At 40.0% G+C, this 129,123-nt stretch overlaps 1 protein-coding gene across 1 annotated transcript; it reads right to left on the minus strand.

The window, feature by feature from the left end:
* Window positions 1–11,569: 11,569 nt before the first annotated feature.
* Window positions 11,570–93,204, minus strand: LOC129557386 (serine/threonine-protein kinase MRCK alpha-like). Its single transcript, XM_088837731.1, has 17 exons — window positions 93,134–93,204; window positions 87,718–87,811; window positions 87,214–87,344; window positions 85,749–85,813; window positions 80,266–80,342; window positions 63,021–63,131; window positions 54,238–54,321; window positions 52,810–52,915; window positions 51,181–51,308; window positions 50,380–50,516; window positions 29,554–29,635; window positions 27,294–27,510; window positions 26,399–26,461; window positions 19,820–20,416; window positions 17,977–18,074; window positions 13,245–13,329; window positions 11,570–11,700 (listed from the first exon to the last, which is right to left on the minus strand). Exons 1-17 carry the CDS (start codon window positions 93,202–93,204, stop codon window positions 11,570–11,572), a joined length of 2,277 nt encoding a protein of 758 aa, XP_088693857.1.
* Between the last annotated feature and the right edge of the window lie 35,919 nt (window positions 93,205–129,123).

Here is a 129,123-nt window from a genome sequence, read left to right on the forward strand (position 1 = left end):
GTCACCCAGGGGGTGGGAAGTGACCTACAGGTAGAAGGTGCCGTCAGCTTTCCTCCCCAGGCCTTACATGGGAAAGTAGGAAATTAGGAGCAATTCCCTAGAGCTATTCAGGGCTCTGTGTCACAGTCATTTCCATGGTGGAGAATCCTGCTCCAGGAGGTGCCCCTGATCCAGGAGACAGCAGGACTGGTTCTGCCCTCATGCCTGCCAGGATACCAACATGTGGGACCAGGACCAGGGTGGGGTGGGCAGCGGGGATAGACCTGCTTGTGCTGTGGTTTCTCCCTGGATCCAGGCCCTGACTCTGGGTCTGATTCTCCAGGGCGGACACAACAGTTGGGCCCCAGCTGGGGCTTGTGGAGTGGGGGTATGGACACCTAGGCCACAGAGTGATTTCCAGAGCTCAGGAGAGGGGGGCACAGAGTGGGAACCTCGAGCTTGGCTGCTGCCAGGTCCTCTCAGAGGCACTGAGAGGTGAGTGCTGGGGTGGGAGGGATCTGGACCCCTTAGACACCTGTCCATAGAAGTGACACAGAGGGACACCTACAGAACAGCAAGAAACCAGAAGGAGAAAGTCTCTGAGCCCTTTTCCTGCTTTCATGGGCAGAAAAGTCAGTAATGGGGTGTCCCCCACTAAGAGTCCCCACACAGACCCACACTGGCCCCACACGGGAACCTCCCACACACTCACTGTGAGAAATCTCACCCAGAGACCTTTCAGAGCATCCCACAGAGACCTCTCTCCGAGCCCTCCCCCACACACCTCACAGGTGTTCTTTATGATCTGAGGATCCACCCACTGACAGGTCCTTCAAGGTGAGTCTGATGTCACTTAACAAACTGGCAGCACAGGGGAAAGACCAGTTACAGCACTCTGCCCCCACACCCCCAGAACTCCACAGCACTCGGATATTGTCAGCATTGCCCCCAGACTGGCTTCTCCGCTTATAGAAATGACCACGCTTCTCTGTCGTTTTGTAACCATTGCCTCTGAACAGAATAATCACAAGGTTTCAGCTCGTGTAGACCTGCAAAATCTTTTGCTGCTTAGGCCACTCAGGGCCATGCTTGCATTCTCATCACCCCTTTTAGGACCAGAGTGGAAAGAATCTACTTCAAAGTGAAAGAGGAACACGCATTGTGGGGAGAGAGCAAATTAGCCAAGGTGGCCTGTTCATGTTTTGTAAATAAGGACGTTGTAACAAAGGTCTGACTCCTGGTGGTGTCTGCCTACAAGGCGGGAGACCTGGGTCCGATCCCTGGATTGGGAAGATCCCCTGAAGAAGGAAATGGCAACCCACTCAAGTACTCTTGTCTGGAAAATCCCATGGACGGAGAAGCCTGGTAAGCTACAGTTCATGGGGTCGCAAAGAGTCGGACATGACTGAGTGACTTCACATACACAACAAAGGTCCAACTAGTCAAAGCTATGGTTTTTCCAGTAGTTATGTATGGATGTAAGAGTCGGACTATAAAGAAAGCTGAGCACTGAAGAACTGATGCTTTTGAACTGTGGTGTTGGAGAAGACTCTTGGGAGTCCCTTGGACTGCAAGGAGATCCAACCAGTCCATCCTAAAGGAGATCAGTCCTGCATGTTCATTGGAAGGACTGATGTTGAAGCTGAAACTCCAATACTTTGGCCACCTGATGGGAAGAGCTGACTCATTTGAAAAGACCTTGATGCTGGGAAAGATTGAAGGTGGGAGGAGAAGGGGATGACAGAGGATGAGATGTTGGATGGCATCACCAACTCAGTGGACATGAGTTTGAGTGAACTCCAGGAGTTGGTGAAGGACAGGGAAACCTGGCCGTGCTGCAGTCCATGGGGTTGCAAAGAGTCGGACAGGAATGAGTAGGAACTGAACTGAACCGGACCTTGTAACAGCTGCGATCATTGTAGCACTGCGCATGCCCGTCAGGAGGTGCTCAATCGATCTCGGGTTACAGTGTGCAGTACACCTGTATGGACTCCACCCATATAGCCGTGGGCATTACTGCTGCTGCTACCAGGCTGTGTGTGCTGGGTCTGCCTCCAGAGGCGAGGGGAGAATATAGCGTGTCTACAGTTGAGGCTGCTGCGTCAGCCAGGAGAGAGGTTGTGTTGTGATAGGTTATGCCATGACGTTGCCAGAAGAGAATAAATGTGTCTACAGTTCCTCTGCCTCCTCGAACCTCCTTTCAGCCTCTTAGCTCGTGCTTTGCCTAGCCTGGCTTCAACGAACCCCGTGTGTGCGGTGTGAACAGCAAGAGGTTTGGCTCTGTGAGCAGGATGATCAGCGGTACAGGCAGTGAGGTGTGAAGCAGGGCTGAGGTCCTCAGTGTGTCAAATGCTGTGATCTGATCCTATTCCTGGCATTACCTTTTTAGAAACCTCTTTACTGTTCTCAAGAAAATGAAAGATAATAGGCTTGTCATGTGCTTCTGATTGTCTAGTGATCAGTCCCCCTAATATCAGCAAGGATAATATTTACCAAGATGAGATATTGGCACACACACAAAAAAGAATGAGCATGATTCCACAGCAAATACTGGAAACACAAAACTAAACTTTAGTAAGAATGGTGCAGTGAGAAACTATTTCATTCTCGAGTTTTCTTTCCAAATAAACTTGATTGGTCAACATATCTCTAACTTTTACTACCATTTAGATGCTTTATAAGCATAAATTCCACATTTGTTGTTTTTAGTCACTAAGTTATGTTTGACTGTTTTGCAGCCCCATGTACTGTAGCCTGCCAGGCTCCTCTGTCCATGGGATTTTCCAGGCAAGGATGCCATTTCCTTCTCCAGGGGATCTTCCCAGGGATCAAACCCGTATCTCCTGGATTGGCAGTTGGATTCTTTACCACTGAGTTACTATAGAAACCTCCAAAGTACACATACTATACATCAAAGACATAAGACATTGAATAGAAGATTAAATGTCTTATTAGTATATAAGATAACTCATAAGAATAATATTTGAATATATTGGGTTAAATAAAATATATTATCAAAATTATATACACATTATCAAAATTAATTTCACTTGTTTATTTTTTAAAAATATGCCCACTAAGAAATTTAGAATTATATATGTATTCACATTCTAGGCTTGCACTGTGATTTTTCTGTATAGCTCTAGTCTAAATGGAGACCTCAAACCCTCCCAGCTCTGCCACCCTATGGATCTACTGTGCTATTGTGATAAGACATGTATCAGTCTGCTGAGGCTCCATATCAAAGTATCACAGACAGAGGGGCTTAAATAACAAAATTTCACTGTCTCACAGTTCTGGAGGCCAGAAGTCCAAAGTCAAGGTGTAGACAGAATTTCTTCTAGGGACTGTAACAGAAGGATGCGTTTCAAGCTTCCCTTCTTGGCTTGTAGATGGCCATCTTCTTCCTGGGTCTTCATATTTTTTCCCCTCTAGGTGTGTGTGTGTGTGTCAAGTGTCCAAATTTCCCCTTTTTATAAAGACAGCAATCATATCGGAGTGAGGCCCACTATAATGACTTGAGTTTAACTTGGTAATCTCTGTAAAGAACTTTCTTCCCTGTGAGGTCACATTCTGAGTTTCTGAGGGATATGACTTCAACATAGTAATATTAGCAGGAACATAATCCATGTCCATAACAGGATATGACAGGAGAATTCCCCTCTGGATGATTAGTACAATTTGTCAAATTGATAGAAATAACAGGATTCTAGCACATTCCTTACAGGACAGCATTTTCTGCCAAATCCCATACATTTATACATCCAGCTGGTTTACACAGTTCTCCAATGCCAATGACAGGGAATTCTATTCTGATGTCATTAAGGTTCAACTTGTTTCAGATCTTCCCCCAAAGACTCAAAACTTAGCTTTTTCTGAACTATTTTGATTTTCTGGTAAAGGAAACAGCTATATCAATGCATGACAGATTATTGGTGTCACTGTTGAAGTGTTTAAGCTAAAAATGACACTAAGATTGGAAAAAGATTTTTAAATAATATTTATTTATTCAGCTCTCCCAGGTCTTAATTGTGGGCATGCAAGATGTATCTTCCTTGAGTGTGTGGGATCTTTTCAGGATGTGAACTCTTAGTTGTGGCAGGTGGAATTTACTATAGTTCCCTGACCAGGGATTGAACTTGGGCAGCCTACATTAGAAGTGTGGAGTCCTAGCCACTGGACCACCAGGGAAGCAAAGCAAAATTAATTTTATTACACCTGCTACAATTTATTTTCATTCCTATCTCAGTTAAAAAAAATGTTTCTGAATTTTAAAACCCAATTTGAACATTTGCATATTTGTCTGTTTGAAAAAATTGGCATCGCTGTAAACATGTAAAAGTAGACCAGTTCAGATTTGGGGGCTTATACAAATGCATATTGCAGAAGGGCACAAATATCTTTTTAAAAATATAAAGAAAGAAAAAAAGGGTTAAAAAAGTACTTTAGCAAGTCCTGGCTTTTGAAGGTTTGCTGTCGAGGCAGGATTGAAGGGATTTGTAGTATAGAGATGCTTTTGCAAATAATTACAAGAATTTGCTTTCTGAGTTGATTTGAAGTCACATCTGACCCAAGTCAACCTGATTTAGAGCTGACCTAGGTGTGGGTGACTACAGGAACACTTGGAATCTCAGGAATTCGTAAGGGACTGAAACCAGCTCAAAACTATGGAGCCACAGCTAAGCGGCTGAATGTCTGGGTGCCCACACTGAAGCTCCCTGAGAGCAGAACTTGCTCACCTTGGCCTCGTGCATCATTTTGGGGACAGTCTCAGCATCATGACCACTGGATGTGTGTTTACAGGTGACCGGGTCCAAAGATGGCAAAAAGCAGCTCCGCAGCAGTGGCTTTGGGATTGGCTTGATTCTTCCTCATCTGAGACACTGGGAAAATAAGGGGGAATGCATGGGACTCACTCCACATGGAAGGCGCACTCAGGGGACATGGCAGGCAGATCCGAGCACAGGTGCATGGCCCTTTCAGCACTAAGATCCTGTGATCTCACCACATCTTGTCTTGAAATCCCCCAAATTTAACTTTTGGTCCTTTTAAACACACTTATAAACAATAACTAGTTTAACTTTGAAATGTTTGATTACGTCTTATTATTAAGTAAGACTTAATATTAAGAGGGTGGGAGGAGAAGGGGACAACAGAGAATGCGATGGCTGGATGGCATCACCGACTCTGTGGACATGAGTTTGAGTGAACTCTGGGAGTTGGTGATGGACAGGGAGGCCTGGCGTGCTGTGATTCATGGGGTCACGGAGAGTTGGACACGACTGAGCAACTGAACTGAACTGAACTGAATATTAAGAGGCTATTTAAGTGATTTTTCACAGAGGAAAGCAGAGGAGACGGGTAAAAGTCATCTCTGCCCAGAAGTATTTCTCAATTCTTTTTCTGTTTAATACAACGTTCTACCCATATTACTATCCTAACTAATGTTCTTTTGTTTGAGAGCAGCGAACATCTACTCACAGTGATTTAATCCAAAAAGGGAGAGATTTTTCTGATGGCATCATTGTAATGGCGTGGAAGCTTCCAGAAGCTGGAAGAGCTCAGGATCTGACCCAGCCGCTCTAAGTAAATCTCCCCTGGGGCCTCTGCCCTGTCCCCCCAGGTCCTCTCCCAATGAAGTTTTGCTTTCCTTTATAGACTCAGTCTATCCGCTTTTCTATGTATGTGGCCAATATGGCAACTGAGAGGTCCCAAATTTAAATATTCTAAAATAATCCGTAAGGACAGACCAGCATCCCCCAGTCCCAATTCCCAAGTTCTGGAGAGAGAACATGGTTGCCCCAGTTGGGGACAATTGTCCCTTTTTTACCCCGCCTCTGGCTGACACAAGATCAAGCAATAAAAACATAGCCAACCTGGAGGCGGGGGTGGAGCAGGCTTCAGAGTTAGAAACTTGGAATAGAGCAGGCTTTCCTAGTGGCTCAAACAGTAAAGAACATGCCTGCAATGAGGGAGACCTGGGTTTGATCCCTGGGTTGGGAAGATCCCCTGGAGAGGGGAATGGCTACTCACGCCAGTATTCTGGCCTGGAGAATTCCATGAACAGAGGATCCCGGTGGGCTACAGTCCATGGGGTCACAGAGTCAAACAAGACTAAACCACTTTCATTTTCTTACTTTTAGACACACCCAGAGTATTTACTACAGTTATCTCATTCCACTACAGCCCTTTTTTGGGAGGGAGGGGCTGGTTTGTAGTAAGATCAACTCACTGAAAAATGTGAAAAGCTCATATCTCTTAGACCCAGGGAAGGAAAATTAACCATCGTCTCATGTCTGTGGTCCTCACAGTCCTTCCTTTTAAATTAATTATAAAGCTCATCCTTTCATGAACTTTAGAATTAAATAAGTCAATGTGTGTAGGAACAGTGTACAAGCAGTTGGTGATCCATCTGCCAAAGCAGGGGAGGGAAGCAGTGGGCAGGGTCAGTGCCAAGCCAGTCCCTAGACCTCCCCCCATCTAGTCGGGGGTCCCAATACACTCGCTTCTCGAAGGTAAAACTTTGCTCTTTCTTTTCCCATCCTCAGTCTTTTCTTTGACTTGGGACCTCCCGTCTCTTCCTCAGTTTGATGGAGAGAGTTAAGACTTCAGGGTCCCAAAAATCAGTGAAAAAGACTCAAATTTAAAGCCTAGATAGAAACTGCATCTTTTGAAATTCAACACTAAATTCACAATCTGCATCAGCGAGATGATTTATACCTGAAAAGTGAACCATAATATTATTTCCCTTGAAGGGAAAAGCACAACCATTTCAAAAGAAATGAGAGAGTGTGTGCTGTGAAAGAGAAAACAAAGATTCCTGGTAACCACGGATCCCACTGGGACAAGGTTTGTTCTCTATGGGGCTTTCTGCTCTTATCATCCCCAACCTTGTTGAATTTTGAATCTCAGACCTAACAATGGAAACAATATGTCAGGAACTCGAGCTTGAAAACGGATACAAAATAGAGATCTGGCATTTTGTGTTCACAAAGATGAGAGCAGAAGACAGTCATTCTTGTAACACTTTCATTGTTAAGACTATGGGACCTCTGATCTTCACCACATTATCTGAGTTATTAAAAATGGAAGTGAGAAGAAAGCCAGCTGTTGTAGGCAAGCTGTTGGCAAACAAGTGCAAAAAATGCAAAACACAAATAGAAAAAAGATTTATTAATGAGTCAGGATTAAGGAATGCAAAAGTAAAATAGGGGATAATAAAATAAATGCCACAATACCTAGTAGCAGAGTTATAGTGGACTGATTTGTTTGGAGAAAATTATGAAAAGCTGCAGGTCATCATTGATGACAATAGCTTATTAAACGGATAAGAAAGTAATTGTGTTTTTCCTTCCTGAAGATTATGTTTGATTCTGCATAAACTAATTCCCTGATTCTATTCAGTTCCTTTATTTCTTGGTGTCACAGATAATTTTCAGAAAAACAATGCCATGGCAGTTCAATATTTCTTTTCCTGAAATTGATATATTATAGGCCTGGCAACTGTAGGAATGTTCCTGAATTTCTAAAGAATATATACATCAGTGAACATGGACTATGTTGAATATGGATGACAGAAGCAATTCAAACCTGCTCTAGCAGGAGGGGCATCTCACCTTGTGTAACCAATATGCTCCATATTAAGCTTCAGGTACGGCTGTATCCAGGGGAAAAAACAGTAGCTTGTATCAGGTCTTACCTGCTCTATCCCTGCCCTCCGTGAGTTGGGTTCATTTTCATCTTTTTCTGCAATGACTCTTTTCTTATTTTCTTTGTGTTGGTATTTCAAAGTTCATATTCATTTTGTAGACAAGAACATGGGGAGTGCCATGACTGGGAACTAGCATCTCCTTCCTGAGCCCAGGTGAAAATTCCTGGAAGTGAATATGGGTTTGGACAACAGGATCCTAGCTACAGGTGTTATGTGGAGTTTTCCATTAGAGTGAGGGAAGAGGGCCTCTCTTTTCAGAGTGTGTGAGGTTTCTGACTGCGGATGTCATAAGGGACCTGCAGCTACTTTCCTTTGCCAACCTGAGTCACCTTCCTGCAGCAGCACCCATCTCCCTCCCACTATTCACAGTCAAAAAGTCTTGGAGGATCCTTATTCCCCCATCTTCCACTCACCTCTCCACCCACTCACAATGCATATATACCCGCTCCACTAAGCAGCCCTCATGACGGTGACCTAGCCTTGTATGCCATTCCCAGTAGGTAGATTCCAGGCACCTTGTGCTTGACATCTCAGCAGCAGGGACACTTGTGTTGGCTCACTCATTCTTAGAGCAGGAATATTTCAACTCCCACAGACCATGGAGCCTAAATTCCCTACAGAGGTCAGTCCTGGGCTCACCCTCCATCCACACCCTTGCCTGGTCCCCTCCTCTGTAAGCAGAAGACACAAAACACACGGGCACTCCATAAATGTGAGTCAGAGGGACAGCTGGATGAATGGATAAGGAATGGATGACTAAGGTTCTAAGCACTCCAGGACTCTGGGCAGCTCTTCCAAGCCTGATGGGCACTGACCTCTGCAGGACCACTCAGGATTTCCCATCCAAGGGAGCTTCCCTGGGCTTGGCATCATCCCTCTGGGCCTGGGGAACCAGTTCCCAAAGCTTTTCTGAATCTGCACTTCACCTCAGAGTGGGTTGGTGCAGAAAAGTTTATTCCCATCTCGTGTGCTTCCCGGGTACTTGCAGAGAACCTTCCTTCCTCTGTCGACCCACTGGCAGAGAGAACAACCTTGTTTGAGAAATGAAGCCATCTCATTCCTTCCCACGTAAGTATCGGAGCTTTCCATGCTGGCCCCAGATGCCATCAGAGCAATGTAATCAGTGGTCGCCACAGCCAGAGAAGGACAGCGCCCATCATTCATTCCCTGTTCGGGGAAATGGCACCTACGAACCTGGTTTTCACTACTTTAGTCACTGCTCTGAATTCCCACAGACATATCATAGGTAGCATTGCTTTAAAATAAACACATAAAAAGTTTGATTTGGTGAATTATATTTAACATAAATATACAAGCAAATAGATACTGAGAGCAAAGGCTTTTTAAGTTTTACAAGTCAAAAGGGTTATATTCAGACAGAACTTTCAAAAGCCATTTTGACAGGCAATTTTATCTTTTTGACAGTTCAAGTTATCAATTTTGTAATTAGCAACTGTATAGACAAAGTAAATAAGTAAATAAACTTCCCTGATACTTTTTTGGTATCTGAGGAAAAGAGACAAATATATGTGGAAAAGTCAAGTGCTGTTTTATGTCAGAGGAGGTCATTTTTTCCTGCTGGAACTACAACAGTAAGATTTATCTACCTACAGGTGTATACATATATGTGTGTCCTTTGAATCTGGATAGTAATGAAATCTTTTGATATTTTTTATATATTGTACAAATACTTTACATGGAATTGAAAACGAAAAATGTTAAACATTAACAAAGAACAATGAATAACTCCTATTGGGGTGATTTATTTTTATTTTATATCTTGAGTGTTTTGGTTATATTTACTGCCTCAGAGCTTTAACATGGACATATTCAAAAGTGGCTACTTTCATAGCCTCCCAATTTGATTTCAGAGTTTTCAGACTAGTTCTGCATTGTATAACACCGCCCCCTAGTGTATAAATGCTTCATTACACAGCAACCCTAAATAGCTGTTCAGTAGCTAAGTGGTCCACTGGAGAAGGGAATGGAAAAACACTTTGGCATTGTTGGCTTGAGAACCCCATGAACAGTATGAAAAGGCAAAAAGATATGACACTGAAAGGTGAACTCCCCAGATCAGTAGGTGTCCAATATGCTATTGGAGAAGAGCGAAGAAAGAACTCCAGAAGTAACGAAGGTATGAAGAAGCTGAGCCAAATCAGAAACATGTCTGCAGAAAGTAATAAAACATTGTAAATCAAATAATTTCCTGATGCTGAGAAAGATTGAGGGCTGGAGGAGAAGGGGATAACAGAGGATGAGATGATTGGATGGCATCACCGACTCAGTGGACATGAGTTTGGGTATGAACTCCGGGAGTTGGTGATAGACAGGGAGGCCTGGTGTGCTGCGGTTCATTAGGTCGCAGAGTTGGACATGCAACTGAAGTGAACTGAAATAAAATATACACCAATAAAAATTAATTTTAAAAAGTTTAAAAGAAATTATATAAAATACATACCTGGAAACAAAGGCACATTTCAGTCCTTGGGCATGCGAACAGGCTAGGGTGGGGCTGCCCTCCCCAGAACCTCTTCTCTTTGGTGATGGAAAAGGGAAAGAACAGATGGCAGTCAAATTAGATGAATACTTCATGAATTCCCATGCTTAAATCAGAAGATTTTCAACTTCATTTTGGAAAATCTTACTTTATTAAAAATTATTAATCAGCAAAGATGCTATTGCAATCAACTTTAAAAGACAAAGACAAAATTGTATTGACTTTTTCATGGGCCGCCGATAGACATATCCAAATAAAAATTTGGTGAAGAATGAATACTCAGTTATTCTGTGCTTCCTAGATACTCCTTGAACTTAAGTATCTTAATGTTTTTGGTAGAAATTACATGGCCCTTAACAGCCCCAGACATCAAAGAAGCTCAGCCCTATGATGTATTTTCCATAAAATTCAGTTTAGTCACTCAGTTGTGTCTGACTCTTTGCGATCCCATGGACTGCAGCATGCCAGGCTTTCCTGTCCACCAGTTCCCAGAGCTTGCTCAAGGTCATGTCCATTGAGTCGGCGATGCCATATAATTATAGCTCTTTTAAAAGGAACAGCACTACTCTAGATATATTTTTGTTTGTAATTCAAAGATGATCAGCTTATTTTTCTGCTTATTCAGTATAGAAATTAACACCAAAAAATAGCCAAGTAAGGTAGTGAAGATTCTCTTCAAGTCAAAGTAAAGCATCTCCTGAATCAGAGAGTAATCAATCCACATGCAGCTCAGTATTATTTATTCCTTTGCAAAACGCCTCAGTGATCCACATTATGATGTGAATACACGTTTGTTCTATATTTGCATTATGTAGAGGCCTTCCATACCGATTTTCAGTTATTCTACCTTTGCAGAGAAATGTGTCGATGTATTACATGTCTATTCACACTCACTACATGAAGCTTTCTTTAAAGTTGCACAGAGGAAAAGGTGGTGGGAAGGTATATACTTCCAGTTATAAGTCATCGGGTTGTAATGTACAACTTTATGAAATAGTTAGCGCTGCTGTATGGTATATATGAAAGTTGCTAAGAGAGTAAATCTAAGCGTTCTCACAAGGAAAAATGTTTTCTCTTTATTGTATATATATATGAGAAGATGAAGGCTAATTAAACTATTTGTAGTAATCATTTCACAATAAATGTTTAAACCATTATGCTATACACCTTGAAGTTATACATTGTTATATGTCAATTATATTTCAATAAAACTGGGAAAACTTTTCAAAATAAAGTTGCACAGAAAAATAAGCATAACACCACTGCAAACAGATGACTCTGCCCAAGTTTCACAGATTTATTTCCTTTTCTTCCAAACCACATCAAATATCACATGGTCCTTGAGTAGTCTCTCTGGATCACGTGTGAAGAGATGGTCATCACAGCCCCTTTGGTAGCACTGTTTTTACTCTGGGAACCCTGAAAGAATAACGCTGCTTGTTGCTAAGGTGCTGAACCATTTGCTTCTCTTGATTATCTGGTGTTTCAGAAGATACCAGCTCCTCTCCATCTACACATATTTTAAAACAAAACAACGTCATTTTTTAAAATGTTAAGAGATCCCATCCATTAATCTCACATTTTCTCTTGTTAATTTCACAACTGTTAATGAACTGTACAAATATCATATTGATCTGATTTCTTAAAGTTCATAGTGGATGAACAAGGCAAATTTCTCAAGATAGTGACAGCATTAATGAAGAGAATTTAATGTTCAATGTAAGCAATACTTAAAAAAGAGATCTTTTGTGACTTTTATCTACAAAATGACATCATTTCACTAAGGAGAGGGCAGTCATATTGGTGTCTTTTCACTTTGCTGCTTTGCTCCTACCAGATTTCTGTGGCTAAAGGATATCAAAATAGTTTTTCATGTTGAAAACAATTATAATGGTTGTAACTGAGCAAAGCATTTCTGAGGCTCCCTGGAGGAGGAAAAGGTACTGAAGTAGAGTAAGGAGACCCCACTTCCCTTCTCCTGGAGGTAAGAGTCAATCTCTACTTGCTGCTTCTTCTGATCTTTGGGGGAGGATGCACCCTAAGAATCTAGGACTTACTCTGTTTCAGCTCTTCATATCTAGAAGTCAATAAACTGTCACCCAGAAATCCTCAAAACTGTCTTAGACTCCAAAAAGAAAATAAGAGTGCTTCTGTGGGTTAAATGGTGTCCCCCTAAAAGATGTCATCCTAACTACCCCCCCACACCCCTGGCAGGTGAATGTGATATACCTTATTTCCAATTAGGATCTTTGCAGATGATTAAGTTAAGATGAAATCATTGGGGTGGGCCCTAATCTGATTGTGTCCGTATAAAAAGAGGATATTTGGACACAGACAAGCACAGGGGGTACACCACATGAAGGTGAAGGCCCATATCAAGGGTGAGTATCTGAAAGCCAAGGAACACAGATTGCCAGCAAGTCACCAGAAGTTAGCAGAGAGGCAGGGATAAGGTTTTTTTCTCCCAGCCCTGAAAAGGAACCATTCTGGTTGCCAGGACTGAGACAATACATTTCTGTGGTTTAAGCCACCCAGTCTACGGCAGTCACAACAAAATAATTCTCTGCTGCGCTAGATAGTCCATCCTATAAATTAAGAAAAAAAAAAGAGAAACGAATCCCTATGACTTGTCTCACACTGACACTGTTTATAACGTGGGCGGGAGAAGCTGGGGCAGCGTGGCGCGGTGGACTGCCTCTGCTTCCCAGCTGTGCACTAAAGCTCGACGCACGTCTGGTCGCAGAGCCTGCCGGGAAATGAATGGCCTTTCACAGTGAGCGTTCAAATGGTAGATTAGTATTTCCAGGTGTTTCTGTCCAACCAGCTGTCCTGCTTTAAAAATAGCTGGAGTGTGGCACAAGTAAATGTTTTTATCTCCATTGCTATGTGAGGATGAAAGAGAAATTCTTTGCCAGGAGCACATCCCAAGACTGTGTGTAAAGGGCACAGACTTCATGTCAGACCCTCTGCACTCACTGGCTCTGCGACTTGGGGCATTCAGCTAGAGACATGGTTTCTTGGAAGAAGTTTTACTAAGAAGAAGTTGTTGCTTACTTGTCTTCTTATTTTTGAAATATATTAATCTAATTGTCTCCAAAAGAAAAATATTTAAGGATCCTTCACTATTCAAGGGTCGAACCTAAAATAATAATAAAAAAAGATTACCATTTCAATGAATGCTTTTAAAAATTAAGTTATATGGCTATTTGCTTACATATAAAGAATTAAGAATAAATATATTCTATTTAAATTGCCCCTTCAGAGTAACGTAGTCTCAAAAAAACCAATTAAAGGAAATAAATGGTGTTACAAACTCATACTGATAAAATTTCAGAAACATGAATATTACAGATTTTAAAAATCTGAAAATTATGAACTTAGATATATATATTTCATTCTTCTATTAAATTTTTGACAGTTATTAGTAACTAAAAGTGGAGAAGGCAATGGCAAGCCACTCCAGTACTCTTGCCTAGAAAATCCCATGGACAGAGGAGCCTGGTAGGCTGCAATCCATGGGGTCGCTACAAGTCAGACATGACTGAGCGACTTCACTTTCACTTTTCACTTTCACACATTGGAGAAGGAAATGACAACCCACTCCAGTGTTCTTGCCTGGAGAATCCCAGGGACAGGGGAGCCTGGTGGGCTGCCGTCTATGGGGTCACACAGAGTCGGACATGACTGAAGTGACTTAGCAGCAGCAGTAACTAAAAGATTTTCCTGAGAAGATACATCTGTCTTGTGAATTCATTTTATCAAACAAAGTGTGACTTATTCACATTCAGAATGCTGGAAAAGTATACTTTAATATTTTATGTAGTGGGACAGCACTTACTAAAGTTTTGTTGTTGTTGATATTGTTTAAAGTGGGGCAAAAATCTCACATATAATTGTGAATACTTCCTTCATCCTTTCCTATATAAACTTCCTTTTTGATGGCTCAAGCTATGTATACTCCACATATGTCAGAATTAATTATTCTTAAATCTTCAAGCATGGGCTTCTCTTAACAAAATAGCAGTATTTTTACTTTAAAATTTTAATGTATATTTTAAATTATTTACAGTATAGATACAAAATTTTTATTTCATTATGAATCTGAAATTCTAATTGAAAACCAGAGCTGAAGCACAGCTTTGGTTATATACTGTTCTTTTTTTTGCCAGTAAAATTTTCCTTCACAGGATGCAAAATTATACTAAGTGAAAATTAGTGATAAATACAAGTGACTAAAGTGAAAGTGGGAAGTAATATCTGTATTGTATGATGTAAATATGCATGTGTGTGCTCAGTTGCTTCCTGCCACCTCTTCTTAATATCTTCTGCTTCTGTTAGGTCCATACCATTTCTGTCCTTTATCGAGCCCATCTTTGCATGAAAAGTTCCCTTGGAATCTCTAATTTTCTTGAAGAGGTCTCTTGTTTTTCCTATTCTGTTGTTTTCCTCTATTTCTTTGCATTGATCACTGAGGAAGGCTTTCTTATCTCTCCTTGCTATTCTTTGGAACTCTGCATTCAGATGCTTATATCTTTCCTTTTCTCCTTTGCTTTTCGCCTCTCTTCTTTTTACAGCTATTTGTAAGGCCTCCTCAGACAGCCATTTCGCTCTTTTGCATTTCTTTTCCATGGGGATGGTCTTGGTCCCTGTCTCCTGTACAATGTCACGAACCTCCGTCCAGAGTTCATCAGGCACTCTATCAATCAGATCTAGTCCCTTAAATCTATTTCTCACTTCCACTGCATAATCATAAGGGATTTGATTGAGGTCATATCTGAATGGTCTAGTGGTTTTCCCTACTTTCTTCAATTTAAGTCTGAACTTCGCAATAAGGAGTCCATGATCTGAGCCACAGTCAGCTCCTGGTCTTGTTTTTGCTAACTGTATACAGCTTCTCCATCTTTGGTTGCAAAGAATATAATCAATCTGATTTCGGTGTTGACCATCTGGTGATGTCCATGTGTAGAGTCTTCTCTTGTGTTGTTGGAAGAGGGTGTTTGCTATGACCAGTGCATTCTCTTGACAAAACTCTATTAGCCTTTGCCCTGCTTCATTCCGTGCTCCAAGGCCAAATTTGCCAGTTACTCCAGGTGTTTCTTGACTTCCTACTTTTGCATTCCAGTCCCCTAGAATGAAAAGGACATCTTTTTTGGGTGTTAGTTCTAAAAGGTCTTGTAGGTCTTCATAGAACCGATTAACTTCGGCTTCTTCAGCAGTACTGGTTGGGGCATAGGCCTGGATTACTGTAATATTGAATGGTTTGCCTTGGAAACGAACAGAAATCATCCTGTCGTTTTTAAGATTGCATCCAAGTACTGCATTTCGGACTCTTTTGTTGACCATGATGGCTACTCCATTTCTTCTAAGGGATTCCTGCCCACAGTAGTAGATATAATGGTCATCCGAGTTAAATTCACCCATTCCAGTCCATTTTAATTCACTGATTCCTAGAATGTCGACGTTCACTCTTGCCATCTCCTGTTTGACCACATCCAATTTGCCTTGATTCATGGACCTAACATTCCAGGTTCCTATGCAATATTGCTCTTTACAGCACCGGACCTTGTTTCCATCATTGGTCACATCCACAACTGGGTATTGGTTTTGCTTTTGCTCCATCCCTTTATTCCTTCTAGAGTTATTTCTCCACTGAGCTCCAGTAGCATACTGGGCACCTACCGACCTGGGGTGGCAGGAATACACAGAAGAACTGTACAAAAAAGATCTTCCCGACCAAGATAGTCACGATAATGTGATCACTGACCTAGAGCCAGACATCTTGGAATGTGAAGTCAAGTGGGCCTTAGAAAGCATCACTACGAACAAAGCTAGTGGAGGTGATGGAATTCCAGTTGAGCTATTTCAAGTCTTGAAAGATGATGCTGTGAAAGTGCTGCACTCAATATGCCAGCAGATTTGGAAAACTCAGCAGTGGCCACAGGACTGGAAGAGGTCAGTCTTCATTCCAATCCCAAAGAAAGGCAATGCCAAAGAATGCTCAAACTACCGCACAATTGCACTCATCTCACACGCTAGTAAAGTCATGCTCAAAATTCTCCAAGCCAGGCTTCAGCAGTATGTAAACCGTGAACTCCCAGATGTTCAAGCAGGTTTTAGAAAAGGCAGAGGCACCAGAGATCAAATTGCCAACATCCGCTGGATCATGGAGAAAGCAAGAGAGTTCCAGAAAAACATCTATTTCTGCTTCATTGACTATGCCAAAGCCTTTGACTGTGTGGATCACAATAAACTGTGGAACATTCTGAAAGAGATGGGAATCCCAGACCACCTGACCTGCCTCTTGAGAAACCTGTATGCAGGTCAGGAAGCAACAGTTAGAACCGGTCATGGAACAACAGACTGGTTCCAAATAGGAAAAGGTGTACGTCAAGGTTGTATATTGTCACCTTGCTTATTTAACTTATATGCAGAGTACATCATGAGGAACGCTGGGCTGGAAGAAGCACAAGCTGGAATCAAGATTGCTGGGAGAAATATCAATAACCTTAGATATGCAGATGACACTACCCTTATGGCAGAAAGTGAAGAGGAACTCAAAAGCCTCTTGATGAAAGTGAAAGAGGAGAGTGAAAAGGTTGGCTTGAAGCTCAACATTCAGAAAACAAAGATCATGGCATCTGGTCCCATCACTTCATGGGAAATAGATGGAAAAACAATGGAAACAGTGTCAGACTTTGTTTTTTTGGGCTCCAAAATCACTGCAGATGCTGATTGCAGCCATGAAATTAAAAGACGCTTGCTCCTTGGCAGGAAAGTTATGACCAACCTTGATAGTATATTAAAAAGCAGAGACATTACTTTGCCGACCAAGGTCCGTCTAGTCAAGGCAATGGTTTTTCCCGTGGTCATGTATGGATGTGAGAGTTGGACTGTGAAGAAAGCTGATCGCCGAAGAATCGATGCTTTTGAACTGTGGTGTTGGAGAAGACTCTTGAGAGTCCCTTATACTGCAAGGAGATCCAACCAGTCCATTCTAAAGGAGATCAATCCTGGATGTTCATTGGAGGGACTGATGCTGAAGCTGAAACTCCAATACTTTGGCCACCTCATGAGACGAGTTGACTCACTGGAAAAGACTCTGATGCTGGGAAAGGTTGGGGGCGGGAGGAGAAGGGGACGACGGAGAATGAGATGGCTGGATGGCATCACCGACTCTGTGGACATGAGTTTGAGTGTACTCCGGGAGTTGGTGATGGACAGGGAGGCCTGGCGTGCTGTGATTCATGGGGTCGCGGAGAGTCGGACACGACTGAGCGACTGAACTGAACTGAACTGAACTGCTCAGTTGCTTCAGTCGTGTTTTACTCTTTGCAACCCTGTGAACAGTTGCCCATCAGGCTCCTCTGTCCATGGGATTCTCCAGGCAAAAATACTGGAGTGGGCTGCTATGCCCTCCTCCAGAGGATCTTTCTGACCTGGGAATCGATCTTGCATCTGCCTGCATCTCCTGCACGGCAAGTGGATTCTTTACCCACTGAGTCACCTGGGAAGCCCCAAATATGCATATTTTATTTATATAAATAAACAGCACACATTTATATTATGAAAATCCTACTTTATATAATGCAACTAAATATCACAGGAGAGTTCTTGTACTAGTAACCAAATTAAACCAAATTAACCAATTTGGTTTCTGTTGGTTATTTTTAGTCTTAGCTAAGCCTCTAAATTACCAAGTACACATTAGAAAGTCCAGCAAATGCACAACTGAGTTTCCATATTCAGTCAGTAATTGATCAGTCACATGATCTTAGTGTCAAGTCACCTTCTTGAGGGGGATGGTCTGGATCCAGTCCATGGTGTTCACATCAAAGATGTCCACTGCGTTTTCACTGTACACTGAGAGATATGGGGCATTGTAACCTGGGAGAAGGGGAGGAGGTGACAACAAGCGTGGGCTTCAGGATTCATTTTTCAATGAGAATTTTTTATTAGGATAACTATAAATTCACATGCAATTGTAATGAGTAACACAGAAAGATCTCTTGCACATTCTGCCAGGTTTCCCCAATGCAACATTTTGCAGAACTGGATGGGGGAGCCTGGTGGGCTGCCATCTATGGGGTCGCACAGAGTCAGACACGACTGAAGCGACTTAACAGCAGCAGTAGCATGTTGACATTGACAGAGCTGACCAATCCATCTTAAGCAGATTTCCCGTTTTACTAGCACTCGTGCACGTGTGTGTGTGTGTGTGTGTGAAGGTCTGTACAATTTTGCCACTTGTATAGGTTTATGTGTCCACCACAAGATACAGAATAGTTCCAAGGATCTCCCATGATGCTCTTTTATAATCCCACCCACTTCCTTTCCATCTTCCTCTCCTTCCTCATCTCTTACTCCATTTCTAAAATTTTGTCATTTCAAAAATATTATGTAAATAGAATCATACTGTATTCATGATTAATTATATCTGCTAAGCCCAAATACATTTTAAGAAAAACTTCAGATTGGAAACCAAAGAGAATCCTTCAATAATATTTTAATTATTATATAGTAGCTGCCTCAAAACATTTTTTAATAAACAAGATTAACATAAATTAAAATGACAAATAAATGATGCACATGTGTCAAATTGTAGATTAAAACACATACATAAAATCTGACCATGATCTTTCTAATGCCTTCATCTAATAGCAGCATTATTAAGTAATTTCAAAACTTTTCAAAGTCTGTGAATCCTAAACTATGTCAGCTCACTGAAAGAGTATGGCATAAGATTAGAAAAGTATATGTGGGGAGTGAAATAAACGAATAATAAAAACAGTTGATTTCTCATCAGAAATGATGGATGTTAGAAAACAGTAGAATGACATTTTTGAAGTGTTGAAAGAAAAAAATGACTCAGTTTTTTAGCTGACCTTCCCAGACTCACTAGTTTAGATTAAGCTTTCCTCCTTCATGCTCCTATAGAATACTGTCCTCCCTATCACAGCACTTGTTTAATTATTGATCTCACACCATGATTATAATCTCCATAAGGATTCACTCTGTCTGTTTTACCAGGTTTAATATTGTGCCTTAACCTTTGGCATAGAAAGTTGTTCATATTAAGTGCTCAATTACTATGCTCTAAGCGAACAAAAAAGAGCTGTATTAAAATTATAAAATGATAGCCTGCCTCAATAAAATACCAAATAAGCTAAAATTATTTTATTTTAATTTAAATAATTTAAAATTATTTAATATAAAATTATTTGAACAGTCTATGTAGACTTTACATAAGCTAAACCCAAAAGGCAAGAAGTAATTTACTTAGTAACTATTTCTTACAGTTAGTTAATGCTTATGTGATTTTCAGTGACCATGAAGACATCTACTTAGGATCTTACAAAAAGCAACAACTTGGGTTAAGAATATATTCAAGGTAAGTTATCCAATGAATATAGTAAACATTAAAGGCTAAGTTATTTCACATGTTTGACTTAGATATAACTTCTTCAGAGCTCTTCTACTTGAAGAGACATAGACAACTTAGGAAAAATCTTCAGTGATGCTTTCAAAAATTAAAACTGTCATGAACAATATTTAGTCATAGGATATAAAACTGTAACAACAAGGAAGAAAGGTACAGAGAGACAAGAAAATAAATTGTAAGATAGCCTTACAGCAGTAAGTTGGAGGTGCTGGCCACATCAGTTCAACTGGCCTAGATCTGAGGCCCCTGCTGTCAGTGTAAATTCCAATGTTCTTGAAACATAGCAGATACTCAATACTAGAGATCTCAACTGCACAGAGAGCATCCACTGGTTGATGAGCGATAAACGACAGTGTAGGGTCATGGAAGTGCAGCATCCTGTATGGAACTCCTTCTCTCCTCAAGGGGTATCTGAGGAATCCTGACTGAAATCCTACACAGAGCTGTTCACTGAAGATGCCCATCCACTGGACAGTGGTTGGGATTTGGAGTTCTTTAAATTTTCTGTGAGAAATTTTATTGCTCTGAAACAGCTCGTAACAGAAGACTTGGCTTTTCCTAGCCACACAGAGGCATGTATGGGCCCCTTGGCACACTGTTCCCGAAGTCATGGTGTGGCACCCTTTGGTTTCTGCCAGCTTGTGACTATCAGTCTTTCCTCCATCCAGAACTGACATGGGAAAGAGTTGCACATGGTGACTTCGCCCCGAGATCACTGCGACCATCTGGCCATGGGGGATAAGCTCAATTTGGTGAATCTTCTTTATGTCACTGATGCGAATAATTTCTACACATTTAAACATATTTGTAAGTCATTTTCAAATTCAAAATAATTTATATTTACTTATTTCAAAAGTTCTCCAAATTTTACCCGAAGCAATTAAGAAAGGTCCTAATAAAAATGATCTAATAAATCTTAATGTCATTAACTTCACTATTTTCTCTACAAATAAAATGGCAAGTCTCCTTCAAATTAGAAATGTTTTCTTATTATTTAAAAATCTCTTTATTGAGGTATAATGGACATATAACAATATATTAGTTTCAGGTGTACAACATAATGATTCAATATTTGTATGTATTGAGAAATGGTCACCAAAATAAATCTAGTCAATAGCCAACACCATACATAATTATAATTTTTTCTTGTAATAAAAACTTTTGCAGTCTACAAAAAATAAATGCTGAACAGGGTGTGGAGAAAAGGGAACCTTCTTATACTGTTGGTGGAAATGCAAACTAGTACAACCACTATGGAGAACAGTGTGGAGATTCCTTAAAAAACTAGAAAAACCATATGACCCAGCAATCCCATTGCTGGGCATACACATTGAGGAAACCAGAATTGAAAGAGACACGTGTACCCCAATGTACACTGTAGCACTGTTTACAATAGCTAGGACATGGAAGCAACCTACATGTCTATCAGCAGACAAATGGACAAGAAAGCTGTGGTACGTATACACAATGGAATATTACTCAGCTATTAAAAAGAACGCAGTTGAATCAGTTCTAATGAGGTGGATGAAACTGGAGCCTATTATACAGAGTGAAGTAAGTCAGAAAGAAAAACACCAATACAGTATCAATTCAGTTCAGTTCAGTTCAGTCGCTCAGTCATGTCCGACTCTCTGCGACCCCATGAATCACAGCACGCCAGGCCTCCCTGTCCATCACCAACTCCCGGAGGTCACTCAAACTCATGTCCACAGAGTCGGTGATGCCATCCAGCCATCTCATTCTCCGTCGTCCCCTTCTCCTCCAGCCCTCAACCTTTCCCAGCATCAGAGTCTTTTCCAGTGAGTCAACTCGTCACATGAGGTGGCCAAAGTATTGCAGTTTCAGCTTTAACGCATATATATGGAATTTAGAAAGAATGATAATGATGACCCTATATGTGAGACAGCAAAAGAGACACAAAGAACAGAAGGCGAGGGTGGGATGATTTGAGAGAATAGCACTGAAACATGTATATTACCATATGTGAAACAGATCACCAGTCCAAGTTTGATGTATGAAGCAGGGCACTCAAAGTTGGTGCACTGGGACAACCCAGAGGGATGGGATGGGGAAGGAGGTGGGAGGGGAGTTCAGAATGGGGGGATACATGCACACCTGTGACTGATTCATGTCAATGCATGGCAAAACCCACCACAATATTGTAAAGTAATTAGCCTCCAATTAAAATAAACTAATTAAAAAAACTTTTTACAATAAACTTTCTTAGCAATTTTCAAATATGCATATTATTAACCATAGCCACTTGCCTGTATATGACATACCCAAGACTTATTGATGACTGGCAGTTTACACCTTTAAAACCCTTCACCCATTTTGCCCATTATCCCCACCTCCAACAACCTCAGTTGTTCTCTGTATCTGTGAATGTGTTTATGTTTAGATTCCACATAAGTGAGATCATATGCTATTTATCTTTCTTTGACATTTTTCCACTTTGAGTAACACCCTCGAGGTTCATTCATACTGTTGAAAATGGGAAGAGTTCTTTCTTTCTTATGGCTGAATTAAAAATATATAATTGTTATTGTTCTGTTGCTCAGTCATGTCCAACTCTTTGTGACCCCATGGATTGCAGCATGCCAGGCTTCCCTGGTCTTCAATAAATCCCAGAGCTTGCTCAAACTCATGTCCATTGAATTGGTGGTGCCATCCAACCATCTTGTCCTATGTCATCCCCTTCTCCTCCTGCCTTCTATCTTTCCCAGCATCAGAGTCTTTTCTAATGAGTCAGCTCTTCGCATCAGGTGCCCAAAGTACTGGAGCTTCAGCTTCAGCATCAGTCCTTCCAATGAATGTTCAGGACTGATTTCCTTTAGGATTCACTGATTTAATCTCCTTGCAGTCCAAAGGATTCTCAAGAGTCTTCTTCAACACCACAGTTCAAAAGCATCAATTCTTCGACACTCAGCCTACTTTATGGTCCAACTCTCACATCCATACACGACTACTGGAAAAACCATAGCTTTGACTATTCAGACTTTTGTTGGCAAAATAATGTCTCTGCTTTTTAATATGCTGTCTAGGTTGGTCATAGCTTTTTTTCCAAGGAGCAAATGTCTTTTAATTTCAAGGCTATAGTCACACTCTGCAGTGATTTTGGGGCCCAAGAAAATAAAGTCTGTCCCTGTTTCCATTGTTTTCCCATCTATTTGCCATGAAGTGATGGGACTAGATGCCATGATCTTTGTTTTTTGAATGTTGAGTTTTAAGGCAGCTTTTTCCCTCCCCTCTTTCGCCTTCATCAACAGGCTCTTTAGTTTCTCTTCACTTTCTGCCATAAGGGTGGTGTCATCTGCATATGTGAAGTTATTGATATTTCTCTCAGCAATCTTGCTTCCAGCTTGTGCTTCATCTAGTCCAGCATTTTTCATGATGTACTCTGCATATAAGTTAAATAAGCAGGCTGACACTATACTCCTTTTCTAATTTGGAACCAGTCCATTTATTCACATCTAGTTATAACTGTTGCTTCTTGACCTGGACTTGACCTTGACTTCTCAGGAGGCAGGTAAGGTGGCCTGGCATTCCCATCTCTTAGGAATTTTCCACATTGTGTTGTGATCCACACAGTCAAAAGCTTTAGTGTAGCCAATGAAGCAGATATTTTTTTCTGGAATTCTGTTGCTTTTTCTATGATCCAACAGATGTTGACAATTTGATCTCTAGTTCCTCTGCCTTTTCTAAAACCAGCTTGAATATCTGGAAGTTCACGGTTCATGTACTGTTGAAGACTGACTTGGAGAATTTTGAGCATTACTTTACTAGCGTGTGAAATGAGTGCAATTGTGGGGTAGTTTGAGCATTCTTTGGGATTGCCTTTCTTTGGGATTGGAATGAAAGCTGACCTTTTCCAATCCTATGACCACTGCTGAATTTTCCAAATTTGCTGGCATATTGAGTGCAGCACTTTCACAGCATCATCTTTTAGGATTTGAAATAGCTCAACTGGAATTCCGTCACCTCCACTAGCTTTGTTCATAGTGATGCTTCCTAAGGCCCACTTGAGTTCGCACTCCAGGATGTCTGGCTCTAAGTGAGTGATCACACCATCATGGTTATCTGGGTCATGAAGATCTTTTTTGTATAGTTATTCTGTGTATTCTTGCCACCTCTTCTTAATATCTTCTGCTTCTGTTAGGTCCATACCATTTCTGTCCTTTATCGAGCCCATCTTTGCATGAAATATTCCCTTGGTATCTCTAATTTTCTTGAAGAGATCTCTAGTGTTTCCCATTCTATTGTTTTCCTCTTTTTCTTTGCATTGATCACTGAGGAAGGCTTTCTTATCTCTCCTTGCTATTTTTTGGAACTCTGCATTCAGATAGGTATATCTTTCCTTTTCTCCTTTGCCTTTCGCTTCTTTTCTCAGCTATTTGTAAGGCCTCCTCAAACAACCATTTTTCTTTTTGCATTTCATTTTCTTGGGGATGGTTTAATCATTGCCTCCTATACAATGTTTCAAACTTCTGTCCATAGTTTTTCAGGCACTCTGTCTATCAGATTTAATCCCTTGAATCTATTTATATGTATATATATCTCACATCTTTATCTGTTCATCTGTTGGTAAACATTTAGGTTGTTTTTATATCTTGACTAGTACTAATAATGCTGCAATGAACACGGAGGTACAGATATGTTTTTGAGTTAGTGCTTTTGTTTTCTTTGATAAAATATCCAGAAGTGAAGCTATTGGATCATATAGTGGTTTTATTTTTAATTTTTGAGGAACTTCAATACTGTTTTCCATGTGCCTGTAGCAATATACATTCCCAACAGCAGAGTACAAAGGTTCTCTTTTCTCCACATCCTCACCAATATTTGTTATTTCTTGGCTTTTTAATAATAGCCATGTTAACAGGTGTGGGATGATATCTTATTGTGGCTCTGATTTGCATTCTCCTAGTGAAGGAAATGGCAACCCACTCCAGTGTTCTTGCCTGGAGAATCCCAGGGACGGCAGAGCCTGGTCGGCTGCCGTCTATGGGGTCGCGCAGAGTCGGACACGACTGAAGTGACTTAGCAGCAGCAGTGAAGGAAATGGCAACCCACTCCAGTGTTCTTGCTTGGAGAATCCCAGGGATGGTGGAGCCTGGTCGGCTGCCGTCTATGGGGTCGCACAGAGTCGGACACGACTGAGGCGACTTGGCAGCAGCAGTGATCTTGAGCACCTTTCTTGTACCTGTTGGCCATCTGTACGTCTTCCTTGGGAAAATGTCTATTCAGATCTTCTGCCTATTTTTTAATCAGATTGCTTAGCTTTTTTTGCTATTGAGTTGCACAAGTTCTTTATGTATTTTGGATATTAACCCCTTATAAGCTATGATTTGCAAATATTTTCTCCCATTTGGTAGACTGTTTTTACCTTCCTTTTGTTGATGGTTTCCTTTGCTGTGAAAAAGAATGTTTATGTGTTTTTAAGTTCTTTCCAATTATTACTCCATTGAATTTAAGTCATGTTCTAATAAAATCACAGACATACACTTAGAGGATAGATTTGAGGATAAAAAAGGGTAGGAAGAAAAGAGATCAAAAATTATATGTTAAAAACAGATAATTATTCCAGAGATAATATAATTACCTTAATCATAAAATTAGCATAATAAAGCACTCAACTTAATCCTGATATTTCAGATGGCAAGGCAAACTTCCCTCAGTGTCTGATGAATAGAAATATGCTGCTTTTCTTTCTTTCTTTCTTTCTTTTTTGCCTTGCTGCGACACTTGAGGGATCTAGATATCACCAGGGATAGAACTTGGGGTCTTGGCAATGAAAGCACCAAGTCCTAACCACTGGATGGCCAGGAAATTCCGAATGAACTGCTTCTTCAGGGAAAAAAAAAAAGAAAAACAAAACTGTCCTCTTTTTTCCTGGCACTAATTTGATTCCTTTATTGCACAAATATTTGTTGAGTGATTGCTATGTGCCAGGCACTTTTAAGTGCCTGGGATACAGTGCTGAACAAAAAGACACAAGGTCCTGCTCTCATGCTGGCAGCTGGTGACCTTTCATGGGTCTCCTCACCAGGACTGGGAAGCCTTTCATGGAGAATAGCTAATGTCCTTCAAATGCAGGTTCTTCTTTATCTAACTTATCATTTGAATGCAAGACATTCACGAGAACAGCTATATTAGAATATCTCCTCTTCATTTCTGTTTCCCCATTTCTCCCTCAAGCAACTATAAGAACCGAACAAAAACAAACAAAACAAACAGAGAATTCTGCTGTCTTATCTGGGAAAGATTAAATTTACATTGTTGCTCTTCATGGTGCCGATGTACTAGTGACAGAAGGGGCATTCAAGCAGAAGTGTTTTCTTCCATGCATCAACTGGAAGATGGAACATTAAGTTCTTACAGCATACTTATTAGGTAAAATCCCTTGTGAATATATATGGACACCCTACTATATATAAAATAATTAACAAGGGCCTACTGTATAGCACAGGGAGCTCTATTCAATATTCTGTAATAATTACATGGGTAAATAATCTGAAAAAGAATGAATATGTATAATTGAATCAGTTCACAGTACACCTGAAACTAACACAACATTGTAAGTCAGTTATACTCCAATAAGACATTTTTTTAAAACATGTTTGAACTCTGGAGGATTATGGACCTCTGAAAGTAGGCAAGTCATCCTGTGACTTGAAAACACATGGAACAAGATGTGGACAAAAGAGAACAAATTTGATAATATTATTATTAAACTTTAAAGTTATTCCAGAACATTAAAGACTCTCCTTACCATCTATGATAACGTGGACAACAAATAACCCTTCTTCATTTCCCAGAGCAATTCTTTTTTGATCTATATTTGACACATAAATAAAAACATCAAGGAATTTGGGGGCAAATTAGGTGAATCAATTTATCAATGTTGAAAAATTTTAGAAATCAGATTAAATATATAATTAGAAATATTCAGTGAAAAGAAACATAATAAAAACCAATAATTTGTACTATGATTCTTTCAGATTACACAAGTAAGCACAATAAAACATGGTTTTCCTCAATAGAAATTTTATTTTATAAGGTAATCTTTATGAATACTTGAAGAAAGCATAATAGTCAAATAATGATATACTTTCAGATTTGCTATAAGTGATGTTTCACAAATGAAAAAATTTTATAAAATAATTTGTCAGTGACCATGACTTGAGCTACAACAGCATGGGAGTGTGTGTCAGAACACAGTGAGAACTAAAAATTGCAGACACCACATTATTAAGTGAAGGCTTTGAATACAGAGCACAGAACTTAACATATACAAGTTCATTTAATCCTCTCCATAACTGAAAAACTGGAATTATCTGCATTTAACACATAAAAGCTTAGTAACTAGCTCCATGTCACCAAGGAGGCAATAGCTAAGTGGCTCTTATTGTCACCGTTATCTAATGCAGAAATATGCTGTTTAAGAAAGGCAAGTATTCTTGTTTACTGATAAAACTTTCAGTATCAATTTTGGGATGGAGGAAGAAGGACCTCTCCCCTCACCCCACCCCCTGCCACCCATAGAGCCTCGTTCAATCAGGTTTTGCTGACAAATGAGTTGTGGATAAAGTTAACGTTTTCAGATTTCGACACTGGGACTGTGGTGAGGGGTGTGAACCTAGCGGGATAATGTTGTAAATCCATACCTATGATTGCAGCTGTCTGGGTGGTTTTGATCAGGGGTAGATTGCTGTCATAAGCCTCTTTCAGAACATAGATTGACCGGTCTCTGGAATGACTTTTTCTCAATATCTTGTGCAATTCACTCAGCACGCCCACCCACTCAGTCTTCTTATTCTCGCTATCTGCTAAGATTGGGATTGAATATCTATTACTAGGTGCTGAGAGCTGGGAAGCTGTGACCTAGAACAATGTAAGGAATATCTAGGTTATAAGAAAGCAGACATTCTCTATGCCAGCCTGTCAAGCATTTTTCCATTACACTCACAACTGGTAAATGATGCTTCTAATATTACCCTCTTCCTAGTAGTAAAATAGGTGATGTGAGCCATTAGAGACAGGCCAGAAGGAAAATGTCAGAATCACTTCTGTTTCGAGCCTCATAAAACCACCAGTGTTATCTGACCTCCTAAAATCTTTTACTTCATCAAATGAAAATAACTACTATTTATTCCCTGGTGGCTCAGACTGTAAAGAATCTGCCTGCAATGCAGGAGACATGGGTTCGATTCCTGGGTCGGGAAGATTCCCTGGAGGAGGAAATGGCAACCTACTCTGGTATTCTTGCCTGGAGAATTCCATGGACTGGCTATAGTCCATGGGGTCGTGGCAAAGAGTCCGACATGCCTGAGTGACTAACACCTTCACTTTCATTGTAAGGAACTGCTCTAAGAAATTTACATGTGCTAATTGAATTAATCCTAACAGAAAACTCAGTGGGTAGTTAGGACTCTTCTCTCCATTTTATGGGTGCGAGGACAAGAGCACAGCTGGGTAGAATGCAGGCAATCTGATGCCAGAACCTCCACTCTGAGCCTCTATTTCTTCAGTTCTAACACACACCTTTGCACCTTTAGATTATCTCTGAAACGGCAATGTTTTCTGCAATTGCAATCATCACAGTCAATTGTGATGCTACAGAATGCTCAGTAGCTTTTTGTTGTTACATTAGAAATATTCAGAAACACTCATGGTTTCCTGACTGCTCCATGTCTATAATTTATATCATTACTCAGTCAGTCAGTTCAGTCTCTCAGTCGTGTCCGACTCTTTGCGACCCCATGAACCGCAGCATGCCAGGCCTCCCTGTCCATCACCATCTCCCAGAGTTTACTCAAACTCATGTCCATTGAGTTGGTGATGCCATCCAACCATCTCATTCTCTGTTGTCCCCTTCTCCTCCTGCCTTCAATCTTTCCCAGCATCAGGGTCTTTTCCAATGAGTCAGCTCTTCACATCAGGTGGCCAAAGTATTAAATGGCAAATCAAATTTAAATTTTAAGATGTATAATTAAGCTAACAGTCTACATTTCTATATAAAACTTTCTTTTGTGATCATCAAGTAAGCGTCAGTGATATAATAAGCTACCACTCTAAGTCAGTTCCAAATAGCCAGATCTTTGTAGGGGCTGTTGGTGGTTGAGTAACATCTAAATAAATGTCTATCTTTGGGTTAAGGAACTAAGAATACTCCTGTGTGGCCTTTGTTAAGGCCAAGATTTCTAGGCTGACTAACCACAAGGGTCTCAAGGGAATAGCAAAGCTTTGCTCTTTCTGTCACCTTATTGTACCCATTCCAGAATAACTTTAATTTTAACATGAGTTTTAAAGAGCAGAGTGTCTATTTTTTAGATTGCAACATAACATCTTCCACCAATTTTTCTATTTTGTACTCTTGGTTTGAACCTGAATTATGGCTTCAAAATGTTGCCTCAGAGAAGAGTGCTTTTACAAAGTGACTATAGTTTTAGAAGCCACACACTCATGTTACTGCAGGTCCATGAACTGACCTTCCTGTACATCTGACCTGGTAGAATATTATCACTCTTCCTCTGGCATTGTTTCAAACAGTGCTTACAAAACAGCACTGTTCTATTTTGTAAGCTTTCCGTGTTTTCAGCTGTGAATCATATCTGTCTGACTACCTAGTGTGGAGTGAATGAACACCCTACGGAATATTTGTATTTTAAGTCTTAAGTTTAACTGTAGTATGAAAGACCGTGATACTTGCAAAAACCTATTTATAGTAAGTTTGAATAAGAATAAGGGGGCTAGATTTCTTGCGGCAAGTGGGATGGAGTGGGGAACAATTCTACAGCCCTTCTAAAATCTTAACCTCCAGGTACTAATACCTTTAACAGCCCAAGGAGCCTTGAGACCTATGAACAGACAAGAAAGGGATGAAACAAAATGCATAAGGGATCCAACAGCAGCACGGACACTTACCTTAAACATACGAGGCATTTCTTTTCTCCTTGCAGGAACAAAATCAGAGGGCCAGACTGAACTGACAGAAAACGCTCCATCCCTGAAGGAAAAGCAAGACTCTGGGAGTGAGTAGAATCACCTGAAAGTGAGTAAAATGATACATAAAGATAATTCTCAAACTTAATTTCCCTAACTTCTAACATTCTTTTTTGTAGGAACTGACAGCGATCAAACTGCTGATTGTAACAGCAGTTCCCAGCCAGTTGCATATTATCAGAAAACCCAAGTTAACTCTGGGCTGTTCGTGGAGGAGTCAACTCCCTGTGACTCCCTGTTCAGTGGGAACTAAGAAAGGAACACATGTCTGACTGCAAAGCCATTGGCCCTAGAGTATGGGCCATATGCCCTCAGATCAGCTTGCTTGTGTATTTTGTCAATGTTACTGAGATATACTTGGCAAGTAATAAACTGCACATATTTAAAGTAGACAGGTAAGTTTTGATTTCTGTATACACCTGTGAGACCATCACCACAGTGGAGATAATGAATGTACCCATCACTCCCAAGTTTCTTGGAACAGCTGTGTAACCCTTACCCTTCTCCCTCCTTGGAACTCTTCCTCACTCCCCCACTGATCTGCTTCCTGTCACTCTAGATTAATTTGCATTTTCTAGCACCTTATAGAAATGGAAAGGTACACTATATATTCTTTTTGTCTGACTTTTTCTTTGCATAATAATTTTGAGATGCATTAGTGTTGCTGCATGGATGAATACTTCATTTTTATTTATTGATGAATAATATTTCATTGTATGGATATGCCACAGTGTATCCATTCACCCATTAATGAACATTTGGCTTATTTCAAGTTTGGGGTGTTTTAAAAAAGGTGTTACGAATGTTCATGTCTGTCTTTGTGGACATATGTGTTCTCTTGGGGAAATACCTAGGAGTAGAATGACTAGATTATACATTCAGTTCAGTTCAGTCACTCAATAGTGTCCAACTCTTTGCGACCCCATGGTCTGCAGCACGCCAGTCCTCCTGTCCATCACCAACTCCCAGAGTTTATTCAAACTCATGTTGATTGAGTCAGTGATGCCATCCACCATCTCATCCTCTGTCATCCCTTCTCCTATCGCCTTCAATCTTTCCCAGTATCAGGGTCTTTTCAAATGAGTCAGCTGTTCGCATCAGGTGGCCAAAGTATCAGAGTTTCAGCTTCAACATCAGTCCTTCCAATGAACATTCAGGACTGATTTCCTTTAGAATGGATTGGTTGGATCTCCTTGCAGTCCAAGGGACTCTCAAGAGTCTTTTCCAATACCACAGTTCAAAAGCATCAATTCTTTGGTGCTCAGCTTTCTCTGGAGTCCAACTCTCATATCCATACACGACTACCGGAAAAACCATAGCCTTGATTAGACAGACCTGTGTTGGCAAAGTAATGTCTCTGCTTTTAAATATGCTGTCTAGGTTGGTCATAATTTTTCTTCCAAGGAGTGTCTTTTTATTTCATGGCTGCAGTCACCATCTGCAGTGATTTTGGAGCCCCCCAAAATAAAGTCTGCCACTGTTTCCACTGTTTCTCCATCTATTTGTCATGAAGTGATGGGACCAGATGCCATGATCTTTGTTTTCTGAATGTTGCGCTTTAAGCCAACTTTTTCACTCTACTCTTTTATATATTAGGTCTGCGTTTAACTTTTTAAATATTTTTCAAAGTGATTATATGATTTACAAAGCAATTTAGGTCTTCCACATCTAGGTCCTCCAATACTTGAAATAGACTTTAATTTTAGCTTTTCTTATGGATATAAAGTGATATCTCATGGTTGTTTTATTTGAATTTCCAGATGCGAGAGATGCCGGCCCCAGCACAACCGACCACGCAAAGAGGCGCGATGGTGAGGAGCTAACCCATGCCTGAGGCCAGGGCCGGAAGCCGAGAGGAGCTACCCCACGTCCACTAGCGGTGGCTGCACCGGCGCAGGAGGGCCGAGACGAGCTACTCCACGTTCAAGGTCAGGAGGGGAGGCCTTGAGGAGATACCCCTCATCCAAGGTAAGGTGCAGCGGCTGCGCTTTGCTGGAGCAGTCTGAAGAGATATCCCACGCCCAAGGTAAGAGAAACCCAAATAAGACGGTAGGTATTGCAAGGGGGCATCAGAGGGCAGACACACTGAAATCATAATCACAGGAAACTAGTCGATCTGATCACATGGACCACAGCTGAATGTGGTCCACTGGAGAAGGGAATGGCAAACCACTTCAGTATACTTGCCTTGAGAATCCCATGAACAGTATCAAAGGGCAAAATGATAGGATACTGAATGAGGAATTCCCCAGGTCGGTAGGTGCCCAGTATGCTACTGGAGCTCAGTGGAGAAATAACTATAGAAGGAATGAAGTGAAGTGAATTGAAGTGAAGTCGCTCAGTAGTGTCCGACTCTTTGCGACCCCATGGACTGTAGGCCAGAAGGAATGAAGGGATGGAGCAAAAGCAAAACCAATACCCAGTTGTGGATGTGACCGGTGATAGAAGCAAGGTCTGGTGCTGTAAACAGCAATATTGCATAGGAACCTGGAATGTTAGGTCCATGAATCAAGGCAAATTGGAAGTGGTCAAACAGGAGATGGCAAGGGTGAACATAGACATTCTAGGAATCAGTGAATTAAAATGGACTGGAATGGGTGAATTTAACTCAGATGACCATTATATCTACTACTGTGGGCAGGAATCCCTTAGAAGAAATGGAGTAGCCATCACGGTCAACAGAAGAGTCCGAAATGCAGTACTTGGATGCAATCTTAAAAACGACAGAATGATTTCTGTTCATTTCCAAGGCAAACCATTCAATATTACAGTAATCCAGGCCTATGCCCCAACCAATAACGCTGAAGAAGCTGAAGTTGAATGGTTCTATGAAGACCTACAAGACCTTTTAGAACTAACACCCAAAAAAGATGTCATTTTCATTATAGGGGACTGGAATGCAAAAGTAGTAATATTCCATTGTATATATGTACCACAATTTCTTTATCCACTCCTCTGTTGATGGATATCTAGGTTGCTTCTATGTCTTGGTTATTGCAAATAGTGCTGCTACAAACATTGGAGTGCATGTATCTTTTCAAATTAGAATTTTCTCTGGATATATGCCCAGGAGTCCATAGCATCAAAGGTATGGTTTTATCAATAGTCATGCACAGATGCAAGAGTTGGACCATAAAGAAGTGTTGAGTGCCAAAGAATTCAGGTTTTTTTATTGTGGTGCTGGAGAAGACTCTTGAGAGTCACTTGGACTGCAAGGAGATCAAACCAGTGAATCCTAAAAGATATCAACCCTGAATGTTCATTGGAAGGATTGATGCTGAAGCTCCAATCCTTTGACCACCTGATTCAAAGAGCTGACTCACTGGAAAAGACCCGAATGCCGGGAAAGATGGAAGGCAGGAAGAGGAGGAGGTGACAGAGGATGAGATGGTTGGATGGCATCATCGACTCAATGGACATTAGTTTAAGCAAACTCCAAGAGACAGTGAAGGACAGGAAACCCTTACATGCTGTAGTCTATGGGGTCTCAGAGTTGGACACAACTTAGAGACTAACCAACAACAACAATATGCCCAGGAGTGAGATTCCTGGATTATATGGTTGCTCTATTTTTAGTTTTTAGAGGAACGTCCATACTGTTCTCTCCATTCTGTTCCCACCAGATTTTTCTGTGATGGCCATTCTGACTGGTGTGAGGTGATACCTTATTGTAGTTCTGATTTGCTTTTCTCTAATAATTAGTGATGTTGAGTAACTTTTCACATGCTTTTAAACCATCTATATGTCTTCTTTGGAGAAATGTCTCTTTAGATCTTCTGTCCACTTTTTGATTGGGTTATTTAGTGGTTTTTTATATATATATTGAGCTGCATGAGCTATTTGCATATTTTAGAGATTAATCCCTTGGTTGGTTGCTTCACTTACAAATATTTTCTCCCATTTTGAGGGTTGTCTTTTCTTTTGTTTATGGCTTCCTTTAAAGTTTAATTAGGCCTAATTTGTTTATTTTTGTTTTTATTTTCATTAGTGTACTCTAGGAGTTGGATTGAAGCTTGTCAGTTTCTACAAAAAGAATTAAGAAGCCTGCTGGGATTTTGATTAAGACTGTGTGAAACTATAGATCAGCTTTGGGGACACTCACATTTTTTAAATACTGAGTTTTTCAATGCATGAACACAGTATCTCTCTCCATTTATTTAAGTCTTCATTAATTTCTCTCATCAATATTTTATAGTTTTCAGTATACAAGTCTTACATAACATTTGCCAGATTTATTTCTAAGTATTTAATATTTTGATGTTATTGCAAATGGTATTACTTATTTATCTTTGATTTTTGATTCTTTGTTGCTAGTAAAAAGAAATGCAATTTATTTTAGTATATTGATCAAGTACCCTGCAAACTTGATAAATTCCTTTATTAGTTCTGAAAGTATTTTTTAGACCACATTGAATTTTCTGCATAGATACTTATTTTGTCTATGAATAATTTTCCTTCCTTCTTTCCAACCTGGATGTATTTTGTATTTTTTTCTTCCCTGGCCTAGATATCCAATACAGTGTTAACTAAGAGTGGTGAGATCAAATATCTTTGTCTTTTTCCTGATCTTAGGGAGAAAGTATTCACTCTTTTGCCACTAATTATGATGTCAGCTGTGAGATTTTCATAGGTTTCCTTTATCAGGATGAAGAAAGTCCCTTCTAAGTGTCCATCAAGAATATATAAACACATTTCATCAAATGTCTTTATTGTATCTATTGACAAGATTGTTTCCATTTGTTTATATGATAAAATACATTGATTTTTAAATGTAAACCAGCCTTCCTGAGATACACTACATTTGCTCAAGATGCAAAATAATTTTTAGATAAAATTGAATTCTATTTACTAACATTTTGTAGTTTTCCTCACATGCATGCTGATCAATATCTTGCTGAATCAAGCCAGATCCTCTGTAGGGCCTTGCAGAGCTAGTGCATACTCTCCCTCTTTCTTGTCTCTGATACTCTGTCCTGTCAACTCAGGACCCTGGGCCCCTCTGGACTCTCAGTTATATCACTTCAGTACAGGGAGTTCACCTGGGTTTGCCTGGAATTCCCATTTTATGTATTGGAAACTCTCACAGGCAGTAACCTAGGGCAAGTATAGAGCTCACTTCACTTGTTTCCCTTCATTGTCTGATGTTTAACACCTTAAATAATTTTTTTCTTGTTATTTCAGAGGAAAGGTTAAATATAAATATGGCCCCTGTTACTCCATCTTGGTTGAAAGTAGAAGTCTGTTTGATCTAGCTCACTTGATAATTTTCGACTTCTGCCACACTTTGAACAAACTCATTTCCTTTCCCTAATGCTATCATCCTCCATCTTGGACACCTTACATCTGTCAATGTGACCCTCAGTTTTTCAGTCTTGATGACTTAGAAACCTCAGTACCATCTGGTATTGTTACTCTTTTCTTCATCTTTCTTTTTTCTGCCACTCACCATGTCCCATGAGGTAATTTCAGTAATATTTCGCATTTTTCTTTGGTAACTCCTGCAGCCACCATTTTAATGCGGACTCTCATCTGATCTGAAGGATGGACAGTTGCAGACTGGACTTCTTGGCTCCATCACTGCTTCCATTTTCCCTGTGCCCAGCATCAAACACACACACACACACACACACACACACACACACCTAAACTAACTTTTGATTAAAAATCTACTTCCAGACTAACCTGACTAAAGTCACCTTCAAGATCATCTACTTTCCTGTATCAGTTATTCAGTGTACTACCAAATTTCTGACAAAGCTATTAGTTGAGGTAAAGAATATAGAAAAGTGCTTGTTGCTAAGGAATCAAAATAAGGATGAATACACAGACCCACAGAATCTGTGATAAGAAGAAAATTCAGGCTGAGCAAACATACAGCCATCACAGTACAGGTTACACCTGGTAAAGAAGTATAAAGGAATAATATGAACAAGTTGCTCATTACCTGGAACCATAGGAAGTGAAGGAACCACCCAGCGAGTGTGCAGAAAAGGAAGGAAAGAAGGCCAAGGGCAGATGCTCTGAGATACTAAGAGGAACGTTAGAGGAGCCAAAAAAATTCAGAAAAGTCAGGAGGAGCAGAGAACATACTGCATTTTCCTGAATAGGATACACTTGCTATAATTTCACTGATTCAATATTTTTTATTAAGCAATTAAATGGTGTCTGGAGTGAAGTCAAAAATGGCAAAGTAAGGGTCTCTGAATGTTCTCTCCTTCATAAAAAAATGAGAAAACTATCAAAATTCATAGGAAACAACCTTTGCAGAACTTATAAATTAACCAAGTTTTGTGGCAACCTGAGAAGAATTAATTTTTTAGAAAAACAACTGAACCTTGGTAAAAATTATGAGCTTTGTGGTAGTTTAACTTGCCCTAGTGCTATGCTCTATTTCCAGCTCCTCAGTAGACTTGAAAAATGGAAGTCTGTGTTCACAGTACATCCTAGAAGCAACTGGACACCTAAGGAAGCTGAAAAGGGGAGAAAGGAGTTGGTGTATGACTTGATTCAGAGCTCTTTATGGGAAGTCTATTCCCCCAAGGGGCACTTAAAGAAAACAATCTCATACAAGTATTTTAATTGTATAGCTGCCTACACAGTCAGACAAGAATTATATATTAACCAAAAATCTCAAAAGGAAAAGGCAGAAACTGAGATATCCATAAGGGTTCTGAAAAGTTCTGACATTTCATATTGCTAAGAATCTTGATCATCATGTACATGCATAAAACTGTGAACATACTTAGCGTTATGTATATGCTCTGGAAAGACCAGAGAAGGACACAAGTTCTCACCTCTGACATTGGATGTGTATATAAATGGTTTTCATCAGACTTTGGAGGCTTTTGGCCATTATTTCTTACAATGTTCTTGAGCATTTGCACGAGTAGAAAGTGTTGTAAACTGCCTGACGGAGTGTTGAAGAAGTGATCCCATTTGCATACAGAGCCCTTCAGCAAAGTCTAGGAGATTTATCGGTTCCAAATATTTAAAGAAATCTCTGCAAAATCATTAGCTGACTACTAAGTTAACAAAGGGGAAACTTCAGTAACCATATATGATGAAGAATAAAGACTTTACAGATTAGTAGAAGCACAAAAAAGGAAAAAGAGCATCTCTGAGGAATGCTAGATGTTGGATTTACCAAAGATTTAAATCAGCTATTTTAAATACATTTGAAGACCTAAATGAATCCACACCTAAAGACATAAATAAAAGTATGATGATGACTCAACAAACAGGAAATATAAAAAAGAACCAGACAGAAATTCTGAGATTGAAGAGTACAATAACTGAAATGAAAAATTTACCAGAAGGGCTCAACAACAGATCTGAGCAGGCAGAAAGGAGAACCACTGAACTTGAAGATAGGACAAATAATACTATCCAATCTGAGGAAAAGAAAGAAAAAAAATGAAGAAAAATGAACAGAGCATCAGAGTCCTTTGGGAAACCTAAAGAATGCTAAAATATGTTTAATAGAAGTTCCAGAAGGAAAGGAGAGAAGACGGGGTAGAAAAAAAAATTCAGTGAAAATCTCAAATCAATTTATAATCTAACTTCCCATCTTAAGAAACTAGGAAAAGAAGAGCAAACTAAACTCAGATCAAACATAATGGAGGAGATATAAATTTCAGAGTGGAAATTAATAAAACAGATAGTAGAAAAATAAGAGAAAATGAAGAAAACTAAACAAAATTGACAAACTTTTAGCTAAACAACCAAGAAAAAATCAGAGAAATCTCAAATTACTAAACTCAAAAATAAAGTAAGGAAGAAAGATAAAGTAGGTACGTTACTTCTGATCTTCCAGAAGTTAAAAAGAAGCACAAGGAAATACTATGAATAAGTTTATGCCCACCCCCCAAATTAAACAGTTCTAACTGAAGTGGAAACGCAAGCACCCCCAACCAGGAAACTTTCACAAGGCACTGACTGGTCCAACCCCACCAAAGGAGAGCAGACTCTAAAATTAAGAAGAATGAAAAGAAATGAGGACAATATGAAGTGCACCAACGTTTGAATTATAGGAATCTCAGAAAAAGAGGAGAAAAAAAAAAAGTCGGAGAAAACATTTGCAGAGATTATAGTAAAAAATTTCCCTAACAACGGAATGGAAATAGCAAGTGCAGAAAGCCAAGAGAGTCCCATATAGGATAAACCCAAAGAAAAACATGACAAGAAACATATGAATCAAACTAATAAAAATTAAAAGCAAAGGAAAAAAGATTAAAACCATCAAGGGAAAAGCAACAAACAACATATCAGGGGATCCCTATAAGGCTAACAGCTGATCTTTCAACAGAAACTCTGCAGGCCAAAAGCGGGTAGCAGGATAACTTAAAGCGATGAAAGGGGGAAAAAAAAACTTAATACCAAGATTATTTTATGCAACAAGAATCTCATTCAGATTCAAAGGAGAAATCAAAGGCTTTACAGATTAGCAAAAGTTAAGAGAATTCAGCACCACCAAACCAGCTTTACAACAAATGCAAAAGAAACTTCTCTAGACGATAACACAAGAGAAAGAAAAGGCCTACAAAACAAACCCAAAACAATAACATAAATGATAATATGATCATACATATCAAAAATTACCTTAAATGTAAATGTATTAAATGTTCCAGACAAAAAAACATTGACTGGCTGAATGGATACAAAAACAAGACCCCTCTATATGCTGTCTACAAGGGACACTTTTCAGATTTAGGGACACATGCTGACTGAAAATGAGAGCTGGCAAAATATATTCCATGCAAATGGAAATCAAAAGAAAGCAGGAGTGATGCTTTCTTATTTCAGTTAGAACTGTTTAATTTGAAGGATGGGCATAAACTCGAAACTTATTCAAAACTCATATCAGATAAAATAGATTTTTAAATAAGGACTAGACAAGGAAAGACACTACATAATGATCAAGGGATCAATCCAAGAAGAAGATATAACAATTATAAATGTATATGCACCCAACCTAGAAGCACATCAAATCAATGGGTAAGGCAAATGCTAAAAATGGACTGGAATGGGTGAATTTAACTCAGGCAAATGCTAACAACTATTAAAGGAAATTGACAGTTAACACAATAATCGTGGGAGACTTTAACACCCCATCCACACCAATGGACAGACAGACAGAAAATGAATGATATATTGGGACATTTGTACCTAGTTGATATTTTCAGAGCATTCTATCCAAAATTAGCAAATTTCACTTTTTTCTACAGTGCATGTGGAACATTCTCAATGATAGATCACAAATCAAGCATTGGTAAATTTTTTAAAAATTGAAATTATTTTTAGTATACTTTCTGATCACATGCTATAAAATTAGATATCATCTCAGGGAAAAAAACTATAAAAAACACAAACACATGGAGGCTAAATCATACACTTCTGAAAAACCAAGATGTCACTAAAGAAACCAAAGAGGAAATTAAAAAAAAAAATACCTGGAAGCAAATGAGAATGAAAACGTGACAACTCAAAACCTATGGGATCCAGTAAAAGCTGGCTAAGAGAGAAGGTTATAGTAATACAAGCCTATCTCAAGAAACAAAAGAACCATCAAGTAAACAACCTAACTATACTCATAAAGCAACTAGAAAAAGAATAATAAAAATACTCCAAAGTTAGCAGAAGGAAAGAAACCATAAAGATCATAGCAGAAATAAATGAAAAAGAAATAATTGGAGACAATAGCAAAGATCCATAAAACTAAAAGCTGGTTCTTTGAGAAGATAAAATTGACAAACCATTAGCCAGACTAGTCAAGAAAAGAAAGAAGACTCAAATCAATAAAACTAGAAATGAAAAAGAAGTTACAACAGACAATGCAGAAATACATAGGATCATTAGAGACTACTACGAGTAACTATACACCAAAAAAACAAACAACTTGGAAGAAAAGGACAAATTGTTAGAAAAGTATAACCTTCCAAGACTGAACCAGGAATAAGTAGAAAATATGAACAGGACAATCACAGGCACAGAAATTGAAACTGTAATACAAATCTTGCAAGAAATAAAAGCCTGGGACCAGATGGCTTCACATACTTCATAGGCAAATTCTACCAAACGTTTAGAGAATAGCTACCACCTATCTGGCTCAAACTCTTCCAGAGAATTGTAGAGGAAGGAAAACTCCCAAACTCATTCTATGAAGCCGCCATCACTCTGATAACAAAACTAGACAATTATACATTCAAGTAAAGAAAATTACCATCCAATATCACTGATGAATATAGATGCAAAAATCCTCAACAAGATTCTAGCAAACAGAATCCAACAGCACATTAAAAGGATCATACACCATGATCAAGTGGGCTTTATCCGAGGGATGCAAGGATTCTTCGATATATGCAAATCAATCAATACAACACACCATATTAACAAAGTGAAAGACAAAAAACATGATCATCTCAATATTTGCAGGGAAAGCTTTTGACAAAATTCAACACCCATTTATGATTTTAAAAACTCTCCAGAAAATAAGCATAGAAGGAACCTGCTGCTGCTGCTGCTAAGTCACTTCAGTCGTGTTCGACTTTGTGCGACCCCATAGATGGCAGCCCACCAGGCTCCCCCGTCCCTGGGATTCTCCAGGCAAGAACACTGGAGTGGGTTGCCATTTCCTTCTCCTATCTCAACATAATAAAGGCCATATATGACAAACCCAGAGCAAATATTATTCTCAATGGTGAAAAATAAAAAGTATTTCCTCCAAGATCAGGAGCAAGACAAGGATGCCCACACCTACCATGATTATTCAACATAGTTTTGGAAGTCCTAGCCATGGCAGTCAGAGAAGAAAATGAAATAAAAGGAATCCAGATTGGAAAACAAGAAGTAAAACTCTCACTGCTTGCAGATGACATGATACTATACATAGAAAACTAAAGATTTCACCAGAAAGTTACTTGAGCTAATCTATGAACAAAGTAAAGTTACAGGATATAAAATTAATACACAGAAATCCCTTGTATTCCTATACCCTAACAATGAGAAATCTGAAAGAGAAATTAAGGAAACAATCCCATTCATCATTGCAACAAAAAGAACAAAATATCTAGGAATAAGCCTATATAAAGAGACAAAAGTTGTGTGCAGAAAACTATAAGACATTGAAGAAGGAAATAAAAAAATGACACAAACAGATGGAGAGATATATACATGTTCTTGGATTGGAGTAATTAATATTGTGAAAATTAATTATTCCAATTAACCGGTGGTATTTTTCACAAAACTGGAGCAGAAAATTTCACAAATTGTATCAAAACACAAAAGACCCTGAATAGGCAAACCAATCTTGAGAAAGAAAAACATCTGGAGGAATCAACATTCCTGACTTCAGAGTATACCACAAAGCTACAGTCATCAAGACAGTATGGTACTGGTACAAAAACAGAAATATAGACCAATGGAATAACATAAAATGCGCAAGAAAAAAACCCTTATACCTATGGGCACCTTATCTTTGACAAAGAAGACAAGGATATACAATGGAGAAAAGAGAGCCTCTTCAATAAGTGGTGTGGGGAAAACTGGGCAGCCACATGTAAAAGAATGTAACTAGAATACTTCCTAAGACCATATACAAAAATTAAAAAACAGATTAAAGACCTAAATGTAAAGGGCAGAAACTATAAAGCTCTTAGAGGAAAACATAAGCAGTAAACTCTGACATAAATCACAGCAAGATCCTCTATGACTCATCTCCTAGAGTAATGGAAATAAAAACAAAATAAATGGGACTTAATTAAACTTAGTCTAGTCAAGGCTATAAAGAAAGCTGAGCACCGAAGAATATTAATTGTTTTGAACTGTGGTGTTGGAGAAGACTCTTGAGAGTCACTTGGACTGCAAGGAGATCCAACCAGTCCATCCTAAAGGAAATCAGTCCTGAATGCTCATTGGAAGGACTGATATTGAAGCTGAAACGCCAATACTTTGGCCACCTGATGCAAAGGACTGACTCATTTGGAAAAGACCCTGACACTGGGAAAGATTGAAAGAGGGAGGAAAAGTGGAAGACAGAGGATGAGATGGTTGGATGGCATCACTGACTCAATGGACATGAGTTTGAGTAAACTCTGGGAGTTGGTAATGGACAGGAAGGCCTGGCATGCTGCAGTCCATGGGGTCGCAAAGAGTTGGACATGACTGAGCAACTGGACTGAACTGAATTAAACTTAAAAGCTTTTACACAATGAAGGCAATTACAAGCAAAGTGAAAAAACAGTCCTTAGAATGGGAGAAAATAAATGCAAATGAAATAACTGACAACAGATTAATCTCCAAAATATATAAGCAGCATATGCAGCTCAACATTAGGAAAACAAACAGCCAAATCACTAAATAGGCAGAGGACCTAAATAGACATTTCTTCAAAGAAGACATTCAGATGGCCAATAGACACTTGAAAGAGTGCTCAATGTCACTCCTTATTCAGTTCAGTTCAGTTCAGTTCAGTTGCTCAGAGGGAAATGCAAATAAAAACTACAATGAGGTATCATCTAACACCACTCAGAATGGCCATCATCAAAAAAATCTACAAACAAGAAATGCTGGAGAGGATGTGGCAAAAAGGGAACACTCCTAGGCTGTTGGGAGGAATGTAAACTGATACAACCACTATGGAGAACAGTATGTGGATTCCTTTAAAACCTAGGAATAAATTTCCCATTTGACCCAGCAATCCTACTGTTGGGCATATATCCTGAGGAAGCCACAGTTCTAAAAGACACATATACCCCAGTGTTTATTGCAACACTATTTACAATAGCTAGGACATGGAAGCAACCTAGATGTCCACTGATAGATGAATGGATAAAGAAGATGTGGTATGTATGTACACTAGAATATTACTTTGCCATAAAAATGAACGGATTTGAATCAGTTCTAGTGAGATGGATGAACCTAGAGCCTATTATACAGGTAAGTCAGAAGGAGTAAAACAAATATCATATATTAACGCCTATATCACTGGAGAAAGTGAAAGTGAAGTCGCTCAGTAATGTCTGACTCTTTGTGACCCCGTGGACTGTAGCCCACCAGGCTCCTCCGTCCATAGGATTCTCCAGGCAAGAATACTGGAGTGGGTTGCCATTTCCTTCTCCAGGGGATCTTCCCAATCCAGGTCTCCTGCATTTCAGGCAGATACTTTAACCTCTGAGCCACAAGGGAATGACAAATCACCTCAGTATTTTTGCCTCAAGAACCCCATGAACAAGGGACATGCTCAGATAGTGGAGTAGAAGGATGTGCATTCATCTCCTCCTGTGAGAGAACCAAGATTGCAACTAGCTGTTGAACAATCATCGATAAGAGGACACTGCTGCTGCTGCTGCGTCACTTCAGTTGTGTCCGACTCTGTGCGACCCCATAGACAGCAGCCCACCAGGCTCCCCCGTCCCTGGGATTCTCCAGGCAAGAACACTGGAGTGGGTTGCCATTTCCTTCTCCAATGTATGAAAGTGAAAAGTGAAAGTGAAGTCGCTCAGTTGTGTCTGACCCTTAGCGACCCCGTGGACACTGGAACCCACCAAAAAAAACCAAAACAAAACTTCACATCCAAAGACAAAGAAGAGGCCACAGCAAGGCAGTAGGTGGGGTACAATCAAGATAAAATAAAATCCCATACCCTCTGGGTAGGTGACCCACAAACTGGAGAACAATAATACAAAAGAAGTTCTGCCACTGTTGTGAAGGTTCTGAACACCAGGTCAGGCATCCCAGCCCTGGGATCCAACAAAGGGATGAGAATCCCTAGGGAATGTGGCCTTGAAGGCTAGTGGGATTTGATTATAGTATTTCCACAGGACTGGGGGAAACAGAGACTCCAGTCTTGGAGGGAAAAAACAAAATCTTGCAGACACTAAGATCCAGAGGAAAGGAGCAGCGATCCTACAAGAGACTGAACCAAAACTACCTGCTAGTGTTGGAGGGCCTCCTGTGGAGGCATGGGTTGGCAAGGGTTCATCACAGGGACAGGGGCCCTGGCAGCAGCAGGCTGGGAAGTTTCCCCTTGACACAAACCTCTTGGATTTAACCCTACCGTAGAGCCTACAGAAATCCAAGTCTATGCCCCACCAGTAATGCTGAAGAAGCCGAAGTTGAACGGTTCTGTGAAGACCTACAAGACCTTTTAGAACTAACACCCAAAAGAGATGTCCTTTTCATTATAGGGGACTGGAATGCAAAAGTAGGAAGTCAAGAAACACCTGGAGTAACAGGCAAATTTGGCCTTGGAGCACGGAATGAAGCAGGGCAAAGGCTAATAGAGTTTTGCCAAGAGAATGCACTGGTCATAGCAAACACCCTCTTCCAACAACACAAGAGAAGACTCTACACATGGACATCACCAGATGGTCAACACCGAAATCAGATTGATTATATTCTTTGCAGCCAAAGATGGAGAAGCTCTATACAGTTAGCAAAAACAAGACCAGGAGCTGACTGTGGCTCAGATCATGAACTCCTTATTGCCAAATTCAGACTGAAATTGAAGAAAGTAGAGAAAACCACTAGACCATTCAGATATGATCTAAATCAAATCCCTTATGATTATACAGTGGAAGTAAGAAATAGATTTAAGGGACTAGATCTGATAGATAGAGTGCCTGATGAACTCTGGACGGAGGTTCATGACATTGTACAGGAGACAGGGACCAAGACCATCCCCATGGAAAAGAAATGCAAAAAAGCAAAATGGCTGTCTGAGGAGGCCTTACAAATAGCGGTGAAAAGAAGAGAAGCGAAAAGCAAAGGAGAAAAGGAAAGATATAAGCATCTGAATGCAGAGTTCCAAAGAATAGCAAGGAGAGATAAGAAAGCCCTCCTCAGTGATCAATGCAAAGAAATAGAGGAAAACAACAGAATAGGAAAAAGAGATACCAAGGGAACATTTCATGCAAAGATGGGCTCGATAAAGGACAGAAATGGTATGGACCTAACAGAAGCAGAAGATATTAAGAAGAGGTGGCAAGAATACACAGAAGAACTGTACAAAAAAGATCTTCGCGACCAAGATAATCATGATGGCGTGATCACTTGGCCAGATATCTTGGAATGTGAGTAAAGTGGGCCTTAGAGAGCATCACTATGAACAAATCCAATTGAGCTATTTCAAATCCTGAAAGATGATGCTGTGAAAGTGCTGCACTCAATATGCCAGCCAATTTGGAAAACTCAGCAGTGGCCACAGGACTGGAAAAGGTCAGTCTTCATTCCAATCCCAAAGAAAGGCAATGCCAAAGAAAACTCAAACTACCGCACAATTGTACTCATCTCACACGCTAGTCAAGTCATGCTCAAAATTCTCCAAGCCAGGCTTCAGCAGTATGTGAACTGTGAACTCCCAGATGTTCAAGCAGGTTTTAGAAAAGGCAGAGACACCAGAGATCAAATTGCCAACATCCACTGGATCATGGAGAAAGCAAGAGAGTTCCAGAAAAACATCTATTTCTGAGTCATTGACTATGCCAAAGCTTTTGACTGTGTGGATCACAATAAACTGTGGAAAATTCTGAAAGAAATGGGAATCCCAGACCACCTGACCTGCCTCTTGAGAAACCTGTATGCAGGTCAGGAAGCAACAGTTAGAACTGGCCATAGAACAACAGACTGGTTCCAAATAGGAAAAGGAGTGCGTCAAAGTTGTATATTGTCACCCTGCTTATTTAACTTATATGCAGAGTATATCATGAGGAATGCTGGGCTGGAAGAAGCACAAGCTGGAATCAAGATTGCTGGGAGAAATATCAATAACCTCAGATATGCAGATGACACCACCCTTATGGCAGAAAATGAAGAGGAACTCAAAGCCTCTTGATGAAAGTGAAAGAGGAGAGTGAAAAGTTTGGCTTAAAGCTCAACATTCAGAAAACAAAGATCATGGCATCTGGTCCCATCACTTCATGGGAAATAGATGGAGAAACAGTGGAAACAGTGTCTGACTTTATTTTTTTGTGTTCCAAAATCACTGTGGATGCTGATTGCAGCCATGAAATTAAAAGACGCTTGCTCCTTGGGAGGAAAATTATGACCAACCTTGATAGTATATTAAAAAGCAGAGACATTACTTTGCCAACAAAGATCCGTCTAGTCAAGGCTATGGTTTTTCCCATGGTCATGTATGGATGTGAGAGTTGGACTGTGAAGAAAGCTGATCGCTGAAGAATTGATGCTTTTGAACTGTGGTGCTGGAGAAGACTCTTGAGAGTCCCTTGTACCGCAAGGAGATCCAACCAGTCCATTCTAAAGGAGATCAATCCTGGGTGTTCATTGGAAGGACTGAAGCTAAAACTGAAACTCCAATACTTTGGCCACCTCATGTGACAAGTTGACTCACTGGAAAAGACTCTGATGCTGGGAGGGACTGGGGGCGGAAGGAGACAGGGACGACAGAGAATGAGATGGCTGGATGGCATCACCAACTCGATGGACATGAGTTTGAGTGAACTCCAGGAGTTGGTGATGGACAGGGAGGCCTGGCTTGCTTTGATTCATGGGGTCGCAAAGAGTCAGACACTACTGAGCAACTGAACTGAACTGAACTAGAGCCTAGGGCTGGGTTAAGTAAGTAAGTAAAGTCGCTCAGTCGTGTCCGACTCTTTGCAACCCCGTGGACGGTAGCCTACCAGGCTTCTCCGTCCATGGGATTCTCCAGGCAAGAATACTGGAGTGGGTTACCATTTCCTTCTCCAGGGGATCTTCCCGACCCAGGGATCGAACCCTGGTCTCCCGCATTGGAGGCAGACGCTTTAACCTCGGTTACCTCAGGCCAAACAACTAACAGAGAGGGAGTGCAACCCCACCCATCAACAGATATTTGGATTAAAGTTTTACTGGCTCAGATGGTAAAGCATCTGCCTGCAATGTAGGAGACCCAGGTTCGATCCCTGGGTTGGGAAGATCCCCTGGAGAAGGAAATGGCAACCCACTCCAGTACTCTTGTCTGGAATTCCATGGACTGAGGAGCCTGGTGGGCTATAGTCCATGGGGTTGCAAATAGTCGGACACGACTGAGCGACTTCACTTTCTTTACTGAGCAAGGCCCTGCCCACCAGAGAAAGACTCAGTTTTTCCCACTGCCAATCCCTCCCATCAAGAAGCTTACACAAGCCTGTTAACCTCATCCATCAGAGAGCAGAGAGAAGCAAGAAGAAGCACAGTCCCACAGCAGCTAAAACAAAAATCATATTACAGAAAGTTAATTATGATGAAAAAGGAGAAATTTATGTCCTGGATGAAGGGACAAGATAAAACCCCAGAAAAACAGCGAAATGAAGTGGCTGCTACTGCTGCTACTGCTGCTGCTGCTGCTGCTAAGTCACTTCAGTCGTGCCCGACTCTGTGTGACCCCATAGACGGCAGCCCACCAGGCTCCCCCGTCCCTGGGATTCTCCAGGCAAGAACACTGGAGTGGGTTGCCATTTCCTTCTCCAATGTGTGAAAGTGAAAAGTGAAAGTGAAGTAGCTCAGTCATGTCTGACTCGTAGCGACCCCATGGACTGCAGCCTACCAGGCTCCTCCATCCATGGGATTTTCTAGGCAAGAGTACCGGAGTGGCTTGCCATTGCCTTCTCCAAATGAAGTGGAGATAGGCAAATTTCCAGAAAAAGAATTCAGAATAATGATAGTGGAGATGATCCAGGATCTCAGGAAAACAATGGAGAAGAAGCAAGAAGCGTTTATCAAAGACCTACGGGAACTAAAGAACAAACAAACAGAGATGCTACTAGAAGAAATCAATAGCAGAATTACTGAGGCAGAAGAAGGGATAAATGACCTGGAAGACAGAATGGCAGAAAACATTGGCACAGAACAGAATATAGAAAAAAGAATGAAAAGAAATGAAGACAGCCTGAACCTCTGGGACAACATTAAATACACCAACATTCACATTATAGGAGTCTCAGAAGGAGAAGAGAAATAGAAAAGACCTGAGAAAATATTTGAAAATAGCTGAAAACTTCCCTAACATGGGAAAAGAAATAGTCAACCATGTTTAGGAAGCACAGAGAGTCCCAGGCAGGATACACCCAAAGAGAAAAACACCAAGATACACAGTAATCAAACTGACAAAAATTACAAACATAAAATATAGAAAGCAACAAGGGAAAATGACAAATAACATATAAGGGAACTCCCATCAGGTAATCAGCTGATTTCTCAACAGAAACTACAAGGCAGAAGGGAATGGCAGAATATATTTAAAGAGATGAAATGAAAGAATCTAAAACCAGGAATACTCTACCCAGCAAGACTCTCTTTTTGATTTGATGGAGAAATCAAAAGCTTTCCAGACAAGCAAAAGTTAAGAGAATTCAGCACCAACAAACCAGCTTTACAACAAATGCTAAAGGAACTTATCTAGGCAAGAAACACAAGAAAAAGAAAAAACCTACAGAAAATAAATCCAAAACAATTAGGAAAACGGTAATAGGATCATACATATCGATAATTACCTGAAATGCAAATGGATTAAATGTACTACAAAAGCCATAGACTGGCTGTGTGGATGAAATCATGTGCGTGGATGCACTTCCACTTGGCACGTGACTCTGCTCAACCCCCTAAATTGTACATAATTATTTTATATTGTTAAGTCAATCATGTTCCCGTTATGACTTGAAAAAACAAAAAGAATCCCATTAACAGTATGAAAATATAAAAGATATGACACCGGAAGATTAGCCGCCACGTCGGTAGGTGTCCAATATGCTACTAGGGAAGAGCAGAGAAAAAGCTCCAGAAAGAATGAAGAAGCTGGGCCAAAAATGAAGGGAGCAACAGAGGATGAGATGGTTGGATGGCATCACCAATTCAATGGAGAGGAGTTTGAGCAAACTCCAAGAGATAATGAAGGACAGGAAAGCCTGATATGCTGTGTCCATAGGGTTGCAAAGAGTTGGACATGACTTAGTGACTGAACAACAACGAATACCACATATATACAGAATCTAGAAAAATGGTATTGATGAACCTATTTGCAGGGAGGTAGTGAAGAAGGCTGATCGCTGAAGAATTGATGCTTTTGAACTGTGGTGCTGGAGAAGACTCGAGAGTCCCTTGGACTGCAAGGAGATCCAACCAGTCCATTCTAAAGGAGACAGTCCTGGGTGTTCATTGGAGGGACTGATGCTAAAGCTGAAACTGCAATACTTTGGCCACCTCATGTGACCAGTTGATTCATTGGAAAAGACTCTGATGCTGGGAAAGGTTGGGGGCGGGAGGAGAAGGGAACGACAGAGAATGAGATGGCTGGATGGCATCACCGACTCTGTGGACATGAGTTTGAGTGAACTCCAAGAGTTGGTGATGGACAGGGAGGCCTGGCGTGCTGTGATTCATGGGGTCGCGAAGAGTCGGACACGACTGAGTGACTGAACTGAACTGAACTGAATGGAGACACAGATGTAGAAAATGAACTTGTGGACACTGTGGGGACAGAGTGGGATGAATGGAGGAAGTAATGTTAACATATATACACTATTGTGTGTAACATAGGTAACTGGTGAGAAGTTGCTGTGTAACACAGGAAACCCAGTCTGATGCTCTATGACAACCTAGAGGGGTGGGATTGGCGGTGCGGTGGGGGGTGGGAGAAGGACGCTCAAGAGGAAAGTTATATATGTATAATTATGCTTGATTTATGTTGTCATGCAGCAACACAACATTGTTAAACAATTTTCTTCCAATTAAAAAATAAATTTAAAAAATAATGTAACAAATCATGGGAGTCAAGGGGAAAACAACAATGATCTCAAGAGACCCAAAAAACCATCTGTCAATATCCAACAACACCTTTCCAGATGATAAAACTCAACAAACCAGGAAGAGAAGGCCAGTTTCTTAACCTGGCAAAGGGCATCAGCCATGAAGAAGTAGTGATACATGCTCCATGGATGAGTCTTGAAAAATTATGCTTAGTGAAAGAAGCCAGTCACAAAATTCCACATATTTTATGATTTCATCTATATAGAAATTTAAAATAGGCAAATCCATAGAGACGGAAACGGGTTAATGGTTGTCAGGGGTTGGGGGCAGTGGTGAATGTAGAGTGACTGCTAAGTAATAAGGGCTTTTTATTTTTGATGTGATGAGAATCAAAAATTAGGTTGTGGTGATGGTTTTTACAGCTTGTGATATACTAAAACCAGTGGATTGCACATTTTTAAATGTGAATTTTATAATACATAAATAATATCTCTATGTAAAGAACTTTTGGTTTTGAGGTTGTATTTCCTTTCCTGCTATACACATGTGCTGTTCTGTGCTAAGTCACTTCAGTCATGTCTGACTCTTTGTGACCCCATGGAGTGTAGCCCACCAGGCTCCTCTGTCCATGGGATTCTCCAGATAAGAATACTGGAGTGGGTTGCCATGCCCTCCTCCAGGGGATCTTCCTGACCCAGGGGTCGAACCTGCAGCTCCTGCATTGCAGGCAGATTCTTTACTGCTGAGCTAACAGGGAAGCCCCGCTATAAACACACGCAAACATAATAAGAAAATAAACTTCTGACTTAAAAAAAAAACAAAACTCTTACAAATATTACACAGTTATAATCCACACCTAAGAGGTAATGATGCAAACTTTAGGCAAAAATCTTTTTTAAAGTCCTCATGGCAATGGTGAAAATTGAGGACTTAATGTAAAGTTGTGACAACACTACTTAAAAGAATATCAGAAACCATTTTTATTTCAGATCTTGTTTTGATAAAAACATTCTCCCTTTCAAAGCTTACCTCATGTCAATTACTTGACTCACTACAACATTGGGTTTTGAGTCTTCTTCATTCATATCATATAGGAAGAGTTTGAAGTCACAAACTATGGCCAATGCCCTCTGCCATCCTTTTTTCATGCCTGCTTTCTTTGGAATCTTTAGTTTTTATTTTTCAAGAAACAAATAAAAGCAATCCAAGCTGAAACATCAAACACTACACAATTATTACATATAAAATTAAAACAATACAAATGTGTTACAGATCTATCACTTTTCTTGTTAAAAGATTGGAACCCAAATACATAATATGATTGAAATTTAAAAGCAAGGCAATTCTTTTGATTACTGAATAATTCATGTGTGTGAAAAAATATATTAATACTATTTCAATTAACATAAGCAATTCATTCAAGTAACAGTCACAGCTTTACCTCTAAGGTAACATTAAATTCAAATTTGGTAACTCCAAAATCACCTCAGATTTTAAATATTTCTCAGGAAGATTTTTTTCACTTTTAATCTCATAGTTATTATTGCTGACTGGAAGTCAAAGTTACATCATTAGGACAGATTTTAGCATTTGTTCATTGCAAGGTAATGTCCAAACAGAAAACTTTGGGAAATTTGAAAATATCCTATTGGGGGCAACTACACTTAGTTCTGAAATCATATTCTTTAGGATGCAAAAACTATTTTCAATTTAATATAATTAATATTGTATAACATATCAATACTTCTGACAAAATTGTACATGCATTTTGAAAAGTGATTAATAAACTCTTTTTAAGAGTTCATGGGAACCCAGAACATTGACACTTACCCAGACATGGCCTTCATAGGATGTTCCCAAGCCTTTCTGTGGGAAGGCACCTTTCTTCTGATGAACAGGCACCGGACAAGCTCTTGGAGCTTTCTCTACACAGGCTGTGTGACATGAGAACCCACATGCTTTTTGATGGAAATAGAGAGATATGATTGTAGGGGGTAAAATGGGTTGACTCCCTCAACCCCCACTGCAATTCTGTATACTCTATCCTAGAGATCAAAATGCTAAAAACTACCTGTCCCAGACTCCCTTGGAACTAAGTTTTGGACCTGACATAAGTTCTGCTTGTAAGATAACCTTCTGTGAGACTCTGAATTGAGTCAAGCTAGGAGAACTGCAAAACGCAGCACATCAATTTTACTGGTTGGATATTGACAGGGAGTGACAGCTGCAGGAATGGCTTCTGAATTTGATGGAAGCTCTCTTAACTCTGCAGCAGCAGGGTGTTTCTTGACACTGGCAGAAGTTGCAGGTTTTGAGGGCTGCAGCAGTAGTGGCAGCTTCCAGATTCACCACCTTCTCGTGACACTGGTGGGAGCTGTTCCAGGCTCAGCAGAGACTGATTGATGCTGGCAGTAGGAAATGCTCTGGGAGCTCAGCTCAGAAGCTGCCTCTACTGCCCTAGGAGGATTGCATGGGCACATAATTCCCCATGTAAAATCCCACTTTGTTTAATATGCTGGGATGCATTTATGGTTAAGGCATCTCTGATTGTCATAGTGCTGAGGACAGGAAAACTGTCCTACTCTGCACTGTGTGTTCCTGAGTGGGCACTCGAGAGACTGGCCATTTATATAGTCTGTTCCCTAGGATGAGGTGTGCGGTGTCTGTGCAGCACTGTGATATACTGTTTGATACTTCCAAAACTATATTTCTTTCTTTCAATGATGTCATGATAAATTCAATGAGTAAAATAAAAGGATTACAACTCAAGGCTAGCATTCTATTTTCCTGTCATATAAGCTGGTGAATGTGGTCCTCACACTCTACTATTGCTATAAAGAACAAAATTTATCTAAACACATTTTCCTAATAACTGTGGCCCTGCCTGAAGACTACACAGCACACCTCCCTGGGGTGCTTTCACGTGGGCTGTGAGGGTATGAGACTCTTTGGAGCTGCACAGTGCATAGGTCTCTTCAGAAGCCCCCATATGAAATAGATTCAGAGGGATTTTTAGTAAAGCGATCAGTTCACTGTCATGCTTCCACAATTCAAAGAGAGCGAAATTTCTGACTGAATACTTGTGTTCCTTCATAAATGATATATCAAAATCGTAATCCCCATGTGATGGTATTTGGAGATGGGGTCCTTGAGAGGACATGGGAGTGGAGCCCTCGTGAATGGGATTGGCACCATGGTAAAAAAGACCTCACAGAGCTCCTTGGCTCCTCCACCAGGTGAAGACACAGCAAGCAGGCAGCAGTCTGCAGCCTGGAAGAAGGCCTCACCAGACCCGGGCCATACTGACACTCTGATCTGAGACTTCCAGCCAGTGAGGAACACATGACTGTGTTTGGAAGCCACCCAGTCTCTGCACTTTGTTATGGCACTGAGTTGACTAAAACACTTAGATACAAGTATTATGAGTCGGACTCCGTGTGTCCCTTCCTCAGATCTCACCGTCACAGGTGCAGCCTTGTCTTATCAAACCCACCATCAGAGACGTGCACTGGTGACACATGGTGGGAGCAGTAAAGGATGTGAGGAAAAACCGGTGGGCCTTATGCTGTAAAACAAAGAGACCAAATGCACACTGATGGTTAAATAACTTTGAATAGGTGATTCTGGTGATTCCTTCAACCCATCCTGCCCCAAACAAAGAAAAGCAGCTTTCCCTTTTCTCACCAGCATTTAAGATTCTTGCCCCTAAGTACTTCATAATTGGAAAATTCTGATTTAAAAAATCCAAAAATACCAAGAAGAGAAAGGGAGTGTGGAGGAGAAGAAGAAAGAGAACTGTTTAAGTGGTGATCAAATGTACATTACTACAACTTTAAAGTAGTAGCAATAAATAAAGCCTGACTTTTATTTGAGCTGATATGTTCTGAACATTTAAAAATTCTAGATTGACAAATTCTTCAGATGATTCCTTTATAATAAATGGAGTCAAAATTGCCTATGTATACATATTTTTATTGGGGAAGGGTAGCAAAAAATGGTTTTTAAAACCTTCTTTAGAAGAAAGAATAATTTCAAAATTTTATCTCAATAGCAAATTATGTGTTTCATTTTCTACTATCAATAAAAAAGAATGTGCTCCAGGAAATGGAACACTCCTATTAAGTTAAGCAAGACCTATTATACCTTCAAGACAGAAGGCACACTGAAATTTCTCACTGAAACCCCAATAGCTAAAACTGTAGATGTTTTCACAGCATTATCAAGTTGACAACCCACTATAGATTTTCCATTTCTGTATCATGTCTTTCTGACCTGAAATTATTGTCATAAAATAGCAATATGTATAACAAAATTATAGCAAATTCTTATTTTACTAAACACTAGTTGGCCAGTTTTCTCAGCTTCCTTGTGTGTGTTTCCTAATCTGTGAGGGGGACAGACTTGCACTCCCTGCCATGTGCCATGGGTAGTGTGTGTACAGGGGCTACTTGCTTTTTCTCAGATGATCAATTTACTCCTCTCATCAGCACTGCAAGTCACCCCTGCCTCCTGAAGAATCTGGTGTCTCTAGTTCCTGAATCCTTCTAGGTGTGCAAAATCTTAATTATCTTGTGACTTAGCAAGACCTTTCTAAGCCCTTGACATTCAGATTTTTCAGCCTTCCTAACCTCTCACTCAGGTTCTTCCATCTTCCAAAATTACATTGACTTATTTGTCTACTTTTTTTCTCTGTTTGGTTGGGTTAGTAAATTTCATTAGAAAGCAAAAAACAGTATGCATTTTTGAATCTGCTATGTTTAACCAGAAGTCTCCAAGGAAAATAAGAAGGAAGGAAGGGAAAAGAAGGTAAGGTAAGGGGTAAGTTAGAGACCAAAACCAACTTGTCATTTTTCAAAGACTTGCTAAATTTATAACTAAGTCAAGTACTTTAGTTGGAAAGAGGATTCTACTATGACATTCCTTTCTCTTTATTGTTGGTGTGTGAACTGGAAGGTGAGCAGAATCTGTGATCTGCAACAAAGAGACAAAAAAAAAAGATAGGTAAGTCACCCATATCACCAAAATCATAAGAACTAAATTATTTCTCAAGTAAAGCAAAATAATTATATTTGCTATACAAAAAGACAGTAAAAATAAAATTCTCACAGTGCAAAACATATATTTTAAGTAATTTAAATCTATCCTATTAGTTTCTACGAACAAAATATATACTTATATCATATACTTTATTTCAATTTGTCTACTTTAAAATGTGTGTCCTAACATGTAGACTATATTAAAGACGAATTTTATTTTTTGGCTGAAACCTGCAGCATGTGGAATTTCCTCTAGCAGGTATTGAACATATGACAACTGCAGTGGAAGATGGAGTCTTAACCACTGGGCTACCTGGGAAGTACAAAAGAAGAATAGTAATCCTAAACATATTTGAGATGGGAATCCCAGACCACCTGACTTGCCTCTTGAGAAACCTGTATGCAGGTCAGGAAGCAACAGTTAGAACTGGACATGGAACAACAGACTGGTTCCAAACAGGAAAAGGTGTACGTCAAGGTTGTATATTGTCACCTTGCTTATTTAACTTATATGCAGAGTACATCATGAGGAACGCTGGGCTGGAAGAAGCACAAGCTGGAATCAAGATTGCTGGGAGAAATATCAATAACCTCAGATATGCAGATGACACTACCCTTATGGCAGAAAGTGAAGAGGAACTCAAAAGGCTCTTGATGAAAGTGAAAGAGGAGAGTGAAAAGGTTGGCTTGAAGCTCAACATTCAGAAAACAAAGATCATGGCATCTGGTCCCATCACTTCATGGGAAATAGATGGAAAAACAGTGGAAACAGTGTCAGACTTTATTTTTTTGGGCTCCAAAATCACTGCAGATGCTGATTGCAGCCATGAAATTAAAAGACGCTTGCTCCTTGGAAGGAAAGTTATGACCAACCTTGATAGTATATTAAAAAGCAGAGACATTACTTTGCCAACCAAGGTCCGTCTAGTCAAGGCAATGGTTTTTCCCGTGGTCATGTATGGATGTGAGAGTTGGACTGTGAAGAAAGCTGATCGCCGAAGAATCAATGCTTTTGAACTGTGGTGTTGGAGAAGACTCTTGAGAGTCCATTATACTGCAAGGAGATCCAACCAGTCCATTCTAAAGGAGATCAGTCCTGGATGTTCATTGGAGGGACTGATACTAAAGCTGAAACTCCAATACTTTGGCCACCTCATGTGACGAGTTGACTCACTGGAAAAGACTCTGATGCTGGGAAAGGTTGGGGGCGGGAGGAGAAGGGGACAACGGAGAATGAGATGGCTGGATGGCATCACCGACTCTGTGGACATGAGTTTGAGTGTACTCCGGGAGTTGGTGATGGACAGGGAGGCCTGGCGTGCTGTGATTCATGGGGTCGCGGAGAGTCGGACACGACTGAGCGACTGAACTGAACTGAACTGAACTGAAACATATTTGAAAGATAATTTTAACAAGCAGATATATGGTCAGAATCTTCAAAAGATTTTTTACTACTAGTCTTATAAATGTAGAAGCAACTTATGATTTGAAATATGCAGAAACATACTAAAACAATTATAGAGGGTTCAGCAAGATCATGTGACTACTAATAATCTAAAAATAGGCTCAGATAATTTAGATTATGTATCTTAAACATTCTTCAAAATCATAAAATACAGCTGTCGATGTGACTGGAAAAGGTCAGTTTTTATTCCAATCCCAAAGAAAAGTAATGCCAAAGAATGCTCAAACTACCACACAATTGCACTCATCTCACATGCTAGCAAAGTAATGCTCAGAATTCTCCAAGCCAGGCTTCAACAGTACATGAACCATGAACTTCCAGATGTTTGAGCTGGTTTTAGAAAAGGCAGAAGAATCAGAGATCAAATTGCCAACATCCGTTGGATCATCAAAAAAACAAGAGAGTTCCAGAAAAACATCTACTTCTGCTACATTGACTGTGCCAAAGCCTTGACTGTGTGGATCACAATAAGCTGTGGAAAACTCTTAAAGAGATGGGAATACCAGACCACCTGACCTGCCTCCTGAGAAATCTGTGTGCTGGTCAGGTAGCAGCAGTTTGAACTGGACATGGAACAGCAGACTGGTTCCAAATAGGGAAAAGAGTATGTCAAGGCTGTATATTGTCACCCTGCTTATTTTACTTATATGCAGAGTACATCATGAGAAACGCTGGGCTGGAGGAAGCACAAGCTGGAGTCAAGATTGCCAGGAGAAATATCAATAACCTCAGATATGCAGATGATACCACCCTTATGGCAGAAAGCGAAGAACTAAAAAGCCTCTTGATGAAAGTGAAAGAGGAGAGTGAAAAAGTTGGCTTAAAGCTCTACATTCAGAAAACTAAGATCATGGTATCTGGGCCTGTCACATCATGGCAAATAGATGGGGAAACATTGGAAACAGTGGCTGACTTTATTTTGGGGGGCTCCAAAATCACTGCAGATGGTGATTGCAGCCATGAAATTACAAGACGCTTGCTCCTTGGAAGAAAAGTTATGACCAACCTAGATAGCATATTAAAAAGCAGAGACATTACTTTGCCAACAAAGGTCCCTCTAGTCAAAGCAATGATTTTTCCAGTAATCATGTATGAATGTGAGAGTTGGACTATAAAGAAAGCTGAGCGCCAAAGAATTGATGCTTTTGAACTGTGGTGTTGGAGAAGACTCTGAGAGTCCCTTGGACTGCAAGGAGATCCAACCAGTCCATCCTAAAAGAAATCAGTCCTGAATATTCACTGGAAGGACTGATGCTGAAGCTGAAACACCAATACTTGGCCACCTGATGTGAAGAGCTGACTCATTTGAAAAGACCCTGATTCTGGAAAAGATTGAGGGCTGGAGGAGAAGGGGACGACAGAGGATGAGAGGATGAGGATGGCATCACCGATTCAATGAACATGAGTTTGGGTAAACTCCGGGAGTTGGCGATGGGCAGGGAGGCCTGGTGTGCTGCAGTCCACGGGGTTGCAAGGAGTCGGACACAACTGATCGACTCTACTGAACTGAACTGACGGAAGGTTGCTTCCAAGCTTGGGTAGTTATAAATAAAGTTTCTAAATATATCCATGTACAGGATTTTGTGTGGAGATAAGTTTTCATTTCATTTGGATAATATCAAGGTACATGATTCTTGGACTGTATTGTAAGAGTGTTTAATTTTGTAAGAAATGGCTAAACTGTCTTCCAAAGTAGCTGAACCATTTTGCATTCCCACCAGCAATGAATGAGAGTTCCAGTTGCTCTACATTTTGCCAGCACTTGATGTTGTCCATGTCCCAGATTTTGATGTGTAGAGGTATCTCTTCATTTTAACTTACATTTTCCAATGACATATATATGGACATCTTTTCCTATGCTTATTTGCAATCTATGTATCTTCTTTTTATTGAGGTCTCTGTTTAGTCTTTGACCCATTTTTAAACAAGTTGTTTGTTTACTTGTGGTTGAGTTTTAACAGTTTTTGTATATTTTGGGTGACAGTTTATCATATTTGTCGTTTGCAAATATTTTCTCCTGTCTGTGGCTAGTCTTCTTAGTCTCTTTTACAGAGCAAAACTTTTTAATTTTAATGAAGTGCAACTTGTCAAAAATTTATTTTGTGGCTCATGCTTTTGATTTTATATTTGAAAAGTCATCATCTAACTCAAGGTCGCTGAGACTTTCACCTATGTTGTAGTTTCGCATTTTAAAAGTAGGCTTATGATCCATTTTGAATTAAATTTTTGAAGAGTGTAAGGTCTGTGTCTAAGGTTTATATTTTTTGCATGTGTAAGTCCAGTTCTTCAAGCACCATTTGTTGAAGAGACTATCTTTGTTCCTCTGTATGGTTCTGGGCATTTTATTATATTTCATTGGTCTATTTGTCCATTTTTTTGCCTTAAAAACAATTGAAATTCTGACACACACGATAACATGGATGAAACATGAAGATACTATACCAAGTGAAATTAGTCAGACAAAAAGGAGCAAATATTATATGACTCTACTTATATAAAATATATAGAATAGGCAAATTCATAGGGATGCAAAGTAGATGAGAGTTTACCAGGGACTGAGGGGAAAGGAAATGTTCAAGTTATGGTTTAATGAGAATAAAACTTCTGTTTGTGGAGATGGAAATTTTTGAGAAATAAATACTGTAATAGTTACATTTGCAGAACACTGTGAAAGTAATTTATTCTACTGAACTCTACACTTAAAAATGAATAAATGGAATATTTCATGTTATGCCAATTTTGTTGTTGTTGTTCACTAAGTTGTGTCCAACTCATTTGTGACCCCATGGACTGTAGCCTGCCAAACTCTTCTATCCATGGAACTTCCCAGGCAAAAATACCAGAGTGGGTTGCCATTTTCTTCTCCAGGAGATCTTTTGGACCCAGAGATTGAACTCATGTCTCCTGAATTGGCAGGCAAATTCTTTACCACTGAGCCACCTGGGAAGCCCTTATGTATATTTTCAGTTCAGTTGCTCAGTCGTGTCCAACTCTGCAACCCCCATGGACTGCAGCATGCCAGGCTTCCCTGTCCATCACCAACTCCTGAAGCTTGCTCAAACTCATGTCCATTGAGTCAGTGATGCCATCCAACCATCTCCTCCTCTGTGGCCCCCTTCTCCTCCTGCCTTCAATCTTTCCCAGCATCAGGTTCTTTTCCAACAAGTCAGGTCTTTGCATCAGGTGGCCAAAGTGTTGGAGCTTCAGCATCAGTCCTTCCAATGAATATTCAGGACTGATTTACTTTAAGATTGACTGGTTTGATCTCCTTGCAGTCCAAGGGACTTGCAAGAGTCTTCTTGAACACCACAGTTCAAAAGCACGTATATTTTACAACCAAATAAGTAAGTAAATAACTAAATAAAGCTGATATGTGATAGAAGTGACATTACAAATTATTAGGAGTTGATAGACTGGTCAATGAATTAGGCCTGGGACAACTAACTATCATGGTATCATGGTGGCAAAAGTCAGATTCCTACTTCAGAGCAAACAAAGATACAATTTCCTGTTGATTTAAGGACCTAAATGCAAAAACAAAACTTCAAATCTTTTTGGCACTTTGAGGACAGAAGGATAGGATAGAAATGGAATTCTTAGAAAACAATAAACAACCTCAAGCAGTAAAAGGAGAGAGATATATTTTATTAATAGAAGGAAAAGCCTTTACATGACAAAATGAAAGCAATAATTAGATACTACTTCATACCCATCAGAGTTACAGAATTTCAGTGGTCTAGGAGTGGCAAGTGTCAACATGGGTATAAGGAAATGAGAACTTTTATGTACTGCTAAGGACTGATGCTAAAGCTGAAACTCCAATACTTTGGCCACCTCATGCGACGAGTTGACTCACTGGAAAAGACTCTGATGCCGGGAGGGGTTGGGGGCAGGAGCAGACGGGGACGACAGAGAATGAGATGGCTGGATGGCATCACCGACTCGATGGACATGAGTTTGAGTGAACTCCGGGAGTTGGTGATGGACAGGGAGGCCTGGCGTGCTGTGATTCATGGGGTCGCAAAGAGTCAGACACGACTGAGCGACTGAACTGAACTGAAGTGAGAGTAGAAATTGGTTTTTAAAATCTCTATTTCCAGCAAGGTGAGATGAGTGTGCACAAGGAAGGTAATCTAAGATCGCGACACAGAGCCCATGCAGTGTGAGAAGTGATGAGGTAGCTGCAGAGATGGCAGACTGTGCACAGAGAACGGAGGTGACAGAACAATAAGCATATTGAGAGTGTAAAGAGGCAAGTTTCTCACTGTCACAGAAAGAAGTTACCGATATAGAAAAGGAGAACACTGGAATGAAACCTATAATGTTGGTTTGGAATTAGAGGTATAAACGTGTGTATGAACTCACAGTTTTTATAGGTAAGTAGTTAGATAAGTAGGAGAAGGCAATGGCAAGCCACTCCAGTACTCTTGCCTAGAAAATCCCATGGATGGAGGAGGCTGGTGGGCTGCAGTCCATGGGGTCGCTAAGAGTCGGACACGACTGAAAGACTTCACTTTCACTTTTCACTTTCACACATTGGAGAAGGAAATGGCAACCCACTCCAGTGTTCTTGCCTGGAGAATCCCAGGGAAGGGGGAGCCCGGTGGGCTTCCGTCTATGGGGTCACACAGAGTCGGACACGACTGAAGTGACTTAGCAGCAGCAGCAGCAGCAGCATTTAGATAAGTAGGGCTTCCCCGGTGGCTCAGAGGTTAAAGCGTCTGCCCGCAATGTGGGAGACCCGGGTTCAATCCTTGGGTCAGGAAGATCCCCTGGAGAAGGAAATGGCAACCCACTCCAGTATTCTTGCCTGAAGAGTCCCATGGATTGAGGAACCTGGTAGGCTACAGTCCATGGGGTCACAAAGAGTCGGACACGACTGAGTGACTTCACTTCACTTCTTCAGTTAGATAAGTAGGTAGGTGAGTAGGAGAGCAGAGATGATAGATGAACAGATAAATGACAGATACATAGATTTCTACATAGAGACTGATTTATAAATATATATTTTCTCTATCTCTATCCAACAAGAATTCTGGAATAGTGACATCCCACAGCAACGAGCATACCATGAATAAATACTGTGAAAACAGTACATTATTTTCACAATAGGGATATTATTTGTGTATTTTGAGCAGACCAAGCAATCCTTTGAAATTGAAGAACACATGCCTATGATATAAAATATAAGAGGGTGGACAGAAGAATGCACACAGTTTCAAAATATCCAGTCACCTCCCAGGACAAAAGAATGCAGTTAGATGGGCTCAACTGTTCAGCAGAGACATTACTTTGACAACCAAGGTCCGTCTAGTCAAGGCTATGGTTTTTCCTGTGGTCATGTATGGATGTGAGAGTTGGACTGTGAAGAAAGCTGATCGCCGAAGAACTGATGCTTTTGAACTGTGGTGTTGGAGAAGACTCTTGAGAGTCCTTTGTACCGCAAGGAGATCCAACCAGTCCATTCTAACGGAGATCAATCCTGGGTGTTCATTGGAGGGACTGATGCTAAAGCTGAAACTGCAATACTTCGGCCATCTCATGCGACGAGTTGACTCACTGGAAAAGACTCTGAGGCTGGGAAAAGTTGGGGGCGGGAGGAGAAGGGGACGACCGAGAATGAGATGGCTGGATGGCATCACCGACTCTGTGGACATGAGTTTGAGTGAACTCCGGGAGTTGGTGATGGATAGGGAGGCCTGGCGTGCTGTGATTCATGGGGTCGCGGAGAGTCGGACACGACTGAGCGACTGAAATGAACTGAACTGAAATGAACTGAACTGAACTGAACTGAACTGTTCAGTATCATTCCAATGTTCTTTTCATCTGAACAAAAATGGGAAACTGTTTTCTTAATTTGTGGGTAATAGGTATATGGGCTTGTGATAGATTATTCCTTGTACCTTCCTCCATGAGACAGATATTATTAAAATTTTAAAACAATAAAATAAAATTGAAAATTTTAAACGCTCTGAGCAGAATTTGAAAACAATGTCTGACCTAGCTATAAACCACACTGAAATTTTCCAAACTAAACCACGTATCTCTGGGAGAACTTGCCACCTAGTCCCCAGGATTCCGAAGTGGGTAGCAAGTAACCCTACCCAGGTTAACCAGAGTGAGTGAGATGCAGAGGAGAGAAATAAGCATTTCTGAAGATGGAAAATATGAGCTGGGAGACACCAAACCTTTTGATTTCTGGAGGAAACATTTGCAGAGAGTCATGTTCCCTGATTATCATAAAGGGCCACAAAGAGCTATTTTGTGTGTCATTATGTGAGCCATAAAATTATCTTACATTTTAGTAAGAACAGTAGCAAAGTATTTTTTGTCTTATTTTGTTTGTGGTATTTTTTTGTTGGTGTTGTTGTTGCATGATGGATGGCCTCAGGAGGACTATTTGTAGTTTTTGTTTTAATTTAATGTTAGAATATAGTGATTTATGGGCTTCCCTGGTAACTCAGCTGATATAGAATCTGCCTGCAATGCAGGAGACCCCAGCTTGACTTCCAGGTTGGGAAGATCCTCTGGAGAAGGGATAGGCTACCCACTCCAGTATTTTTGGGCTTCCATGGTGGCTCAGATGGTAAAGAATCCCCTGGAGGAGGGCATGGCAACCCACTTTAGTATTCCTGCCTGGAGAATCCCCATGGACAGAGGAGCCTCGTGGGCTACAGTTCATGTCATTGCAAAGGGTTGGACAAAACTGAGCCACTAAGCACAGCACAGCACATGTATTGTTAATCCCAAACTCCTAGTTTATCCCTCTCTGCCCTGCCCAAGTTTCCCCTTTGGTAACCATAAGTTTGTTTTCAAAGTTTGTGAGTCTGTTTAGCAAATATATTTTTATGCCTTACCTAATACCAGACTTTATGTCGTGATAAGATTATGTAAAATATTCCTGTTACAGCTTAACTCCTTGATGTTAATTAAAGCAATGCAAATAATGAGAGCTCTCTCCCTGCCAGACCATGTCCCCTCATGGACATGGTTATCAGTTAAACTTAATATTAACTATTACCAGATAAACTTAATATTCTCTATAGACTGTTCCTATCTAAGCAATGCATCTGATTAGAGAGAAAGGGCACTGTTTCTGAACAGGATTCAGTCTCCTTTTGTTTAGTACAAGTGAAAAGTTCTGGAGCAAATCTACCCCAGAGAGGTACCTTCCCTGTGTCTGCTTCATCTCCACTATATGAAGATGGAGATGTAGGCCTGGAACTGATGTAAAACTTGATCTTTAGATTCTGTTCAAATATATTGTCAACTGGATCACCCTAGAAAAACAAGTTAGGGAAAACAAAAATTCAAGAGATCACTGTATAGAATTCAGCACTCTTAACATAAGTCATGAACATAACACTATTTTCCAATAATGGGTGATAAAACTGTAACTTTACTATTTTTGTAAGAAGTATGTCAACATGCAAAACTGTAGCCATAATCCTTCAATGGTGGACACAGCTGCTCCCACCTGCACCTCTGAGCACTTCTCTTCAGAATGTGCTGTTTCACATCCATCATTCCATTCCATGTGGAAGTACCATGACATAAAAAAAAAAAAAAAAATGAACACATAGATTCCATTCACAGTGGGTTATAGAGAAATGAATCAGAAACTGCAGATAAGAGCTCTGTCCCTGAGGGCACCTAGTGAAGAGGTTCAGAATATGTCACCCCCAAGTATGTCACTTTGGCATATTGATTACTTGAATTAAAGTACTTGAGAAACAACCATGCAAGGACACTCTGGCCCTCCTTTGTTCTCCTGAAGGAAGAAGGATACAAATCTTCCCTGCTAAAATCACCCTCCCTCTGCCAGGAGGAGGGAAAAACTATATCACCAGAAACACAGAATTCAAGGCCAGGAAGGGTGCATAAACAAAGATATGATTGTTAAACTACCCATATTTTCCTTGTTACTTCACCATTCGTGACTCATAACCCAAACCCCTTTGTCTTATCGTTTCTTCACAAATATATTGTTCCTTTGCCTAAAAGAGTATAAAAGCTTCCTTACTCTGGTCACTTAAGGTCTTCCTTCTCTTGGGAAGGCTCCCATGTACATGTAGAAATTTAGTAAAATGTGTATGCTTTTCTCCTGTTATTCTGTCTTATGACCAATGGAAGACAAGAATTTTTCCCATCCACAGTGAATTAGGCATTAAATGAAAGTAAATGAAACTGATCATGGTTGTGAGACTAATGGCACCAATGCAAACCCCTGCTTATTCAATAGCATAGAAATACTGGCACCCAGGGGTCAACATCTATTATGGTCAGCATTTTTGTGACTTTACTTTGGAAGATCATGTAGTGCATAATTTAGTGATTTCCAAAATTATAAAGTTTCTTAAAATGCAGAGGCAGCTCCAGGATTTTTATTTAAGTGAGGCTCAATCAGAAGATGAGGTGAAGCTATAGGTCAGCCTTCGTGGGGTTGCATACACACAATGAGTGTTTCACATGATACTAGAGAGTTTTTTGCTCTTTTCTTTACACATAATGTTTAATATGCATGAGATGATGGTGGTGGTGGTTGTGGTGGTGATAGCAGTAGTAACTGGGATTTAGGGGTAGGGGAGCTGGTAGAGATTATTGAAAGGCCAACCTGCCTGAGCACCCACCTTAGTCTCAAAAGCCACAATCGCCAAAATGTCCTATCCATTTGTATGAGCGCGTTTTGGGGCTAACAGAACAAACTCTCTTCAGAAAATAAAGTCAAATAATAAGGAGCAGAAATAACTGACAATGTGCAAAGCAAAGAGCTTTGTTTAGTAAATTATTTCTTAAGCTTGTTTTCAGTTCAAGGCAAATTCAGACACATGGCTTAAATCCCCAAATGCCCTGTTCAGTTTCTCAGGTTGGACACAGTATCTTCCATTGTTAATTCATGCAACCACTGTTGTGAAATATGACTTACTGTTTGTATACTTTATTGATTTTTTTTTTTGGTGTGGAGAATTTAAAAGTCTGTTTTTTGGATTGATTCCACATATAATTTTCTATGTGGCACAGTGGTAAAGAATCCACTTGTCAATGCAGAAGACCCAGTTCAGTTCAGTTCAGTTCAGTCGCTCAGTCATGTCCGACTCTCCGCGACCCCATGAATTACAGCTCGCCAGGCCTCCCTGTCCATCACCAACTCCTGGAGTTCACTCAAACTCATGTCCACAGAGTCGGTGATGCCATCCAGCCATCTCATTCTCCGTCGTCCCCTTCTCCTCCCGCCCCCAACCTTTCCCAGCCTCAGAGTCTTTTCCAGTGAGTCAACTCGTCGCATGAGGTGGCCAGAGTATTGCAGTTTCAGCTTTAGCATCAGTCCCTCCAATGAAAATCCAGGATTGATCTCCTTTAGAATGGACTGGTTGGATCTCCTTGCAGTATAAGGGACTCTCAAGAGTCTTCTCCAACACCACAGTTCAAAAGCATTGATTCTTCGGCGATCAGCCTTCTTCACAGTCCAACTCTCACATCCATACATGACCACGGGAAAAATCATTGCCTTGACTAGACGGACCTTGGTTGGCAAAGTAACGTCTCTGCTTTTTAATATACTATCAAGGTTGGTCATAACTTTCCTTCCAAGGAGCAAGCGTCTTTTAATTTCATGGCTGCAATCAGCATCTGCAGTGATTTTGGAGCCCAAAAAAATAAAGTCTGACACTGTTTCCACTGTTTTTCCATCTATTTCCCATGAAGTGATGGGACTAGATGCCATGATCTTTGTTTTCTGAATGTTGAGCTTCAAGCCAACCTTTTCACTTTCCTCTTTCACTTTCATCAAGAGGCTTTTGAGTTCCTCTTCACTTTCTGCCATAAGGGTAGTGTCATCTGCATATCTGAGGTTATTGATATTTCTCCTGGCAATCTTGATTCCAGCTTGTGCTTCTTCCAGCCCAGCGTTCCTCATGATGTACTCTGCATAGAAGTTAAATAAGCAAGGTGACAATATACAACCTTGACGTACACCTTTTCCTATTTGGAACCAGTCTGTTGTTCCATGTACAGTTCTAACTGTTGCTTCCTGACCTGCATACAGGTTTCTCAAGAGGCAGGTCAGGTGGTCTGGGATTCCCATCTCTTTCAGAATGTTCCACAGTTTATTGTGATCGACAGAGTCAAAGGCTTTGGCATAGTCAATGAAGCAAAAATAGATGTTTTTCTGGAACTCTCTTGCTTTCTCCATGATCCAGCAGATGTTGGCAATTTGATCTCTGGTGCCTCTGCCTTTTCTAAAACCTGCTTGAACATCTGGGAGTTCACGGTTTACATATTGCTGAAGCCTGGCTTGGAGAATTTTGAGCATGACTTTACTAGCGTGTGAGATGAGTGCAATTGTGCGGTAGTTTGAGCATTCTTTGGCATTGCCTTTCTTTGGGATTGGAATGAAGACTGACCTCTTCCAGTCCTGTGGCCACTGCTGAGTTTTCCAAATCTGCTGGCATATTGAGTGCAGCACTTTCACAGCATCATCTTTCAAGACTTGAAATAGCTCAACTGGAATTCCATCACCTCCACTAGCTTTGTTAGTAGTGATGCTTTCTAAGGCCCACTTGACTTCACATTCCAAGATGTCTGGCTCTAGGTCAGTGATCACGTTATCGTGACTATCTTGGTGGTGAAGATCTTTTTGTATAGTTCTTCTGTGTATTCCTGCCACCTCTTCTTAATATCTTCTGCTTCTGTTAGGTCCATACCATTTCTGTCCTTTATCGAGCCCATCTTTGCATGAAATGTTCCCTTGGAATCTCTAATTTTCTTGAAGAGGTCTCTTGTTTTTCCTCTTCTGTTGTTTTCCTCTATTTCTTTGCATTGATCACTGAGGAAGTCTTTCTTATCTCTCCTTGCTATTCTTTGAAACTCTGCATTCAGATGCTTATATCTTTCCTTTTCTCCTTTGCGACGCGAGAGAGGCCGGCCCCGGCGGCTCAGATGCCACGCGAGAGACGCCGGCCCGGAGCAACGAACCACGCAAAGAGGTGCGGCCATGAGGAGCTACCCCACGCCTGAGGCCAGGGCCGGTGGCCGAGAGGAGCTACCCCACGTCCAACAGGCGGTGGCTGTGTGGGCGCAGGAGAGCTGAGAGGAGCTACTCTGCGTTCAAGGTCAGGAGGGGCGGCCTTGAGGAGATACCCCTCGTCCAAGGTAAGGTACAGCGGCTGCACTTTGCTGGAGCAGCTGTGAAGAGATTTTCCACGACGAAGGTAAGAGAAACCCAAATAAGACGGTAGGTATTGCTAGGGGGCATCAGAGGGCAGACACACTGAAATCATAATCACAGGAAACTAGCCGATCTGATCACATGGACCACAGCCAAATGTGGTCCACTGGAGAAGGGAATGGCAAACCACTTCAGTATACTTGCCTTGAGAACCCCATGAACAGTAACAAAGGGCAAAATGATAGGATACTGAATGAGGAATTCCCCAGGTTGGTAGGTGCCCAGTATGCTACTGGAGCTCAGTGGAGAAATAACTATAGAAGGAATAAAGGGATGGAGCAAAAGCAAAACCAATACCCAGCTGTGGATGTGACCAGTGATAGAAGCAAGGTACGGTGCTGTAAGAGCAATATTGCATAGGAACCTGGAATGTTCGGTCCATGAATCAAGGCAAATTGGAAGTGGTCATACGGGAGATGGCAAGAGTGAACGTCGACATTCTAGGAATCAGTGAATTAAAATGGACTGGAATGGGTGAATTTAACTCGGATGACCATTATATCTACTACTGTGGGCAGGAAACCCTTAGAAGAAATGGAGTAGCCATCATGGTCAACAAAAGAGTCCGAAATGCAGTACTTGGATACAATCTTAAAAATGACAGGCAAAGACGCGAGAGACGCCCGGCTCCGGCGCAACCGACCACGTGCAAAATCGTGGCTGAGATGAACTACCCCGTGCCCAGGGTTAGGGCGGTGGCCGAGAGGAGCTGTACCACGTTCAGGAGGCGGTGGCTGCTTGGGCACCGGAGGGCCGAGAGGAGCTGATCCACATTCAAAGCAGGAGGGGAGGCCTTGAGGAGATACCCCTCCTCCAAGGTAAGGTACAGCGGCTGCGCCTTGCTGGAGCAGCTGGGAAGAGATACTCCACGACCAAGTGGAATATAAGAATCCAGTGTTCTGGGGAGGAAGGAACAAGATGGCGGAGGGATAAGACGGCGAGACCACTTTCTTCCCCACAAATTCATCAAAAGAACATTTGAACGCGGAGTAAAGTCCACAAAACAACTTCTGAATACTGGCAGAGGACATCAGGCTCCCAGAAAAGCAGCCCATTGTCTTCTAAAGGAGAGAGAAGAAATCCAGCTCCACCCACCAGAACACCGACACATGCTTCCCTAACCAGGGAACCCGGACAATCACCCGTCCAACCCCACACACAGCGAAGAAACTACATAATAAAGAGAACTCCACAAACTGCAAGAAGAGGGAAAGGCCACCCCAAGCAAAGCAATATAAGCAAGATGAAGAGGCAGAGAAATACCCAGCAAGTAAAGGAACAAGATAATTGCCCACCAACACAAACAAAAGAACAAGATATAGGGAATTTACCTGATAAAGAATTTCAAATTTTGATGGTGAAAATGATTCAAAATCTTGAAAGCAAAATGGAGTTACAGATAAATAACCTGGAGAAAAGGATTGAGAAGATGGAAGAAAGATTTAATAAGGACTTAGAAGAAATAAAAAAGAGTCAATATACAATGAATAATGCAATAGATGAGGTCAGAAACACTCTGGAGGGAACAAACAGTAGAATAACAGAGGCAGAAGACAGGATAAGCGAACTAGAAGATAGAATTGTAGAAATAAATGAAACAGAGAGGAAAAAAGAAAAACAAATTAAAAGAAATGAGGACAATATTAGAGACCTCTGGGACAATGTTAAACGCTCCAACATTCGAATCATAGGAGTCTCAGAAGAAGAAGACAAAAAGAAAGACCATGAGAGAATACTTGAGGAGATAATAGTTGAAAACTTCCCTAAAATGGGGAAAGAAATAATCACCCAAGTCCAAGAAACCCAGAGAGTCCCCAACAGGATAAACCCAAGGTGAAATACTCCAAGACACATATTAATCAAATTAACAAAGATCAAACACAAAGAACAAATATTAAAAGCAGCAAGGGAAAAGCAGCAAATAACACACAAGGGGATTCCCATAAGGATAACAGCTGATCTTTCAACAGAAACTCTTCAGGCCAGAAGGGAGTGGCAAGACATACTTAAAGTGATGAAAGAAAATACCCTACAGCCCAGATTACTATACCCAGCAAGGATCTCATTCAAATATGAAGGAGAAATCAAAAGCTTTACAGACAAGCAAAAGCTGAGGGAATTCAGCATCACCAAACCAGCTCTCCAACAAATGCTAAAAGATCTTCTCTAGACAGGATACACAGAAAGAGTGTATAAACTTGAACCCAAAGCAATAAAGAAAATGGCTACGGGATCGTACTTATCAATAATTACCTTAAACGTAAATGGGTTGAAATTTTCAAAAAGGCTAGGAAACAATTCTCATAGCCATCAATAGTTCAGTGTTGAGTTCATGAATAGTTTTTAAAGTTTGGGACAAACTGTAGTATTTGCTATTTGAAGTACTATTTGTAATTGGCATATTACGATGTAACATTGGTCTTCATTTCCAACTTAAAACGCCTAAAAATGCCTAACAGTTTTTTAGATTTGTGAATTTTAGTTGAAATGAATTTTACGATGTTACTAAACCTGCAGAAATATTGAAATATTTCAGAGAACTTATTCACTGTACATTTAATTTATTTTATTTATAAAAGTTATGAACTGTAGAAAGTTTTACTTGCTGGGTCAAATGCTTGTTGCTTCAAATGCTTTTTGCATTTGAAGTGCTAGTTACAAGAAAATCAAATACCTTCAATGTATAAATGCTATTAAGTTTTTAAAGGACTCTGGAGTATAAATAAGTTTGTTTAAAGAAATTTAGTCTGTTCAACTTGAAAAAAAAATAAAATTGGATTATTTGATTTAAAAAAAAAAAAATCTATGGTGTAAAAAAAAAAAAGACAGGCAAACCATTCAATATTACAGTAATCCAGGCCTACGCCCCAACCAGTAACGCTGAAGAAGCCGAAGTTAATCGGTTCTATGAAGACCTACAAGACCTTTTAGAACTAACACCCAAAAAAGATGTCCTTTTCATTATAGGGGACTGGAATGCAAAAGTAGGAAGTCAAGAAACACCTGGAGTAACAGGCAAATTTGGCCTCGGAGCACGGAATGAAGCAGGGCAAAGGCTAATAGAGTTTTGTCAAGAGAACTCACTGGTCATAGCAAACACCCTCTTCCAACAACACAACAGAAGACTCTACACATGGACATCACCAGATGGTCAACACCGAAATCAGATTGATTATATTCTTTGCAGCCAAAGTTGGAGAAGCTGTATACAGTTAGCAAAAACAAGACCAGGAGCTGACTGTGGCTCAGATCATGAACTCCTTATTGCCAAATTCAGACTTAAATTGAAGAAAGTAGGGAAAACTACTAGACCATTCAGATATGACCTCAATCAAATCCCTTATGATTATACAGTGGAAGTGAGAAATAGATTTAAGGGACTAGATATGATTGATAGAGTGCCTGATGAACTCTGGACGGAGGTTCGTGACATTGTACAGGAGACAGGGACCAAGACCATCCCCATGGAAAAGAAATGCAAAAGAGCGAAATGGCTGTCTGAGGAGGCCTTACAAATAGCTATGAAAAGAAGAGAGGCAGAAGACCCAAGAGACGTGAGTTTGATCCCTGGATTAGGAAGATTCCCTGGAGTAGGAAACAGCAACCCACTCCAGTATTCTTGCCTAAAAATTCCATGTACAGAGGAGCCTGTCAATGACAGACCATGGGGTCACAAAGAGTTGGCCACGATTGAGCAACAGAGCACACACACACAGTTTTCTATGTGGTTAATATTTTAGAGATCAACAAGGCTCCCAACAAAATACTGTGTTAGTCACAAACTCCTGTCCAACTCTTTGCAACCCCATGGACTTGAGCCCACCAGGCAACTCTGTCCATGGAATTCTCCAGGCAAGAATACTGGAGTGGGTAGCCATTCCCATCTCCAGGGGATCTTCCTGACCTGGGGATCAAACCTCAGTCTCCTGCACTGCAGGCAGATCTTTACCATCTGAGGCACCAGGCTGGAAATTTAAAACCGGCAAGATTGGCTGTCACTTATTGCTAATAATATAATCAAGGCTATGGTCTTCCCAGTGGTCACATATGGTTGTGAGAGTTGGACCATAAAGAAGACAGAGGGCTAGAGAATTGACGTCTTCGAACTGCGGTGCTGGAAAAGACTCCCGAGAGTCCCTTGGACAGCAGGGAAATCAAACCAGTCAATCTTAAAGGAAATCAATCCTGAATACTCATTGGAAGGACTTAGCTGAAGCTGAAGCTCCAGTATTTTGGTTATCTGATGCGAAGAGCCAACTCATTGAAAAAGTCCCTGATGCAGGGAAAGATTGAAGGCATAAAGAGAAGAGGGCATCAGGGGATGAGATGGCTAGATGGCATCACCAATGCAATGGGCGTGAACTTGGGCAAACTTTGGGAGATGGTGAGGGACAGGGAAGCCTGGTGTGCTGCAGTCCATGGGGTTGCAAAGAATTGGATACGACTGTGTGACTGAACAACATTGTTAATAAACTTGTTCCCTGGGAGGGCTATGAGCATTACTGTGGGCATAAGCAAGCTAGCTATATGACACAGCTACCAGCAAAACAAGTAGATAAGGAGTTAATTTACTCCTACCAATGAAGATTCCCTTCAGAAAGTTCTCGGTAATCTAGGTAACTGACTACTGGAGAGACCTATCTGTCCTCTCCCATCCCCTGAATCTCACTTTTAAGCATTAAATTAGGCAACATAGAGTGAAACCCTGAAACTCAAGACACCCCACCCTCTATGCTAGTAAAATCAGAGCTCTCTATCTACTTTCGCTCCCATTCTCTCTATCTGCCACCTTGTTGTGTGACCCTTGGGTGTGCCATGTACCCTCCAGGGCCTGTGAGTGACCAGTCATGTTCCTCAAATTTCCCTTAAAGTTTTTACTTAAATGCATCCTGCTATCATAATAAGAATCACAAGGCTTGGGCCACACAGTAGTCCCTGTGGAGATGGAGAGGATTGTGTATGGCACTCACTGCAAGTACTATAGCTCAGGTGAATGCCCTAGGCATTCCCAGCTAAGAGCATCACTACCAAACAGCTGAGACTACAAAACACGGAGTTTAATTTTGCTCATAGTGTGTTGTCTTTTGTGCTTGACATTTTTCACTCAACATTATGCTAATGAGATTCATTCATGGTGTTGTGTATAGCTGTAATATACTCATTTTTATTGCTATAGTGTATTTCATTACATTAATATAGCCTAATTTCTTTATTCATTTTGATGGACATTTCTGTTTTAGCTATTACAATCATTCTTCTACATACCTCTTGGCATAAAATATGCAAGCATTCCTACAGGAAAATATAAAAAATATATTTTTAGAAACGGAATTACACAATATGCAGATTCATATTTCTTCAAATACTCACCAACACTTGCTTTTGTAATCATTCTGTGTTAGCTATTTATTTTCACTAGTGGCATCTCATGAGGTTTAGAACTTTTAATATGTTCATTGTCTATTTGGATTTCCTCTTTTATGAATAGCCTGTTTAAATTTTTTGCCACTTTCCCATCAGGTTCACTGTCTTTTTGTTATTGATTTATAGGCTCCTTATATATTCTAGATATGAGCTTTTGTTATTTGTAGTGTTGCAAATATCTATTTCTACTCTAAGGCTTGTGTTTGGATGACCACTTTTCACTGTTCTGTAGTCCCAGTTTTATAATAAATTAAGTATTTCTAATACAAAATTTTTCTGGGCACTGTCATATACCACTGGTCTATGTATCTATGTTTTTGCAAATACCACACTGTTTTAATTTACAGATTGTAGTTTCATAATAAATCTTGAATTTCTGGGACTTCTCTGGCAGTCCAGTGGTTAAGACTTCACCTTCTAGTGCAAGAGGTGCCTATTCCATCTCTGGTTGAGCAGCTAAAATCCCACAAGCCTTGTGGCCAAAAAACCAAAAACACAAAATAGAAGCAATATTGTAAAAAATTCAATAAAGACTTTAAAAATGGTCCACATCAAAAACATCAGAGAACAATATGGAGATTCCTTAACAAACTAGAAATAAAACTACCATATAACCCAGCAATCCCACTATGGGCATATGCCCTGAGAAAACCACAATTCAGAAAGACACATGTACCCTAATGTTTACTGCAACACTATTTATAGTAGCCAAGACATGGAAGCAACTTAGGTGTCCATTGACAGATGAATGGATAAAGAACATGTGATACATATATACATACATATATATATATATAATGGACTATTACTCAGCCATAAAAAGGAACAAATTAGAATCAGTTGTAGTGAGGTGGATGAACCTAGAGCCTGTTAGACAGTGTGAAGTAAGTCAGAAGGAGAAAAACAAGTATAGTATGCTATGACCAACCTAGATAGCATATTAAAAAGCAAAGACATTACTTTGCCAACCAAGGTCTGTCTAGTCAAGGCTATGGTTTTTCCCGTGGTCATGTATGGATGTGAGAGTTGGACTGTGAAGAAAGCTGATGGCCGAAGAATTGATGCTTTTGAACTGTGGTGCTGGAAGAGACTCTTGAGAGTCCCTTGGACTGCAAGGAGATCCAATCAGTCCATTCTAAAGGAGATCAGTCCTAGGTGTTCATTGGAAGGACTGATGCTGAAGCTGAAGCTCCAAACTTTGGCCATCTCATGCGAAGAGTTGACTCACTGGAAAAGACTTTGATGCTGGGAGGGATTGGGGGCAGGAGGAGAAGGGGATAACAGAGAATGAGATGGCTGGATGGCATCACCGACTCGATGGAGGTGAGTTTGAGTGAACTCCGGGAGTTGGTGATGGACAGGGAGGCCTGGCGTGCTGTGATTCATGGGGTCGCAAAGAGTCGAACACAACTGAGGGACTAAACTGAACTGCACTGAACTGAATGCATATATGTGGAATCTAGAAAAATAGTACTGATGAACTTATTTGCAGGGAAGGAATGGACATGCAGACATAGAGAACAGATGTGTGACCCCATTGAAAATTTCATGAAGAGAATAGAATTTTATCAGGATTATATTGAATCTTGATATTTGATGTTAAATCTTTAATCTTGATGGAAACTTGATTGATTGATAAATCAGTAAACTCAAACAGGGGCTCTGCATCAACCTAGAGGAGTGGGTTAGGGACGGAGGTGGGAGGGAGGTTCACAAGGGAGAGGATATATGTATACCTATGGCTGATTCATGTTGAGGCTTGACAAAAAACAACAAAATTCTGTAAAGCAATTATCCTTCAATAAAAAATAAATAAATGAATTAATATCTTTATAATATTGAGTCTTTCAATCTAGTGTTATAGACTATTTAACTTAGGCCTTTAAAAATATCCCTCTTTAAATTTTATAATATTTCTTCCTAGAGAAGGAAATGGCAACCCACTCCAGTGTTCTTGCCTGGAGAATCCCAGAGGCCAGGAGCCTGGTGGGCTTCCGTCTGTGGGGTTGCACAGTCGGACACGACTGAAGCGCCTTAGCAGCAGCAGCAGCAGCAGAAGACTTCTAGCTCTTGTTAGACTTGCTTCAAAATTTTTGATTCCTTATGCTATTGTAAATGGCGTATGTTTAAAAAGGTAATTATTTAATATTCTAATATAATGACTTCATATTATTTAATATTTATATAGAGGGATGCATTTGATTTGAGTATATCATTGTGACATATATTTGTTTCTGCATATTGAGATTGTAGTCAACATATTTTGTACATATAATATACTCTGTATATTGATTTTTATATACTGATATAGTAGTCAACCACCTTGCTAAACTATTAATAATTCTAATAATTTATTGAAAAGATCTTCAATTTCATAATGAATTTTATATTCATAAACATAAATTTTAAAAAATTTTTTGTTTTTATACTTTTTTGCACTTTATACTTTTCATTTTTATACTTTGTTCATACATATAAAAATAGAAAAGCTTCAGTATTTCACCATTACACAGTTACATACATATATAATTATTATTATATATGTAGTTGTTATTATATATAATGGTGGCACTAGTGGTAAAGAGGGCTTCCCAGGTGGTGCTAGTGGTAAAGAACCCAACTGCCAATGCAGGAGATGGTAAGAGACATGGGTTTGATCCCTGGGTTGGGAAGAGCCCCTGGAGGAGGGCATGGCAACCCACTCCAGTATTCTTGCCTGGAGAATCCCATGGACAGAGGAGCCTGGTGGACTTTGGTCCATAGGGTTGCAGAGTCAGACATGACGAAGTGATTTAGGATGGAGGATAATAATATTATATAACATATAATAGTACTTATATAATATTAAATATTATTATTATATATGACTTTTGTTGCTGGTGCTGATATCTTTGATCAGATAAAGAAAGTTGTTTTCTATTTCTAGATTGGGAAGAAGGGTTTTACTTTTATATCATAAAAGGTTGTTGAATTTTTTCAGATGTTCTTATACTTTCATTGAAATGGTATGGTTTACATTTTTAATCTGTGGAAATGAAGATGGTGGAGTAGAGGGACGTGCGCTCATCTTTTCCCGCAAGAATACCAAAATCGCAACTAGCTGCTGAACAACCATCAACAGGAGAATGCTGGATCCCACAAAAGAAAGATGCTCCGTGTCCAAGGGCAAAGTCCCAACAGGATGGTATGAGGGGTGTAATCACATTTAGAATCAAATCTCTTAACTGCCAGAGACGCTCAGAGGGTGCAAACAAAACCTCATGCTCACCAGGACCCAGGGAAAGGTGCAGTGACCCCCACAAGAGACTGAACCAGACCTGCCTTTGGGTCTCCTGTGGAAGCACAGGTCAGCAATGGCCTGCTGCGGGGACAGGGGTTCTGGCTGCCGCAGACCTGGGAGGCACAGTGTGTGGCCTAAGTCGTCTTGGACGAGGTTGCCATTAGCCCCACCATAGAGCCACTGAGCCTACAAACTGGAGAACAACGATACCACAGAAGTTCTTGCACTGTTGCAAAAGTTCTAGGGCCCAAGACAGACTTTCCAACCTGGGGATCTGATAAACGGACTGAGAAACCTCTGGGAATTTGACTTTGAAGGGCAGTGGGATTTGATTACAGAACTTCCATAGGACTGGGGAAACAGACTCTTGGAGGGCCAAACAAAACTTTGTGCGCACCAGGACCCAGGAGACAGCAGCAGTGATCCCACAAGAGACTGAGCCAGACTTTTTAATATTTTTAATGTGTTACTGTGTTATGTCGATTCATTTACTAAAGTGAAACTTTGTGTGTCTGTTCAGTTCAGTTCAGTCACTCTTGTGTCTAACTCTTTGTGACCCCATGGACTGTAGCATGCTAGGCTTCCCTGTCCAACATCAACTCTTGGAACTTGCTAAAACTCATGTCCATCGAGTTGGTGGTGCTATCCAACCATCTCATTCTTTGTCGTCCCCTTCTCGTCTTTTCCAGCATTAGGGTCTTATAATACCAAATTGGTCATGCTGAGTTATTCTTTTTATTCTGATTAGCAACTTTTTTTAAAGACTTAAAAATTTTTTTCAACAATTTCAGGATTTCATGAGAATTCTCACTGTATAGCTAAGAGTATACAAAAGGTCAGATTTGGTATGTGTATGGTACAGATGTTCTACCATTGGACAATAGTGATGAAATATACTGAAAACAGTGTATGTAATCTTTGAAGTGTTCCAAGGAATGCCATGGCAATCAGCACAGCTGAAGCCATGGATGTTCTTGTTAAATTTCAAACTAAAGTTCAAAGAATGCTTCTGTGATTTCAGCCAAAATTGTGGATTGTATACGTTTGTCTTTAACGAACACATGAGCATCATTATCCTAGCCTTACCCTGGATAATCTTTTAATGAGTGCCTAAAATTTAAAGCTGTGTTTTCAGTTAAGACAAAACCTGTATTTTTCACAATAGGTATAGAACCAACAAAATACTCATTAATGTCAAAAGTAGAATTCTGTATGTTCACCAGTAAGATTAGACTTCTTCCTTCTAAAATATTCCTTATCAGGTTTTGGTATCAGGTTGCACTAACCACATAAAATAATTTGGGGAGTGTCTTAGTCAACTACAGCTGCCAAAACAAAATACCATGGATTAGGTGACTAAACAGCAGGCATATATTTCTCATAGTTCTGGAGGCTGGATGTTTTAATCAGGGTGCCAGTGTGGTTGGCTTCTGGTGAGAATTATCTTTCTAGCTTGCAGACAGCCAGCTCCTCACTGTGCCCTCATATGGAAGAGGCCACCAATACTATCAGACAAGTGTCTCACTCTTACAATCTCATTTAACTGTTTAGTTGCAGCTGCTACTGCTGGTGCTAAGTCGCATCAGTTGTGTCCGACTCTGTGCGACCCCATAGATGGGAGCCCACCAGGCTCCCCCGTCCCTGGGATTCTCCAGGCAAGAACAGTGGCGTGGGTTGCCATTTCCTTCTCCAATGCATAAAAGTGAAAAGTGAAAGAGAAGTTGCTCAGTCATGTCCGACTCTTCATGACCCCATGGACTGCAGCCCACCAGGCTCCTCTGTCCATGGGATTTTCCAGGCAAGAGTACAGGAGTCGGGTGCCATTACCTTCTCTAGTTTAGTTGCTAGTCGTGTTCAATTCTTTGTGACCCTATGGACTATAGCCTGCCAGGCTCCTCTGTCCATGGGATTATCCTGGCAAGAATACTGGAGTGGGTTGCCATGCCCTCCTACAGGGGATCTTCCTGACACAGGGATCGAACTCTCATCTCTTAATGCATCCTGCATTGGTGGGTGGGTTCTTTACCACTAGCATCACCTGGGGATCCCATAAATATACATAAGGATAGATTAAAAGATACAGGTATTATAAGAAATTGTCTCACATAAATAGATCATAAATAATTTCTTTAAATAAATAAAAGATTAAAACATATATATATATATATAAACATAAGGACATATAAAAAGATACAGATATTATAAGGAATTGGCTCACATGATTATGGAACATAACCAGAGGAGATATTGATACACAAATAGATATCGGTATAAATTCCTGTTGTTCTGTTTCTCTGGAGAACCCTAAGCCATATTTTGGTGCTGAGAAGAGACTGGTTCCAAATTGAGAAAGGAGTACATCAAGGCTGTATATTGTTACCCTTCTTATTTAACTTATATGCAGAGTACATCATGTGAAATGCTCGTCTGGATGAAGCACAAGGTGGAATCAAGATTGCTGGGAGAAATATCAATAACCTCAGATATGCAGATGACACCACCCTTATGGCAGAAAGTGAAGAGGAACTAAAGAGCTTCTTGATGAAGGTGAAAGAGGAGAGTGAAAAAATTGGCTTAAAACTCAACATTCAAAAAACTAAGATCATGGCATCTAGTCCCATCACTTCATGGCAAATAGATGGGAAAACAATGGAAACAGTGAAAGACTTTATTTTGGGGGGCTCCAAAATCACTGCAGATGGTGACTGCAGCCATGAAATTAAAAGACAATTGCTCTTTGAAAGAAAAGCTATGACAAACCTAGACAGCATATTAAACAGCAGAGACATTACCGACAATGGTCCATATAGTCAAAGCTATGGTTTTTCCAGTAGTCAGGTATGGATGTGAGAGTTGGACCATAAAGAAGGCTGAGCACCAAAGAATTGATGCTTTTGAACTGTGGTGTTGGAGAATACTCTTGAGAGGCCCCCGGACTGCAAGGAGATCAAAGTCAATTCTAAAGGAAATGAAACCTGGACCTTCATAGTCCATGGGGTCACAAAGAGTCGGACACGACTGAGTGACTAACACTTCCACTTTCACATGAATGAACCCAGAGGATATTATGGAAAGTGAAATAAGCCAGTTACAGAATGACAAACACTACATGATTCCACTTATGGGAAGAATCTAAAGTAGTCAAACTCATAGAAGTAGAGAGTGGAACGCTGGTTGCCAATGAGAATGAGATGGCTGGATGGCATCACCGACTCTGTGGACATGAGTCTGAGTGAACTCCAGGAGTTGGTGATGGACAGGGAGGCCTGGTGTGCTGTGATTCATGGGGTCGCGGAGAGTCGGACACGACTGAGCGACTGAACTGAACTGAACTGAATGACTAGAGGAGAGGAAAAGTGGGGAAACGTCTGTCAATGAGTACAAAGTTTCACTTATACAAGATGAATAAATTCTGGAGATCTGCTGAACAAAGTTGTGCCAATAGCTAACCATAATGCATTGTGTGCTTGAAAACTTGTTAAGAGGGTTTATGTTAAGTGTTCTTACAGGAATGGCAGTAAGAGACCATATTTCTGCCAGGGATGGCAGTCCAGTAGTTAGGACTTTCTGCTTCCACTGCTGAGGGCCTCGGTTCAATCCCTGGTCGGAGAACTAAGATCCAGCAAGCAATGTGAGGGACAAAATTGTTCCTACAACAACAATAAAAAGAAGCACAAGGAAATTTTTGGAGGTAATGGATATAGCTATTACTTTGACTGTGGTGATAGTTTCATGGGTGTCATCAAATTGTATACATTAAACATGTACATCAGCTGTACATCAATTGCACCTAAATAAAGTTTTTAAAAATAAATAGATAAAATGAAACATCTCTATTAACTGTTACAGTTCTCAATTTCCTGACTGGAACCAAACACATATCCAAGGATTCCCCAAAAATAGAATAGGTATATTCAAATAATGGATGATCACATATATTGAAATACAGTTGAACATATTATTACTATACATAAATGAGACTCACCCACTCAAAGCTGTGATACAAAAGAAGGTGTACAGTGTGATACTACTAACATACTAAAATTAAATCTTCTTGTTCAGGGATGCATACATTCATTGAGTGTAAAAACATAACAAAAAGCAAGGTGAGCAGCAGAGTAGCAATTGCCCCCAGCAGAAAGAGAGGGCTTGCTATTTTCTGAGGACGGGCACACTTGTGGGGCAACAATCATATTTTCTGATCTTCACCTGAGAGCAGGTAACAGAGGTGTTTTACGTACTTTTCTCTTTGTGTGCCAGAATTCCCAATGTAAAATATTTTGTTATTTTAATTCTAATAAAGATGACTTTACAGTCTATATAAACTTATAGCCTTACTTCCATGAAAACTGTTTCTTTGTTATCTGCTTATGTCAAGCCTTCAGTCCTCTCCCATGGAATTTTAAAAGAGTTTTATTGCACAGGGAAGTGCTACTCTGAAAGCATCAGTGACTTCTGAAGTGGCTGCAACTTTAGTACTTACTTCACACTGAGCCATGGCATTAGAAGCTGTATTAAAAAGTGCCAAGGAAGATGAACTTGGGTCTTGTAGCACTAAACCTGGAAGATAACAGCAAGCAGTTTATAAATGAGAAAACTGAAACCAACATTCATGCCTTTTTCAACCTTGATCTCTTTAAAATTGTTTTCAGACCATATTTTTGGAGATAACCTGACTTATTGTGTATGTGTGTGCACATGCTAAGTTCCTTCAGTTGTGTCTGACTCTGTGCGACCCTATGGACTGTAGCCTGCCAGGTTTCTCTGTCCAAGAAATTCTCCAGGCAAGAATATTGGAGTGGGTTGCCATGCCCTCCTCCAGGGGTTCTTCCTGACCCAGGAATGGAAACCACGTCTCTTATGTCGCCTGCATTGGCAGGCAGGTTCTTTAAAACTAGTGCCACTTGGGAAGTCCTTGTATACATATTTAAATCAAAATAGGTTTATATTTATTTTTATATATTAAATATATCTGAGAATTATTTGAACTGTGGTGCTGGAGAAGACTCTTGAGAGTCCCTTGGACTGCAAGGAGATCCAACCAGTCCATTCTAAAGGAGACCAGTCCTGGGTGTTCATTGCAAGGACTGATGCTAAAGCTGAAACTCCAATACTTTGGCCACCTCATGCGACGAGTTGACTCACTGGAAAAGACTCTGATGCTGGGAAGGATTGAGGGCGGGAGGAGAAGGGGACAACAGAGAATGAGATGGCAGGATGGCATCACCGACTCGATGGACATGAGTTTAAGTGAACTCTGGGAGTTGGTGATGGACAGGGAGGCCTGGCATGCTGTGATTCATGGGATCGCAAAGAGTCGGACACGACTGAGCGACTGAACTGAACTGATGCATCTCAAATGAAATAATTTTAGCAAATTTATGTAAACTTATAATGAAGCTATATAAATGTTATGTAAGTTTTCATGAATTAACTCCTGTGTGTCAAGTCATTGCTTATTTTTCCTTATTAGTATTACATTTAAATAAATTTTGAAACATTTTCAGAAGCCTCAAGGGGATTTCACCAATATGGTCATGCCAATGATGGGTGCTTTTTCTATGTTAGCTTCTCCCCACAGCAGGAATCAATTTCAAATTATTCCTCCCAGGTACCTAGTACAATTATCTGTTAGTATCCACAGGATATGGCTTCCAGTACCCCTTGCAGATACCAAAGTCCTCTGATACTTGAGTTCTTTACATGAAGTAATGTAGTATTTGCATGTAATAACCTACCCACATCCTCCTGTATACTTTAAATCATCTGTAGGAAATGGCAACCCACTCGGGTGTTCTTGCCTGGAGAATCCCAGGGATGGGGGAGCCTGGTGGGCTTCCGTCTATGGGGTCACATAGAGTCGGACACGACTGAAGTGACTTAGCAGCAGCAGCAGCAGCAGGTTACTTATAGTACTGTTGCTGCTGCTGCTGCTAAGTCACATCAGTCGTGTCCGACTCTGGGCGACCCCATAGACGGCAGTCCACCAAGCTCCTCCGTCCCTGGGATTCTCCAGGCAAGAACACTGGAATGGGTTGCCATTTCCTTCTCCAATGCATGAAAGTGAAAAGTGAAAGTGAAGTTGCTCAGTCGTGTCTGACTCTTAGCGACCCCATGGACTGTAGCCCACCAGGCTCCTCCGTCCATGGGATTTCCCAGGCAAGAGTACTGGAGTGGGGTGCCACTGCCTTCTCTGCTTATAGTGCTGAATACAATGTAAAGCCTTTGATAATAGCTGCTGGAAGCTGGCAAATTCAATATAAATTCTATGTAAATAGAATGATGCACAGCAAAGTCAAGTTTTCCTTTTTGGAACTTTCCATAAGCCTTTTATTTTGTATTTTTTATCTGAGTTGGGGTAAATCCACAGACATGGAACTCACAGATATGGAGGGTCAAATGTATGCATTTCTTAGCCTAAGTTATCTTTAAGAAGAATACAGGCAGATATAAAACAAATATTAATTATACTTAAAACTTATGATAGTATCAAGGCTTTATTTATTTAGACAAAATAAAATATTCAACGACAAGTTTCTTTTTTTCCTCAAAGGAATTTTAAAGAAATTCCATACATTATCATTTAGCAATTGTACTAACTTAAAATATATTAAAAAATAAAATCTTATGGTAAAATTATAGCTTTATTTAAATATAAGAGAAGAAAAAGTAGGAATTTAGACCTTCTCCAATAAGCTTACATTAAACAACTGATATTGCCGTGATGTGAATTTTCCAGCTCTAAATTGCTAACACAATTTCTTAATAGTCAAATAAGGAAATGTGTTCAGAAATGTCACATAATACTGCACAAGGATTGTATTGCTGTACAGCATTCAGGGAAAATAATGGTAAAAATAAAACCGACAAAAATGAAACAGTGACAGACTTCATTTTTTTGGGCTTCAAAATCACTGCAGATGGTGACTGCAGCCACAAAATTAAAAGACGCTTGCTCCTTGGAAGAAAAGTTATGACCAACCTAGATAGCATATTAAAAAGCAGAGACGTTACTTTGCCAACAAAGGTTTGTCTAGTCAAGGCTATGGTTTTTCCAGTAGTCATGTATGGATGTGAGAGTTGGACTATAAAGCTGAGTGCTGGAGAACTGATGCTTTTAAACTGTGGTATTGAAGAAGATTCTTGAGAGTCCCTTGTACTGCAAGGAGATCCAACCAGTCCATCCTAAAGGAAATCAGTCCTGAGTGTTCATTGGAAGGATTGATGTTGAAGCTGAAACTCCAATACTTTGGCCACCTGACACAAAGAACTGATTTATTGGAAAAAACCCTGATGCTCGGAAAGATCGAAGGTGGGAGGAGAAGGGGACGACAGAGGATGAGATGGTTGGATGGCATCACCAACTCAATGGACATGAATTTGAGTAAACTCTGGGAGTTGGTGATGGACAGGGAGGCCTGGTGTGCTGCAGTCCATGGGGTTGCAAAGAGTTGGACATGACTGAGTGACTGAACTGAAAAATAAAAGTTCATGTGAAAAGTTTAAAATGTTAACTTGATAAAGTATTGTGATAATATATAGTCTTTGTTTTTAGGTTCCTTCAAAAAAATGTCAAGCTTAGCACTACTCCCACTTATCAAGGTTTTCGGGTTCCTAAAGATCCCATCTGCTGGTGCTCTGTAGTGAGCAATACCCTGGCCTTGATTCCTTTGCTGGAGCATCTGTCCTGAGGCCACCACCATCTGAACTTGATATATCACTTATTCTATATTCAGGGCATCACTTATTCTACCCCTCTCTTGAATTAGGACCTATCTTGGTTCTTGTCTTCATAAGGATACTCAAGTTCTTTTTAATTGTTTCTTCTATTGTCCATAAAAAATCAACCCACAAATATTTATTAGACAAATATTTACTTCCAGAGTTTGCCTATCCTGAATTCCTGATTCACCTATTCCCTCCCCTCCAGAATGTTGATCAGCTCTTTCAGGTTCATCCCACTCTGATACAATCCAATGTGAATCAAAAAGCTGTGGAATGAAAGGAATGGTGAACTCAGACAGGCAGAAGCTCCACTAACATATTTGCATAAGCAGCAACTTCTGTTGAGAAAATGAAATGTCCCTTTAGTTAAAGGTAACACCCACAGTTTAATTTTTTAATAAATTCTATATAAAATGGAGTATTACTCAGCCATAAGAAAATAATGAAATTGGATCATTTGTAGTGATGTGGATGAATCCAGACTCTGTCATACAGAGTGAAGTAAGTCAGAAAGAGAAAAGCAAATATATATTAATGCATATAAATGGAATCTAGAAAAATGGTACTGATGAACCTAGTTTCAGGGCAGGAATAGAGATGCAGACATAGAGAATAGACTTGTTGACACACAGTGGGGGAAGAAGAGGGTGGGATGAACTTAGAGAGTAGCGCTGACATATCTACACTTCTATGTATAAAATAGGTAGTTAGTGGGAAGTTGCTGTATAACACAGGGAGCTCAACCTGATGATCTGTAACAGCCTAGAGGGGTGGGGAGTGGGAGGATGGTTTAAGAGGGAAGGCCCTTATGTATCAGTTGAGTTCAGTTCAGTTGTTGCTCAGTCGTGTCCGACTCTTTGCAACCCCATGAATCACAGCACGCCAGGCCTCCCTGTCCATCACCAACTCCCGGAGTTTACCCAGACTCATGCCTATTGAGTCAGTGATGCCACCTAACCATCTCATCCTCTGCCGTCCCCTTCTCTGCCTGCCTTCAATCTTTCCTAACATCAGGGTCTTTTCAAATGAGTCAGCTATTCACATCAGGTGGCCAAAATATTGGAGTTTCAGCTTCAACATCCGGCCTTCTAATGAACACTCAGGACTGATTTCCTTTAGGATGGACTGGTTAGATCTCCTTACAGTCCAAGGGACTCTCAAGAATCTTCTCCAACACCACAGATCAAAAGCATCAATTCTTCTGTGCTCACCTAGAGCCAGGCATCCTGGAATGTGAAGTTAAGTGGGTCTTAGGAAGTATCACTACGAACAAAGCTAGTGGAGGTGATGGAATTCCAGTTGAGCTGTTTCAAATCCTGAAAGATGATGCTGTGAAAGTGCTGCACTCAATATGTCAGCAAATTTGGAAAACTCAGCAGTGGCCACAGGACTGGAAAAGGTCAGTTTTCATTCCAATCCCAAAGAAAGGCAATGCCAAAGAATGCTCAAACTACGGCACAATTGCACTCATCTCACCCGCTAGTAAAGTAATGCTCAAAATTCTCCAAGCCAGGCTTCAACAACACGTGAACCGTGAACTTCCAGCTTTCAAGCTGGTTTTAGAAAAGGCAGAGTAACCAAAGATACTTATGGTTGATCCACATTGTTGTATGGCAGAAACCAACATAACATTATAAAGCAATTATCCTCCAATTAAGTTTTATTTTAAATGTACCATGAGAAAAAAGTGGAGGAGGATCAGGAGCATCCTGATGCAAATCTGAGGCATCTCCCATGAGGATGACTCCTCAGCTGCACTTCGCCATCTCCCCACTTTGACTCCTACAGCTCTGAACACACAGACACGCACTGCCTTGACTCTGTCTAATTTGAAGAGCAGATTTTCCTATTGCCAGAGTGTTTTGCCTTATGCTGTGACACATGGGAGCTTCCCAAAACTGGGATGTGACTGGTACAAAATGAAAAAATTTTACTACAAGAAGTCTTTATAAAAGGTAATTCCACTTAAAGTAAAATGCTTTGTTTCCACTGTGATAGAAAAATCTCCAAGTTGTATAAAATAAAACCAAACAAAACGACTCTTTGAATATTTTATCAAACAAGAGTAGACATACACACAAACCTTAACCTTGGGCTCCAAGCTGGCTTATGAGAGCTAATCCTCCACCTGCATAGTAAACTGGTTCCCTTGTAGTTAACTGGACTCATGGACATGGAGTGCAATAGGTACTGATTTAGGCAACAGTTAGCCCCACACCCTTTTAGATCTGAGTGTCTCACCTTTATTCGGGTGTTCAATTTCTAACCACAGGTCAGATTGGTACTTCTCTCTGGCTTTCATTTTACTAAAAGAGGCAGAGAAAAGGGAAGACACAATTAAATGCAAAGTGCAGGAGACTGACCTATAAGTGGATCTCACTTAACTGGAATGTAAGGCTATTGCAGTTAGAGACTTCAGTCAAGTTGAATTTATTACTTATAACATTCCAAATAAAATGTATCAGGATTTGTTTCATAGGGAATGGAAATAATGGAGCAAATAAATGAATATACATATACTATTTCCTGTCTGATTTACATGCCTACTTTTAAGCAAAGGTGAGAACTGAGATGCTCTGTGCATAAGATGAAATAATGTGTTTTTTTCTGGAAGATTATACAGATAGCTGTTTACACTGTATCATCCACACACTGAGGAATGTCTTTTTTATGTTTAAATGAAGTATACTGGTCTTATAACTGGATCATTTGTAACATATGAAGCTTTTGGCTTTAAGTATTTCAACTTTTACATTGAAGTTGATTCAAATGTTAGTAATTACAGATAAGTGAATTAGTCTTTAAGCCTTAAAGAAGTCCTCAGATGTTTATATTTCAACTTGACTCATTAAAGTGACTCTTTTGGAGTACATTGATGTAGGAAATAGCTGTCATGTTTATATTTTCACACTGGTTTTGAACTCTCTTTTTTTCCTTTTACTCTCTGATATTATACCACCTCAAATACACTGATGTATTTATTAGCTATGTATTCTGTCTATTTGTATGATTATCATATTGTCATACACATTGTTCTTGCCTGGAGAATCCCAGGGATGGGGGAGCCTTGTGGGCTGCCATCTATGGAGTCACACAGAGTCAGACACGACTGAAGCGACTTAGCAGCAGCAGCAGCATACACACTGCTGGAGTTTAATTTGTTCTATGTTTGTGGTAAGAATAAAACAAACTGCTTTACTGACCAGCAAACAGAATGGAGAGAGGCACCCTTTTAAAAATACACATATTTTCATGTACAATAATTAAAAATATATGGAAACTAACCTCAGTAGAAGTTAAAGGTCATTTAATAGTTACAGGTCCATGGGAAATATGCCACATTTTGAGTTTACCTCATTCTATTACTATTCAAAACATTTTTTCTACATATACAAGGTATTTCTTACTAGAGGATTTAGAGTACCTGTGAATCAAGGAAATTTTGCAAATAAGGAAAAAACAACAGAAATTTCATTCACAGATGATTTAGTTTTTAGTATTATTGATATCATTTTGTAGAGATACTGGAATCAATTAAGCCTGTTGAAAGTATGTATGTTAAAAGTAACTAATTGCTTTCAAACTTTCTCATTTTTCATAGAAATAAATCTATTCTTTAAAAAAAACCATACTTTATGTCTAAACACAACACTTTGTAACCAGATTATAAAACAATTATTTTAAAAATGGTATTAGTTGGTCTCACCAGTTTAGAGTGACTGGCACAGCCTCTGGGAGTATGTTTCTGGAAATTTGTTCTCTGTCCAAAGCTGACTCCAACATAATCATAGCTGACATATCCAGTTTATCACACCGCTCCATTGCCCCTGGCATTTTCTACAAAATCAGGTAAGTAAGTTTTGAGTTCCATCTTAAATTTACAAAATTTTGAATCACCTATAGAAAAAGTTAGGAGGTGCTGGGGACTATTAGTTTTCTTGAATAGTAAACAGAAAACTGATTGTTAAATGTATTATTTTTCAATAAATTTGGGGATAGTATTAAAAATTCATGTGAACAGTCTCATTTTTATTCTTATAATTCTGATAACTGCCTCCCTTTCCAAATAAAGTAGGGCTGATCTCTTATGAAAAGGCATTTTTCAGGTTGAAATCCAATGAATTGAGATTATTCAGCAAGTTTATTATCATCATTTTAGCTTTCCTTTTTTCCATTTTATGAGCCTTCCTGGGCTGTGACTGACACTCACTCTTGCTCCTAAAACCAAGCTGGAATTTCTTAAAGGCTCCTCTTCTTTGGTTTTTTCTAACACCAAGTCCTGAGACTCTTTTTCATCCTTGATGCTATAATATAGAAAGTAAAAAACAGATAAAGGCAAACATGGAAAAAAATTAATCAACCTAAATGAGGATAAAGAAAGAAACAGGACAGCAAATCTTAGCATATTTAAGGAGTCATAACAAATAATTTCTGACAAACAGAAAAGAGTCAAAATCTAGAGATACCTCCAAAATATATATTATCCTGGATTTTTATAATGGTCATAGAAAATGTGAAATGGTTGACCAGATTTAGGCCACACTGGACAAGAGCAGACTACTTCCAGGTTCAGATCATGTAGTTGGAGAAATCATTAATTCAAGGCAAAGATAGTTTTCAGTCAGTTCAGTTCAGTCGCTCAGTTGGGTCTGACTCTCTGTGATCCCATGGACTGCAGTGTCCATCACCAATTCCCAGACCTTACTTACCCAAAGTCATGTCCACTGAGTCGGTGATGCCATCCAACCATCTCATCCTCTGTCATCCCCTTCTCCTCCTGCCTTCAATCTTTCCCAGCATCAGGGTCTTTCCAAATGAGTCAGTGCTTTGTCAAAGTGACCAAAGTATTGGAGTTTCAGCTTCAGCATCAGTCCTTCCAATGAATATTCAGGACTGATTTCTTTTAGGATGGACTGATTTGATCTCCTTGCAGTCTAAGGGACTCTCAAGAGTCTTCAACACCACAGTTCAAAAGCATCAATTCTTTGGCGCTCAGCTTATAGTTTTACTGACTTAATTAAGGAAGGTCACTATTCCAAACTGTTTCTTCTTAGAGACTAATTTAAATATTAATGCAATCATTGAAAATCCACACTACGCCCATATGTAAAATAGCTTACTGGTAAGCATAGTGTATGAGTCCCTTGGTGGCTCAGCTGGTAGAAAACCTGCCGGCTAATGCAGGAGACACAAAAGACACAGATTTGATCCCTGGGTCAAGAAGATACCTTGGAGAAAGAAATGGCAACCTGCTCCAGTATTCTTGACTGGAAAATTCCAGGGACAGAAAAGCCTGGCAGGCTACAGTCCATGGAGTAACAAAGAGTCAGACACGAGTGAACATGCACACACACACACACAAGCATTATATACAGTCTACACTACTTTATTACTATAACAGCATTAAACCTCCATTCCCAGAGGAACACTCAGTTAATGGGATAGTTAGTCCTATCACTCTCTAGGAAACTCTGAGGCTGGAAAATAAAAAATGCAAGGATAAAAGCAAATGAAAGAAAATTTTGGACACACAAAGAGGTAGGAAGTGTACGACACAGACTTTTCTGAAAGAAGTCCTCCAGGATGTTCTCTAGTACAAGACAAACACTAAGGAAACACAAGAACACGGAAACATAATAGTAACTTATGATTACATCGAAAATACTGTCAGTAAATAATAATCTGGATCTAAACTCCCATATGATGCCAGAGTTAGAACTGGAGTGGAACTATCAGAATTCTTAAAAAAAATTGATCTGTTTATTTTAATTGGAGGCTAATTACTTTACAATATTATAGTGGGTTTTGCCATACATTGACATGAATCAGCCATGGGTGTCCCCCATCCTGAACACCCCTTCCACTTCCTTCCCAATCCTATCCCTCTGAGTTGTCCCAGTGCATAGGTTTTTGGTGCCCTGTTTCATGCATCAAACCTGGACTGGTGATCTATTTCACTTATGGTAATATACATGTTTCAATGCTATCCTCTTAAATCATCCCACCTTTGCCTTCTCCCACAGAGTCCAAAAGTCTGTTTTTTCCATCTGTGTTTCTTTTGCTGTCTCGCATATAGGGTCATGATTACTATTTTTTTCTAAATTCCATATATATGCATTAATATACTGTATTGGTGTTTTTCTTTCTGACTACTTCACTCTGTATAAAAGGTTTCATCCATCTCATTAGAACTGACTCAAATGTATTCTTTTTAATGGCCGAGTAATACTCCATTGTGTATATGTACCAAAGCTTTCTTATCCATTCATCTGCAGATGGATATCTAGGTTGCTTCCATGTCCTGGCTATTATAAACAGTGCTGTGATGAACACTGGAGTACATGTGTCTCTTTCAATTCTGGTTTCCTCAGTGTGTATGCCCAGCAGTGGGATTGCTGTGTCGTATGGCAGTTCTATTTCCAGTTTTTTAAGGAATCTCCACACTGTTCTCCATAGTGGCTGTACTAGTTTGCATTCCCACCAACAGTGTAAGAGGGTTCCCTTTTCTCTGCACCCTCTCCAGCATTTATTGTTTGCAGAATTTTTGACAGAAGCCATTCTGACTGGTGTGAGAAGGAACCTCATCGTGGTTTTGATTTGCACTTCTCTGACAATGAGTGCTGTTGAGCATCTTTTCATGTGTTTGTTAGCCATCTTTATGTCTTCTTTGGAGAAATGTCTGTTTAGTTCTTTGGCCCATTTTTTAATTGGGTCATTTATTTTTCTGGAATTGAGCTGCATGAGCTGCTTGTATATTTTGGAGATTAATTCTTTGTCAGTTGCTTCATTTGCTATTATTTTCTCCTATTCTGAAGGCTGTCTTTTCACCTTGCTTATAGTTTCCTTCGTTGTGCAAAAGTTTTAAGTTTAATTAGGTCTCATTTGTTTATTTCTGCTTTTATTTCCATTACTCTGGGAAGTGGGTCATAGAGGATCCTGTTGTGATTTATGTCAGAGAGTGTTTTGCTCATGTTTTCCTCTGGGAGTTTTGGTCTTACATTTAGATCTTTAATCCATATGAGTTTATTTTTGTGTATGGTGTTAGAAAGTGTTCTACTTGCATTCTTTTACAGGTGGTTGACCAGTTTTCCCAGCACCACTTGTTAAATAGTTTGTCTTTTCTCCATTGTATATTCTTGCCTCCTTTGTCAAAGATAAGGTGTCCATAGGTGTGTGGATTTATCTCTGGGCTTTCTAATTTGTTCTATTGATCTATATTTTCTGTCTTTGTGCCAGTACCATACTGTCTTGATGACTGTAGCTTTGTAGTATAGTCTGAACTCAGGCAGGTTGATTCCTCCATGAACTATCAGAATTCTTAACCAAATGCAGAGAGAATACAAAAGCCCTACACTCAGTGTCTCTACTGCCTCTACTGTCTCCAATTCAATCTTCATGAAGCAATAGTTCTTGTAGAATAATGACTCTGCTAGATAAAAATCAATGCCTACCAGTAAATGGGCAAATTTTCTTAGCACCTTAGAAAAGATATGCCCTATAGAAAAAAAATGACACAATTTTGAAATTTTTAATTGTTAATAAATACTTAGAGCATCTTATATCCTAACCATAAGAGGTAATATCAAAGATTCTGAATTTAATGTACTTGAAAAACACACTTGCTTGAATCTGATCTCCAGAAACTTTGTTAGGCTCAATTATGATGCTTTTATATTAAGTGTAATTGTAGTGGAACTTTTCGAAACAAGCATGCATCTCATATATATTTACATGTGATACATGATATATATGAAGGGCTTTTAAGAGAAAAAATATTTTTTCTAGTGTGCCTTTCCTGTATGTTAATAGTCAAAGAAGCAAACTGGATGCAATGTTTGAACAAATTCTTGGGGAAATTAAAAGGAAATAATTGCCTATGAACAAATCATAATGAAAAGAGTTTAGACAGAACACACAAACCAAAATATGTGCAAGGATGAAACATAACAGTGAGACTAGTGTAGGCATTGGTCACATATTCCTGGGAACCAATTTGGTTCTACCTCCTAGGACTAATATGAGTCTAAATATATTAAAAGTATCTGAGAATTAAGACAGAAAATGGAAAATTATTATTTATTTAGCTGGCCAAGGAGTTAGAAGCATCTGAAATATATACATTCAAAAAATCATGGCAAATAAATGGGGGAAAAGTGGAAACAGTGACAGATTTCATTTTCTTGGGCTCCAAAATCACTGAGAACAGTGACTGTAGCCACGAAATGAAAAGACATTTGCTCCTTGGAAGATAAGCTATGACAAACTCAGATAGCATATTAAAAAACAGAGACATCACTTTGCTAATAAAGGCTCATATAGTCAAAGCTACGGTTTTTGCCAGTAGTCATGAATAGATGTGAGAGCTGGATCATAAAGAAGGCTGAACACCAAATTGACGCTTTCAAACCGTGGTGCTGGAGAAGACTCTTGAGAGTCCCTTAGACAGCAAGGAGGTCAAACCAGTCAATCCTATGGGAAATCAACACTGAATATTCACTGGAAGGACTGACGCTGAAGCTAAACCACCAATACTTTGTCCACCTGATGCGAAGAACCGACTCATTAGAAAAGACCCTGATGCTGGGAAAGATTGAAGGCAGAAGGAGAAGGGGATGACAGGGATGAGATGGTTGGATGGCATCAATGACTCAATAGACATGAGTTTGAGCAAACTCCAGGAGATAGTGAAGGACAGGGAAGCCTGGCATGCTGCAGTTCATGGAGTTGCAAAGAGTCAGACATGACTTAGCAACTGAACAACAGCAACATACCCAAACCTCAAAAGATATATAGATACATATATACATGTGTATGTGTGGGTGTGTGTGTATATATATGATTTTGTCCCATTTACTTTGTCTATCACTCACTCTCTCTCCATATTTTTTTTCTAAATTATTTCAAAATAAGTTGCAGACACAAGGATTTATTACTGAATACTTAAGTATAAGAACACTTCTTATATAACCACAGTACAAAAATAAAAACCTAGAAATTCAACATCGACACACTATAAAATATAGACTATATTCAAATTAAAAAAATTTTTCCTAATATATATTTGTCCTAATATATTTATGTGTGTGTATACATATTTATATTTGCATATTGTGGACACACAACTTTTTTTTGTTGCTTTTTAAACGTACACCAAAAAAGAGTTCACAGAAAGTATCATAATTTTAGTCTCATTCAAAACCTTAAACTTGATAAATCAAGAAAGCAAATTGAAGGATGTTTGATAAACACAGTTAATTTCCTAATTCATTAATTTCATGGTATATTTAAAAATAGTGTGATCTGTATTTCTAAGCCCCATTTCTTGTTATAATCTGTGAGAAAAGAAATTAGAAATTTAGCTTAAAAAATGTTTTGAAAGCAGAAGTCCAGAGATCCAACTCTAAGTATAAACGCTATTTAGTGTATATTTTAAAAAAGTATAATTGAGTTATCACTGGTAAATTTGGAGAAGGAAATGGCAACACACTCCAGTATTCTTGCCTTGATAACCCCATGGAGCCTGGCGTGGTACCATCCATGCAGTTGCAAAGAGCTGGACATGACTTAGTGATTCAGCAACAACTGGTAAATTAACAGGAAAAAAACTGTAGATGGGCCTGACGTACCTTCCTGATGTGTTCTTTAAGGGCTTATAATCATTCAACCTATAGAATAAGGAAGTTCTGTCTTTGCTCATAGTGACGTGAACAGTCCCAGGGTTTCCCCTCCTGGAGATCTTGGTGGAGAAGGAAGGCCTGAAAGTCTAGCTCTAAGTCATCCAATTGTCCAAAGGATCTGCCGGTGTGAGGCCAACTGCTGCTCCCTGGGGCTGGAAGGGTCCTGCCCCAGGGTTCCAAGGTCAGTTCTGACTTCAGTGGCAGTTGAGTAAGAAGACTCAACTGTGCAGGCTTGATGGGCATCCATGTGTAATGGTCCAGCCTGTGAGAAAGGAGGAAATCATTTCCTGGAACACAGAATGAGAGTCATCCAGTAGGGTATTTTGGTGATGACATTGTGATACTAGATCATTAGACATAATCTTTGACTTGAACGTTCATATATAACACATATATATGAAATAGATATGAATTTATATTGTTGTTTTTCAGTCACTAAGTTGTGTCTGATTTTATGTGACCTCATGGACTGCTGCACTGCAGGCTGCCCTATCCTTCACTGTCTCCCAGAGTCTGCTCAAACTCATGTCCATTGAATCAGTGATGTTATCCAACCATCTCATACTCTGCTGCCCCCTTCTCCTTCTGCCCTTATATATATACATATATATATATATGAATATATATATGTATGCATGCTAAGTCACTTCAGTTGTGTCCAACTCTTTGTGACCCTATGGACTGTAGCCCACCAGGTTCCTCTGGCCATAGGATTCTCCAGGCAAGAATACTGGAGCGGGTTGCCATGCAGTTCCTCCAGGGGAACTTCCCGACCCAGGGATCAAACACGTGTGTCTTATGTCTCCTGCATTGGTAGGTGAGTTCTTTACCATTAGTGCTACCTGGGAAGCCCCCAAATATATATATGACAAGCAGGAATTGTTATAAGTTGTTTTATAATTTTTTATTCTGTTTTGTTTTGCTGAGATACTTCCTTTTGGTAACTGTCAATTTTGATAAAATTTGAAACTTATAGAAAATCATAAGACTAGACAAAGAGTTCCTGTAAATTGTTTATCAAATTTAACATTTTAAATATTTTGTCCCACATACTTTATCTCTCTTTCACTCTCTTTTTCTCCACTTTTTTTTCCTGAATCATCTGAAAATAAGTCAAAGACATTAGACATTATTAAAAGACGCTTACTCCTTGGAAGGAAATTTATGACCAACTTTGACAGCATATTAAAAAGCAGAGACATTACTTTGCCAACAAAGGTCCATCTAGTCAAGGCTGTGGTTTTTCTAGTAGTCATGTATGGATGTGAGAGTTGGACTATAAAGAAAGCTGAGCGCTGAAGAATTGATGCTTTTGAACTGTGGTGTTGGAAAAGACTCTTGAGAGTCCCTTGGACTGCAAGGAGATCCAACCAGTCCATCCTAAAGGAAATCATTCCTGGGTGTTCATTGGAAGGACTGATGTTGAAGCTGAAACTCCAATACTTTGGCTACCTGATGTGAAGAGCTGATTCATTTGAAAAGACCCTGATGCTGGGAAATATTGAAGGCAATAGAAGGGGACGACAGAGGATGAGATTGTTGGATGGCATCACCAACATAATGGACATGAGTTTGAGTAAACTCTGGGAGTTGGTGATGGACTGGCGTGCTGCAGTCCATGGGGTCACAAAGAGTCGGACACAACTGAGTGACTGACCTGAACTGAGCTGCACATGTATGGATGTCAGAGTTGGACTAAAATAAAGCTGAGAGCCAAAGAATTGATGCTTTTGAACTGTGGTGTTGGAGAAGACTCTTGAGAGTCCCTTGGACTGCAAGGAGATCCAATCAACCCATCCTAAAGGAAATCAGTCCTGAATATTCATTGGAAGGACTGATTCCAAAGTTGAAACTCCAATACTTTGACCACCTGATGTGAAGAACAGACGCATTGGAAAAGACCCTGATGCTGGGGAAAATTGAAGGCTGTAGGAGAAGTGGACGACAGAGGATGAGATGGTTGGATGGCATCACCGACATGATGGACATGAGTTTGAGTAGGCTCCAGGAGTTGGTGATTGACAAGGAAGCCTGGCGTGCTGCAGTCCATTGGGTTGCAAAGAGTCGGACATGACTGAGCGACTGATCTGAACTGAACTAAATGAAGCATATAAAAGTTTACAGAGCACAGAACAGATACATAGACTTCATCAGGCCTCTTATGGTTTTATTCCCTCTTGTAACTCAAGTAAATTGCCTTTGGGGAAAACAATGGTCCAGCCTCATGGAATTCTCAAGTGACAGTTTATCAGAGCTATCTTTTCATTAATAAAAGAATTGTTACATCACAAATGGCCAAAAATCTTGTCCTGTAAAGAGGTATTTTCCAAGGAACTGAACACAGAGCAGGTTTGAGTTTCCTTAATAAAGTTCCAAACCATTGCCAGTGTAGCTACAGCCAAATTCAGCTACAGCCTTGGCCTCTGTCCTCACAGTCCCACAGCTGGCACCCAGGAACTCACATCTGTCCAGTGATTCCCACTTTTGTGGCCTTTCCCAGTCCACATATTTGCTTTTGTCTTTCTCCTTACTTCATAATTTTCCTCCAACCTTTTTCCTACCCAGTCTCTAACACTTCTCCCTATTGCCCCTGCTCAGTTTTTTCAGAATTTTCACTCAACCCTTTTTCTTCTCAACAGTTCTTTTCTGTTTCTCTGCTTCCCCCTGTCACTTGGTCATTGATCAAAAGACATTTGTTGGGAGAGATGATTAAAAGTGTTGGCAAGGATGTGAAGAAACTGGAAACTTCATACATTGCTGGTGGGAATATGCAATGGTGCAGCTGGAGAAAAAATTCTGGCAGGAGGGATTTCAGGGAACACAGAGAATTAGGACATGCCAGGAATCTGTCTTTCTATCTAGATAAAAATTGCACTGACAGAATCTGTCTGATGTAACTATTTTGGAAATCTGGAGCCTATTGAAGGCTTACAACTTCCATGGAAAGTCTTGGACAGTAAATTGCAGTCAATTTGGGCCAATTTCAGCTCTTAACACAGTAGCAGTACCCATCCCCCCAACTCCAGCCATGTGGCAGGCAGCTGTGCAGGTATTCTTTGAGCAACCTGAACACAGCTTGTGGGATATGAGGTATGCAAAAAAGGTTTATATTCTCCAAATATGGTGTAATTTGTGCTCTGATTATTGATTGCTGCTTCTGATCACATAGGCCCAGATGAATAGGCACCAGCCATCATTGTTGCACCTGTTCCCATTGTTGCAAAACCCTCCTTTGACTAATGTGATTTCCAGGAGATTTCAAAGGTAGGTGTCATTTTACTACCCCTACATATTTTGCTTTTCCTCACTCAGAAGTCAGGCATTAAAGACTAGAACATTCAAAAACAAGTGTACATACAGGAAAAAATTAGAAAGTAGCTGTGGATGCCCAAAGATAGAAAAGACAGAATGCATTAAGTTTATACCATAGGCTGATGCTCAGCACAGAGAGGCTACAATAGTCAAAGAAAACAAAACCAGCAGACGAAAACAAGGATAAAAACAGCAAACTCTGGGGAAACGTGGAAATACCGATTTCCAGAGCAAATTCAAATGTCCAGTGTTGAAAAAAAAAATCACAAAGCATACAAAGAAATGAGAAAGTACGGCCCCTTCAAAGGAAAAAAATAGTTCAAGAAAATTTGTCCCTGAAAAAGATTTAATAGAAGATACATTAGACAAAGACCTCAGAATAATAGTTTTAAAGATGCTTAAAGAACTAAAGGAAAATGTGGAGAAAGTCAAGAAAACAAAATATGAACAAAATAAAAATATTAATAAAGAGAAAACCTAAAAGAAACCAAAAAGAAATTCTGGAAATGAACAGTACAAAAATTAAAATTTTAAAATTTACTAGAAGGATTCAAAGACAGTTTGAGCAGGCAGAAAAAAGAATCGGTAAACTTAAAAACAGAACAATGGAAATTATCAAGAGTTAGGAGAAAAAGAAAAAAGATTAAACAGAGCCTAGGAGCAATAGGAACACCATCAAAATAACAAACATTCATATAAGGGAAGTCTTAGAGGAAGAAGTAGAATAGGGAGAAATGAACAGAGAATCCTTGAAGAAATAATGACTGAGATCTCAAATTTGAAGAAAGGCAAGAATATGCTAAACTACACCTAAGATGAACACAAACAGACCTGCACCAAGATATATTATAACCAAACTTTCAAGAGATAAAAATAAAAAGCAAATCTTGAAAGCAGCTAGAGAGAAATGAAGCATCAGTTCCAAGTGATCCTCAAGAAGTTTATAAGTAGATTTCCCATCAGAAACTTTGGAGGCCAGAAGAAAGTGGGTTAAAAGGAGGGGAAAAAAACCCAAATCTCTCAAGCACAGTGTTCTTCATAAATGAGGGGAAAATCAAGTCCTTCCCAGAGAAAGTAAAGCTTAGCAAGTTTGTGACCACAGGACCTGCCCTGCGAGAAATGGTCAAGGGAGTCCTGTGACGTAAAATGAAAGGACAAAGACCATAACACAAAGCTGTATGAATAAATATAAAATACAAGGACAAATGGGCTTCCCTGGTGGCTCAGAGGTTAATGCATCTGCCTCCAATGTGGGAGACCCGGGTTCGATCCCTGGGTCTGGAAGATCCTGTGGAGAAGGAAATGGTAACCCACTCCAGTATTCTTGCCTGGAGAATCCCATGGACGGAGAAGCCTGGTTAGGCTACAGTCCATGGGGTTGCAAAGAGTCGGACACGACTGAGCGACGGAACGGAACGGACAAGGACAAATATAAAAGCCATCGTTATTGTAACATTGGTTTGTAACTTTACTTTTTGTTTTCTATACATTTAGAGACTAATGCAAAAGGATGATGTTAGAAATCAATAATATAAAGTTGGAAAATTCACAAAACTGTAGAAATTAAACAACAAGCTTTTAAACAACCAATGGATGAAATAAGAAATCACAAGGGATATTCAAAAAGAATTAGAGGTAGATGAAAACAGAAACATAACATATTTAAACTTATAGTTCCCAGCAAAAGTGGTGTTAAGGGGGAAATGTATAGCTATAAGTTCTTACATTAAAAAACAAGAAAGATCTAAGATCAACAGAACAAGCTAAAATTAAAGCTAACAGAAGGAAGGAAATAATAAAGATTAGGTGAGATAAATTAAATACAGTACATTTAAACAAGGAAGAAAATTAATAAAACCAAAAGTTGATTCTTTGACAAGAGCAACAAAATTGGCAAGACTCTAACTAGATGGGCCGCTAAAAAGGAGAAAAAAACTCAAATTACTAAAATCAGAAGTGAAAGTACAGACATCACTACCAATTCTATAGAAATAAAAAAGATAGTATTGTGAGTGATTGCACCCCCAAAATACTGAATACCCTAAAATAAAAATGCCTAGAAACACAAAATCTACAAAAACTGAATCACAAAGTAATAGAAATAGATTAGACCTGTAACTAGTAAGGAGACTGCATCAAAAATCTCCCAATAAATAAAAGCCCTGGACCTTATGGCTCCACTGTGAATTCTGCCAAACCTTTAAGAAAGCACTAATACCAATCCTTCTCAAATTTATCAGAATATTAAAGAGAGGGAACGGTTCCTAACTCATTCTATGAGGCCAACCTAACTTTGACCCAAAAGCAAGACAAACATACTACAAGAAGCAAAAAATATAGACCAATATCCCTTATGAAACTTGATGCAAAATTGTCAACAAAATACTACCAAACACAATTCAGCAGCACATTAAATGGATTATACACCTTAACAAGGCAAAATTTATCCCTGGAATACAAGAATGGCTCAAAATGTGAAAAATCAATCAATGTAATATGCCACATTACAAAATGAAGGAAAAAACATGATCATTTAATTTGATGCAGAAAATTTATTTAGAAATAATTGAACATTCTTTTGTAATAAAAAATCCTCAACAAAATAAGGAAACTACCTCCACGTGATAAAAGCCACATACAAAAAACTCACAGCAAACATGTGGTTAAAGACCGAAAGCTTTCTCTCCAAGATCAGAAATAAGATAAAGACACCCCCTTTCACCACTTCTATTTAACAGAGTACTAGAAGTTCTAGCTAGAGCAAATAGGCAAGAAAAAGAAAGAAAAGACATCTAAACTGGAATGGGAAAATTAAAATTATCTGTTTGCAGATGATATGATCTTATGTACAAAATCCTAAGATTCTCCCAAAAAGCTGTTAGAATAAATGAATTCAATAAAGTGATACAAAGTCAACACACAAAATTAACTGCATTTCTACATACAAATAAGGAACAATATGAAAAGGAAATTACAAAGGCAAATTTATACTAACATCAAAAAGAATTAAATACTTAGGAGCTATCTTCACCAAGGAAGTGAAAAACTTATATAAGAATAACTGCAAAATATTGCTAATAGAAATGAAGATGACCAAAAAAAAATGGAAACACATTCCATGTTCATGGATTAGAAGACTTAATATTTTTAAAATGTCAGTATTCCCCAAATTCAATGCAATCCCTATTTAAATCCCAAAGATATTGTTCATAGAATTAGATAAACTCACCCTAAAATTCATATCGAATTTCAACAGAGCCCAAATAACCAAAAAACAATATTGACAAAAACAACAAAACTAGAGAACTCACATGTCCTAATGTCAATACTTACGACAAAGTTGTGGTAATCAAACAGTGTGACACTGGCATAAACACAGACATACAGATCAATGTAATAGAATAACGACCCAGAAATAAGCTCTTGTATATTTGGCCAAATGATTTTTGACCATGGTGACAATCATTCAATAAAGGAAAGTCTTTTCAACAAAAAGTCCTGGGAAAACTGGATATCCATGTGCAAAAGAATAAAGTTGGAAAGTTGGATCCTTACTTAACACCATATATAAAAATTAACTCCAAATGGATCAAACATTTAATATAAGACCTAAAACAATGACACTCTGAAAAAATATATAGAATAAAAGCTTCACAACATTAGATTTGTCAATGATTTCTTGGATATGACACCAAAAGCACAGGCAACAAAAGTAATAGCAGACAATTGGGATTTATGAAAATGTTATTTTTATCTGTATATCAAGAGACACTATTCACACAGTAAAAAGGCAGCCCACAGATTCAGATATATTTGCAAATTATATATCTGATAAGGGATAATTATCCAGAATACATGCTAAGTCACTTCAGTCGTGTCGGACTCTGTGTGACCCCATAGATGGCAGCCCATCAGGCTCCCCCGTCCCTGGGATTCTCCAGGCAAGAACACTGGAGTGGGTTGCCATTTCCTTCTCCAATGTGTGAAAGTGAAAAGGGAAAGTGTGTCACTCAGTAATGTCTGACTCGTAGCGACCCCACGGACTGCAGCCTACCAGGCTCTTCCGTCCATGGGATTTTCTAGGCAAGAGTACTGGAGTGGCTTGCCATTGCCTTCTCCGATCCAGAATACACAGATAATTCCTAAAACTCAACAACTAAAAACAAACAACTTGATTTAAAAATGGGCAAAGGACTTTAACAGATATTTCTCTGATAGAAAAGAAATACATAAGGTCAATAAGCATCTGAAAAGGTGATCAACTTTACTAATCATTCAGGAAACGCAAATAAAAACTGCAATGAGATGCCACCCCACACTCATTAAGATGACTACAATCTAAAACAACAATGACAATGTTTTGGTGGTGAAGAAGAAAAATTATAGCCATATGCAGTGTTGCTGGGAGGGCAAAATGGTAAAGTTACTGTGGAAAACACTATGTGGGTACTTAAAAAAATAAAAAGTAGAATTAACATATGATCTGGTAATACCACATTTGGGTATATACCCAAAAGAAATGAAAGCAGAGTCTCAAAGGAACATTTTTACATCCATGTACACAGCAGCACCATTCACAACAGCTAAAATATGGAAGACATTCAAATGTCCATTACCAATGAATAGATAAGCAAAATGTGGTATATACATGCAGTGAAATATTTTTCAGCCTTATAAAGGAAGGAACTTCTGCAATATGCTACAACATGGATGAGCCTTAAGGATATTATGCTTAGTGAAATACATCAGTCACAAAAAAATAAACATAGGATTCCACCTATATAAGGTACTTGTTGTTGTTATTTAGTCACTATAAAGTTGTGTCCAACTCTGATGCAACCCCATGGACTGTAGCCCACCAGGCTCCTCTGTCCATGGGATTTCCCATGTAAGAATACCAGAGTGGGTTGCCATTGCCTTCTCCAGGGTATCTTCCTGACCTAGGGATCCAACCTGGGTCTCCTGCATTGGCAGGTGGATTCTTTACTGCTGAGCTACCAGGGAAGCCCATATGAAGTACTTAAAAGTCGTCAAAATCACGAACAGAGAAAGTAGAATAGTGGTTGGCAGGGGCTAGAGGGAAGGGAAAAAAGGGAGCTATTATTTAATAGGCACAGAGATTCAGATTTGTAAGATTTGTGGGAATGGATGATGTGATAGTTACACATCAGTGTGAATGTATTTAATACCACTTCACTGTACACTTAAAAGTAGTCAAGATGGTAAATTTTACATCACAAGTATTTTAACACTTTTTTATTCACATCAGTAACTGAAAATAGTGGGGACAGAGCTGTAAGGAGCAGAGTTATTTTATGCTATCGAATTAAAGCTGATATAAATTCAAATTAAGGCTTCCCAGGTGCTGCTAATGGTAAAGAACCATTTGATCATGGAGTGGAGAAGATCCCCTGGAGGAGGGCATGGCAACTTACTCCAGTCTTCTTGGAAAATACTATAGACAGAGGAGCCTGGTGGGCTAAGGTCCACAGGGTCGCAAAGAGTTGGACACAACTGAAGCGACTTGGCAGGCACACATGCAAATTCAAATGCGAGTGATTTAATGTGAGGGTTTTAAATGTAACCACCATGGTAATCACAAAGAAAACAGAACATGAAAGAAACACAGCTGTGACCACTGAAAGATGAATGGATAAACAAAACACAGGGTATGCATACAATGGGATTCTTCAGCCTTAAAAAGGACACAGGCCACAACACAGGTGAGCCTGGAGGACCTTATTCTAAGTGAAATAAGCCAGCCACAAAAAGACAAATTCTGTGTGATTCCACTCATACGAAGTATCTAGAGCAGTCAAATTCATAAAAACAGAAGGTAGAGTGGGGTTCCTGGGGGCCTGAGAGAAAGGAGGAATGAGGAGTTATTGTTCAATAGGTACAGAGTTTTGATTCTGCAAGATGAAAAGAGTTTTGGACTACGGTACACTTAAAAAATGGCTAAGATGGCACAAATTACATAATGTATATTTTACCATAATAAAAAAAAGGGGGCAGGGAAGTAGCTGAGTTCCTGAAAATAGGTGTGTGGGTGATGGGACTGCTCAAGCCTTCAGAGCTCAGAAGTATGCACTCTGGAGTGTCGTCTTCTGTGTGCTTTCATATGGATGATTTTGCTTGGACCTCACACTCTGTAAAGAAGGTAGATCCTTAATTCCCCACTTTAAACATTAGTAACCTGATTAAAAAAAAAAAAGAAAACCTAGGACTTCACTGTGATTTTTCAAACTGAAGCCAAAATGGACAAAAGAATGTTCTGTACCCACTGGCCCAACCGGTTTATGGCACCGTTAGCATTTTCAGCCTTTCCTTACAGAGAGCATGTAACAGAAACTGAGGCACACCTTTGTTAGGACAAGAACAGATCAGGGCCCAGGCCAAGCATTGGCTAGAGCAGTGGGAACATCACAGAAGCCCTGGGCTAAGAAGTGAGTATTATTGAGCATGTATCATGTGCCAGGAAACACTTTACAAGGCTAGTTTTGTTCTATCCCCACAGCTACCACGGGTAGTACAACACACAGACTCCCCAGTCCTTCTAAGGGACACAGAGTTAATTAGCTCACCACATCTGTTCAACTAGAAAGAGGTGGAATCAGGACTTGAACTTACACAGGCCACTCGGGAAACTGCATCCATAGTCTCCCCCACCCTGCATTTGCCCAGAGCTGGCAACATGGGGGAGACCAGAACCCCAATTTTGTCATGCATAACACGGCAGGATGAGCTGGAGGACTAGATCCCTGGAGCCCTAAAATGTTAGTCTGAGCTGCCATGTAAAGCAGATCCAAGGAGCCAAGGAGGAGGGATGGTGAAACAACACAGCCCATAGGCTCCCAAAGTCAAAGTGCAAGTCACTCAGTCACGTCTGACTCTTTTGAGACCCCATGAATTGGAGCCCGCCAGGCTCTTCTGTCCATGAAATTCTCCAGGCAAGAATACTGGAGTGGGTAGCCATTCTCTTCTCCAGGGGATCTTCCCGACCCAGGGACTGAACCCGGGTGTCCTGCATTGTGGGCAGATTCTTACCATCCAAGCCACCAGGGAAGCCCTCAGGCTCCTAAGTCAGAACTAAAGCAATCATGCTGTGTGCCAAGCTGCATGTTTGGAATATGTGTCTGAGACACAGGCATTAAGGGTCAGAGCAGCAGAGTGGGCTGATCACCAAAAAGACCATGAAACAAGAGGAAGGATATATGTTTTGCCTTTTATCTTTCCTTTAGCCCTTAAAAAATTAGAAGTTTATTTATGTGGAAATACATAATATACATAAGTGCAAATGTATATAATATACAAATCCATAACTTATATAAAATGTTTTATATGAACAAATTTATGAAAGTGAAAGTTGCTCAGTCGTGTCTGACTCTGCAACCCCATGGACAGTCCATGGAATTCTCCAGGCCAAAATACTGGAGTGGGTAGCCTTTCCCTTCTCAGGGGGATCTTCCCAACCCAGGAATTGAACCAGGGTCTCCTGCATTGCAGGCAGATTCTTTACCAGCTGAGCCACAAGGGAAATCCAAGAATACTGCAGTGGGTAGCCTATCCCTTCTCCAGCGGATCTTCCTGACCCAGGAATTGAACCGGGGTCTCCTGCATTGCAGGCAGATTCCTTACCAACTGAGCTATCAACGAAGCCACAAACACATTTATATTATATATTATATTTAAATGTACAATACTTTGTATTATATAAATATAATATGGTACATAAATGTATATTAATATAAAATATAAATATATGTATTAAATAAAACATGTGTGTGTGTAGCTCAATTGTGTCCAACTCTTTGTGATTCCAGGGATTGTAGCCAGCTAGGCTCCTCTGTCCCTGGAATTTTCCAGGCAAGAATATTGGAGTGGATTTCCATTTTCTCCTCCAGGGGATCTTCCCAACCCAGGGATTGAACCTGTGTCTCTTGTGTCTCCTCATTGGCAGGTGGATTCTTTACCACTGTACCACCAGGAAGCCCTATATAAAACATATATTTATATAAATAAATATATATATAAGTGTAAATTTCAGTTCACAGCATGGTATTTACATTTCATTCCTGATAGCTTACTCCTGTTTCTTTCTATAATGTGTTTAGTATAAGTCTTTGGTTATATATGTAGCCTCAAAAAGTATATCCTGTTTTTTAGTTTTACCTGTAAGATTTTTTTTTGTTTCTACAAATGGCATGTGCTTTAAAAGTACGTTGTATGTCCTACTTTTATCATCTGGTACTTAAAGTTATATCCATGTTGAGTGTGTGTGTGTGGAGGGGGGATGTTTTAGCAACCAAGTGAGATTCTAGTATGCATCTGTCTTATTGAGGACCCCTGCAAGGGAGACCCTGAGATGTGAGTGCATTTCAGAATGAGGGTTCAAGTGACTCATTTAGGAGATGACCCCTAGACACCCCTGATTGCACTGTGGAAGTGGGTAAGGGAGAGAAGGAAGTTGATGAAGGGCATGTTGCCAAATCAGTTCCTTCTGTGGTGCTTCTGGCCTGCCCTGAACGCAGGCAAAGCAGACCAGATGAAGTCCCTCAGGTGCTGGCAGAGAAATGGTAAGTGCGGGGGTGTTGTGGAGTGGGGAGGAGGTACAAACAGCCTCTACTACAGCATCATTCACAATCATTCCCCTTTAGACAGACCTTAGCTTTTTCCTACCACATATCAGTTTAGTTCAGTTCAGCCACTCAGTTGTGTCTGATTCTCTGCGATGCAATGGACTGCAGCATGCCAGGTCTCCCTGTCCATCACCAACTCCTGGAGTTTACTCAGACTCATGTACATTGAGTCAGTGATGCCATCCAACCATCTCATCTGCCGTTCACTTCTCCTCCTGCCCCCAATCTTTCCCAGCATCAGGGTCTTTTCCAATGAGTCACTTCTTCACATCAAGTGGCCAAAGTATTGGAGTTTCAGCTTCAACATGAGTCCTTCCAATGAACATTTAGGACTGATTTCCTTTAGGATTCACTGGTTGGATCTCCTTGCAGTCCAAGGGACTCTCAGAGTCTTCTCCAACATCACACTTCAAAAGCATCAATTCTTCAGCACTCAGTTTTCTTATAGTCCAACTCTCACATCCATATATGACTACTGGGAAAACCATAGCCTTGACTAGACGGACCCTTGTTGGCAAAGTAATGTCTCTGCTTTTTAATATGCTGTCTAGGTTGGTCATAGCTTTTCTTCCAAGGAGTAAGCATCTTTTAATTTCATGGCTGCAGTCACCCTTCTGCAGTGACTTTGGAGCCCAAAAAAATAAAGTCTCTCACTGTTTCCATTGTTTCCCCATCTATTTGCCATAAAGTGGTGGGACCAGATGCCATGATCTTTGTTTTCTGAATGTTGAGCTTTAAGCCAACTTTTTCACTCTCCTCTTTCACTTTCATCAAGAGGCTCTTTAGTTCTTCTTCACTTTCTGCCATAAGGGTGGTGTCATCTGCATATCTGAGGTTATTGATATTTCTCCCGGCAATCTTGATTCCATCTTGTGCTTCATCCAGCCCAGTGTTTCCATGATATACTCTGCATAAAAGTTAAATAAGCAGGGTGACAATATACAACCTTGACATACTCCTTTTCCTATTTGGAACCAGTCTGTTGTTCCACATCCAGTTCTAACTGTTGCTTCCTGACCTGCATACAGATTTTTCAAGAGGCAGGTCAGGTGGTCTGGTATTCCCATCTCTTGAAGAATTTTCCACAGTTTGTGTGATCCACACAGTCAAAGGCTTTGGCATAGTCAATAAAGCAGAAATAGATGTTTTTCTGGAACTCTCTTGCTTTCTCCGTGATCCAGCGGATGTTGGCAATTTGATCTCTGGTTCCTCTGCCTTTTCCAAAACCAGCTTGAACATCTGGAAGTTCACAGTTCACGTACTGTTGAAGCAAATTTGGAAAACTCAGTAGTGGCCACAGGACTGGAAAAGGTTGGTTTTCATTCCAATCCCAAAGAAAGGCAATGCCAAAGAATGCTCAAACTACCACACAAATGTACTCATCTCACATGCTAGTAAAGTAATTCTCAAAGTTCTCCAAGCCTACCACATGTAGTGCTATATTAAATATCCTCAGCTGTGCTCCCTTATAGTTCTGTGTGGGAAGGTTCCTAGGATACATGCCCAGGAATAAAGTTCCCAAGTCTAAGTGACATGTATGCCAAGTTTCCCCAACTCAACCAGACTATTCTTCACAGAGTAGCTCTGATTGAAAAACTTGACAGCATTGTGTGAAGTCCCAGCCATTACCATCAGAGGATTAAAAACTATTTTCAGTCCTATTCACTCATGGGGTCTCACCCACACTACCACAAGCATGTGACAGAATCTCTTTCTAGTCCTGTGCACCAAAGAACTGGAAAGTAATCCTGTCCCTTGGATAACATGTTGATTTCTTATATTTACTAACTGGGATTTTTTTGCAGGACAAAAGAAAAAGCTGAATCCTTCCTCTATGCTGTACACAAAAAATAAATTGCAGTTATGTCATTAAAAACAAAATTATTAAAACTGTTAAAATGTGAAGAAAAAAGATGTTTTAAAATATGAGTTGAAAATTGAAGTTTATATTTGAAAATTGCTGAGAGTAGATCTTAAAAGTTTTCATCACAAGGAAAAAATATGTGTATGACAGATGTTAATTTTTAAGGTGACCATTTTGCAATATACACATATATCAAATAATTAAACTAACACAATGGTGTGTGTGAGACTGTGTGTGTATGTGCAGTCACTTTAGTTGTGTCTGACTCTTTGTGACGCTGTGAACTGTAGCCTGCCAGGCTTCTCTGTTTATGGGATTCTCTAGGCAAGAATACTGGAGTGTGTTGCCATGCCCTCCTCCAGGGGATGTTTCTGACCCAGGGATCGAACCCAAATCTCCTGGGTCTCCTGCATTGGCAGGTGGGTTCTTTACCACTAGCACCACCCTGGGAAGCCCCGATGTTATATGTATATCTCAATAAAACTGGGAAAAAATATGTTGAAGAAGGCCTTTCTACATAAAACCCAAAGGCTGAAAAAAGAAAAGAATGGCAAAGTTGACCACATAAAAAAGTTTTGTGTGATGAAAGATATCAACATGCAGTAGGTGCTCAATAAATGCCTCCCACATAAACGAATGAATGTCCCACTTCTCTCCTTTCTACCAGCATTGTCCCACAGGACATGCTTATCACACACACACACACACACACACACACCCCTCTAATGCATATAGTATCTATTCAATGGTCCACTCTAACCCATATCTTGCAAAATCTCTTTATGCAGATTTGTCTCTGAAAGGGAAGCAATGCAGTGCTCTGTTGTATAAGTACTGATGAGGAAATGTCCCTAAGATATGTTTAACTTTTAAAAAGGAAGTCACAGAACATATATCCTCCTTCACCTTGCCCCATGCACTCTGCTCTTGTCACACTTGTCTTCTCCTCCTCCCACACCTCACCACCACATTACTAAAGGCCTATTTACAGCAAGTCTTTTTACCCAGTGAAAGCAAAAGTCACTCAGTCATGTCGAACTCGTTGCAATCCCATGGACTATACAGTCCATGGAATTCTCCAGGCCAGAAAACTGGAGTGGGTAGCCTTTCCCTTTTCCAGGGGATTTTCCCAACCCAGGGATCGAACCCAGGTCTCCCGCATTGCAGGTAGATTCTTTACCAGCTGAACCACAAGGGAAATTCAAGAATACTGGAGGGAGTAGCTGATTCCTTCTCCAGCGGATCATTCTGACCCTCTTGCATTGCAGGCAGATTCTTTTACCAACTGAGCTATCAGGGAGCTCCCAGTACATGAGGTCTAACCACTAAGAAAAAATTACAAGGCATACAAAACAGCAAAATAAGAACACTTTGAAAAAACAGAGCAAGCATCAGAACCAGACCTACATGTGGCAGATATGTTGAAATTATTAGACAATGGAATTTAAAGTAACTATGATTAATATCAGTCCTTCCAATGAACACCTAGGATTGATCTCCTTTAGAATGGACTGGTTGAATCTCCTTGCAGTTCAAGGGACTCTCAAGAGTCTTCTCCAGCACCACAGTTCAAAAGCATCAATTCTTCACCGATCAGCTTTCTTCACAGTCCAACTCTCTCATCCATACATGACCACTGGAAAAACCATAGCCTTGACTAGACGGACCTTGGTTGGCAAAGTAATGTCTCTACTTTTTAATATGCTATCTAGGTTGGTCATAACTGTCCTTCTAAGGAGTAATCGTCTTTTAATTTCATGGCTGCAATCAGCATCTGCAGTGATTTCGGAGTCCAAAAAAATAAAGTCTGACACTGTTTCCACTGTTTCTCCATTAGTTCCCGTGAAGTGATGGTGCCAGATGCCAAGATCTTTGTTTTCTGAATGTTGATGCTGGGGGGGATTGGGGGCGGGAGGAGACAGGGACGACAGAGAATGAGATGGCTGGATGGCATCACCAACTCGATGGACATGAGTTTGAGTGAACTCCGGGAGTTGGTGATGGACAGGGAGGCCTGGCGTGCTGTGATTCATGGGGTCACAAAGAGTCGGACATGACTGAGCGACTGAAGTGAACTGAACTGAACTGATGATTAATATGCTAAGGGCTATAATGGAGAAAATACCCAATATGAAAGCACACAATCACATATAGGCAATATAAACAGCATATTAAAAAGCAGAGACATTACTTTGCCAACAAAGGTCCGTCTAGTCAAGGCTATGGTTTTTCCAGTGGTCATGTATGGATGTGAGAGTTGGACTGTGAAGAATTCTGAGTACTGAAGAACTGATGCTTTTGAAATGTGGTGTTGGAGAAGACCCTTGAGAGTCCCTTGGACTGCAAGGAGATCCAACCAGTCCATTCTAAAGGAGATCAATCCTGGGTGTTCATTGGAAGGACTGATGCTAAAGCTGAAACTCCAATACTTTGGCCACCTCATGTGAAGAGTTGCCTCAATGGAAAAGACCCTGATGCTGGGAAAGATTGAGGGCAGGAGAAGGGGACGACAGAGGATGACGTCGCTGGATGGCATCACCGACTCAATGGACACGGGTTTGGGTGGATTCTGGGAGTTGGTGATGGACAGGGAGGCCTGGCGTGCTGCGGTTCATGGGGTCACAAAGAGTCGGATATGACTGAGCGACTGAACTGGAACTGCCCAAGGTTAGAAGAGAGCAAGGGATGAACAGTTTCGAGCACAAAACACTTTTAGAGCAGTAAAGCTATTCTATATGATACGATAATGCTGTATACATGTCATTATAAATTTGTCAAAACCCATAGAATCTACAATATCAAAAATGAACCCTAATATAGCCTGCTGGCTTTGTGTGATAATGATGTATCCACATAGGTTCATCAATTGCAACAAACATACCTCTCTGGTGGGGAGTGTTAATAGTCGATTTTTACAGTGGAGTAGTCTGTGCAACCCACTTCAGTACTCTTGTCTGGAAAATCCCATGGATGGAGGAGCCTGGTGGGCTGCAGCCCATGGGGTCGCTAAGAGTTGGACATGACTGAGCAACTTCACGTTCACTTTTCACTTTCATGCACTGGAGAAGGAAATGGCAACCCACTCCAGTGTTCTTGCCGGGAGAATCCCAGGGACGGGTAAGTCTGGTGGACTGCTGTCTACGGGGTCGCACAGAGTTGGACACGACTGAAGCGACTTAGCAGCAGCAGCAGCAGTCTGTGCCTTGTATGGACAGAGAGTAAATGTGAAATTTCTGTACTTTCTGCTCAGTTTTGCTGTGAACCTAAAACTACTCTAAAAACAGCATATTCCTTTAAAAAACAAACAAAAACAACCACAAGTAGCAAAGACACGAACAACACTATTCTGCTGTTATCTGTATGGTGACTACATTGCTGATTTTCCTTATGGAGAGTGAAGATGTGTTTTAGATATGTTAATAAATTTCTAACCACCTGCTCATTCCCTTGGGGATTCCAAAAGATTTTATAACTCATTGGGAAACCCACTTACTCTTCATCAAAATACAGTTTTAGGACTTAAACCCACATTTAATCACAGAAATAAAAAGGAACACAGCATTAAAGTGGGTAGCCTGGTAAACTCCTGACGTGCTATTGTGCAAGCCTGTCATTGAGAAATCCAGCTAAGAGAAATGCAGCAAAGGAGATCAACATGTTGTCAAACTTGTCCTACTTCTTGTGGATCCTGAATGCTTGACTCCAGAAACCTGGCAGTTAATTTTAATCAAGATTTCAAGAAGACACAGAACATGCCTACTTTCCTTGGCTCTGTTACCATTTTCCACCAAAACAAGATGCACTCTGCGCCCAGGACTAAAATTACCATACACCTAAATTCCTATATGTTTAAAATAAAGAAAGAGTGGTTATTAACGATCTTCAGTCTGTGACATTAAAAAACGAACAAACTCAGTTTGAGAGCTTGAGGTTGCAGACAAAAAGCACAATAGGATTTCATCTTAAAAATCTAACTAAACCTAACTTGGTCCAGAATTTGGGTTAAGGAAGGATTTCATGGTTCCACCTAGGAGGTTCTGGACCATGCATTTGGAGGGCACTTTGTACAAGGTGAAGAACAAGCTGACTTTCAAATCAAGTGATGATGAGGTGAGGAGAATAGGGACTCTAAGGAGTTTAGCGCCCCCCTTGGCCTCCACTTGGCACTGCCCTGATTTCAACACCTCCTTTGTCAGCTCCTCTCTGAGTCCCTAGCACTTGGACCAATGGCAACTCATGCTGGGCTCTCCCTTCCCAGATGCTGAGGTCATACTGACTCACTGTGTATGTGCCAGCCTTTCTTGAAACCTTGAAGAAATATACCCCCATCATGCCTGATGTTTTGTTCTGACAAAATATAAAACTGTCCTGAAAACGACGTTTCCCTGGAGGATTTGCTCAGAGCAATTTGAGAAGATGTCTTCTGAGCTATTGTCCCCAATTTGAATTGAATAAAACTCTCCTCTATTCTTATCATAAATTTATTTATTCATTATTTCCATTGACCCCAGCAATCATAGTAAGCACCTTGTCAACCCTTTTGCATACATATCAGGAAACTGAGGTCAGGAAAGGCAGAATGACTCACCTGAGGACATCAAGTGAACAAGTAGCAATTACAGAAGGGAATGTTGTTGGAAGTGGTGTTGGAGAAGAAGTTGTGTTGGAGAAGACTCATGAGAGTACCTTGGACTGCAAGGAGATCCAACCAGTCCATCCGAAAGAAAATCAGTCCTGAGTATGCATTAGAAGGACTGATGTTGAAGCTGAAACTCCAATACTTTGGCCACCTGGTGCGAAGAACTGACTCACTGGAAAAGACCCTATGCTGGGAAAGGCTGAAGGCAGGAGAAGGGGACGACAGAGGATGAGATGGTTGGAGGGCATCACTGACTTCGATGGACATGAGTTTGAGCAAGCTCCAGGAGTTGGTAATGGACAGGGAAGCCTGGTGTACTGCAGTCCATGGAGTCGCAGAGTAGGACATGACTGAGCGACTGAACTGAATTGAACAGAAGGGAGGTCAGTCACCAATAGGTCACTCTCGTTCACTGTGCCAAGATGAATTGTGTCAATTCTCTGACTGCTTCCTTTAACTTTGGTGGTTGACGTGGGAGGAAGAAAGGAGGTGAGATCATAAGCATGGCTTGGCAAAGTCTTTTTGGCTTATTCCCTGATTATATTTTTGTTCAAGGTACATATGAATGCTTTTTTCACCCTCAATTCAGTTCAGTTCAGTAGCTCAGTCATGTCTGACTCTTTGCGACCCCATGAATCACAGCACGCCAGGCCTCCCTGTCCATCACCAACTCCCGGAGTTCACTCAAACTCATGTCCATCGAGTCAGTGATGCCATCCAGCCATCTCATTCTCTGTCATCCCCGTCTCCTCCCACCCCCAATCACTCCCAGCATCAGAGTCTTTTCCAGTGAGTCAACTCGTCGCATGAGGTGGCCAAAGTATTGCAGTTTCAGCTTTAGCATCAGTCCTTCCGATGAACACCCAGGACTGATCTCCTTTAGCATGGACTGGCTGGATCTCCTTGCAGTCCAAGGGACTCTCAAGAGTCTTCTCCAGCACCACAGTTCAAAAGCATCAATTCTTCGGCGATCAGCTATCTTCACGGTCCAACTCTCACATCCATACGTAACCACTGGAAAAACCATAGCCTTGACTAGATGGACATTTGTTGGCAAAGTAACGTCTCTGCTTTTTAATATACTATCTAGGTTGGTCATAACTTTCCTTCCAAGGAGTAAGGGTCTTTTAATTTCATGGCTGCAATCAGCATCCGCAGTGATTTTGGAGCCCAAAAAAATAAAGTCTGACACTGTTTCCACTGTTTTCCCATCTTTTTCACCCTAGATGACCCAGATGAAGCTATAGGTGTAAGTGTTTGGTCCATCTCAGCTGGGAATCCTGGCAAGTCACGTGGTCACTCTCTAAATTGGCTCTGAACGCAGACTTCAACTTCCTGGTAAAGGGTCCCTGCCCTTCTGTCCCCACTGAAACTGGAACTTCCCCAATGATGATAGCAAATGTCAGTTATTACTGTCTATTACTATGCTAGGTGCTTCATATTTATGAAACCATCTTATCTTTGTGACAATCTAAGAGGAAATTACTATTCTCATGGTACAGACAAGAAAACTAAGAAAGCAGAGGGATTTGTTTTAATGTGCTGACAGCGTGAAAGCTAAGACAGGAGACCAGATCCATCCAACTGGGCTTTGACTACAGTCATTCCCCACTTCTGTGGACTGTGACTTCCTGTCCCCATTCCAGGTCTCAGACATGTGCCTGCAGCCCTCCCAGAGAATCAAACTTAAATCTTTTTTAATTCCATGAACACATCACACACAGAATCCAAGTTGGATTTGCAGCCTAGGGATCCTTGACTGCCTAACAGAGAGGACTGATGTGATTACTTGGTTCTAAGGTCTTCATCTAATAAAAGAATGTAATAGAAGAAAAACAGAAGAAAGGAGAAGTGAGGAAGGGAGGGAGAGAAATATGCTACACTGTTTATCTCACTACCCTGGGGGTATTCAAAGTAATGCAGAGTAGTGTATCGATATATACATGCACACACACACACACGAATGCATGTATATATGCAAGAGTGTGCAGACATAAATATACAGGTAATGTATGTACTTGACTCTAATGTATAAAACTGATAAGGATTGGTTGTGCATGATTGTGAGTCATTAAAACTAAATGCACGTGAAAAGATGCTTCCTGCGACAAATGCAAGCCATCCATCTCAACCAGTGGAGCTGGGAGGGAGGATGCTTGTGCATCCTGTGACCACCTGGTGGGATCTGAGTAGCTCTGACTTTTCTTTCCTGTCATCAAGGAAGGTCTCTAACTGTGTTGGGTGGAAAGCGCCCTGTCCCTGCCCCTGTGCCGCTGCCCATGGTGCTCCCATTTCCTGAAAATCTCATCACCAACTCCCTACTCAACCCCTCAGTTCATCCTCTTTCTCCTTAAGTAGCCCAGCTCAAGTCTTCCTACTCCAGGAATATTTTTCCTGACCAACACAAACTCACAGTTCTTATCTTGTCTGAAACTCTATACAACGCGCTCTTCTCTACTGTTACTGTTGAGGTTGCTATGAGGAGTCTGGAGGTAAGCTCCCATCACTAAGTCTAAAACATGACAGGTACTCAAAAACTGTTAGTTACAGAGTAGCAGTAAGGGTCTAAGTGAATTTAGGTTATGTGCCAGGCACAGTTCTGAGCGCTTAACATGTTCTATCTTGTTCTGTCTTGTTTATTATTCCACAGTCACCCACAGAAATGATTTCTACCATCATCCCAGCTTGACAGATAAGGAAATGAGGCACACAGCTAGGAAGGGTGTATGTGGGGCTTAACTCATCCTCCTAACCACCCTGCACCCTCTTTCTCTCCCCAACACTAAGCATAGATCTTAAAAGGTCAGAAGCCTCACTTGCAAAATAGCCTCTTCTTTTAAAAAGCTTTTTTTTTTTTACAAATTTTGTTGATTTACAGTGTTGGGTAAACTTCTTTTTCCCCCCAAACTTTAATTTCTGCTGTACAGCAAAGTGACTCAGTTATACACATAAATATTCTTTTTCATATTCTTTTCCATTGTGGTTTATCATAGGATAGGAAATATACTGGGCTGGCCAAAAAGTTTGTTCGGATTTTCCTGTAATATAGAAAACTCAAACAAACTTTTCTGGTCAACCCAAGTTCCCTGTGCTAAAAGTAGGACCTTGTTTATCCATCCTAGATATAATAGTTTGCATCTAAAATAGAACTTCCTTTTGTCCAAGCGCAAGGCCCCTGGTGGTTTTAAGCTCAGTGTTCTGTTTTTATGAGCAGCAGAGTTGAGAACTGCAGTGTTCCTGGGACTTCCCTCTAAACAACACGCTTCCCACCACCCAACACAAAGACACAACACCAAAGTGCAACAAATACTATCAACACGGTTTATTCTCTTGAGCATATTCATTTTAGAGGCTCATATTCATTTTCAAGTTTCCTACAAGCAGCTTCTTTGTTAAACTTGACTCCTCAGACCTCACATGAACTCTTCACTCTTTTTTTCCTTTCCTAGTAAATTAGATTTGTTATGTTCTATTTTGTTTTGTTCCGGAAATAGGATTTTGGTTAAATTTTGTTTCCTGAGAAAGAATAAACACTTTCTTTCCTTTTTCCCTTTTTTCCTCAAACTTTAAACTTTTTATTTTGTATTGGGATATAGCCTATTAATGGGGCTTCTCTGGTAGCTCAGCTGGTAAAGAATTTGCCTGCAATGCAGGAGACCCCATTTTGACTCCTGGGTCACAAAGATCCCCTGGAGAAGGGATAGGCTACCCACTCAAGTATTCTTTGGCTTCCCTGGTGGCTCAGACGGTAAAGCATCCGCCTGCAATGTGGGAGACCTGGGTTCTATCCCTGGGTTGGGAAGATTCCCTGGAGGAGGGCATGACTACCCACTCCAGTATTCTGGCCTGGAGAATCCCCATGGACAGAGGAGCCTGGCGGGCTACAGCCCATGGGGTCGCAAAGAGTCAGACACGACTGAGTGACCAAGCATAGCGCAGCACATAGCCTATTAACAATGTTGTGGTCATTTCAGGTGAGGGGATTCAGCCATACATATACATGGATCTATTCTCCCCCAAACCATTTTTAAGTGGGTAAAATTCTGCTATTCACAGGAAGTGGTCAAAAGGGCATCAACAGAAGCCAGCATCAGTTCAGTTCAGTTGCTCAGTCGTGTCCGACTCTGTGCGACCCCATGAATCACAGCACGCCAGGCCTCCCTGTCCATCACCAACTCCCGGAGTTCACTCAAACTCATGTCCATCGAGTCGGTGATGCCATCCAGCCATCTCATTCTCTGTCGTCCCCTTCTCCTCCCGCCCCCAATCCCTCCCAGCATCAGAGTCTTTTCCAGTGAGTCAACTCGTTGCATGAGGTGGCCAGCATATATCTGGGCAAATTCTAGGTTGGCACTGGGTCAGCCTTGGTGACTGATACAGGGGCAAATACGCTGAGCAACTGTTTGAGAGATGAAAATCCACAACTGCTGCTGGGGTGAGTCTCCCCTGATGGCCCAGATGCATGTCTGGGCCCAGCGTTCACTCCTGGCAGCTCCAAACACTGCCCTGCAGTGGGTGCTGGAGCGCCCTCCAGTTCAGACACAGCAAGCTCACTCAGGAGTCACTGAGGGGCCACTCGGGGCTCTCCCATTTGGTTCAATGAAACTTCAAGAAAGCTAGGCCAATAGGATCACTTTCTGCCTTTCAGATATTTATCTGAGATGACCATTGAGCCCTTTATAAAGACATTCTCTATAGGTACAAAGTGGTAGTATTAAAGATCACCCATTAAGATAAGACCGTACGTGTGTATGTATATACAGGGGTGCTCAGTCATGTCCGACTCTTTGTGATCCCATGGACTGTAGCCCACCAGGGTCCTCTGTCCATGGAATTTTCCAGGCAAGAATACTGGAGTGGATTGCCATTCCCTTCTCTAGGGGATCTTCCTGACCCAGGAATCAAATCGGCACCTCTTATGTCTCCTGCTTTGGCAAGCGGATTCTTTACCACTGGCACCACCTGGGAAGCCCAAAAGAAGGGCTGATTCTCATTAAAAATTAATACAGTCATTTGAAAAAATGTTTCTGTTTTGCTCATTATAGGGAACAGAGATAGAATTTGACTCTTGACCCTGGGCCCTTACACTGGCCTCCGAACCAGGATAGCCTCTGCCCCAGGGTTCTCCAGACTGGCTCTAATCCATTGACTCCTCCTATTCAGTCTGTAACAGGTCTCCTAAAAGACAATGAAGGGTTAATGGGTCCCAGCTCATGCAACTAACTTATCCCTGCTTCTCTTACCTTGATGAGTAACAGCTGGACTACAGGAAGTAATGATATTTGCAACTCATAGAAAAGAAGGTGATTACAAATTAACACAGTGTAAATATAATAAAATATGTCACCATAAAACAGAGAGGTGCACCATTGTTTTTCTTTTACAACAGGTCTCTAACTACCTAGATGACTTTGAACAAGTGTCTTTATCCCCTCTCCTTCCAGCCTGGATTTGTTCCCTCTGAAAAATTATCAAACTTGAGCTTAATGGCTTCTTAATGCTCTTTGTGCCTTACACTCCCAGGCACTCTGGCTTGTCATGCAGGTATGATGGCTTCTTGGTGGCTGAGACATCAAATAGAGCAGTATTGTCTATCAGGTACTTGCAGCCACAACTTGATTTAACTTAACCTGTATTACACAGCTGAGAATACAGAGGTTTAAAGAGAATAAATGATTTACCTAGAGCTGGTTAAGTGGTAGAGCTTGGGTTCAAACTTTGAAAACACATGCTTTTGGTGGCTCTGCATTGAGATCCTGCCACCATGCTAGACACTGGAATAATAACCCAGTTGCACAGTAGTTCCCACAGGCCAGCCACTTTACATATGGTAACTCACCTAATCTTCAAAACAGTCTCATCCCATTTCACAACTGGGGAAACTAGGGCACAGCAACCCAAGGTCAAAGAGCTGGTATGTATAGGAGGGAAGTTCATAAGCACAGACAGTAACTTAAAACAGGGTTTCTCCTTTAAAATAAAGTATGGAAATACTGTTTTTCCACATCTATCTCTGTAGACTATTGGCACAGAAGACTGTCCACTACCAAATCATCTACCCTTTAAGACTTCCTCCAAGATTCTGTTCTCTAAGAAACTCAAGTTACAGAGTCACCTCAGGACACTTAGGTTGAGTATGTGATGAAATACATTAGTTTCTAAAAAATTAATTTATCCTTCTTTAAGAGGGCTCTCCTAATTATGTTAATCTGGTCTTTTAGAAAAATGTGTAATAGTTATCCAAGACTTGACAGATAAATAGGATTCTATGACATCATGAATTATTTATAGTATCCTGAACTGAAACAATAATTCCACCAAGCATAAAATAAACTCTTGTTTAAGTAAAATGGAACTTACTGTTGGGACAATCTAAGATCACCCTGTTGAAGCTTTACAGGATTTAGGATCCAGAATAAATTTTTAAATGACTCAGTGTTTATACAATAACAGTGTAGGGAGGAATGGGTGAAGGTGAGGGAGTAAAACACATTCTTTCACATATTTCTTAATTTTGTGTTGAATGTCCACTAGATTCTTGGGAAAACAGGGACAAAAATATTTTCACAGCTCTTTAGTCAATGGAGAAGGCAGGCATTAATTCAAACATACACAACTACATACTTAGGTTTTAGTACAAGGAATCAAGAAGTGCAGAGTTCTAAAAAGAAAAAAAAAAAAAGAAGTAGAGACCATATAACTCAGGGAGGGGGGAACTCCCTGAGAAAGTAGTGTTTGAGCTGAGATCTGAAGGATATATGTCTCAGATTGAGGCTGGGAGAAGACAGCATTCTAGGTACATCCTGCCAAGATACACGGACAAGAAGAAGGAAAAGGTTAGTGGGGAATAGGGCACAGAACAAAGGATGGTTGAGAACTGGGCTTTAAGTGATAAGTGGCATAGTCAGATAGCTACTATATTGAATGGATTGGAGAAAAAGAAGATAAAATGAGGAGACTAGTGAAAGGGACTCTGACTGACTCCAATATCCATTCTATTCTTCCCACTGTGTACCAGTGAATCACCTCTTTGCTCCTTTACACTTAGTGATTCAAGAGTGGGCAGATCCAAGCCAGTGTGGGCCAAGCAGAGCTCTCAGGATCTCCGGAAAAGTTGGTTCCTTGCCCTTAAGAAAAAAAACCTCAGGAAACCAGTCTTTCTTTGCCTGGACGTGAACATGGAATCATGCAGAATTGATTATCATCAGCTGCTGTCTTATAACCAGTGAGGAATACTTGTCTTAAAATTACCTTGATACTGGTCTTACAAAGAATTTCTGCTCTGGATAGTGGAACACAGGTCTCAGAAAAATCAGAGTCCTCAATGGCTTTGTTGAGTTACAGGACTAGAGCTATTCAGGGATGACCTGAACCTCACTTTTTAAATTTCTCACAAATTACTTGAATGATGAGATTTAAGGAATTTTCAGAGTTAATTTCATTATGCCAACAAATCTATTTGATTTTAGATACAACAGCAATCTTTCTACATCCCAAAATAAAATATTATTCCACTGTGCAATTCACAGAAATGACCAATAACAGCAACTGACACATAATGCTAAATATGTTAAATAAAATATTGTAAAGTACAGTTAAGGATACAACTTTTCAAAACTTTGCTTTTTCCAATTTAGTACATAGACATATATACGTGTGTGTATGTGTGCGCTCAGTTGTTCGTTTGTGTTTGACTCTTTCCGACCCAATGGACTGTAGCCCACCAGCCTCCTCTGTCCATGGGATTTCCAAGGTAAGAGTACTGGAGTGGGTTGCCATTCCCTCTCCAGATAATCTTCTATACATATATATACATGTTTATGTATATTATATCTTGAGAATTCAGGTAAAAGAACAAGATTTATTTTTTAAAAAAATCAGTCCGGGTTCAGCCTTCCTCACCCCAGATTCCCATTTCCAAAAGACAAAGTTATTTCTAAAAATTGTTTTTTGTTTTTAAACAGCATACTGTTCTGCTATTTATTCATGCTATTCTGCTATGATGTTTTCATTTTGCTGTTGTTTGTTAAGACCTTACCTTACCTCCAGGTAAGGTGTCTTACGTTCTCTCTCATACACATTTCACCAACTCCAATCTTTCCATTTTTCACTGAAGTTCATTCATAGTGTTTCTATTACAAAATGACTTTAGACATTGTTCACTGTCAAGCCAAACAGTGATTCATCTCTGCAACATTTTTCTTCTGTTTTATTTTCTTTTCCTTGATGTTGGACCTACTTAGGTCCATTTCTTCTGCCCTTCATCATTTTAATCCAATTTGGCCTAGTCACACTTACCCCTGCCCACAGCTGTCATCTTAGAATTTTCTTCCCTTTTTTCCCCCCTGAGGTGCCCCATGCCATCTGCTTTCTTGTTCTGCTTACTCATTTGGGTGTGGCATATCACTCAGGAGTTTCCTGAGAAAGAGTACCAAAGTATATCAGTTATTAAGAACTTGTTTGCCAGGAATTAGTGCTACTCACCAATATTTCTGGCTCTGTTTTCCAAACATGGGCTAGCAACACACTTTCTTGCCATATGAATAAAAAGGGCATGTCACCTAATGCCAGAGCACTAATTGTCAGTGTGAACCTGGCAGTGACACAATTTTAGGCAATGTCCAGGATGGTGGCTTTTGTGTTGGCCTGGAACATGAGGAAGAAAGATATTGCAGAATCTCCTCTAATCTCGAATTTATGAAGGGAGGTAGCATCAGTTCAGTTTGGTTCAGTTCAATCACTCAGTTGTGTCCAACTCTCTGCGACCCCACGGACTACAGCACTGCAGGCTTCCTTATCCATCACCAACTCTCGGAGCCTACTCAAACTCATGTCCATTGAGTCGGTGATGACATCCAACCATCTCATCCTCTGTCATCCCCTTCTCCTCCCGCTTTCAATCTTTTCAGCATCAGGGTGTTTTCCAATGAGTCACTTCTTCACATCAGGTGGCCAAAGCATTGGAGTTTCAGCTTCAGCATCAGTCCTTCCAATGAATATTCAGGACTAATTTCCTTTAGGGTTGGCTGGTTGGATCTCCTTGCAGTCCAAGGGACTCTCCAGAGTCTTCTTCAATACAACAGTTCAAAAGCACCAATTCTTCAGTGCTCAGCTTTCTTTATAGTCTAACTTTCACATCCATACAGGATTCCCAAAACATTTTCTTTCCTCTACCTAGATCACTCTTTCACCAAAGATTTATACACTTCATTTCTATATTAAGAGTTCTGTCCAAATAATATCTCTTCAGAGACCCTTCCCTGTGCACTCTCTGTAATTCTTTCTCTCTGTACATACTTTCCTTTTCTTCATAGCATTTCATAACACTAAGCCATGTTATCTGTTTATTATCTGTTAGTTAGAGCGTAAGCTCCAGGAGGGCAGGGATGTGAGTATTTTGTGCATTTCTATGCTCCAGTGCCTTAGGAAGTAAGTGCTCAACAAATAGATGTTGATGAATGAATGAATTCCACATCTAGAATTTTAAACAATTAGCATTTCTAGAAATTAAAAATGATCACTGAAATTAGATTTTAAATCAATGATCAGATGGGCTGAATAAGAAAAGAAAGGCAATGCCAAAGAATGCTCAAACTACTGCACAATTGCACTCATCTCACACGCAAGTAAAGTCATGCTCAAAATTCTCCAAGCCAGGCTTCAGCAATATGTGAACCGTGAACTTCCAGATGTTCAAGCAGGTTTTAGAAAAGGCAGAGGCACCAGAGATCAAATTGCCAACATCCTCTGGATCATGGAGAAAGCAAGAGAGTTCCAGAAAAACATCCATTTCTGCTTCATTGACTATGCCAAAGCCTTTGACTGTGTGGGTCACAATAAACTGTGGAACATTCTGAAAGAGATGGGAATCCCAGACCACCTGACCTGCCTCTTGAGAAACCTGTATGCAGGTTAGGAAGCAACAGCTAGAACTGCACATGGAACAACAGACTGGTTCCAAATAGGAAAAGGAATACGTCACGGTTGTATATTGTCACCTTGCTTATTTAACTTCTATGCAGAGTACATCATGAGGAACGCTGGGCTGGAAGAAGCACTAGCTGGAATCAAGATTGCTGGGAGAAATATGAATAACCTCAGATATGCAGATGACATCACCCTTATGGCAGAAAGTGAAGAGGAACTCAAAAGCCTCTTGATGAAAGTGAAAGAGGAGAGTGAAAAGGTTGGCTTGAAGCTCAACATTCAGAAAACAAAGATCATGGCATCTGGTCCCATCACTTCATGGGAAATAGATGGGGAAACAGTGGAAACAGTGTCAGACTTTATTTTTTTGGGCTTCAAAATCACTGCGGATGCTGATTGCAGCCATGAAATTAAAAGGCGCTTACTCCTTGGAAGGAAAGTTATGGCCAACCTAGATAGTATATTAAAGAGCAGAGACATTACTTTGCCAACAAAGGTCTGTCTAGTCAAGGCTATGGTTTTTCCAGTGGTCATGTATGGATGTGAGAGTTGGACTGTGAAGAAAGCTGATCGCTGAAGAATTGATGCTTTTGAACTATGGTGCTGGAAAAGACTCTTGAGAGTCCCTTGGACTACAAGGAGATCCAACCAGTCCATTCTAAAGGAGATCAGTCCTGGGTGTTCATTGGAAGGACTGATACTAAAGCTGAAACTCCAATACTTTGGCCACCTCATGCAACGAGTTGACTCACTGGAAAAGTCTCTGATGCTGGGAGGGACTGGGGGTGGAAGGAGACGGGGATGACAGAGAATGAGATGGCTGCATGGCATCACCGACTCAATGGACATGAGTTTGAGTGAACTCCAGGATTTGGTGATGGACAGGGAGGCCTGGCGTGCTGTGATACATGGGGTTGCAAAGAGTCAGACACGACTGAGCGACTGAACTGAACTGAAAAATAAGTGGATTAGAAAGTTGACACCAGAAAAAAAAAAAAAGAAAGTTGACACCAGGAAGTTTACCAAAATGAAGTTTAAAAGGACAAAAATTGGAAATTTGAAGAAAAAGTTAATTTATATAAAATATAAATATATACATATAAAGACAAAGCAGTTCTTCATTGTGGCATAACATGCACACGTAACCAATTTTACAATTTTAACCACTTTTAAGTGTGTAATTCAACACCATTAAGAATTCTTTTATGTGCTAAGTGACTATTTGTATATCTTCTTTGGTGAAATGTCAGCTCAAATCTCTTGTCCATTTTTTGACGTGGTAGCTTGTTTTTTCTTGTTGTTGAGTTGTAGAGGTTCTTTATTCTGAATGTTAATTTCTTACAAATGTTAGTTTGCAAATAATTTCTCCCATAAACAAGCTTTTAAAAAATCATATAAATGAAATAGAAATAGTGGCATGCGGGGATGACCCAGAGGGAGGATAAAGGGAGGAGGGAGATGGGAGGGGGGTTCAGGAGGGGGAACTTATGTAAACCCGGGGCGAATTCATATCAATGTATGGCAAAACCAACCAATATAATATTGTAAAATAATTTGCCTCCAATAAAAAATAAATTAATTACAAAAAAAAAAAAGAAATAGTAAAAAAAACTGTTCTAGAACTGAAGAAAGACATGATGCTTCAGCCTGAAATAAACCATCAGGTACCCAGCAAAATAAACAAAAAATGTTTAACATTACTAAAAATAATACTTGTATGTGTATATTGTGTTAGTCTCATCTTACTAATAGTGATAGTATTGGTTAGCAATGCCTGAGACATTTGCCCAGGACCTGTATCACTGTGGCAGCCTCCACAGGCATTTCCTTGACCTGAGCCAGGACTGGTCAGGCCCTTGTGAATCTTGTTATCACTGCAGTATGCACTTCAGCAGAAAGCATCAGAGAACTTTAAAGAACAAGATTATTACTCACAGGTTTTGGAGAGTCCACAGCATGCTTCAGGGCCACACTGTGAAGTCATGGGGTGGGAGAGGTGGAGAGAGAAAGAGAACTTGGAGAGAATCTGGGGCTCTGCCTTTGTTAGGGTCCAAGGTTGGGGTGCTTAGGGTTTTGCAGGTTCACTCTGTCGAGAAAGAAATTTTTCCTTCAACCGTGTAGATTCTTCTGGCTAGTCTAAGAATTAAATTGACATGAAACAGATTAACAGGAGAAAATCACACAAAAATTTAAAAACAACGTGTACATTGTAGAGACCCAGGAAAACTGGGTAACTCAGCAAAATGGCAGAAACCCTCACTTTACATTATCATCTTTGGCTAGAGACAAAATAGGATGTTGTGGGTAGTGGTTTGGGACTTCAACGAGGAGGAAAGCAATTTACATGGATATGGAAAAGCAAATGTTTGATAAATAGATGTCTGCTGGGTCATGCAGAGGGGGACAGAGAGGAACTCTTACAAGCACTTTGCTAGGTTCCTGTCTGCATGCCCAGTTCATAACATAGTTATCTATGGTGATAGCCCCCTACCTGAAACTGTTCTTTTATCTACATTCTTTTGAGCATTTAGGAGGAAGGTCAAAGGTTCTTTCTGAGTCTTTTGGGCTTTGACTTTTTTCAGCTCAAAATAATCTGCATGCTAAAGAAACATTTTGGAGGGGGCAAATTTTGCTCCTTTGCTGTCCCATTTTTGAAATTTCTCTTAAGTTTCATGGTCCAGAATTTAAATTGATAGATTGTTTTATATCTCTTTGAACCAGTCTCTTAGTCCTGATAACAGATCAGTTTAGTTACTTATTTCAGGAAGTGGAGACACAGGTGGGCTCTTAAAGTTAGGTCTATAGGGTATGGGCAGTCAGGTATTTAATAAGAGGCATTTCTATGGAGATGAAAGAAAAACAATGCTTAACGATTGGAGCACGTTGTAAAACCACTGTCTTGAGTCCTGAGTACTGCCAGTCCAGATTTCTCAGTGTCAGGTCTGAAGTATCTTTTGCAATTTGGAATGTCTCTGAGGATGTCTTTGGGTGTTTAGGTAAATTTTCTGTTGGCTTACATAGGAATAAGCACAAATATTGTCTAAACACGGGCTATTGTGGTCATCTCTTTTAAATTTATATTGAGTTATTCACTTTCAGTTCACAGAGATTCAGGAAAAGGAAAGTTTTAGTTCTCAATGATTCCAAGTCGAAAGTGGGAGAAATATTGAAAACATTAGTTTGAACGTTATAGTAAAACCTTTGAGGAAACTAGAATTCAGGATCCAGTTCAGCTAACAAGTGGAAAAGCAAGACCTTGAAGATAACTAACAGAACTAGAATCTAATATCTATAACTGTATATTAAAGTTCTACTGAATAACATTTTTCTCTAATAGCACCTTCATTTCTAACAAAGATAGCTGAATAAAGACTAGTTTGTAAAATAAGCTTAGTTTCATTAAACTTGGCCTGATTACTTAAATATGTCCAGAAAAAATGATGATTGACCATAAAGGCTTTTTTAAATTTGCTTTGCTGGAACTTTTCACATGGAATTCCAAGTTAAATTTTTATTTGCCTATGGAGGCCACAAAGTCATGAAGCCACACCAAGGACTTGCCATCAGGTTTGCCTGTAATACCTATATATTTGGGTGAATTCTTCTCTTCTTGAGGTCCCCAAAATATCCTAAGATTCTTGTGCCTGCTTTAGTCAGCTGGTAAGGTTGCTGGGAACTCTGCTAACAGGATACCTACCTGTGTGGTGCTCAACCATGTCCAACTCTTTGCCACTCCATGGACAATAGCCCACTGGGCTCCTCTGTCTATGGAATTTTTCAGGAAAGAATACTGGAGTGGGTAGCCATTTCCTTCTCCAGGATATGCTCCCCACACATGGATCAAACCTGGGTCTCCTGCTTTGCAGGCAGATTCTTTACCACCTGAGCCACCAGGGAAGGCCTACTGTAGGGGATTTTTATTTGCTAATTCCTTACCCAATTAAGTGTATGATTTGAAAGTTATCAGGAAATCTGCGTTTCTCAGAAAAATCCTTTCTGTAAATCTTCTTGAATGTGAAGCATTTTTGTGAAAGCATCAGGGTAAAACAGTAACTGTCTATAAATGACAAAATACTTAAAATGGCATGGTTAAATATCTTATAATTCAAATGACAAGAAAATTTGGTTATTTCTGTGACATACAATATTTTAAAATCATAATTAGATTCTTACTCATGTTTTTCTTCAAAACAAATCTTTTGCCTTTTAAAATAATTACTAGATCTGTTATTGATAATATTATACCAGGACATATCTGAGTTTTAAGAATTTTATATAATTTCTATATCTGTATTAGTAACTTTCATACAATACAACCTAAAGCTTATCATTACTCATCTGACAGTGCTTCCAACGTAATTAAACATATCAAATAAACCTGTTGTCATTGTCGTTCAGTTACTCAGTCGTATCCGACTTTCCAACTCCATGTACTGTAGCACACCAGGCTTCCCTGTCCTTCACCATCTCCCAGAGCTTGCTCAAACTCATGGCCATTGAGTTCATGAAGCCATCCAACCATCTTGCCCTCTTTTGTCCCCTTCTCCTCCTGCCTTCAATCTTTCCCAGCATCAGGGTCTTTTCTAAGAGTTGGCTCTTCGAAGTCAGCATCAGTCCTTCCAACGAATATTCAGGAATGATTTCCTTTAGGATGGACTGGTTAGATCTCCTTGCAGAGAGTCTCCAAGGGACTCTCAAGAGTCTTCTCCAATACCACAGTTCAAAAGCATCAATTCTTCGATGCTCAGCCTTCTTTATGGTCCAACTCTCATATGCATACATGACTACTGGAAAAACCATAGCTTTGACTATACAGACCTTTGTTGGTAAAGTAATGTCTCTGCTTTTTAATATGCTGTCTAGTTTGGTCATAACTTTTCTTCCAAGGAGCAAACGTCTTTTAATTTCATGGCTGCAGTCACCCTCTGCAGTGATTCTGGAGCCCACAAAAATAGTCTCTCACTGTTTCCATTGTGTCCCCAACTCTTTGCCGTGAAGTGATGGGACCGGATGCCATGATCTTAGTTTTCTGAATGTTGAGCTTAAGCCAACTTTTTCACTCTCCTCTTTCATCAAGAGGCTCTTTAGCTCTTCTTCGCTTTCTGCCATAAGGGTGGTGTCATCTGCATATCTGAGGTTATTGATATTTCTCCTGGCAATCCTGATTCCAGCTTGTGCTTCCTCCAGCCCAGCATTTTGCATGATATACTCTGCATAGAAGTTAAATGTCTGGTCTAGGTGAGTGATCATACCATCATGGTTATCTGGGTCATTAAGACCTCTTTTGTATTGTTCTTCTGTGTATTCTTGTCATCTCTTCTTAATCTCTTCTGCTTTCTGTCCTTTATTGAGCCCATCTTTGCATGAAGTGTTCCCTTGGGATCTCTAATTTTCTTGAAGAGATTTCTAGTCTTTCCCATTCTATTGTTTTTCTCTATTTCTTTGCATTGATCACATAGGAAGCCTTTCTTGTCTCTCATCGCTGTTCTTTCAAACTCTGCAACCTAGTAAGTTTAATATCACACTTTTGAGATTTTTCCAGGGGCCTTCTGAAAAATCTCAAAGTTAGCTTGAAGTCAAAAAGACTTTATCCAGAATTTGATTTGGGGAAATGTGTCAAAGATAGCAAAAGGTTTTAAAACACTCATTCAAATAGGATCATCAGTTCAGTTCAGTTCAGTCACTCAGTCATGTCCTACTCTTTGTGACCCCATGAATCACAGCACGCCAGGCTCATATGTCACTATAAATGAATATTTATTCACTTAACCAAAGTGACAATAAAATATTTCAAAGGCAAATACAGAAAATTTCAACAAACTACTTAAGAGGTAAGTAAATTCTACAGTCTGCTATCAAACAGATCGATATTGCAAGAAAACTTTGTCCTCTTAGCGGACAGAAAATAAAATTCTAGTTTTATAGCAGCTTGGTGGTTTTTGCCACACTGAGTGGCCTGTGGGATCTTAGTTCTTGACCAGGGATCAAACCCATGCACTCTGAAGTGGAAACACAGAGTCTTAACCCCTGAACTGCCAGGGAATTCTAGCAACAGCTTAGTTTTAATATTAAAATTCATTCATTCAATTAAATTTATTTTAACCTTAGCCAGTCCTAAGCACACACAAAACTTTTCTTAGGGTTTCTTTTCCATAAGCCTCTATATAACTTCTTTCTTTTATATATTCAAATTTTGTCCTTTGCTTTCCCTTCCTCTTTTTTTTTTTAAACTTCTTTTGAGGACAAAATTACTTGTGTTTCCCTTAGCAAAATGCATTTCTACTCCTTGTACATTTTTTCCATACATAGGGAGATGTTTTCCTTATAATTTTAATTGCATATTAATTAGAATTCCTAGCCCTTAGAAACTTTAATTTCTAAGGAAACAGCAGTAAGCAATTGTGAACTGCTTGTTATACCAATATTTTTTAGTTGGCAACCTTGTGAATACATTTCATAATTTCCAGAAACATATATTTCCTCATAACATAATAATTTTTAAAATATGGTACATGACATGTTTCTAATATATCTAAACATATTTAGTTTTGCTATAATAAAAAGACAAAAATAAGTAAGAGACTTTAGCATTTAATATTTTAGTATTTTATCATATTTGGAAATTATCTAGACTTCTGATGAATTTTCATCATTTAATTTTATTTACAGAAAAGCTGTACAGTTTTAAGTTACCAAATGATTTTGGAAGATATTTTTAAGTTTTATCTCACTTACTTTAACCTAAATCATTTGTCTCCCCAGATTATATTTAGATCACCTTTGAAAACTTCAGGTGACATCCAATCCCTGGGGTCATGAAGATCCTCTGCAGAAGGAAATGGCAACCCACTTCACTATTCTTGACTGGGAAATCCCACGGACAGAGGAGCAGGGCGGGTTACAAACCATGGAGTCTCAAAAGACAGGAGTTTGCAACTAACAACAGAACAACAACACTGTCAAATATTTAAAATTGATTGAGCCCTTCTGGAGAGCAGTATGGCAGTGTTTACTGACATTAACATGCACACTGAGTAAAATCTGACTGTGAGGAAACTTGTTGGAAATACCCCAACATGAACAGAAAAACATACACACATCCATGGTTACTGGGCATTGTTTGTAATAAGTGAAAAAGTTGTGGGGGGAAGAAAGTGAGCCACCAGGGAAGCCCCCCAAAAGAAAAATGTTTAAAATGTGATGAGAAATACACACAACAAATTACAATAAATAGGCTTCTTCACTGATTATAAATATAAAATTTATAGCCCAAAAAAGAAAAAAATAGAAGAAAAATTTGCAACAGTATTATCCCTATGCTCCCAGTTATATTTAAGAAACCCAACCGAAATATGTGCATATTACGTTTGGATACCTACGCTCTTGAAGGTTCCACAGCTAACTGCTATACGGCTTAATACGTAAAAAGCCTTACACGGTAAGTGGTATAATAAGAGTTGTCCTTTTTTTTTAAAATTATAATGCATTCTTGCATTACTTACATAATTTAAAAATAAAGAATATGTTTGCGATTGCATTAATAACTCCCTGAACCCAA

This window comes from Moschus berezovskii, chromosome 7 (genome assembly GCF_049115385.1).
Source record: "Moschus berezovskii isolate FMDL1 chromosome 7, NW_MosBer_1.0, whole genome shotgun sequence".
Lineage (NCBI taxonomy): Eukaryota > Metazoa > Chordata > Mammalia > Artiodactyla > Moschidae > Moschus > Moschus berezovskii.

Coding starts and splice junctions, on each gene's coding strand:
- LOC129557386 (XM_088837731.1), bottom strand. CDS start 93,204: ATGAGCAAAGACAGAACTTCCTTATTCTATAGGTTGAATGATTATAAG. Junction 54,322..63,020: donor ATGAAGCAGACACAGGGAAG/GTACCTCTCTGG, acceptor TCTTTGTTGCAG/ATCACAGATTCTGCTCACCT. Junction 11,701..13,244: donor TTTCAAAAATAAGAAGACAA/GTAAGCAACAAC, acceptor AAATATGTGTAG/ATGGAGAGGAGCTGGTATCT.